Here is a 130,075-nt window from a genome sequence, read left to right as displayed (position 1 = left end):
TAGCTGATGCGAGAGTGGCATTGTAGAAAGCAGTGGCGCTGTCTGTGTCATGGAGTGAGGATATGAATGTAAGTGGTAGAACAGAGTCAGAGAGTGTGTGTGTGTGTCTAGATGTGCAAGGTTTCTGCGGGGGTGTGCTAGCTGCCAGACATGGGTGACAGATGAGGAGGACAGGGATGAGCAGGTGAGTAGATGGTGGTCAGATAGGGGTAGGGGGGAGGTTGTGAGGTTAGATAGGGAGCAGAGTCGGGTGAAGATGAGGTCTAGTGTGTGTCCGTCTGTGTGGGTGGCTGAGGAGGAACACTGAGTAAGTCCAAAGGATGAAGTAAGCGACAGGAGTTTTGATGCTGTGACTGGCGAGTGTCAGTGGGGATGTTGAAATCGCCCATGATGATTGTGGGAATGTCAGCCGAGAGAAAGTAAAGAAGCCAGGTGGAGAATTGGTCGGTATATGACAGCCACTTGGAGGTTGGAGGGAGAGTAAATGCGGACAGAGTGGACTTCAAAAGAAGGGAGAATAAGGGAGGGAAGAGGAGGAGTAGGGCTAAAGGTGCAATTGTTAGAGAGGAGAAGACCCACTCCTCCACCATGTCTGTCTCCAGGGCGAGAAGTGTGGGTGAAGTGGAGGCTGCCGTAACACAGCGCAGCAGGGGAGGCAGTGTCAGAGGGTGTCAGCCATGTCTCTGTGATGCCCAGGAAGGAGAGATGACGAGAGGTAAAGAGGTTGTGGACAAAATGGAGCTTGTTGCAGACAGAGCGTGCATTCCACGGTGCTCCAGAGAGAGGGAGCAGCAGGGTGGGCGTCAGGGGGACAGGTGTTGCGTAAGAGGGGTTTCGGTAGTTTGTAGTAATGTAGTAATTTCCTTCGTCTTGGTTGCTTCCTGTAATAATCTCCCCCATCCTGGCCCCTGCCTGTAACAGCGTCCCCCATCCTGGGCCCCTTTGAATAATAATGTTCTTCATCCTGGGCCCCTTTGAATAATAATGTCCTCCATCCTGGGCAACGTCCAGTAATAATGCCCCTCATCCTGGGTCCCAACCTATAACAATATCTCCAATCCTGGGCCCCTTCCTGGTATAATGTCCCCCATCCTGGGCCCCTTCCTGGTATAATACACCCCCTCCCATCCTGGGCCCCTTCCTGGTATAATACACCCCCCCCCATCCTGGGCCCCTTCCTGGTATAATACACCCCCCCCCATCCTGGGCCCCTTCCTGGTATAATACACCCCCTCCCCATCCTGGGCCCCTTCCTGGTATAATACACCCCCCCCCCATCCTGGGCCCCTTCCTGATATAATACACCCCCCCCATCCTGGGCCCCTTCCTGGTATAATGCCCCTTCCTTGTATAATGCCCCCCATTCTGGGCCTCTTCCTGGTATCCTGGTATAATGCCCCTTCCTTGTATAATGCCCCCCATCCTGGGCCCATAGGCAGCATATTCTCCAGCACATTTTAAAAAGATGTGTGGGGTCATCCTCTATAACTGGCCTGCAGTGTGTATTGCAGTGCAGGGAGCCGGCGGATCTCTGCTCTGCAATACAGTGGGAACAGAAAATATTCAGACCCCTACATTTTTCACTCTTTGTTTTATTGCAGCCATTTGGTAAATTCTAAAAAGTTCATTTTTTTTCTCATTAAAGTACACTCTGCACCCCATCTTGACTGAAAAAAAAACAAATGTAGAAATTTTTGCAAATTTATTAAAAAAGAAAAACTGAAATATCACATGGTCATAAGTATTCAGACTCTTTGCTCAGTATTGAGTAAAAGTCCCCTTTTGAGCTAGTACAGCCATGAGTCTTCTTGGGAATGATGCAACAAGTTTTTCACACCTGGATTTGGGGATCATCTGCCATTCTTCCTTGCAGATCCTCTCCTGTTCAGTCAGGTTGGATGGTGAACGTTGGTGGACAGCCATTTTCAGGTCTCTCCAGAGATGCTCAATTGGGTGTAGGTCAGGGCTCTGGCTGGGCCAGTCAAGAATGGTCCCAGAGGTGTTCTGAAGCCACTCCTTTGTTATTTTAGCTGTGTGCTTAGGGTCATTGTCTTGTTGGAAGGTGAACCTTCGGCCAAGTCTGAGGTCCAGAGTACTCTGGAAGAGGTTTCCATCCAGGATATCTCTGTACTTGGCCGCATTCATGTTTCCTTCAATTGCAACCAGTCATCCTGTCCCTGCAGCTGAAAAACACCCCCATAGCATGATGCTGCCACCGCCATGTTTCACTGTTGGGATTGTATTGGGAAGGTGACGAGCAGTGCCTGGTTTTCTCCACACATATTGCTTAGAATTATCACCAAAATGTTCTATCTTTGTCTCATCAGACCAGAGAATCTTATTTCTCATAGTCTGGGAGTCATTCATGTGTTTTTGAGCAAACTCTTAGCAGGCTTTCATATGTCTTGCACTGAGGGGAGACTTCCGTAGGGCCACTCTGCCATAAAGGCCCGACTGTTGGAGGGCTGCAGTGATAGTTGACTTTGTGGAACTTTCTCCCATCTCCCTACTGCATCTCTGGAGCTCAGCCACAGTCATCTTAGGGTTCATCTTTACCTCTCTCACCAAGGCTCTTCTCCCACGATTGCTCAGTTTGGCTGGACGGCCAGGTCTAGGAAGACTTCTGGTGGTCCCAAACTTCTTTCATGTAAGGATTATGGAGGCCACTGTGCTCTTAGGAACCTTGAGTAATGCAGAAATTCTTTTGTAACCTTGGCCAGATCTGTGCCTTGCCACAATTCTTTCTCTGAGCTCCTTGGGCAGTTCCTTTGAGCTCATGATTCTCATTTGGTCTGACATGCATTGTGAGCTGTGAGGTCTTATATAGACAGGTGTGTGCCTTTCCAAATCAAGTCCTAGCAGTTTAATTAAACACAGCTGGACTCCAATGAAGGAGTAGAACCATCTCAAGGAGGATCACAAGGAAATGGACAGCATGTGACTTAAATATGAGTGTCTGAGCAAAGGGTCTGAATACTTATGACCACGTGATATTTCAGTTTTTCTTTTTTAATAAATTTGCAAAAATTTCTACATTTCTATTTTTTTCAGTCAAGATGGGGTGCAGAGTGTACTTTAATGAGAAAAAAAATAACTTTTTAGAATTTACCACATGGCTACAATGAAACAAAGAGTGAAAAATTTAAAGGGGTATAAATACTTCCCGTACCCACTGTACATTTCATCTGTATCCAGGTGAAATTGGCACTGGTGTTGCAAACCCCCTCACCCGTACAGGCCCTGTGTGACCGCGATCGTTAGATCTCCGTCCCTAACAGATTCTTAGTTAACTCATTCCGCAACCAGCATTGTGCAAGAAATCAAGAGCCTGTAAAAACCAAACGGTGACAATTTTTTAATGAAACCTAATTGCAAAAATTCTTTCTAGCCTAAACTACTTGCATTTAAGTTAAAAGTAAAATCTCCCCGAAGTGGCCATATTCTTTAAGCACTTTTAAGTTCTATTTGCCTGAACTCAACATTCATTTGTAATATGCAGCGGATTTTCCGTCTATGCACCTCCTATATAATCTATATGGTTACCCTGTGGGCACCTTGAACAGCCGCTTCACCGTTCAATGACCCTCCCTATGTAACGTCCAATACATTCCCTATATCGACAGACCTCCGCTCATCGCCTTTCATAGGTCTGTGAAACGCGTTCTCATGGTTTATAATCTCAGTTAATAATTGGGCGTCTTTATGATGAGGCTTGCTTTATTACACTGCGTCCGCAGGACCGGCGAGAAGCCACGGCATAGCCATAATTATTAATGTATTATACCACATGGAATTTGCTGCCATATACCGCCGCTGTATGCCGAGTAGCCGAGATCCCAGATGCACACAGTAATTAAAATGGTAACAGAAATGCACTTCATTAAATGGACGGAAGTACTGTATCCGCTAATTAATTAAAAATGCAGCCATATGACTTGCGCTATATTTGTGACGCCCAGCGCCACCTGCTGTTTCCGCTGAGACGGTGATGAAATTAGGTGGCCGAGCCTTTATCCTACGGCAGTTTCTGTTGGGAAATTATAATTGCATGTCTGCAAGCATCTGTTTTAATTTATTTGACCTTGTAAAATAAAAGAACATGAAATGAAGTCTGAGTTTTGGTTGTTTCTTACTGTTGTCAGCGTCCTTCACCTTCAATTTACTCCAATCTACTAATGGGACTTTGCCCTAAACCAATCACCTACTGGGCTGCAAGAAGCGGAGGTGTCCTCCGGTTGCCATTAACAGCCCCTTGAAGACTGTAGAGAGTTTTATCTCCCCGAACACAAAAGGAGAGGAAAACCGAGAGAATGATCAAATTAGGACCCTTTTAAGTGTTTGTAGACCCTTCCAAAAAAAACACAGGCTAATTTTTGGGGGTCTCCCTGGTCGTCGTGTACATGCTGTAAGTATGAAACCGGTTGCCACATTGGTCACGTGCCATAAGGTTAACATCACCGCTCAGAGTTGTCAGTAGCTGTCCTGGATTTCCAAAGACACCTAGGCCATCAGAAGGGAGGGTATTTGCAATATTGGGCTTTCTAGGATGGACTGGGGGGCAGGTTTGGGTACGGGATTAAAGCGCCTTCAGAAATGTTGGCAACTATGCAGTAGCAAAGCAAATGACCGCTTTTGAATGACCCTTTTAACATTTGTCAACATGGTCACTTTGTACAGTCATAAAGACGCTGATTTGTGGGCTCCATTGGTGACCGAGCTCAATATGGCTGACACAAATGGATAACCCTTTTAATAATTCGCATTTGCCAACATGGTCACTCTGTACAGTCATAAAGACACTGATTTGTGGGCTCCATTGGTGACCGGTTGACCAAACTAATATGGCTGACAAAGTAATTTCCTAAACTGCTTCTTATTAAGAGCAAGGTTGACCTAACTTGCAATTTTTGGTAGAATTGGTTGGCTATGTGTATGAGGGCCTCCCAACTCAACCTCTGGCATCATCTGGATGGAACATGTTGAATTTCTACTTCCAATCCTTTTTTTGTCAGGGAAGATAAGGCACTATTCAGCCTAGACTGGGTGAGGAGTGCAAGGAATCCTCTGTTCTTCACCCTTAACCCCATCGAAGTTCTGAGGGAGGATTCCCAGAACGTGATCCCCAAAACTGTCTCAGATTGTTGAAGAGTGATATTGTCAGAGTCAAGGTTTTAGACAGAAACAAAGTCTAGGGTGTCAGGACCTAGATTATCACAATGCGAACCAGGTGAAGTGTCCAGGGGACAATACAGGAGTGTCCCGAATTTAGGAACAAGGGCAATAAGCAATCCAAATGAATAGGAACCGGAGCCAAAAAGGTTTAATTTACACTAGTTTGTCATGTCACTTGGTCATCTGTGGCAGCCAGCTGTGTTCATTTCTAAGCCGGTAATCCTCTGCCTGGCATTCTGGGTGCTTCTGCCGCTTACTAGGCCACAAACCAAATTATGACATTGTGTAAGGCCAAATAAGCAGCAGGGGAGCCCTGGATGCTGGGCAGAGGATTGCCAATACAAAAGTGAACAGTGCCTTGGAGTAGCTGCCATGGAGGACCGAACAGTCCACCGGACTAGGGTACTTTGAATTTTTTGCTCATCTGTAGCTTAACCTTAAGACAGGGGTCTCAAACTCGGCTGGGTATATGGGCCACAAATGGAAAAAATTAGAATTTGGGGGGCCGCATTTTTTGTTCAATGTGACATTTTTAGTGATACCATTTATTTTTTGTATACACCTTTTGAACATTTTTCCCGTGTTTATTTTTTTATGGCTTGGGTCGTTATGGATGTGGAGATAATAAACGTGCACTTTTTTGTGTTTACTTTAGTTTACATATTAAACAGCATTTTTAGTGCCCAATATTTTTTCATGCTTTATTTTTATTTTTTTGATTTTTACAATTTTCTTTCCTCCAATTGGCCACATACAGTAAAATTGTCATACCATTAGCATCATATAGTAATAATGGCAAACATCTTGTAGTAATGTCCCCATCTTGTACTAATGTGCCCCAACCAGGTCCCCATCCTGTGGCTATGTGCCCCATCCAGGTCCCCATCCTGTGGCTATGTGCCCCATCCAGGTCCCCATCCTGTGGCAATGTTCCCGATCCAGGTCCCCATCCTGTGGCAATGTTCCCGATCCAGGTCCCCATCTTGTGGCTATGTGACCATCCAGGTTTCCATCTTGTGGCAATGTTCCCCATCCTGGCCCCCATCTTGTACTAATGTGCCTCATCCAGGTACCCATCCTGTGGCTATGTGCCCCATCCAGGTCCCCATCCTGTGGCTATGTGCCCCATCCAGGTCTCCATCTTGTGGCTCTGTGCCCCATCCAGGTCCCCATCTTGTGGCTATGTGCCCCATCCAGGTCCCCATCCTGTGGCTATGTGCCCCATCCAGGTCTCCATCTTGTGGCTCTGTGCCCCATCCAGGTCTCCATCTTGTGGCTATGTGCCCCATCCAGGTCCCCTCTTGTGGCTATGTGCCCCATCCAGGTCCCCTCTTGTGGCTATGTGCCCCCTGTGCTGTTCTTCACACACATAAAAAAAAAAAAGAAGATGATTCTCACCTGTCCTCCGTTCCCTCGGCGGCCTTCCTGCAGATGTGGCCCGCAGGCACCACAGAGTCAGACCCCTTGACGATCCCGACCTGGTCCAGGAGGAGCCGCTGACAGCAGCGCTGCATTGCCGCACACAGACTGTCTCCCAGCACAGCATTTCCAATGTCAGCCGCTGACCAATCAGAGGCCAGCAGCTGACATCTGCATATGGCAATGACATCATACTCACTGCGCCGACACGCAGATATCAGCTGCTGGCCTCTGATTGGCCGGCGGCTGTCATTGGAAATGCTGTGCTGGGAGACAGTCTCTGTGTGCGGCAATGCAGCGCTGCTGTCGGCGGCTCCTCCTGGACCAGGTCGGGATCGTCAAGGGGTTTGTGCCTGCGGGCCACATAAAGCAGCCTCAGGGGCCGCATGCGGCCCGCGGGCCGCGTGTTTGAGACCCCTGCCTTAAGAGATGATTTCCTTTTAGCCATACTGGACATAATCTTCATGTGACATTTGCCTGGGCAACTTGACACCACAGTAGGGTAGTAGAAGCAGAACAGTGGGATGGTCCAGTAGAACTTAGGCAAACCTTGGAGACCTAATCGGAAATTTGAATGGGAGTTACCAAAACAGCCGAGCACCATTCCCAATTCCATTAATGGGACCCACATTCTAATCCCCCCTTCTACTTTACAAGAGTGACCATCCCAAATTACCACCAGAGCTCGGACACCAGTTGTGCCACTCATCAGCTGAACCCCCGCCATCACCTACGAATATTAGGGCCACTGCTTGGGATGCCATTAAGAAAAATGAACCAATAATGGATTATTTTAATCGGAAACCTTACTGTTTTTTACTGGATTTCCTTTTTACATTCCCCCCGTTCGCACTCAAACACACACACGGATAAGCCGGGAATTATTTCATTCATTTCTTTTAATTCACTGCTTGGAAAAATCCTCCCATTATGTAATTTAATACCGTTCAGACAAGTGAATCGCTTTCCATCACCATTCAGCATTATTTAAAATGAATCCTATTCCCCTACAATTGCATTCATATTTCCGCGGTGTAAAGCACAATCTAGTGGCGACGTTATCATTCTGAAATACCGGCGTCGGGATCGCTGATGTTTATGAACGATTACGCCGCGCTTGTAGGTTGCGGCACATACATCTCCCGTATCATAGGAATGGCGGTAACCTTTTCGGAAGCAGTCAATAAATAAATATCACATTGTGTTTGCGGGAGAATCTGGCTCGTCTTTGCTTTTATTTAGTTTATTTGCTTTTTTATTTCTTTGTGGATTTGTTCTCGTCTGCCGGCTTATTGTTATTTATTCAGCTTGATCTCCGCAGCGCTCGCCAGCTTTATATCTCGGCAGATTTACTGTAAATGGTTGATTTCAGACTTAGCTGCTTCTTAACGACGCAAAATGTGAAGATCTTAATGTTCTGTCATCTAAGTATGTTAATGGGATTAGACTTTAGCAATGATGCTTAGAGGGATTCAGACCCACCATAAACAGTGGTCATATACTGACTAAATATCTCACCAACGTCCTATGAATGTGTCCCCAAACAATGCCCCTTCTGAGGTCCAGGTCCAAGAGATTGCACACCACCAATCGGTCAATAATGGATTATCTAAAGGCATAAGTACCATAGAGACTGCCTTGGTGCCTTTGGGAAAAAGGGGACTTCTCTTGGTCTTGGTCTTGGTTGGCCACTTTTCCTTCGGCAAGAACCTGTCAGGGACCCCACTCTACATAGGAACTTCGTCTTTAGCAAACAAGGGGTGCAAAATTGGCTGAAGGTTCATGGATAGGGGAAACAAACGCCAGAACCTTCTATACCAAATCTTGTTTGGTCTTTGGTATGGGGACCTCTTTTGAGTAAACCAAACAATCAAAGGCTATTATGTTTATGGTGAGAAACACCTTGAAATGATTTAATCTTTAAGGAGCCAAAATTTCCGTGAGGCTAAAGCCACCAAATATATGAGCGGCCCATGACAAGATGGCTCTTTTCCGCATGCTTCCCCACTACTCACGCTGTCCATGGCACCGATGCCAACAATGCAGTTGGGACTGACGGAATGAAGCCGAGGTGAGACATGTGCACCCATTCTTGCATTCAAATCAGGGCTGCAGACCCCATTCTCGGGATCACTGAGGGTCCCAGTGTTCTGACGCCCAGCAATCGGCATGCTAGCCCCTATCCTTTGGATAGAGGATAACTTACCTTGTTTGGAATAGCCCTTGAAATATTTCCTGCTTCAAATGTGTGCGGTGATACCCTGGAAGCCTCCTGTTTTGAGAGCTAAAAAAACATAAAGGTTTGCTAATAATATATAGTGCCCCATAATTGGGTTATTTAGTGAACAACGCATATGCATCAGATTGCATGTCACTTTTAGAGTACCCTCTAAGAACAAAGTCTATCCTTGTGCAGGGAAAGGAGGAGATGAAGCCTCATAGCAAAATAAACAGGTCAATACCAATGCATCCCTATCTTGGCAGAAAAGGTCCTATAGCTAGTTGGCTCTCCAATAGAATGAAGCAGTATGGTGGTTCAACCCTCCGGCCATTACCTTTTCTCTCTGTGTGGTAACATTGCCATTACTGCAGAGATGAGGAACCCTAAATCTTTACAGGATCCTCAGAGGTGGTCTTCATGGTTTATGTCACTGACTGGTTACAATTACTTCTTTAATGATACCACCTTCTTATCTAGACCAGATTTTCTGTGGCAAATTTTCTGCTCCATCATGTATTATGTATATTGGCTATTGTTTATGAGAAAACAAGCCCCCCAGAAGACCACTCCTGGGTGAAAACTCATTGAGATGACCACCCAAAATTGAATTAAAAATTGCTTGTCTTAACCAGGTTTCACTATAAAGAAATCGGCACTACCACATGCATCACTAGCATCACTAGAAAGACAGCAGGAACTTAGGGAGATAAATAAGTGGCTTACATATTGGTGCAGGAAGGAAGGTTTCAGGTTCATGAAGAACTTGGCCGACTTCTCTGTCAGCTACAGGCTCTATGGTAGGGAGGAGCTGCACCTCAATGGGGAGGGTGCAGCTATGCTGGGGGAAAAAATGGTCAGATGGATGGAGGAGCTTTTAAACTAGGATCTGGGGGGAGGGAGGGTATTCGTGCTAATGAGGGGATAAAGTAGACAGAGAGTGGGACAGCAGGTGTTAATGGAGATCTAGGGGGGACTGGGATACGCAAGGAAAGTAGGAAACTGAGTAGGAGTAACAAACATGCTAATAGTATTAAATGTCTGCTGGCAAATACAAGAAGTCTCACAAACAAAATTAATGAACTAGAGACTCTTAAGTCGGTCACAGAATATGATATGGTGGGTATTACGGAAACCTGGCCGGGTGAAAGCCTTGACTGGGTGACAAACATGGAGGGATATACTACATTTAGAAAGGACAGGAAAGACAAAAAAAGTGGAGGGGTGTGTATTTTGGTAAGATCCAACTTAAAACCTGTGCTCAATGATGACATTGGGGGAAGCTGCGACAATGTAGAGTCAGTCTGGGTAAATGTAGATGGGGATGGCCATGATGGAAAGCCGCTAATTGGAGTTTGTTACAAGCCTCCTAATATAGCTGAACTGGTAGAGGACGAAATGCTGTGACAAATTAAAAATGCAACAAATAATAATAAGGTCATTATTATGGTAGATGAACCAATCGGGGGAGGTAATCTACTAGATCTGGGTCTGACAAATAGACCAGATGCAATTTCAGATCTACAGGTCCGGGAGTATTTGGGAAACAGTGACCATAATATGGTAAGTTTCAATGTAATATTCAATAAAACATTACAAAAAAGAAATGCAAAAACCTGGAACTTTAAAAAAGCTGATTTCAACAAATTAAGGGAAGAGCTTAATTGTGTAGACTGGGACCATGTCATGGTAACTGGGGATACCGAATGTAAATGGGGCATGTTTAAGGAAATACTACTAGAATCCTGTAGAAAATTGATACCCTCTGGTAATAAAATGTCCAGGAATAAAAATAAACCATTATGGATAAATAAGACAGTACAAAGTTTAAGAAGACAAAAACAATGGGCATTCAAAATCTTGAGGCCGAGAATACAGAAATAGCATTTCAGGAGTATAAAGACCTAAATAAGAAATGTAAAAAAGAAATCAAGCTAGCAAAGTTATCTACAGAGCAGCAAATCACCAGCGACATTAAAATAAATCCCCAAATTTTTATAAATACATCAATGCCAAAAAGAAAAAATCAGATGGTATCGGCCCCTTAAAAGACGATAATAACAAGATAATTATAGAGGACAAAGAAAAGGCTGAGATATTAAACATGCACTTTTCATCCATGTTCACCAACTGACTTTCTGTTCCAGGGATCTTTCAACAGGGCAAAAATCAAATTCACCACTTGATATAACAAGTTTAACACAAAAAGAAGTACGCCTGCATCTGAGCAAATTAAACATTGACAAATCCCCCTGCCCAGATGGTATTCATCCACGGATACTGAGGGAATCGAGCTCAGTAATTGACAAACTGCTGAATCTCATTTTCTTAGACTCTCTTGTAACAGGGGTAGTGCCACAGGTTTGGAGGATAGCCGATGTGGTACAGATATTTAAGAAAGGTAAGAAGGTGGATCCAGGAAACTACTGTCCGGTAAGTCTGACATCAGTAGTGTGCAAAGCTTTTGAGGGCATCATAAGAGATGACCGGCAGAGTTATATTGCAGAGAATAATATAATAAATAATAATCAGCACGGATTCATGAAGAATAGGTCGTGTCTAACCAACATGTTGGGGTTCTATGAGGAGGTAAGTGCAAATCTGGATGTTGGTAATGCGGCTGATGTGATTTATCTGGACTTTGCAAAGGCATTTGATACTGTACCACATAGCAACCTTATACTGAAGCTACAGAAGCTAGGCCTTGGGGGAACTATATGTAGATGGGTAAGGAATTGGCTAAATGATAGGAAACAGTCGTCATAAATGGTACATTCTCTAAATGGGATATAGTCAGCAGTGGGGGGCCGCAGGGATCTGTGCTAGGACCGATTCTGGGAGATGGGATTGAGAGTAAAATGTCAGTCTTTGCTGACGACACTAAACTATGTAGTATATTAAAATCTGATCTTGACTTTATGATATTGCAGAATGATCTGGATAAGATGACTGAATGGGCAAACACTAGGCAAATGAGGTTTAATGTAGATAAATGTCGAGTAATGCATCTAGGACAGAGTAATCCTATTGCTGCATACACATTAGATGGGAGTATACTCACGACTACAGAACAGGAGAAGGACTTGGGTATTCTGGTTACAAGTAAGCTGAGCAGCACTACTCAATGTCAAGCAGCAGCCGCAAAAGCTAATAAGATTTTAGGATGTATAAAAAGAGAAATAAAATCCCGCGATCCCAACGTATTGTTACCCCTTTATAAATAACTGGTGAGGCCACATCTAGAATATGGGATCCAGTTTTGGGATCAACATTTTGAAAAGGATATTCAGACGTTAGAGTCAGTTCAAAGGCGGCAACGAGAATATTACAAGGGATGGAGGCCTCTCATATGATGAAAGGTGGAAAAGTTGAGCTTGTTTAGCTTAGAGGGGATCTCATTTACATGTATAAATATATGTGTGGTCAGTACAAAGGACTAGCACATGACTTATACCTTCCAAAGACCATACTAAGGACCAGGGGGGAATCAATAAGGGTGGAAGAAAGGCGATTCTGGCACCTAAACAGGAAAGGGTTCTTTACAGTCAGAGTAGTCGGACTGTGGAATGCCGACCACAAGAGGTAGTAATGGCCAACACTATAACAGCTTTCAAAAAAGAGCTGGATGATTTCCTCAATACACATACAGTTGAAACCAGAAGTTTACATACATATATAAAAAGACACATCTGCATATTTTCCTCAATATCTGACATGAAATCAGAATAAACCTTTCCCGTTTTAGGTCAATTAGGATTACCATAATTAGTAATATTTTCCAAATGCCAGAATAATGAGAGAGAGAATGTTTTAAGGCATTTTTATTACTTACTGCAAAGTCAAAAGTTTCCATACATTTCATTAGTATTTGGTACCATTGCCCTTAAACTGAATGACTTGGGCGAAACGTTTGGGATATCCTTCCACAAGCTTCTCACAATAGTTGGTCGGAATTTGGGCCCATTCCTGACAAAACTGGTGTAACTGATCCAGGTTTGTAGGTCGCCTTGCTCGCAGCCTTTTCAGCTTTGCCCATACATTTTCAATAGGATTCAGATCAGGGCTTTGCGATGGCCACTCCAAAACATTGACTTTGTTATCATTAAGCCACTTTGTTACCATTTTGGCAGTATGCTTCAGGTCATTGTCCATTTGGAAGATCCATTTCCGCCCAAGCTTTAACTTCCTGTCTGATGTCTTGAGATGTTGCTTCAGTATTGCCACATAATCTTCTTTTCTCATGATGCCATCTATTTTGTGAAGTGCACCAGTCCCTTCTGCAGCAAAACAACCCCACAACATGATGCTGCCACCCCCGTGTTTCAGAGTTGGGATGGTGTTCTTAGGCTTCCAAGCTTCTCCCTTTTTCCTCCAAACATAACGATGGTTATTATGCCCAAAAAGTTCAATTTTAGCTTCATCAGACCACAGGACATGTCTCCAAAAATTAAGGTCTTTGTTCCTGTGTGCATTTGCAAACATTAATTTGGCTTTTTTATGTTTCTTTTGGAGTAATGGCTTCTTCCTGGCAGAGTGGCCTTTCAGCCCATGTTGCTACAGTACTCGTTTCACTGTAGATATTGACACAACCTTACCAGCTTCCACCATCATCTTCACAAGGTATTTTGCTTTTGTCCTTAGGTTGATATGCACATGTCAGACCAAAGCACGTTCACCTCTGGGACACAGAACCCGTCTCCTTCCTGAGCGGTATGATGGCTGGACATTCCCATCTTGTTTGTACTTGCGTATAATTGTTTGTACAGATGAACAAAGCACCTTCGGGTATCTTAAAATTGTACCCAAGGATGAGACAGACTTGTGCAACTCCACAATTCTCTTCCTGATATCTTGGCTGATTTCTTTAGACTTTCCCATGATGCTGCACAAAGAAGCAGTGTGTTTCAGGTGTGCATGAAAATATATCCACAGGGGTGTCTCTAATTAACTCAGATGTTGCCAAAAAACCTATCAGAAGCTTCCAAACACATGAAATCATCATATGGCTAGTCCAGAATTGTTTAAAGGCATAGTAATCTTAGTGTACACTCCCTGACAGAAGTTATGTCGCTTATCCATGTTATGTAAATAAAAGCTTATAACCTGACGTTAAATTCATCCATTGGTTTTATAAATTATTCTTTTGAAAGCTGAAACCCTCCAAAATTTGGTTTCGGTTAAGAAAATAAATTGGCATCAATGCTGAAATATTGATCATTTAATGAACACAGAATGGTCAGATTTTGGCAAGACAAAAGTTTTGTTGTCTGGTCATATATTGCACCAAATCTTAGTTTACATCCTCACCAGTGCTCAGTAAATGATCGATTAATTAGTGGGTGTGTATAAAAAGAAACCCAGCACCCCAGACCTTCACTTGAACAGCCAAAAATCCACCCTGCGACCAAAGCCTTGATTATCAAGAGGCTGAAGACTAGATCCACTGCAGAGGTGGCTGGCACCTTTAATGTGATTCAGCGTCAAGTACAAAGAATTAAAAAAAGATTTGAAGAGACTGGAGATGTGTTTGACAAGTCCAGGTCACACAGACCCTGCAAGACAACTGCTCAGGAGGAACGTTTGTTGGTTAGATAATCCAAAGCAAGCCCCTCTTCCACTGCAGCAGAGCTCCAACAGGCCTGGTCACCTCAAGTCCCTGTGTCAACTAGAACAGTTTGTAGGATTCTGTCTCGAAATGGCCTCCATGGTCGAATCAGTGCCCAGAAGCCAGCACTAAACAAAAGGCAAATAAAAAACGTGTGGCATTTGCAAAGTCCCACAGCCTGCTAAACAGATGGACGCTGGAAAAGTGTCAGAAGGTGGATTTCTCTGATGAATCTTCAGTAGAATTACACCACAGTCCTCGCAAATACTGCAGGAGACCTACTGGAGCCCGTATGGATCAAAAATACCAGAAAACAGTTACATTTGGTGGTGGAAAGATCATGGTCTGGAGTTACATTCAGTATGGGGTGTGCGAAACATTTGCAAGGTGGAAAGCAATATCGATAGCCTAAAATATCAAGAAGTATTAGCTACCTCCTACATTCCAAATCATAAAAGGGGTCAAATTCTGCAGCAGGATGGTGCTCCATCTCATACATCCATCTCTACAACAAAGTTCCTCCAGGCAAAAAAGATCAAGGTGCTCAAGGACTGGCCAGCCCAGTCCCCAGACATGAACATCATTCAGCATGTTTGGGGTAGGATGAAAGAGGAAGCTTGGAAGACAAAACCAAAGAATCTAGATGAACTCTGGGAGGCATGTAAGACGGCATTCTCTGCTATTCCTGATGACTTCATTAATAAATTGTATGAATCATTGTTGAACCGCATGGATGCAGTCCTTCTAGCTCATGGAAGTCACACAAAATATTAAATATGACTCTAATAGCACCACAACTTCATTCACCAATGTTATGCAACATATATTTGTATATTAAGATAATTATTTGTTTGAATATCACATTACTTTCTGTGGGCGACAAAACTTTTGTCTTGCCAAAATCTGACCATTCTGTGTTCATTAAATGATCAATATTTCAGCATTGATGCCAATTTATTTTCTTAACCGAAACCAAATTTGGGAGGGTTTCAGCTTTCAACAGAGTAATTTATAAAACCAATGGATGAATTTAACGTCAGGTTATAAGCTTTAATTTACATAACATGGATAAGCGACATAACTTTTGTCAGGGAGTGTATGTAAACTTTTGACATTGCAGTAAGTAATAAAAATGCCTTAAAACATTCTCTCTGTCTCATTATTCTGGCATTTGGCAAATATTAAAAAATATGGTAATCCTAATTGACCTAAAACCGGAAAGGTTTATTCTGATTTCATGTCAGATATTGAGGAAAACATGCATATGTGTCTTTTTATATAGTGTATGGAAACTTCTGGTTTCAGCTGTAAAATTGTAGGTTACAGTTAAATTAGACAAAATGTTACACCTATAGTATTACATTTATTTCATTAATAGTAATTATATAACTAGCATCATAATTAGGTTTGATCCAGGGTTCTTGGACTGATCGCCTTTTCTCGTGGTCAAGAAGGAATTTTTCCCCAGTGACACAAATTGGCTGAATGTGTCCTGGGGTTTTTGCTTTCTTATGGATCAATATATTTAGGCATAGGGATTTTAGTAAGGTCTAGTGCCCACGAAGCAGAAATGCTCCGGATCTTTTCTGCATCTCCCTGGCAGGAAAAACGCATGCGGATTGTACATGCGTTTTTCCTGCCAGGTAGAAGCGTTTGTCAAGCGTTCTTCACATGCATTTCCGCATGTGGGTTGTCAAGTGCTTTCCAAGCGATTTTAGCATCACTTGGAAAAGTGCTTGACAACTTGGTCACACTATATAAATCCATGCAACCGGCATGGATTTTATATAATGTGACCAAGTTAATAGTTAAAAAAAGAATAAAAATGGTAAAAAAAAACAACAAACAAACATTATACTCACCTTCTGATGGCCCCCGATCTTCTCTGTGGTGCGTCCGGTGTCTTGGGCGGCTCGCAGTGGTGTAAAAGGACCTTCCATGACGTCACTTAGGCATGTGACAAGTCACGCGACCACCGACGTCAGCGGTCGCGTGACCTGTCACATGACTAAATGACGTCATGGAAGGTCCTTTTACACCATCGCGAGCCGCCGGGGAGCCAGGATGCACCGCACAGGAGATCGGGGGCCATCAGAAGGTAAGTATAATGTATATTTTTTATTTTAAATTCTTTTTTTTAACAGGTACTATGGCACCCGGGTCTGGATGATAGTCTCCTCTTCTCCAGACCCGAGTACCATCCACATATTGAATCGCTTAATATCCGCATGTGCACATGTACTCATGCGGATATTAAGCGATTCAATGCAAGTCAATGGCGGCAATTACGCCGCGCTTTCGCAAAAATAATTGGACATGCTGTGGATTTTTCCGCAATGATAATCCACAGCGAAAATTTCCACAGCATGTGCACAGCACATGCGGATTATCATTGGTGACCATGGGGCACGTATTACCAAGCGTTTTTTAAGAATTTTTCGCTGCGGAAATTCCGCGGCTAAAACGCTTGAAAAACACATAGTGGGCACGCAGCCTAATACCTTTATTAGAATCATAAAAGTAATACAAAAGATAAAACTAATTAAAAAATTATAAACTGGTTCATTTTTAATTATACTAGTGAAGCAATAATAAAAATGGTAATAAATAATTAGTGTTGAGCAATACCTTCCGATATCGAGAAATATCGGATCGGATTGGATCGGACCGATACCCAAAAAATATCGGATATCGCAGATTCCGATACCGGAAACCAATGCAAGTCAATGGGACACAAATATCGGAATGAAAATAAACCCTTTCTTTCCTTGTAGGTTAATTCTACATGAAGGAAAACAACTAAGAATAATGTAGAATGTATTGTGGGAGGTGGGGGAGACAATAAAAGCATAGAGGTTTAGCCCAATCAAATGGAATAGCAGGAATTAATATATTTTTTAAGACGTTCGGAGTTACAAAGATATTGACTATGTTAAGCTTTTTTAATATTTTGTCAGATATTTATGTTTCACTACTTCCATGCTCTTCACCTTCTTTTTTACTTCTCCCACACTTTCTCCTTCATCATCATCAGCATCTTTTTCATCAACTTCTTCTTCACCTTCTTCATCTTCTTCTTCTTCACCTTCTTCGTATTATTCTTTTTTTTTTACATTCTTCATATTCTTCTTATTCAACTATTATTCTTCTTCATATTCTACTTCTTCATCTTCTTCATATTCTTCGTCTTCATCATATTCTTATTTGTGACAGGCATTCCTGTAGTTGTTATCTATAAAAGTTTGAACATTACACCTTTCATTCTGCCCGTCACAAAAGATTTACAACAGGATTTGTCCGCGTTCAGTTTGGCCTGCAGCAGCAGGTCTTTTCCAGGGGAACCACGAGGAGGAACGGACTCACCCCCATACACTGCTTAGTCTTCTTCTGCTTATAATTTAGATAATATCTTTTGCTCTGACTTTTAGTCTTATGCTTAATGTTCTTCCGCTTTTTGTTCTGCAGCTTCTTGTACTTCTGCTTCTTGGTTTTCTGTCTCTTGTTCTTCTGTATCTTGGTGGTTGTCTTCTTGTTCTTTGTCCTCTTGGTCATCTTCTTCAGGGTCATCTTCTTGGTCTTCTTCGGGGTGGTCTTCAGGGTCGTCGTCTTCAGGGTCGTCATCTTCGGGGTCCTCGTCTTCTTTGGGGTGGTCTTCAGGGTCCTCGTCTTCAGGGTCCTCGTCAGGGAGATCCAGAGTGATTACCAAAAACCATTTCGAAAAGCTTGAACTTGGAAATGTAGCAGAAGGTACAAGAAGGCTGAGGAACTGCCAAGAACCAGCTGACGGTACTGGAACCCGGATGGGTAGCAGGAGGTACAAGAGCCAATGGAACTACTGAGGACCAGCTGACGGTACTGGAACTCGGTTACTAAGCAGGAGGTACCTGTGCCAGAAAGCACTACCAAGGACCAGCAGACGTTGGTGGAACTTGGATACCGAGAAGGAGGCACCTAAGCCAAAGGCACTGCCGAGAACGAGCTGACGGTACTGGAACCCGGATGGGTAGCAGAAGGTACAAGAGCCAATGGAACTACCGAGGACCAGCTGACGGTACTGGAACCCGGTTACTAAGCAGGAGGTACCTGTGCCAGAAAGCACTACCAAGCACCAGCAGACGTTGGTGGAACTTGGATATCGAGAAGGAGGCAGCTAAGCCAAAGGCACTGCCGAGAACCAGCTGACGGTACTGGAACTCGGATGAGTAGCAGAAGGTACCCATGAAAAAAAAAGTTGCAAGGTCGCGAGCCGGCCGCAGTTACAGTCCTACAGGGGGTGCTTGTCCTATTGGCACTATGGAACCAGCCTTCATTGCCAGATCCCGCAGTCCACATAGGAGTCACCTAAACTGCAGGCACCATAGAGTCGGCTAACCCGACCACAACACGACAGGACAACGCATTGGAGGCAAAGTGACGTTGACACTACCCGGAAACAGCTGGCGTGCTGGAACCAGGCTGGGCAGGAGGGAGTACCCGTGCCAAAGACACTGCCGAGAACCAGCTGACGGTACTGGAACTCGGATGGGTAGCAGAAGGTACAAGAGCCAATGGAACTACCGAGGACCAGCTGACGGTACTGGAACTCGGTTACTAAGCAGGAGGTACCTGTGCCAGAAAGCACTACCAAGGACCAGCAGACGTTGGTGGAACTTGGATACCGAGAAGGAGGCACCTAAGCCAAAGGCACTGCCGAGAACCAGCTGACGGTACTGGAACCCGGATGGGTAGCAGAAGGTACAAGAGCCAATGGAACTACCGAGGACCAGCTGACGGTACTGGAACTCGGTTACTAAGCAGGAGGTACCTGTGCCAGAAAGCACTACCTAGGACCTGCAGGCGTTGGTGGAACTTGGATACCGAGAAGGAGGCTCCTAAGCCAAAGGCACTGCCGAGAACCAGCTAACGGTACTGGAACTCGGATGGGTAGCAGAAGGTACCCATGAAAAAAAAAGTTGCAAGGCCGCGAGCCGGCCACAGTTACCAAAACCCACAGTCCTACAGGGGTTGCTTGTCCTATTGGCACTATGGAACCAGCCTTCATTGCCAGATTCCGCAGCCCACATAGGAGTCACCTAAACTGCAGGGACCATAGAGTCGGCTAACCCGACCACAACAGGACAGGACAACGTATTGGAGGCAAAGTGATGTTGACACTACCCGGAAACAGCTGGCGTGCTGGAACCAGGCTGGGCAGGAGGGAGTACCCATGCCAAAGACACTGCCGAGAACCAGCTGACGGTACAGGAACTTGGATGGGTAGCAGAAGGTACAAGAGCCAATGGAACTACCGAGGACCAGCTGACTGTACTGGAATTCGGTTACTAAGCAGGAGGTACCTGTGCCAGAAAGCACTACCAAGGACCAGCAGACGTTGGTGGAACTTGTATACCGAGAAGGAGGCACCTAAGCCAAAGGCACTGCTAAGAACCAGCTGACGGTACTGGAACCCGGATGGGTAGCAGAAAGTACAAGAGCCAATGGAACTACCGAGGACCAGCTGACGGTACTGGAACTCGGTTACTAAGCAGGAGGTACCTGTGCCAGAAAGCACTACCAAGAACCAGCAGACGTTGGTGGAACTTGGATACCGAGAAGGAGGCACCTAAGCCAAAGGCACTGCCGAGAACGAGCTGACGGTACTGGAACCCGGATGGGTAGCAGAAGGTACAAGAGCCAATGGAACTACCGAGGACCAGCTGACGGTACTGGAACCCGATTACTAAGCAGGAGGTACCTGTGCCAGAAAGCACTACCAAGCACCAGCAGACGTTGGTGGAACTTGGATATCGAGAAGGAGGCAGCTAAGCCAAAGGCACTGCCGAGAACCAGCTGACGGTACTGGAACTCGGATGGGTAGCAGAAGGTACCCATGAAAAAAAAAGTTGCAAGGTCGCGAGCCGGCCGCAGTTACCGAAACCCACAGTCCTACAGGGGGTGCTTGTCCTATTGGCACTATGGAACCAGCTTTCATTGCCAGATCCCGCAGCCCACATAGGAGTCACCTAAACTGCAGGCACCATAGAGTCGGCTAACCCGACCACAACACGACAGGACAACGCATTGGAGGCAAAGTGACGTTGACACTACCCGGAAACAGCTGGCGTGCTGGAACCAGGCTGGGCAGGAGGGAGTACCCGTGCCAAAGACACTGCCGAGAACCAGCTGACGGTACTGGAACTCGGATGGGTAGCAGAAGGTACAAGAGCCAATGGAACTACCGAGGACCAGCTGACGGTACTGGAACTCGGTTACTAAGCAGGAGGTACCTGTGCCAGAAAGCACTACCAAGGACCAGCAGACGTTGGTGGAACTTGGATACCGAGAAGGAGGCACCTAAGCCAAAGGCACTGCCGAGAACCAGCTGACGGTACTGGAACCCGGATGGGTAGCAGAAGGTACAAGAGCCAATGGAACTACCAAGGACCAGCTGACGGTACTGGAACTCGGTTACTAAGCAGGAGGTACCTGTGCCAGAAAGCACTACCAAGGACCTGCAGGCGTTGGTGGAACTTGGATACCGAGAAGGAGGCTCCTAAGCCAAAGGCACTGCCGAGAACCAGCTAACGGTACTGGAACTCGGATGGGTAGCAGAAGGTACCCATGAAAAAAAAACTTGCAAGGCCGCGAGCCGGCCACAGTTACCGAAACCCACAGTCCTACAGGGGGTGCTTGTCCTATTGGCACTATGGAACCAGCCTTCATTGCCAGATTCCGCAGCCCACATAGGAGTCACCTAAACTGCAGGGACCATAGAGTCGGCTAACCCGACCACAACAGGACAGGACAACGTATTGGAGGCAAAGTGATGTTGACACTACCCGGAAACAGCTGGCGTGCTGGAACCAGGCTGGGCAGGAGGGAGTACCCATGCCAAAGACACTGCCGAGAACCAGCTGACGGTACTGGAACTTGGATGGGTAGCAGAAGGTACAAGAGCCAATGGAACTACCGAGGACCAGCTGACTGTACTGGAATTCGGTTACTAAGCAGGAGGTACCTGTGCCAGAAAGCACTACCAAGGACCAGCAGACGTTGGTGGAACTTGTATACCGAGAAGGAGGCACCTAAGCCAAAGGCACTGCTAAGAACCAGCTGACGGTACTGGAACCCGGATGGGTAGCAGAAAGTACAAGAGCCAATGGAACTACCGAGGACCAGCTGACGGTACTGGAACTCGGTTACTAAGCAGGAGGTACCTGTGCCAGAAAGCACTACCAAGGACCAGCAGACGTTGGTGGAACTTGGATACTGAGAAGGAGGCACCTAAGCCAAAGGCACTGCCAAGAACCAGCTGACGGTACTGGAACCCGGATGGGTAGCAGAAGGTACAAGAGCCAATGGAACTACCGAGGACCAGCTGACGGTACTGGAACCCGGTTACTAAGCAGGAGGTACCTGTGCCAGAAAGCACTACCAAGGACCAGCAGACGTTGGTGGAACTTGGATACCGAGAAGGAGCCACCTAAGCCAAAGGCACTGCCGAGAACCAGCTGACGGTACTGGAACTCGGATGGGTAGCAGAAGGTACCCATGAAAAAAAAGTTGCAAGGCCGCGAGCCGGTCGCAGTTACCGAAACCCACAGTCCTACAGGGGGTGCTTGTCCTATTGGCACTATGGAACCAGCCTTCATTGCCAGATCCTGCAGCCCACATAGGAGTCACCTAAACTGCAGGCACCATAGAGTCGGCTAACACGACCACAACACGACAGGACAACGTATTGGAGGCAAAGTGACGTTGACACTACCCGGAAACAGCTGGCGTGCTGGAACCAGGCTGGGTAGGAGGGAGTACCCGTGCCAAAGACACTGCTGGGAAACAGCTGGCGGTGCTGGAACCCAGGGTAAATACTAAAAACAGAGTGGAGCCAGAGGCCTAATTGGAGCAACTTTAAAATCAGTAGTAGACTAGTAGTGTGAATGTGGACAGAGCAGGAGAAATTGCCGTACACACAGCAGGGGAACAGCTGATGTTACTGAACCCCAATAACATGGCCGCAAGTGTTGACTGTGCAGACGGCACTTCTGAGCGCCAACTGGCGGTGTTGGAGTTCAGGGATAATACTAAAAACAGAGGAGCAAGAGGTGTCATTGGAGCAAGTTTTAAATTAGTAGTACAGTGGATGTGGACAGAGCAGGAGAATTTGCTGGACACACAGCTGGGGATCAGCTGACGTTACTGAACCCCAATATCACTGGATCAAGCATTGACTGTGCAGACGGGACTTCTGAGCAGCAACTAGCGGTGTTGGAGCCCAGGGTAAATACTAAAAACAGAGGAGCCAGAGGTATAATTGGAGTTAGTTTTAAATTAGTAGTACAGTGGATGTGGACAGAGCAGGAGAATTTGCCAGACACACAGCTGGGGATCCGCTGACGTTACTGAACCCCAATAACACTGGAGCAAGCATTGACTGTGCAGATGCCACTTCTGAGCAGCAACTGGCGGTGTTGGAGCTCAGGGATTACAGTTCAGGTGGTAGAAATATGAACACAACAGGAGACCTGGATACTGTTGCCAACCAATTATTTATTCTGGAAGAGGACTGGCAAATTCATGCGAGATCCAGGCCTTGTTCATTTTCAGAAAAGTAAGCCGGTCAACGTTATCGGAGGATAGGCGCATGCGACTGTCTGTTAGTACACCACCTGCGGCACTAAAGACGCGTTCCGATAATACACTAGCAGCAGGGCAAGCCAGCACCTCCAATGCATACTGGCTAAGCTCTGGCCATGTATCCAGCTTAGAGACCCAAAACTTGAAGGGGGAAGAGCCGTCTGGGAGTACACTGAGAGGGCAAGACATGTAGTCTGTCACCATCTGACGGAAACGTTGCCTCCTGCTGACTGGAGCCGTCTGTGATGGTGTAGACATTTGTGGCGGCGGGGACACAAAACTTTGCCACATTTGGGCCATACTGGTCTTTCCTTGTGCTGAGGCGCTGCTTCTGCTCCCTCTTTGTGCAGAGCTTCCTCCACTGCCTTGACGCACTGAGCTGCTTTGTAAAGCACTAGCAGCACTGCTCTTGGTTGGAATGGAGAACATGATGGAATGCACCAGTGCGTCTTGGTACTCCCGCATTTTACGTTCCCGGTTCAACGGTGTTATGAGGCTTTGTAAGTTGTCCCGGTAGCGAGGATCTAGGAGGGTGGACACCCAATAATCAGCCGTGTTGAGAATGTGGGCGATGCGGCGGTCGTTTCTCAGGCACTGCAGCATGAAATCAACCATGTGCTGCAGACTGCCAACTGGCCAAGAAACGCTGTCCCCTGCTTGAGGCGTGATCTCTGCCTGCTCTGCATCACCCCACCCTCGCTCTAGATACTGACTACTAGAGCATTGTGTACCTCCCTCCTCTGGACAGATGTCTTCCTCCTCCATTGACTCCTCCTCATCCTCCTCACAAAGTGTCCCCTGCCTAGACCTTTGTGAGGAACCACGTTGCGCAGACTGTACAGAAGCAGATGGCATTTGTGACTCCTCATCCTCCACCTCTCCCAAAACCTGCTCCCTTAGTGCTTGCAGTGTTATTTCAAGCAGGCAGATAAGGGGGATAGTCATGCTGACTAGTGCATCATCTGCACTCGCCATCCGCGTGGAATAATCGAAGGCACGCAAACGTGGCAAATGTCCTTCATAGAGGCCCACTCAGTGGTGGTGAAGTGTGAACGGCGCGCACTGCGACTTGTTTGCGCCTGCTGCAGCTGGTACTCCATTACTGCTGCCTGCTGCTCACACAACCTCTCCAACATATGTAACGTTGAATTCCACCTGGTTTGTAGGTCACATATGATGCGATGTTCCGGAAGACGTAATCGGCGCTGCAGAGCTGCAATGCGCGATCTTGCGTTGCTAGAACGCCGCAAGTGAGAGCACTCTATGCGGACCTTGTGCAGCAGTGCCTCAAGATCCGGATAGTCCCTCAAAAAACTCTGCACGACCAAGTTGAGCACATGTGCCAAACATGGAATGTGAGTGAGGTTGCCTAGGCCCAGAGCTGCCACCAGATTTCGGCCATTTTCACACACTGCCATGCCTGGCTGGAGATTCGCTGGCACAAACCACACGTCGGTCTGCTGCTTGATGGCATTCCAGAGCTCCTGCGCTGTGTGGCTTCGATTCCCCAAAGAAATTAATATTAATACGGCCTGTTGACGTTTGGCCACGGCTGTGCTCATATCGGTCATCATAACAGGTAACCGTTCACGGGTCGATGTGGAGGTAGACCGTGACGGCTCCTGCAGCGCTGATTCAGAGGAACTGGAGTATGAGGAGGAGTCAATGTGTACAGACTGGATTCCTGCAATCCTTGGAGTTGGCAGAACACGTACAGCGCCACTCTCAAGATCTGTACCCGGCTCCACAACATTTACCCAATGGGCAGTGAGGGAAAGGTATCGTCCATGTCCATGCTTACTGGTCCACGCATCGGTGGTCAGGTGGACCTTGCTACTGACGGCGTTTTGTAGCGCATGTTTAATTTTTCCCTCCACATGCTGTTGCAGGGCAGGGACGGCTTGCCTTCTGAAATAAAAGCGGCTGGGCACGTTGTATTGTGGGACTGCCAATGCCATAAAGTTACGGAAGGTGTCAGTCTCCACCAGCCTGAATGATAGCATTTCAAGGGCCAGTAGTTTTGCAATGCCAGCATTCAGAGCCTGTACTCGGGGGTGGTTTGCCGAGTATGGGCGCCTCTTCTCCCATGCCTGTGCTAACGATGGCTGTAGACTGGCCTGGGAGTGTGAGGATGACAGGGAAAGTGGTGCTGTGGGTGGAATTACACTGTGTCTCTGTACAACAGTGCCAGAGGTTCTTCCATGGCGATCCTGTGAGGAAGCCGAACCAGCTGTGTGTGAGCTGGAGGAAGAGGCTACAATACGAGCTGAAGAGGTGGTAGGTGGCGCTGTAGGTTGGCCTAGGTCTTCAGTGTGTTTTTGTAACTCCACCACATGCTTGGTCCGCACATGTTTCCACATATTTGTGGTATTGAGGTTGCTGACACTTTTCCCTCTTTTCACCTTCTGATTACACAGCTTGCATTTGACAAAGCAAATGTCATCTGCAACTGTGTCAAAAAAGGACCAGGCACTGCAAATCTTGGGAGCGCCAGCTTTGGATTTTGGAAGAGCCATGCTCCTAATGGGTGCCGAAGTGGAGGCTACAGGCAACCAAGTCTGCCCCCTCCCTCTCACTCCTTTTTGGGCCGTTCGGGGATTCTATTCCTCAGAGCTGCTCCCACCACCTTCCTGTCCCTCACGCCATGATGGGTCAAGGACCTCATCATCTACACCACCCTCTTCAAACAACTGCTTCTCCTGGGTAGTCTCGACAGCACAGTACGCACCAGAAAGTGGCACCTGAGTCTCATCATCAGATGCGTACTGAGGTGTGCTGCTGACCATAGGCACTGGCCCACCCGCCTCTTCAGATTCAGAGAGACAAAACGGTTGCGCATCACTGCATACTACTTCTTCTTCAAATTCACGAATTCTGCTTGGCTGGCCCCCTCTTTCCAAGCCAAGAGATTCAGAGAACAGAAGTAGAGATGGCTCCTGTCCAGGGCTCTCTGACTGCCTGGGCAATCTGGCAGGTGGTGAAGAGACAGATGGGTGCTCTTCATTGCTCAGGACCTGAGAGGATCTGGAACTAATTGAAGTCGATGCATTAGCTGCCATCCATCCGACAACGGCTTCAATTTGATCCTCCCGCAGCAGTGGGGTACGGCTAGCTCCTACAAAGCTGCGCATAAAGGACTGTTCCGTGGTAAAACTGGGGGATGTTGAGTCACGGGTGCCCGCAGCATGCACAGAATCCCCACGTCCTCTCCCTGCAGGCACAGAATCCTCACGTCCTCTCCCTGCAGAAACTCCACGCCCACGCCCACGACCACGACCACATGCCTTACTCCCTGCCTTCTTCATCTTGGTAGACTGATAAAGATAGGCAGAAAAGTACTAAGGGCTTAGTGTGCTTATTCCTGAACAGCTGCTAACAGGTATAAGAAACACTAATTTAATAAAGTGTGGACTAGACTTTAATATGAGCTAATGTGGCCTACACAACTGTAAAGTGGAGTGTTTGGTGAACTTTATTTAGTTTTTTTTTGTCACAAAAAGACACTGGATGTGCCCAAAGATGTAATAAGGATAGTATCACAAACTTTTTGTAGCTATTACAATGCAGGAAGGTAGCCTACAATGCAATAGATGAGGCTACAAAAAATAGGCTAATACTAATCTGGCTGGGGCTGCAGGGCACAATGCTGCAGAAAGGCTCCTCTATCTACTCCTATATAGTGTGTTTGGAATCAATGTAGCTGAATACGGATGGAACCACCACACTAATAGGAGAAATCAGGAAAAATTATCAATTAGCATAAACGGACAATGTATGAGGCAGTGACGCACGCTGAGCGCACTACAACCAGACGTGGCTGAAGCACACACTACAGGGTGAGCTGCACTCACACACCAGACCTTGCAGACAGGCGTGAACAGTGCAGATGCAGAGCACTGTGAACTAGCGCTGCAAGACAAAAAAAATTCTCTATCTACTCCTATATAGTGTGTTTGGAACCAATTTAGCTGAATACGGATGGAACCACCACACTAATAGGAGATATCAGGAAAAATTATGAATTGGCAAAAAAGGACAATGTATGAGGCAGTGACACACACTGAGTGCACTACAACCAGACGTGGCTGAAGCACACACTACAGGGTGAGCTGCACTCACACACCAGACCTTGCAGACAGCGGTGAACAGTACAGATGCAGAGCACTGTGCACTAGCGCTGCAAGACAAAAAAAATTCTCTATCTACTCCTATATAGTGTGTTTGGAACCAATTTAGCTGAATACGGATGGAACCACCACACTAATAGGAGAAATCAGGAAAAATTATCAATTAGCAAAAAAGGACAATGTATGAGGCAGTGACGCACACTGAGTGCACTACAACCAGACGTGGCTGAAGCACACACTACAGGGTGAGCTGCACTCACACACAGAGACCTTGCAGACAGCGGTGAACAGCACAGAGAACTGTGCACTAGCGCTGCAAGGCACAGCGATTTATAAAGTAGCTTGGGTAAAGCAGAATAGAGCAAATAGGTAGCTAAAACGGTCCCTCAGAACAACAGCATCCTATCCCTAACTGAATTCACAGCAGAGTGAGCTCAAAATGGCGGCGGCGGCTTTTATAGTGCATCATGACATCATTTCAGCAGCCAGTCACAGCCATGCCATTAGTTAACATGCCTACATGCCTAACAGGATGTGCCCACACTTCTTAGGATCCTCATTGGCTGAATAAAATGAAACTGGCTCATTGCATTATGGGAACTTCCGATTCCGGTATACGATATTCTAAAAGTATCGGAATTAAGTATCGGAATTCCGATACCGCGAATATCGGCCGATACCCGATATTTCAGTATAGGAATGCTCAACACTAGTAATAATACATTTGTGAGGCCTAGTCCCAGTAAGTTAGTAAGTTAGTGCAGGGAGTACAATTGGGGGAGGAAGGTTGAACTTGATGGACCTAGGTCTTTATTCAACCTACGCTACTATGTGAATGAATCTGTGGGAGGTTATAAAAGTCCATAAACACTAGTAATCATACACAAGTGTCATTAGCGTATGAGGCGTACTCTAACATTGTAAAACCTTACAGAATCCTCAGAGGCGGTCTTTATGGTTTGCTATGTCACTGATTGGTTGCAGTTACTTCTTCAAGGATACCACCTCCTTATCTAGACCAGACTTCTTGTGACAGATTTTCCCCTCCATCATATGTTACAGTGCTGGCCAAAAGTATTGGCACCCCTGCAATTCTGTCAGGTAATACTCAGTTTCTTCCTGAAAATGATTGCAATCACAAATTCTTTGGTATTATTCTCTTCATTTAATTTGTCTTCAATGAAAAAAACACAAAAAGAATTGTCCTAAAGCCAAATTGGATATAATTCCACACCAAACATAAAAAAGGGGGTGGACAAAAGTATTGGCACTGTTTGAAAAATCATGTGACTTACCTGTGGCACCTAACAGGTGTTGGCAATAACTAAATCACACTTGCAGCCACTTAACATGGATTAAAGTTGACTCAACCTCTGTCCTGTGTCCTTGTGTGTACCACATTGAGCATGGAGAAAAGAAAGAAGACCAAAGAACTGTCTGAGGACTTGAGAAACCAAATTGTGAGGAAGCATGAGCAATCTCAAGGCTACAAGTCCATCTCCAAAGACCTGAATGTTCCTGTGTCTTCTGTGCGCAGTGTCATCAAGAAGTGCCCATGGCACTGTGGCTAACCTCCCTAGATGTGGACGGAAAAGAAAAATTGACGAGAGATTTCAACGCAAGATTGTGCAGATGGTGGATAAAGACCCTCTACTAACATCCAAACACGTTCAAGCTGCCCTGCAGTCCGAGGGCACAACAGTGTCAACCCGTACTATCCGTCGGCGTCTGAATGAAAAGGGACTGTATGGTAGGATACCCAGGAAGACCCCACTTCTTATCCCGAGACATAAAAACTTACCTGAGAAAGCCTAAAACGTTTTGGAAGAATGTTCTCTGGTCAGATGAGACAAAAGTAGAGCTTTTTGGGAAAAAGCATCAACATAGAGTGTACAGGAAAAAAAAGAGGCATTCAAATAAAAGAACACGGTCCCTACAGTCAAACATGGCGGAGGTTTCCTGATGTTTTGGGGTTGCTTAGCTGCCTCTGGCACTGGACTGCTTGACCGTGTGCATGGCATTTTGAAGTCTGAAGACTACCAACAAATTTTGCAGCATAATGTAGGGCCCAGTGTGAGAAAGCTGGGTCTCCCTCAGAGGTCATGGATCTTCCAGCAGGACAATGACCCAAAACACACTTCCAAAAGCACTATAAAATGGTTTGAGAGAAAGCACTGGAGACTTCTAAGGTGGCCAGCAATGAGTCCAGACCTGAATCCCATAGAACACACGTGGAGAGATCTCAAAATGGCAGTTTGGAGAAGGCACCCTTCAAATATCAGGGACCTGGAACAGTTTGCCAAAGAAGAATGGTCTACAATTCCAGCAGAGCATTGTAAGAAACTCATTGATGGTTACCGGAAGCGGTTGTTCGCAGTTATTTTGGCTAAAGGTTGTGCAACCAAGTATTAGGCTGAGTGTGCCAATACTTTTGTCCGGCCCTTTTTTGGAGTTTTGTGTGAAATGATCAATGATTTGATTTTTGCTTCATTCTCTTTTGTGTTTTTTCCTTGCAAGCAAATTAAATGAAGATAATAATACCAAAGAATTTGTGATTGCAATCATTTTCAGGAAGAAACTGAGTATTATCTGACAGAATTGCAGGGGTGCCAATACTTTTGGCCAGCACTGTATGTATTCTGGCCATTGTCTTTGAGAAGACCAACCCCCAGAAGATCACCCCTATGTGAAACCTTTTTGAGACGACCACCTAAAATTGAATTTCAATTGCTTGTCTTAACCAGGATTCACTATATATAAATCCAAAGAAAAAATAATCCCTAGAAAGTTATAAGCATAAAAAACACTAGTAATACTAGTACATTTTATATAAAACTTCCTGTAATTATACTGAATTTTCATTTGTAAGAGTTTCGGTTGGAAATTCGGGTCTCCCCTCCGCCCCGATTATTTGTACGTGCCAAGTTCATGTAGGGTGTTGTGTGTTGACTCATGTACAACTTGCCATTGCCCAATCTAAAATTGCATCACAGGTTTACTACAGGTGCACATAAGAGTATACAAATGTTATAGTAGTATGGACATATAAAAAAAAAAAAAATAACCAATGAGTAACATGACCTTTCTGGAGGTTTCCTATGTGGCCACCAACTCCTCCTATTGGCTTCTTAACTTGTTTTCACTAGGCAACCCCTTTATCACCTTATCCACATGGGTGGGGGTCCGATTGCTGGAACCATCACTGATCTTCAAAACAGGACACTTTTATTCCCATTAAAATGGAGCGGCAGTGCGTATGCTCAACTGCCCCAAGAGTCCAGGACTGCCCCAAAACAATTTGTCTTCACCAAAGATGAATTTACAGATTCCATACCTTCAAGATGGTTCATGGCAGCCACAATCCGACTTGTATTTTTTGGGCCTAAGAGAGAAGATGTCTTTGAGAGGGTCCACCCTCCACCTGCACAGGACATATAAAGAGCCATTTTAACCCCTTCTTTCCCACCGTGGCCAAATCTCATTTTTAGGCTTTCGTTTTTTAACTTACCCTTCTGCCAAGAGTCATAATTTTTTTTGTTTCCATCTACATATTGAAGTTTTTTTTTTTTTTTAAGGATGAGTTGTACATTTGAAGGAACTCCTTACCCTGGCATATCTGGCGTGTCACACTCCATAATGTGAAACGTTACCCCTTAGACCCCAGTCAGAGGCCTCTTATACTGCTAAATCAGATCTTATGCTTTGCACTGAGGAGGGACAACATCCCAAAACATGTGTCTGCAAATTGAGATTCTGGTTTGGCTTTTAAGCGAAGTCATGTGGCAATGCTCGTTAAAGAGTCAATATTTTAGGATTGTTACGTCCAATAGTTGGCACTAGAGTTAAATTTTTATATTTTTTAGAAGTTTTTTTTAGCCCCCTTGGGAGGCTTGAATCTTGAGTCGTCCATTCATCACTTGTTCAATATACTGAAACACCATTGTATTGCAGCATATAGCTAAAATGATGGTCTCCTCTGAAGCCCAACCTGTGGCATGAATTTTGAGATGTCAGCCATAGGGGCACTCCAACAGTTTCTGAGCCTGCTCCAGATACTCGATGTATATATATATGTCACATGCCATGATGTGATTAATTTCATCTTAAGATCTAATAGAATATTAGTAATTCATCCCATAAGAAATTATTCATTATGGATGTTTTCAGATTCTTCAATGGCTCCCTGAGAAGTGTTTCTAATGGTGATTGGCCATTTATTTTGATGGGATAGGGATGGGGGGTAAAGCTGGTAGTGAACTGCTTTTGGGGATCCACAATGTAGCAAATGACTGGCTCAAAATAATTTGTAAATGGGGTTGTTTTCTTCTGGACCACTTCGGGTTGTCTTCTTTTGGACCACTAGAGGTTTTCTTCTTCTGGGCCACTTGGGGTAGACTTCTTCTGTCGTCGTCTGGACCACTTGGAGTTGTCTTTTTCTGTCTGCGTCTAGACCACTTGGGGTTGTCTTCTTCTAAACCACTTGTTTGTTTTTTTCAGTCTTCTTCTGGACAACTTGGGTTGTCTTTTTATGTCCTCAGCTGGACCACTTGAGGTTGGCTTCTTCTGGATCACTTGGATTTGTCTTCTTCTATCTTTTGTTAGGACCACTGGAGGTTGTCTTTAGTCTTTTTCTGAACCACTTATGTTTTTTTATCTGTCTTATTCTTGTCCACTTGGGGTTGTCTTTTTCTGTCTACGTCTGGAGCATTTGGGGTTGTCTTCTCCTGGACCACTTGGAGTTGTCTTCTTTCGTTTTCAGGACCACTCGAGGTTGTCTTCTGTCTTTTTCTGGAACACTCAGGGTTGTCTTCTTCTGGACTACGGATAGATCCTTTGATAATCCAGTGGGCCTGTCAAACCCCAGATAAACTCTTTAAAGACTTCACAACATTGATTAATGATATTGGAGTTAGTCACCATTGCTGAACCAGCTGTTTAGTGATCATAAACATTATGTATAGCCATAATGTGGTTAATCCCCTAAAGGGATCATCAGGCCTTGACTTGCAGGTATCACTAGTACAGAACCATCGCCCTGGCTTTCACCCCTCCCTGGTCCTCCCATGTCAAGAGCAGTAGGACCTGTTTATATTCTGCATCATTTCTAGGATCAACTCTGTGGATGTCACATCTTTTCCTAGAACTACAGCAAAAATCTCAAAATGAAGCTGTTTCTCAGGTCTGGCCTCTACAGCGCCCTCCTGTGTCTGGGTAAGTACTCACTGATATCTAGAATGACAGGATGTAATTCCTTAAGTGGTTTAAAAATGACAAAAATGTCAAGACGCTCGATCCTGTAAAATCTCTCTCTGTAATAATGTGTAATTAATGTGATGTAGGTTTCCAGCCTATTCTCAATTTCTCAGATGGATTAAATAGATCAGCGTTTCGTTGTATCACGCTAATTGCCGGCAACCCACAGAGGACAGGGATAACCAGGCAATTTACTGAACGGTGTCTCACCAAGACCATCTAGTACGGGGTCCGATATTACATTGATGGCAGTGACTACCCTAATTTGCCAGTGTAGATATGTCATTTCACCGCCTGCTATTTTTCTGGACTGTCCTAAATTTCCCCTAATTAATTCTGAATTCTTTAATATGGATAGAATCAGGATACCCAAGATTGAGTCATTGAGAAGCCAGATGACCCAAAAAAGAAGACAGTGGGGTCATGAAGAAGCGCAAATGTCCACCAGAAGTCACTAAAGACTTGATGGCACTTGATGTTTGGGATTTAACTAGAGGGGGTACAAGGGTCGTGCTGAATGCCTGGTGGGGCCCAATGACCCTACACCACGAAATGGTTGGGGTGGCCCAGTAATAGATAAAATTTACATTTTCACACACCTTTTTCAATCCTAAATAGGGTTACAGCTAGAGTGCAACAGTATTATGAATATTACCTGATGGGTGGAGAAGGAAAGCTCCATTTCATAGATTTTGCATTGAGGTCGTGGATCATCGAGATAGACCTCTTGGAGATTGGTATATAATTATCTCAAGACACTACACGATTTGTATTTAATGTAGAACACAAGGTGTGAGGTTGACTGTGTATTATAATTATGGTATACGGATGTTTACTGTGCTGTAGGCTTGCTATGCAGGTAGCTCAGGATTTATTTTGCCATTTTAAACCCATGTTGCAGTTTTATGTGATGATGACTGGATCACTTTAAGAGAAACTTATCCTTTAAAATATACAGCGAATCCCTAGAAAAGCTGTGTTTATTACCGCAAGATTTACGGGCTGCAAATATGACTAAAAGCAAAACTTTGCTTTGAAGATAAAATAATATTCAAGATAGGAAAATTATATATTTGTGTTGGACTTGACTCTGCAAGAACAGTTTAGTTAGTTGGGTGGAACTTCTAGCAGAGAAGGAGGTTCATTTAAAAGCCTATAACTGCTTATATAACTAACCACTATAATACTGCCCCCTATGTACAAGAATATAACTACTATAATACTGCCCCTATGTGGAAGAATATAACCACTATAATACTGCCCTCTATGTATAAGAATATATCTACTATAATACTGCTCCTATGTACAAGAATATAACTACTATAATACTGCTCCTATGTACAAGAATATAACTACTATAATACTGCCCCCTATGTACTAGAATATAACTACTATAATACTGCTCCTATGTACAAGACTATAACTACTATAATACTGCCCCCTATGTACAAGAATATAACTACTATAATACTGCCCCTATGTACAAGAATATAACTACTATAATACTGCTCCTATGTACAAGAATATAACCACTGTAATACTGCTCCTATGTACAAGAATATAACTACTATAATACTGCTCCTATGTACAAGAATATAACTACTATAATACTGCTCCTATGTACAAGAATATAACCACTATAATACTGCACCTATGTACAAGAATATAACCACTGTAATACTGCTCCTATATACAAGAATATAACTACTATAATACTGCTCCTATGTGCAAGAATATAACTATTATAATACTGCTCCTATGTACAAGAATATAACCACTATAATACTGCCCCCTATGTACAAGAATATAACTACTATAATACTGCCCTCTATGTATAAGAATATATCTACTATAATACTGCTCCTATGTACAAGAATATAACTACTATAATACTGCTCCTATGTACAAGAATATAACTACTATAATACTGCTCCTATGTACAAGAATATAACTACTATAATACTGCCCCCTATGTACTAGAATATAACTACTATAATACTGCTCCTATGTACAAGACTATAACTACTATAATACTGCCCCCTATGTACAAGAATATAACTACTATAATACTGCCCCTATGTACAAGAATATAACTACTATAATACTGCTCCTATGTACAAGAATATAACCACTGTAATACTGCTCCTATGTACAAGAATATAACTACTATAATACTGCTCCTATGTACAAGAATATAACTACTATAATACTGCTCCTATGTACAAGAATATAACCACTATAATACTGCTCCTATGTACAAGAATATAACCACTGTAATACTGCTCCTATATACAAGAATATAACTACTATAATACTGCTCCTATGTGCAAGAATATAACTATTATAATACTGCTCCTATGTACAAGAATATAACCACTATAATACTGCTCCTATGTACAAGAATATAACCACTGTAATACTGCTCCTATGTACAAGAATATAACTACTATAATACTGCTCCTATGTACAAGAATATAACTACTATAATACTGCTACTATGTACAAGAATATAACTACTATAATACTGCCCCTATATACAAGAATATAACTACTATAATACTGCTCCTATGTGCAAGAATATAACTACTATAATACTGCTCCTATGTACAAGAATATAACTACTCTAATACTGCCACCTATGTACAAGAATATAACTACTATAATACTGCCCCCTATGTATAAGAATATAACTACCATAATACTGCCCCTATGTACAAGAATATAACCACTGTAATACTGCTCCTATGTACAAGAATATAACCACTGTAATACTGCTCCTATGTACAAGAATATAACTACTATAATACTGCTCCTATGTGCAAGAATATAACTACTATAATACTGCTCCTATGTACAAGTATATAACCACTATAATACTGCTCCTATGTACAAGAATATAACTACTATAATACTGCCCCCTATGTACAAGAATACAACTGCTATAATACTGCCCCCTATGTACAAGAATACAACTACTATAATACTGCTCCTATGTACAAGAATATAACTACTATAATACTGCTCCTATGTACAAGAATATAACCACTGTAATACTGCTCCTATGTACAAGAATATAACTATTATAATACTGCTCCTATGTGCAAGAATATAACTACTATAATACTGCTCCTATGTACAAGAATATAACCACTATAATACTGCTCCTATCTACAAGAATATAACCACTGTAATACTGCTCCTATGTACAAGAATATAACTACTATAATACTGCTCCTATGTGCAAGAATATAACTACTATAATACTGCTCCTATGTACAAGAATATAACCACTGTAATACTGCTCCTATGTACAAGAATATAACTACTATAATACTGCCCCTATATACAAGAATATAACTGCTATAATACTGCTCCTATGTGCAAGAATATAACTACTATAATACTGCTCCTATGTACAAGAATATAACTACTCTAATACTGCCACCTATGTACAAGAATATAACTACTATAATACTGCCCCCTATGTATAAGAATATAACTACCATAATACTGCCCCTATGTACAAGAATATAACTACTATAATTCAGATCCTATGTGCAAGAATATAACCACTATAATACTGCTCCTATGTACAAGAATATAACCACTGTAATACTGCTCCTATATACAAGAATATAACTACTATAATACTGCTCCTATGTACAAGAATATAACTACTATAATACTGCTCCTATGTACAAGAATATAACTACTATAATACTGCTCCTATGTACAAGAATATAACTATTATAATACTGCCCCCTATATACAAGAATATAATTACTATAATACTGCTCCTATGTACAAGAATATAACTACTGTAATACTGCTCCTATGTACAAGAATATAACTACTATAATACTGCTCCTATGTACAAGAATATAACCACTATAATACTGCTCCTATGTACAAGAATATAACCACTGTAATACTGCTCCTATGTACAAGAATATAACTACTATAATACTGCTCCTATGTGCAAGAATATAACTACTATAATACTGCTCCTATGTACAAGAATATAACCACTATAATACTGCTCCTAAGTGCAAGAATATAACCACTGTAATACTGCTCCTATGTACAAGAATATAACTACTATAATACTACCCACTATGTACAAGAATATAACTACTATAATACTGCCCATATGTACAAGAATATAACTACTATAATACTGCCCCTATGTACAAGAATATAACCACTATATTACTGTTCCTATGTACAAGAATATAACTACTATAATACTGCCCCCTATGTACAAGAATATAACTACTATAATACTGCCCCTATGTACAAGAATATAACTACTATAATACTGCCCCCTATGTACAAGAATATAACTACTATAATACTGCTCCTATGTACAAGAATATAACTACTATAATACTGCTCCTATGTACAAGAATATAACTACTATAATACTGCTCCTATGTACAAGAATATAACTACTATAATACTGCTCCTATATACAAAAATATAACTACTATAATACTGCTCCTATGTACAAGAATATAACCACTATAATACTGCCCCCTATGTACAAGAATATAACTACTATAATACTGCCCCTATGTACAAGAATATAACTACTATAATACTGCTACTATGTACAAGAATATAACTACTATAATACTGCCCCTATATACAAGAATATAACTACTATAATACTGCTCCTATGTGCAAGAATATAACTACTATAATACTGCTCCTATGTACAAGAATATAACTACTCTAATACTGCCACCTATGTACAAGAATATAACTACTATAATACTGCCCCCTATGTATAAGAATATAACTACCATAATACTGCCCCTATGTACAAGAATATAACCACTGTAATACTGCTCCTATGTACAAGAATATAACCACTGTAATACTGCTCCTATGTACAAGAATATAACTACTATAATACTGCTCCTATGTGCAAGAATATAACTACTATAATACTGCTCCTATGTACAAGTATATAACCACTATAATACTGCTATTATGTACAAGAATATAACTACTATAATACTGCCCCCTATGTACAAGAATACAACTGCTATAATACTGCCCCCTATGTACAAGAATACAACTACTATAATACTGCTCCTATGTACAAGAATATAACTACTATAATACTGCTCCTATGTACAAGAATATAACCACTGTAATACTGCTCCTATGTACAAGAATATAACTATTATAATACTGCTCCTATGTGCAAGAATATAACTACTATAATACTGCTCCTATGTACAAGAATATAACCACTATAATACTGCTCCTATGTACAAGAATATAACCACTGTAATACTGCTCCTATGTACAAGAATATAACTACTATAGTACTGCTCCTATGTGCAAGAATATAACTACTATAATACTGCTCCTATGTACAAGAATATAACCACTGTAATACTGCTCCTATGTACAAGAATATAACTACTATAATACTGCCCCTATATACAAGAATATAACTGCTATAATACTGCTCCTATGTGCAAGAATATAACTACTATAATACTGCTCCTATGTACAAGAATATAACTACTCTAATACTGCCACCTATGTACAAGAATATAACTACTATAATACTGCCCCCTATGTATAAGAATATAACTACCATAATACTGCCCCTATGTACAAGAATATAACTACTATAATTCAGATCCTATGTGCAAGAATATAACCACTATAATACTGCTCCTATGTACAAGAATATAACCACTGTAATACTGCTCCTATATACAAGAATATAACTACTATAATACTGCTCCTATGTACAAGAATATAACTACTATAATACTGCTCCTATGTACAAGAATATAACTACTATAATACTGCTCCTATGTACAAGAATATAACTATTATAATACTGCCCCCTATATACAAGAATATAACTACTATAATACTGCTCCTATGTACAAGAATATAACTACTGTAATACTGCTCCTATGTACAAGAATATAACTACTATAATACTGCTCCTATGTACAAGAATATAACCACTATAATACTGCTCCTATGTACAAGAATATAACCACTGCAATACTGCTCCTATGTATAAGAATATAACTACTATAATACTGCTCCTATGTGCAAGAATATAACTACTATAATACTGCTCCTATGTACAAGAATATAACCACTATAATACTGCTCCTAAGTGCAAGAATATAACCACTGTAATACTGCTCCTATGTACAAGAATATAACTACTATAATACTGCTCCGATGTACAAGAATATAACCAATATAATACTGCTCCTAAGTACAAGAATATAACCACTGTAATACTGCCCCCCATGTGCAAGAATATAACTACTATAATACTGCTCCTATGTACAAGAATATAACTACTATAATACTGCTTCTATGTACAAGAATATAGCTACTATAATACTGCTCCTATGTACAAGAATATAACTACTATAATACTGTTTCTATGTACAAGAATATAACCACTATAATACTGCTCCTATGTACAAGAATATAACCACTATAATACTGCCCCCTATGTACAAGAATATAACTACTATAATGCTGCCCCTATGTACAAGAATATAACCACTATAATACTGCTCCTATGTACAAGAATATAACCACTATAATACTGCTCCTATGTACAAGAATATAACCACTATAATACTGCTCCTATGTACAAGAATCTAACCACTATAATACTGCCCCCTATGTAGAAGAATATAACTACTATAATACTGCCCCTATGTACAAGAATATAACCACTATAATACTGCTCCTATGTACAAGAATATAACTACTATAATACTGCCCCCTATGTACAAGAATATAACCACTATAATACTGCCCCCTATGTACAAGAATATAACTACTATAATACTGCCCCTATGTACAAGAATATAACCACTATATTACTGTTCCTATGTACAAGAATATAACTACTATAATACTGCCCCCTATGTACAAGAATATAACTACTATAATACTGCCCCTATGTACTAGAATATAACTACTATAATACTGCCCCCTATGTACAAGAATATAACTACTATAATACTGCTCCTATGTACAAGAATATAACTACTATAATACTGCTCCTATGTACAAGAATATAACTACTATAATACTGCTCCTATGTACAAGAATATAACTACTATAATACTGCTCCTATATACAAAAATATAACTACTATAATACTGCTCCTATGTACAAGAATATAACCACTATAATACTGCCCCCTATGTACAAGAATATAACTACTATAATACTGCCCCTATGTACAAGAATATAACCACTATATTACTGCTCCTATATACAAGAATATAACTACTATAATACTGCCCCCTATGTACAAGAATATAACTACTATAATACTGCCCCTATGTACAAGAATATAACCACTATAATACTGCTCCTATGTACAAGAATATAACTACTATAATACTGCCCCATGTACAAGAATATAACTACTATAATACTGCCCCCTATGTACAAGAATATAACTACTATAATACTGCTCCTATGTACAAGAATATAACTACTATAATACTGCTCCTATATACAAAAATATAACTACTATAATACTGCTCCTATGTACAAGAATATAACCACTATAATACTGCCCCCTATGTACAAGAATATAACTACTATAATACTGCTCCTATGTACAAGAATATAACTACTATAATACTGCTCCTATGTACAAGAATATAACCACTATAATACTGCTCCTATGTACAAGAATATAAGCACTATAATACTGCTCCTATGTACAAGAATCTAACCACTATAACACTGCCCCCTATGTACAAAAATATAACTACTATAATACTGCCCCTATGTACAAGAATATAACCACTATAATAGTGCTCCTATGTACAAGAATATAACTACTATAATACTGCCCCCTATGTACAAGAATATAACCACTATAATACTGCCCCTATGTACAAGAATATAACCACTATATTACTGCTCCTATGTACAAGAATATAACTACTATAATACTGCCCCCTATGTACAAGAATATAACTACTATAATACTGCCCCTATGTACAAGAATATAACTACTATAATACTGCCCCCTATGTACAAGAATATAACTACTATAATACTGCTCCTATGTACAAGAATATAAGTACTATAATACTGCTCCTATGTACAAGAATATAACTACTATAATACTGCTCCTATGTACAAGAATATAACCACTATAATACTGCCCCCTATGTACAAGAATATAACTACTATAATACTGCCCCTATGTACAAGAATATAACCATATATTACTGCTCCTATATACAAGAATATAACTACTATACTACTGCCCCCTATGTACAAGAATATAACTACTATAATACTGCCCCTATGTACAAGAATATAACTACTATAATACTGCCCCCTACGTACAAGACTATAACTACTATAATATTGCTCCTATGTACAAGAATATAACTACTATAATACTGCTCCTATGTACAAGAATATAACTATTATAATACTGCTCTCTATGTACAAGAATATAACTACTATAATACTGCCCCTATGTACAAGAATATAACTACTATAATACTGCTCCTATGTACAAGAATATAACTACTATAATACTGCTCCTATGTACAAGAATATAACCACTATAATACTGCCCCCTATGTACAAGAATATAACTACTATAATACTGCCCCTATGTACAAGAATATAACTACTATAATACTGTCCCCTATGTACAAGAATATAACTACTATAATACTGCTCCTATGTACAAGAATATAACTACTATAATACTGCCCCCTATGTACTAGAATATAACTACTATAATACTGCTCCTATGTACAAGAATATAACTACTATAATACTGCTCCTATGTACAAGAATATAACTACTATAATACTGCCCCCTATGTACAAGAATATAACTACTATAATACTGCTCCTATGTACAAGAATATAACCACTATAATACTGCCCCCTATGTACAAGAATATAACTACTATAATACTGCCCCTATGTACAAGAATATAACCACTATATTACTGCTCCTATATACAAGAATATAACTACTATACTACTGCCCCCTATGTACAAGAATATAACTACTATAATACTGCCCCTATGTACAAGAATATAACTACTATAATACTGCCCCCTACGTACAAGAATATAACTACTATAATATTGCTCCTATGTACAAGAATATAACTACTATAATACTGCTCCTATGTACAAGAATATAACTATTATAATACTGCTCTCTATGTACAAGAATATAACTACTATAATACTGCCCCTATGTACAAGAATATAACTACTATAATACTGCTCCTATGTACAAGAATATAACTACTATAATACTGCCCCCTATGTACAAGAATATAACTACTATAATACTGCTCCTATGTACAAGAATATAAGTACTATAATACTGCTCCTATGTACAAGAATATAACTACTATAATACTGCTCCTATGTACAAGAATATAACCACTATAATACTGCCCCCTATGTACAAGAATATAACTACTATAATACTGCCCCTATGTACAAGAATTTAACCGTATATTACTGCTCCTATATACAAGAATATAACTACTATACTACTGCCCCCTATGTACAAGAATATAACTACTATAATACTGCCCCTATGTACAAGAATATAACTACTATAATACTGCCCCCTACGTACAAGACTATAACTACTATAATATTGCTCCTATGTACAAGAATATAACTACTATAATACTGCTCCTATGTACAAGAATATAACTATTATAATACTGCTCTCTATGTACAAGAATATAACTACTATAATACTGCCCCTATGTACAAGAATATAACTACTATAATACTGCTCCTATGTACAAGAATATAACTACTATAATACTGCTCCTATGTACAAGAATATAACCACTATAATACTGCCCCCTATGTACAAGAATATAACTACTATAATACTGCCCCTATGTACAAGAATATAACTACTATAATACTGTCCCCTATGTACAAGAATATAACTACTATAATACTGCTCCTATGTACAAGAATATAACTACTATAATACTGCCCCCTATGTACTAGAATATAACTACTATAATACTGCTCCTATGTACAAGAATATAACTACTATAATACTGCTCCGATGTACAAGAATATAACCAATATAATACTGCTCCTAAGTACAAGAATATAACCACTGTAATACTGCCCCCCATGTGCAAGAATATAACTACTATAATACTGCTCCTATGTACAAGAATATAACTACTATAATACTGCTTCTATGTACAAGAATATAGCTACTATAATACTGCTCCTATGTACAAGAATATAACTACTATAATACTGTTCCTATGTACAAGAATATAACCACTATAATACTGCTCCTATGTACAAGAATATAACCACTATAATACTGCCCCCTATGTACAAGAATATAACTACTATAATGCTGCCCCTATGTACAAGAATATAACCACTATAATACTGCTCCTATGTACAAGAATATAACCACTATAATACTGCTCCTATGTACAAGAATATAACCACTATAATACTGCTCCTATGTACAAGAATCTAACCACTATAATACTGCCCCCTATGTACAAGAATATAACTACTATAATACTGCCCCTATGTACAAGAATATAACCACTATAATACTGCTCCTATGTACAAGAATATAACTACTATAATACTGCCCCCTATGTACAAGAATATAACCACTATAATACTGCCCCCTATGTACAAGAATATAACTACTATAATACTGCCCCTATGTACAAGAATATAACCACTATATTACTGTTCCTATGTACAAGAATATAACTACTATAATACTGCCCCCTATGTACAAGAATATAACTACTATAATACTGCCCCTATGTACAAGAATATAACTACTATAATACTGCCCCCTATGTACAAGAATATAACTACTATAATACTGCTCCTATGTACAAGAATATAACTACTATAATACTGCTCCTATGTACAAGAATATAACTACTATAATACTGCTCCTATGTACAAGAATATAACTACTATAATACTGCTCCTATATACAAAAATATAACTACTATAATACTGCTCCTATGTACAAGAATATAACCACTATAATACTGCCCCCTATGTACAAGAATATAACTACTATAATACTGCCCCTATGTACAAGAATATAACTACTATAATACTGCTACTATGTACAAGAATATAACTACTATAATACTGCCCCTATATACAAGAATATAACTACTATAATACTGCTCCTATGTGCAAGAATATAACTACTATAATACTGCTCCTATGTACAAGAATATAACTACTCTAATACTGCCACCTATGTACAAGAATATAACTACTATAATACTGCCCCCTATGTATAAGAATATAACTACCATAATACTGCCCCTATGTACAAGAATATAACCACTGTAATACTGCTCCTATGTACAAGAATATAACCACTGTAATACTGCTCCTATGTACAAGAATATAACTACTATAATACTGCTCCTATGTGCAAGAATATAACTACTATAATACTGCTCCTATGTACAAGTATATAACCACTATAATACTGCTATTATGTACAAGAATATAACTACTATAATACTGCCCCCTATGTACAAGAATACAACTGCTATAATACTGCCCCCTATGTACAAGAATACAACTACTATAATACTGCTCCTATGTACAAGAATATAACTACTATAATACTGCTCCTATGTACAAGAATATAACCACTGTAATACTGCTCCTATGTACAAGAATATAACTATTATAATACTGCTCCTATGTGCAAGAATATAACTACTATAATACTGCTCCTATGTACAAGAATATAACCACTATAATACTGCTCCTATGTACAAGAATATAACCACTGTAATACTGCTCCTATGTACAAGAATATAACTACTATAATACTGCTCCTATGTGCAAGAATATAACTACTATAATACTGCTCCTATGTACAAGAATATAACCACTGTAATACTGCTCCTATGTACAAGAATATAACTACTATAATACTGCCCCTATATACAAGAATATAACTGCTATAATACTGCTCCTATGTGCAAGAATATAACTACTATAATACTGCTCCTATGTACAAGAATATAACTACTCTAATACTGCCACCTATGTACAAGAATATAACTACTATAATACTGCCCCCTATGTATAAGAATATAACTACCATAATACTGCCCCTATGTACAAGAATATAACTACTATAATTCAGATCCTATGTGCAAGAATATAACCACTATAATACTGCTCCTATGTACAAGAATATAACCACTGTAATACTGCTCCTATATACAAGAATATAACTACTATAATACTGCTCCTATGTACAAGAATATAACTACTATAATACTGCTCCTATGTACAAGAATATAACTACTATAATACTGCTCCTATGTACAAGAATATAACTATTATAATACTGCCCCCTATATACAAGAATATAACTACTATAATACTGCTCCTATGTACAAGAATATAACTACTGTAATACTGCTCCTATGTACAAGAATATAACTACTATAATACTGCTCCTATGTACAAGAATATAACCACTATAATACTGCTCCTATGTACAAGAATATAACCACTGTAATACTGCTCCTATGTATAAGAATATAACTACTATAATACTGCTCCTATGTGCAAGAATATAACTACTATAATACTGCTCCTATGTACAAGAATATAACCACTATAATACTGCTCCTAAGTGCAAGAATATAACCACTGTAATACTGCTCCTATGTACAAGAATATAACTACTATAATACTGCTCCGATGTACAAGAATATAACCAATATAATACTGCTCCTAAGTACAAGAATATAACCACTGTAATACTGCCCCCCATGTGCAAGAATATAACTACTATAATACTGCTCCTATGTACAAGAATATAACTACTATAATACTGCTTCTATGTACAAGAATATAGCTACTATAATACTGCTCCTATGTACAAGAATATAACTACTATAATACTGTTTCTATGTACAAGAATATAACCACTATAATACTGCTCCTATGTACAAGAATATAACCACTATAATACTGCCCCCTATGTACAAGAATATAACTACTATAATGCTGCCCCTATGTACAAGAATATAACCACTATAATACTGCTCCTATGTACAAGAATATAACCACTATAATACTGCTCCTATGTACAAGAATATAACCACTATAATACTGCTCCTATGTACAAGAATCTAACCACTATAATACTGCCCCCTATGTACAAGAATATAACTACTATAATACTGCCCCTATGTACAAGAATATAACCACTATAATACTGCTCCTATGTACAAGAATATAACTACTATAATACTGCCCCCTATGTACAAGAATATAACCACTATAATACTGCCCCCTATGTACAAGAATATAACTACTATAATACTGCCCCTATGTACAAGAATATAACCACTATATTACTGTTCCTATGTACAAGAATATAACTACTATAATACTGCCCCCTATGTACAAGAATATAACTACTATAATACTGCCCCTATGTACAAGAATATAACTACTATAATACTGCCCCCTATGTACAAGAATATAACTACTATAATACTGCTCCTATGTACAAGAATATAACTACTATAATACTGCTCCTATGTACAAGAATATAACTACTATAATACTGCTCCTATGTACAAGAATATAACTACTATAATACTGCTCCTATATACAAAAATATAACTACTATAATACTGCTCCTATGTACAAGAATATAACCACTATAATACTGCCCCCTATGTACAAGAATATAACTACTATAATACTGCCCCTATGTACAAGAATATAACCACTATATTACTGCTCCTATATACAAGAATATAACTACTACAATACTGCCCCCTATGTACAAGAATATAACTACTATAATACTGCCCCTATGTACAAGAATATAACCACTATAATACTGCTCCTATGTACAAGAATATAACTACTATAATACTGCCCCATGTACAAGAATATAACTACTATAATACTGCCCCCTATGTACAAGAATATAACTACTATAATACTGCTCCTATGTACAAGAATATAACTACTATAATACTGCTCCTATATACAAAAATATAACTACTATAATACTGCTCCTATGTACAAGAATATAACCACTATAATACTGCCCCCTATGTACAAGAATATAACTACTATAATACTGCTCCTATGTACAAGAATATAACTACTATAATACTGCTCCTATGTACAAGAATATAACCACTATAATACTGCTCCTATGTACAAGAATATAAGCACTATAATACTGCTCCTATGTACAAGAATCTAACCACTATAACACTGCCCCCTATGTACAAGAATATAACTACTATAATACTGCCCCTATGTACAATAATATAACCACTATAATAGTGCTCCTATGTACAAGAATATAACTACTATAATACTGCCCCCTATGTACAAGAATATAACCACTATAATACTGCCCCTATGTACAAGAATATAACCACTATATTACTGCTCCTATGTACAAGAATATAACTACTATAATACTGCCCCCTATGTACAAGAATATAACTACTATAATACTGCCCCTATGTACAAGAATATAACTACTATAATACTGCCCCCTATGTACAAGAATATAACTACTATAATACTGCTCCTATGTACAAGAATATAAGTACTATAATACTGCTCCTATGTACAAGAATATAACTACTATAATACTGCTCCTATGTACAAGAATATAACCACTATAATACTGCCCCTTATGTACAAGAATATAACTACTATAATACTGCCCCTATGTACAAGAATATAACCATATATTACTGCTCCTATATACAAGAATATAACTACTATACTACTGCCCCCTATGTACAAGAATATAACTACTATAATACTGCCCCTATGTACAAGAATATAACTACTATAATACTGCCCCCTACGTACAAGACTATAACTACTATAATATTGCTCCTATGTACAAGAATATAACTACTATAATACTGCTCCTATGTACAAGAATATAACTATTATAATACTGCTCTCTATGTACAAGAATATAACTACTATAATACTGCCCCTATGTACAAGAATATAACTACTATAATACTGCTCCTATGTACAAGAATATAACTACTATAATACTGCTCCTATGTACAAGAATATAACCACTATAATACTGCCCCCTATGTACAAGAATATAACTACTATAATACTGCCCCTATGTACAAGAATATAACTACTATAATACTGTCCCCTATGTACAAGAATATAACTACTATAATACTGCTCCTATGTACAAGAATATAACTACTATAATACTGCCCCCTATGTACTAGAATATAACTACTATAATACTGCTCCTATGTACAAGAATATAACTACTATAATACTGCTCCTATGTACAAGAATATAACTACTATAATACTGCCCCCTATGTACAAGAATATAACTACTATAATACTGCTCCTATGTACAAGAATATAACCACTATAATACTGCCCCCTATGTACAAGAATATAACTACTATAATACTGCCCCTATGTACAAGAATATAACCACTATATTACTGCTCCTATATACAAGAATATAACTACTATACTACTGCCCCCTATGTACAAGAATATAACTACTATAATACTGCCCCTATGTACAAGAATATAACTACTATAATACTGCCCCCTACGTACAAGAATATAACTACTATAATATTGCTCCTATGTACAAGAATATAACTACTATAATACTGCTCCTATGTACAAGAATATAACTATTATAATACTGCTCTCTATGTACAAGAATATAACTACTATAATACTGCCCCTATGTACAAGAATATAACTACTATAATACTGCTCCTATGTACAAGAATATAACTACTATAATACTGCCCCCTATGTACAAGAATATAACTACTATAATACTGCTCCTATGTACAAGAATATAAGTACTATAATACTGCTCCTATGTACAAGAATATAACTACTATAATACTGCTCCTATGTACAAGAATATAACCACTATAATACTGCCCCCTATGTACAAGAATATAACTACTATAATACTGCCCCTATGTACAAGAATATAACCATATATTACTGCTCCTATATACAAGAATATAACTACTATACTACTGCCCCCTATGTACAAGAATATAACTACTATAATACTGCCCCTATGTACAAGAATATAACTACTATAATACTGCCCCCTACGTACAAGACTATAACTACTATAATATTGCTCCTATGTACAAGAATATAACTACTATAATACTGCTCCTATGTATAAGAATATAACTATTATAATACTGCTCTCTATGTACAAGAATATAACTACTATAATACTGCCCCTATGTACAAGAATATAACTACTATAATACTGCTCCTATGTACAAGAATATAACTACTATAATACTGCTCCTATGTACAAGAATATAACCACTATAATACTGCCCCCTATGTACAAGAATATAACTACTATAATACTGCCCCTATGTACAAGAATATAACTACTATAATACTGTCCCCTATGTACAAGAATATAACTACTATAATACTGCTCCTATGTACAAGAATATAACTACTATAATACTGCCCCCTATGTACTAGAATATAACTACTATAATACTGCTCCTATGTACAAGAATATAACTACTATAATACTGCTCCTATGTACAAGAATATAACTACTATAATACTGCCCCCTATGTACAAGAATATAACTACTATAATACTGCTCCTATGTACAAGAATATAACCACTATAATACTGCCCCCTATGTACAAGAATATAACTACTATAATACTGCCCCTATGTACAAGAATATAACCACTATATTACTGCTCCTATATACAAGAATATAACTACTATACTACTGCCCCCTATGTACAAGAATATAACTACTATAATACTGCCCCTATGTACAAGAATATAACTACTATAATACTGCCCCCTACGTACAAGAATATAACTACTATAATATTGCTCCTATGTACAAGAATATAAATACTATAATACTGCTCCTATGTACAAGAATATAACTATTATAATACTGCTCTCTATGTACAAGAATATAACTACTATAATACTGCCCCTATGTACAAGAATATAACTACTATAATACTGCTCCTATGTACAAGAATATAACTACTATAATACTGCTCCTATGTACAAGAATATAACCACTATAATACTGCCCCCTATGTACAAGAATATAACTACTATAATACTGCCCCTATGTACAAGAATATAACTACTATAATACTGTCCCCTATGTACAAGAATATAACTACTATAATACTGCTCCTATGTACAAGAATATAACTACTATAATACTGCCCCCTATGTACTAGAATATAACTACTATAATACTGCTCCTATGTACAAGAATATAACTACTATAATACTGCTCCTATGTACAAGAATATAACTACTATAATACTGCCCCCTATGTACAAGAATATAACTACTATAATACTGCCCCCTATGTACAAGAATATAACTACTATAATACTGCCCCCTATGTACAAGAATATAACTACTATAATACTGCCCCTATGTACAAGAATATAACCACTATATTACTGCTCCTATGTGCAAGAATATAACTACTATAATACTGCCCCCTATGTACAAGAATATAACCACTATAATACTGCCCCCTATGTACAAGAATATAACTACTATAATCCTGCCCCTATGTACAATAATATAACGACTATAATACTGCCCCCTATGTACAAGAATATAACTACTATACTACTGCCCCTATGTACAGGAATATAACCACTATAATACTGCTCCTATGTACAAGAATATAACCACTATAATACTGCTCCTATGTACAAGAATATAACCACAATAATACTGCTCCTATGTACAAGAATCTAACCACTATAATACTGCCCCCTATGTACAAGAATATAACTACTATAATACTGCCCCTATGTACAAGAATATAACCACTATAATACTGCTCCTATGTACAAGAATATAACCACTATAATACTGCCCCCTATGTACAAGAATATAACCACTATAATACTGCCCCCTATGTACAAGAATATAACTACTATAATACTGCCCCTATGTACAAGAATATAACCACTATATTACTGCTCCTATGTACAAGAATAACTACTATAATACTGCCCCCTATGTACAAGAATATAACTACTATAATACTGCCCCTATGTACAAGAATATAACTACTATAATACTGCCCCCTATGTACAAGAATATAACTACTATAATACTGCTCCTATGTACAAGAATATAACTACTATAATACTGCTCCTATATACAAAAATATAACTACTATAATACTGCTCCTATGTACAAGAATATAACCACTATAATACTGCCCCCTATGTACAAGAATATAACTACTATAATACTGCCCCTATGTACAAGAATAAAACCACTATATTACTGCTCCTATATACAAGAATAAAACTACTATAATACTGCCCCTTATGTATAAGAATATAACTACTATAATACTGCCCCTATGTACAAGAATATAACTACTATAATACTGCCCCCTATGTACAAGAATATAACTACTATAATACTGCCCCTATGTACAAGAATATAACCACTATAATACTGCTCCTATGTACAAGAATATAACTACTATAATACTGCTCCTATGTACAAGAATATAACCACTATAATACTGCTCCTATGTACAAGAATATAAGCACTATAATACTGCTCCTAGGTACAAGAATCTAACCACTATAATACTGCCCCCTATGTACAAGAATATAACTACTATAATACTGCCCCTATGTACAAGAATATAACCACTATAATACTGCTCCTATGTACAAGAATATAACTACTATAATACTGCCCCCTATGTACAAGAATATAACCACTATAATACTGCCCCCTATGTACAAGAATATAACTACTATAATACTGCCCCTATGTACAAGAATATAACCACTATATTACTGCTCCTATGTACAAGAATATAACTACTATAATACTGCCCCCTATGTACAAGAATATAACTACTATAATACTGCCCCTATGTACAAGAATATAACTACTATAATACTGCCCCCTATGTACAAGAATATAACTACTATAATACTGCTCCTATGTACAAGAATATAAGTACTATAATACTGCTCCTATGTACAAGAATATAACTACTTTAATACTGCTCCTATGTACAAGAATATAACCACTATAATACTTCCCCCTATGTACAAGAATATAACTACTATAATACTGCCCCTATGTACAAGAATATAACCACTATATTACTGCTCCTATATACAAGAATATAACTACTATACTACTGCCCCCTATGTACAAGAATATAACTACTATAATACTGCCCCTATGTACAAGAATATAACTACTATAATACTGCCCCCTATGTACAAGAATATAACTACTATAATATTGCTCCTATTTACAAGAATATAACTACTATAATACTGCTCCTATGTACAAGAATATAACTATTATAATACTGCCCCCTATGTACAAGAATATAACTACTATAATACTGCCCCTATGTACAAGAATATAACTACTATAATACTGTCCCCTATGTACAAGAATATAACTACTATAATACTGCTCCTATGTACAAGAATATAACTACTATAATACTGCCCCCTATGTACTAGAATATAACTACTATAATACTGCTCCTATGTACAAGAATATAACTACTATAATACTGCTCCTATGTACAAGAATATAACTACTATAATACTGCTCCTATGTACAAGAATATAACTAGTATAATACTGCCCCCTATGTACAAGAATATAACTACTATAATACTGCCCCCTATGTACAAGAATATAACTACTATAATACTGCCCCTATGTACAAGAATATAACTACTATAATACTGCCCCTATGTACAAGAATATAACCACTATATTACTGCTCCTATGTGCAAGAATATAACTACTATAATACTGCCCCCTATGTACAAGAATATAACCACTATAATACTGCCCCCTATGTACAAGAATATAACTACTATAATCCTGCCCCTATGTACAATAATATAACGACTATAATACTGCCCCCTATGTACAAGAATATAACTACTATAATACTGCCCCTATGTACAAGAATATAACCACTATAATACTGCTCCTATGTACAAGAATATAACCACTATAATACTGCTCCTATGTACAAGAATATAACCACTATAATACTGCTCCTATGTACAAGAATCTAACCACTATAATACTGCCCCCTATGTACAAGAATATAACTACTATAATACTGCCCCTATGTACAAGAATATAACCACTATAATACTGCTCCTATGTACAAGAATATAACTACTATAATACTGCCCCCTATGTACAAGAATATAACCACTATAATACTGCCCCCTATGTACAAGAAGATAACTAGTATAATACTGCCCCTATGTACAAGAATATAACCACTATATTACTGCTCCTATGTACAAGAATATAACTACTATAATACTGCCCCCTATGTACAAGAATATAACTACTATAATACTGCCCCTATGTACAAGAATATAACTACTATAATACTGCTCCTATATATAAAAATATAACTACTATAATACTGCTCCTATGTACAAGAATATAACCACTATAATACTGCCCCCTATGTACAAGAATATAACTACTATAATACTGCTCCTATGTACAAGAATATAACTATTATAATACTGCTCTCTATGTACAAGAATATAACTACTATAATACTGCCCCTATGTACAAGAATATAACTACTATAATACTGCTCCTATGTACAAGAATATAACTACTATAATACTGCTCCTATGTACAAGAATATAACCACTATAATACTGCCCCCTATGTACAAGAATATAACTACTATAATACTGCCCCTATGTACAAGAATATAACTAGTATAATACTGTCCCCTATGTACAAGAATATAACTACTATAATACTGCTCCTATGTACAAGAATATAACTACTATAATACTGCCCTCTATGTACTAGAATATAACTACTATAATACTGCTCCTATGTACAAGAATATAACTACTATAATACTGCCCCCTATGTACAAGAATATAACTACTATAATACTGCCCCCTATGTACTAGAATATAACTACTATAATACTGCTCCTATGTACAAGAATATAACTACTATAATACTGCCCCCTATGTACAAGAATATAACTACTATAATACTGCCCCCTATGTACAAGAATATAACTACTATAATACTGCCCCTATGTACAAGAATATAACCACTATATTACTGCTCCTATATACAAGAATATAACTACTATACTACTGCCCCCTATGTACAAGAATATAACTACTATAATACTGCCCCTATGTACAAGAATATAACTACTATAATACTGCCCCCTATGTACAAGAATATAACTACTATAATATTGCTCCTATGTACAAGAATATAACTACTATAATACTGCTCCTATGTACAAGAATATAACTATTATAATACTGCCCCCTATGTACAAGAATATAACTACTATAATACTGCCCCTATGTACAAGAATATAACTACTATAATACTGTCCCCTATGTACAAGAATATAACTACTATAATACTGCTCCTATGTACAAGAATATAACTACTATAATACTGCCCCCTATGTACTAGAATATAACTACTATAATACTGCTCCTATGTACAAGAATATAACTACTATAATACTGCTCCTATGTACAAGAATATAACTACTATAATACTGCTCCTATGTACAAGAATATAACTAGTATAATACTGCCCCCTATGTACAAGAATATAACTACTATAATACTGCCCCCTATGTACAAGAATATAACTACTATAATACTGCCCCCTATGTACAAGAATATAACTACTATAATACTGCCCCTATGTACAAGAATATAACCACTATATTACTGCTCCTATGTGCAAGAATATAACTACTATAATACTGCCCCCTATGTACAAGAATATAACCACTATAATACTGCCCCCTATGTACAAGAATATAACTACTATAATCCTGCCCCTATGTACAATAATATAACGACTATAATACTGCCCCCTATGTACAAGAATATAACTACTATAATACTGCCCCTATGTACAAGAATATAACCACTATAATACTGCTCCTATGTACAAGAATATAACCACTATAATACTGCTCCTATGTACAAGAATCTAACCACTATAATACTGCCCCCTATGTACAAGAATATAACTACTATAATACTGCCCCTATGTACAAGAATATAACCACTATAATACTGCTCCTATGTACAAGAATATAACTACTATAATACTGCCCCCTATGTACAAGAATATAACCACTATAATACTGCCCCCTATGTACAAGAAGATAACTAGTATAATACTGCCCCTATGTACAAGAATATAACCACTATATTACTGCTCCTATGTACAAGAATATAACTACTATAATACTGCCCCCTATGTACAAGAATATAACTACTATAATACTGCCCCTATGTACAAGAATATAATTACTATAATACTGCTCCTATATACAAAAATATAACTACTATAATACTGCTCCTATGTACAAGAATATAACCACTATAATACTGCCCCCTATGTACAAGAATATAACTACTATAATACTGCTCCTATGTACAAGAATATAACTATTATAATACTGCTCTCTATGTACAAGAATATAACTACTATAATACTGCCCCTATGTACAAGAATATAACTACTATAATACTGCTCCTATGCACAAGAATATAACTACTATAATACTGCTCCTATGTACAAGAATATAACCACTATAATACTGCCCCCTATGTACAAGAATATAACTACTATAATACTGCCCCTATGTACAAGAATATAACTACTATAATACTGTCCCCTATGTACAAGAATATAACTACTATAATACTGCTCCTATGTACAAGAATATAACTACTATAATACTGCCCTCTATGTACTAGAATATAACTACTATAATACTGCTCCTATGTACAAGAATATAACTACTATAATACTGCCCCCTATGTACAAGAATATAACTACTATAATACTGCCCCCTATGTACTAGAATATAACTACTATAATACTGCTCCTATGTACAAGAATATAACTACTATAATACTGCCCCCTATGTACAAGAATATAACTACTATAATACTGCCCCCTATGTACAAGAATATAACTACTATAATACTGCCCCCTATGTACAAGAATATAGCTACTATAATACTGCTCCTATGTACAAGAATATAACTACTATAATACTGCCCCCTATGTACAAGAATATAACTACTATAATACTGCCCCCTATGTACAAGAATATAACTACTATAATACTGCCCCCTATGTACAAGAATATAATTACTATAATACTGCCCCCTATGTACAAGAATATAACTACTATAATACTGCCCCCTATGTACAAGAATATAACTACTATAATATTGCTCCTATGTACAAGAATATAACCACTATAATACTGCTCCTATGTACAAGAATCTAACCACTATAATACTGCCCCCTATGTACAAGAATATAACTACTATAATACTGCCCCTATGTACAAGAATATAACCACTATAATACTGCTCCTATGTACAAGAATATAACTACTATAATACTGCCTCCTATGTACAAGAATATAACTACTATAATACTGCCCCCTATGTACAAGAATATAACTACTATAATACTGCTCCTATATATAAAAATATAACTACTATAATACTGCTCCTATGTACAAGAATATAACCACTATAATACTGCCCCCTATGTACAAGAATATAACTACTATAATACTGCTCCTATGTACAAGAATATAACTATTATAATACTGCTCTCTATGTACAAGAATATAACTACTATAATACTGCCCCTATGTACAAGAATATAACTACTATAATACTGCTCCTATGTACAAGAATATAACTACTATAATACTGCTCCTATGTACAAGAATATAACCACTATAATACTGCCCCCTATGTACAAGAATATAACTACTATAATACTGCCCCTATGTACAAGAATATAACTAGTATAATACTGTCCCCTATGTACAAGAATATAACTACTATAATACTGCTCCTATGTACAAGAATATAACTACTATAATACTGCCCTCTATGTACTAGAATATAACTACTATAATACTGCTCCTATGTACAAGAATATAACTACTATAATACTGCCCCCTATGTACAAGAATATAACTACTATAATACTGCCCCCTATGTACTAGAATATAACTACTATAATACTGCTCCTATGTACAAGAATATAACTACTATAATACTGCCCCCTATGTACAAGAATATAACTACTATAATACTGCCCCCTATGTACAAGAATATAACTACTATAATACTGCCCCTATGTACAAGAATATAACCACTATATTACTGCTCCTATATACAAGAATATAACTACTATACTACTGCCCCCTATGTACAAGAATATAACTACTATAATACTGCCCCTATGTACAAGAATATAACTACTATAATACTGCCCCCTATGTACAAGAATATAACTACTATAATATTGCTCCTATGTACAAGAATATAACTACTATAATACTGCTCCTATGTACAAGAATATAACTATTATAATACTGCCCCCTATGTACAAGAATATAACTACTATAATACTGCCCCTATGTACAAGAATATAACTACTATAATACTGTCCCCTATGTACAAGAATATAACTACTATAATACTGCTCCTATGTACAAGAATATAACTACTATAATACTGCCCCCTATGTACTAGAATATAACTACTATAATACTGCTCCTATGTACAAGAATATAACTACTATAATACTGCTCCTATGTACAAGAATATAACTACTATAATACTGCTCCTATGTACAAGAATATAACTAGTATAATACTGCCCCCTATGTACAAGAATATAACTACTATAATACTGCCCCCTATGTACAAGAATATAACTACTATAATACTGCCCCCTATGTACAAGAATATAACTACTATAATACTGCCCCTATGTACAAGAATATAACCACTATATTACTGCTCCTATGTGCAAGAATATAACTACTATAATACTGCCCCCTATGTACAAGAATATAACCACTATAATACTGCCCCCTATGTACAAGAATATAACTACTATAATCCTGCCCCTATGTACAATAATATAACGACTATAATACTGCCCCCTATGTACAAGAATATAACTACTATAATACTGCCCCTATGTACAAGAATATAACCACTATAATACTGCTCCTATGTACAAGAATATAACCACTATAATACTGCTCCTATGTACAAGAATCTAACCACTATAATACTGCCCCCTATGTACAAGAATATAACTACTATAATACTGCCCCTATGTACAAGAATATAACCACTATAATACTGCTCCTATGTACAAGAATATAACTACTATAATACTGCCCCCTATGTACAAGAATATAACCACTATAATACTGCCCCCTATGTACAAGAAGATAACTAGTATAATACTGCCCCTATGTACAAGAATATAACCACTATATTACTGCTCCTATGTACAAGAATATAACTACTATAATACTGCCCCCTATGTACAAGAATATAACTACTATAATACTGCCCCTATGTACAAGAATATAATTACTATAATACTGCTCCTATATACAAAAATATAACTACTATAATACTGCTCCTATGTACAAGAATATAACCACTATAATACTGCCCCCTATGTACAAGAATATAACTACTATAATACTGCTCCTATGTACAAGAATATAACTATTATAATACTGCTCTCTATGTACAAGAATATAACTACTATAATACTGCCCCTATGTACAAGAATATAACTACTATAATACTGCTCCTATGTACAAGAATATAACTACTATAATACTGCTCCTATGTACAAGAATATAACCACTATAATACTGCCCCCTATGTACAAGAATATAACTACTATAATACTGCCCCTATGTACAAGAATATAACTACTATAATACTGTCCCCTATGTACAAGAATATAACTACTATAATACTGCTCCTATGTACAAGAATATAACTACTATAATACTGCCCTCTATGTACTAGAATATAACTACTATAATACTGCTCCTATGTACAAGAATATAACTACTATAATACTGCCCCCTATGTACAAGAATATAACTACTATAATACTGCCCCCTATGTACTAGAATATAACTACTATAATACTGCTCCTATGTACAAGAATATAACTACTATAATACTGCCCCCTATGTACAAGAATATAACTACTATAATACTGCCCCCTATGTACAAGAATATAACTACTATAATACTGCCCCCTATGTACAAGAATATAGCTACTATAATACTGCTCCTATGTACAAGAATATAACTACTATAATACTGCCCCCTATGTACAAGAATATAACTACTATAATACTGCCCCCTATGTACAAGAATATAACTACTATAATACTGCCCCCTATGTACAAGAATATAATTACTATAATACTGCCCCCTATGTACAAGAATATAACTACTATAATACTGCCCCCTATGTACAAGAATATAACTACTATAATATTGCTCCTATGTACAAGAATATAACCACTATAATACTGCTCCTATGTACAAGAATCTAACCACTATAATACTGCCCCCTATGTACAAGAATATAACTACTATAATACTGCCCCTATGTACAAGAATATAACCACTATAATACTGCTCCTATGTACAAGAATATAACTACTATAATACTGCCTCCTAGCTGTGAGGACGTGTCTGAGTAGCTCTCCTGATGTCTGGAGCAAGCCCGGGGAGGGGCCACCCTGGGCGGGGAAGCTCCCCAAGCAAGGCCCAGGCTTCCCGGCCTACACTGGGAGACAACTTCCAGGCTTCTTCTAATGGGAATACAAATCCCAGAGTCATCGTTAAGCAATGCAAAGCAACAAGCCAAAGCTCCACTGTTTCCAAGAAGGAAGAAAGCAGAGTGAATGTGAGTAAAGTTATGGAAGGAACAGCAGCTCCAGTTACAGCAAAGAAACCTGAAGTGAAACTGTTAGTAAGTAAAGAAATGCAGCAAAGTCCAAAACCAAGTAATTCCCCAAAGGAATCTTCTGTCAGCAAACAGAGGCAGCCTGGTGCAGAGAAGGTGAGGCCGCTCTCATCACCGGCCTCAGGTGTGCAGCTCACTCCTCCACACAGGCAGAGACGGACATCTCTGGAGAGGCAGACATTGCAAGAAAACCTGCAGCAGCAAGACACGGTGACCGGCATGGCGCGCTCAGGACGCACAAGGGCACAGGCGAGTGGCAGCACTAAGAGTGCTGTGGAGCCCGGAGCCAGCAGTGGTACCATAAAGTCATCTGTGGTAAAACCAAGGAGACCTCTGTGTTCAAAAACCCAGAGCCATTGTCCAAGCCTCAGAAGGAGACGGCGCGTGCACCCGAGCTGCAGCTGGCAGAGGAGATACCTGGCCTGGTAAAGAAGATGGGTGAGTTACAGCAGCAAAGACAAATGCTGCAAATGGAGATTGATGTGATCTATAAACTGAAGGCTGCTAATCCTGACAGTAATGCTATGTGTGACCAGAGACTTTACTCACTGGGAGTGGAGCTGGCGAATGTGGTCAGGGACATAGACTGTATCCTGGAGAGGATGGGGCCCCTGGCAGAGACCTACAGAAACCGGGAGCGGTTCACCTCTCACAAGCAGGACTTTGTTGTGGAGTCCAGGACCTCTGATGCTGGATTAGGGTCAGAGACTGTACAGGATGAACCCCTGAAGCAGCAGACACGACCTGTGTTACAAGCTGCACGTTTCTGTTTCCAGGAGGGACAAATACTGCAGCAGCAGCAGACTGTAGCTGAGCCTGAGCAGCAACATGTACCTCAGAATCCAGTAGAGGCACCACAAGTCCCAGAATGCTCAACACAAGAGCAGGACATTGCATGTATGATTGTGTGTATTGATGGTGCACAGCACAGCCCTAATGCTGATGCACAGGCTGGGGATGACCCCACTTTACCCAGGGGCTCTGAGGCTGGAGGGGGCTCGCAGTCTGTGGTGGATGTCACATTGCCTCATAAAGATATTGTGGTTGATAATGATGTGTGTGATTTTCCCCCTTTGATACCTAATGCACAAGAGGTGACAGGTCCCCCTGCAGCGGACCCTCCCCCTGTTAGTCAGCCCAGTGTGACCCCACAGGTTCCCCACAGTAATGCCTGGAGCCGTGGTGCTCCGTCCTTCACCTCTGGCACCAACTATACCGACCAGGCCTTCAAAAGAAGGAACGTGGTGCGATTTAAGCATAGAGGTCTCAAGGAGGATCTGCCGGACAGGAGGTTTGTGGTCAGGGAGCTACTGTGTCGTCAGATGGGGTTTGCGCCATTAAATATCTTGGCAGTGATTAATCTTCCAGACAGACAGGGATATGATGTCAGTTTTAAAATCATGCCTGATCTGGACAGATTCTGGGCTAATTTCCCTAAGTTCAGGGACACGGATGGATGGAACAAATTTATCTTTGTTCCCATTTCCAGGCCAGATACAGTCACTGTAAATATCATCTTCTGGAATGAGGCTGTTCCCCCGCAGGACATTGTGGTGTGGCTCCGGAGGCATTGTGACCTCGTCTCTGACCTCACCAAGAATCGTGACGTTGATGGTATCTGGACGGGAGGGTGGAAGGTCCTGGTGAAGCTGCGCCAGTGTAACAATGTCACTGCCCACTTACCCAACTCCTTCTTCATTGGGCGGGAGAAAGGTGTTTGCTTCTATCCTGGGCAGCCTCGTAAGTGTTTTAAATGTGGCAAAGCGGGTCACCTGGCAAATTCCTGTACTGTGGTCAAGTGCAGTCTGTGCGGGGAAGTCGGCCATGTAGCTGCAGACTGCCAGAATATAAGGTGTAACCTGTGTGGGAAGATCGGCCACCCTCACAAGGACTGTCCCGATGCTTGGCATAACATCTGCAGGGACTTTCCTGATGAGGATTTGGTGGTAGGAGCAGAGGCTCAGGAGGAGGAGGCCTTAATGTCAGGGGAGATACTCACTAGATCAGAGGTCCACCAAGGGTCAGACCATGTAACACCAGAGCAGCAGTGTGAAGAGGGTGCACAGGGGAGCATGGAGGTTGTCCTTCAAGGCCAGCCGCCCCAAGAGGCCTGCACATCTGTATCACCATCTCTACCTGATAATAGTAACAGCAAGCAGACCAAAAGGAGGAAAAAAGACACGTCCTCCCGTAAACCCGAGGAACAATATGATGCTGACCATAAAGCTAAGAAAAAAGTCAGCAGTGGTGTTGGTGTGATGGTCGTATCTAACAGATATGAAGTTCTATCTGAGTCAGATGGAGATTTTGATCAGGAATTGAAAAGAATAGAGGCCGAGTGTGAGAGGGAAACAGAGGACCCTCCGCCTACAAAGCGGAAACCCTTACCTATAGACTCTAATGTAGCGTCAGACATGGAGACCAGTAGTGGACAGAACACCTCTGAGTTATGATGACGGGTTCTACTTCTCTGCTCCTCTTATACTGTGTTCTTATGGCTGGATTTTCCCTAAAATTTACATCAAGTAATGTGAACAGCATTAAGGTGAGGAGGACGAGACATGCGGTGTATGACCATCTGAGATACCTTGATGCAGATGTCTTTTTCCTACAGGAAACAAGATTGACATCTCTGGGGCTTATGAGAGAGGCTGAGAGGGAATGGAGATCTGGTCCGTCATTCTGGTCACTGGCTGTGGAGCCTTATGCCGGGGTCGCTATCCTGTTTAACACCAATAATGTGACTTTACATAGAATGACGGAGGTGGTTATGGGAAGGTGTCTGGTCCTGGAAGCCACTGTTCAGGGTAGACGGCTCCGGCTTATTAACATCTATGGGCCTCAGACAGTGACTGACAGGATCCAGCTGTTCAATAATGTGAAGCCATATCTCTTCACCTCTCTCCCGGTGGTGATGGCGGGTGACTTTAATGCCATAATGACATCTGGTGACAGTATCTCAGACAGGACAGTGACCAGGGATGGCAAAGTCTTAAAAAACATAATTTTGCAGACCGGACTAACTGACGCTTTTACGCAAAGAGGTCGGACGCCAAAATTTACTTACTCATGTTCCAACAGAAGTAGTAGGATAGATTTGGCTTTTGTGAGTCCTACTGAAGTTGTCAGTGCCATCAGTGAGAAAACCGTTCCTTTCTCTGATCACCTTGCCTTGTGTTTCTGCCTGGGGGCCACTAACCGTCCTGACATCGGTAGAGGGTTGTGGAAGCTAAACTCCAGCCTCCTGGATGACATGCATGTTCGGAGTTGTGTCCACTTCCTTTTTCAGGGTCATTTACAGAGGGTAGATTTCTATGACAACATGGCCGACTGGTGGGAGGACATCAAGGATGATATCAGATCCCTCTTGAAGAGACTGTCAGTTAATAAAGGGAGGAACAAGTACAGCCAGTACCTAAGACTTCGTAAGGAATTGGAGTCACTCTATTCGGCGGACGGGGATGACAAAGAGAGGATTGACCGGCTGAAATCTGAGATAAGGCAGTATCAGTACAGCAGGTATACCTCCCTGGTTCTTGAGCGGGATTATGGGACCTTGGGGGCACCTGATCCCTTTGAGAATTGCCAGGAGCGGGTGGCTAATAAATTGGTCACAGGTCTCACCAACTCCCAGGGTGTATTGCAGGAATCTCGGGAGGGTATCCTGGGAGTCGTGAGATCTTATTATACTGACTTGTTTCAGAGGAAAGTTTTGGATAAAGACAAGATGGCTCAATTCTTGGAGGCAACTCCAATGCCTGACACTAACGATCTGGACTTTTCTCCTTTGACAGCAGAATTAACGGTGCAGGAAGTTAAGGAGGCCATTAATAAGTTACATCTGAAGAAGGCACCAGGTCCAGATGGTTTAACAGCAGAATTCTATAAGAAATTCAGAGACCTCCTGGCTCCAATTCTTGTGGATGTTTACAAAAATTGTCTAGAAAATCACCTGATGCCTTCATCCATGAGAGTGTCTTCGTTAATTCTCCTGTCTAAAGGTAAAGAGCCAAGCGACATCAAGAACTAGAGGCCGATTGCCCTCTTGAATGTAGACAGGAAGATTCTGGCAAAGATCCTGTTTTCTAGGTTAGTTTGTTTGTCCCCGGCACTGTTGGCAGGCTCTCAGTTTGGCACAGTAAAAGGGCGGAATATCTCTGGAGCAGTCATCTCGATACGGGAGATGTTTGAGAGATGTAAAGTTCTGCGGTGTGGGAGATATGTTGTCAGTCTGGACCAGGCTAAAGCCTTTGACAGGGTTGATCACGATTATCTGTGGGCCACTTTGTCAAAGTACGGTGTTCCGGGACAATTCATGGATTGGCTGAAGACTTTGTATAGAGAGGCGGTGAGCTTTCCTCTGATTAATGGTTGGCAGGGTGATACTTTTGGAGTTGAGGCAGCCTCCACCCATATTAAGATCCTAGGGGTTAAATTTGGGAGGGATGATAATGGCAAGCTAAATTGGGAAGAGAAATTGGAAACCGGAAATGCAAAGGTTCAGCGATGGAAGAACTGGAGGCTGACCTACAGAGAAAGGGTCGCTATGTTGAAGACTTACTTGGTTCCCGTCTTCTTGTACGTCTTTGTCATTTTTCCTTTGCCAGAATCTTTCTCGGCGAGGCTCCTCAGCCTGTTCTTCCAACTCTTGTGGGGGAATAGGTTGAACCCAGTAAAAAGAGGGATTACTTACCTGCAGCGGAGAGAGGGTGGGCTGGATATGCTAAATCCGAGGGTCTTCTTTGACTCCATGTTTCTGAAAGTTAATTTTGGTAACCTGGATTCAAGTGCCCTGTGGGTAAATAGTATCAGGGATTGGATATTGCCTTTTGCAGAGTCTTGGGTGCGAGGCGGCAGTCTCAAGAGGAGGAGATGGACAGGTGACCACCTCCCCCAGTATCTGGAATATGGTCTCAGGTGTCTGAAGAAGTGGGGAGCAGAGAAGTATGAAATTGAGAATAAGACCAGGAAGGACCTGTATGTCAGGATATGCCGGACTTTCTTTTGTGTGCAGCCTGCACTGAGAGACTGCACAACTACCACCTTGCTGGAAAGTCTGAGGTTTCTCAATGCAGCGAGACTCCCAGCTAAGTTTTTTGACATCGCCTGGCTGTCGCTACATGGAAGACTATATGTTCGGGGTAACCTTAAGTACCTTAGTGTGTCAGATCGAATGTGTCCCCTGGGCTGTCAGCAAGAAGAGACAATGGCACATTTTATAACGGAGTGCTGGGGCGGGAGGAAAATATGGGAGGAAATATCTTGTAAGTTAAAAGTCCCAAGATTGCTGACCCTAAAATACCCAGATATCATCTATGGTGTCCCATCTACTGTAAGTAACATTGACCGGGGGACCATGTATCTGATAATAACAGTCATAAAATACTATCACTGGCATACGAGAACCCGCGTCTCCATCAGCAGTGAACCCTTCCATCATACCGCAGCCGTGAGCCTGATCCTGTCTGAATTGAGGTGTATAAAATGTCTAGAGATCAGGAAAAATGGTAAAAACAAAACATTATGGAGGAATGTACACATGGATTAATGTTGATATACAGTACAGACCAAAAGTTTGGACACACCTTCTCATTTAAAGATTTTTCCGTATTTTCATGACTTTGAAAATTGTACATTCATACTGAAGACATCAAAACTATGAATTAACACATGTGGAATTATATACTTAACAAAAAAGTGTGAAACAACTGAAAATATACCTTATATTCTAAGTTCTTCAAAGAAGCCACCTTTTGCTTTGATGACTGCTTTGCACACTCTTGGCATTCTCTTGATGATCTTCAAGAGGTAGTCATCGGAAATGGTCTTCCAACAATCTTGAAGGAGTTCCCAGAGATGCTTACCACTTGTTGGCCCTTTTGCCTTCACTCTGCGGTCCAGCTCATCCCAAACCATCTCGATTGGGTTCAGGTCTGGTGATTGTGGAGGCCAGGTCATCGGGCGTAGCACCCCATCACTCTCCTTCTTGGTCAAAAAGCCCTTACACAGCCTGGAGGTGTGTTTGGGGTCATTATCCTGTTGAAAAATAAATAATGGTCCAACTAAACACAAACCGGATGGAATAGCATGCCACTGCAAGATGCTGTGGTAGCCATGCTGGTTCAGTATGCCTTCAATTTTGAATAAATCCCCAACAGTGTCACCAGCAAAGCACCCCCACAGCATCACACCTCCTCCTCCATGCTTCACGGTGGGAACCAGGCATGTAGAGTCCATCCGTTCACCTTTTCTGCGTCGCACAAAGACACGGTGGTTGGAACCAAAGATCTCAAATTTGGACTCATCAGACCAAAGCACAGATTTCCACTGGTCTAATGTCCATTCCTTGTGTTCTTTAGCCCAAACAAGTCTCTTCCGCTTGTTGTCTGTCCTTAGCAGTGGTTTCCTAGCAGCTATTTTACCATGAAGGCCTGCTGCACAAAGTCTCCTCTTAACAGTTGTTGTAGAGATGTGTCTGCTGTTAGAACTCTGTGTGGCATTGACCAGGTCTCTAATCTGAGCTGCTGCTAACCTGCGATTTCTGAGGCTGGTGACTCAGATAAACTTATCCTCAGAAGCAGAGGTGACGCTTGGTCTTCCTTTCCTGGGGCGGTCCTCATGTGAGCCAGTTTCTTTGTAGCGCTTGATGGTTTTGCAACTGTACTTGGAGACACATTCAAAGTTTGCCCAATTTTTCGGACTGACTGACCTTAATTTCTTAAAGTAATGATGGCCACTCGTTTTTCTTTACTTAGCTCCTTTTTTCTTGCCATAATACAAATTCTAAGAGTCTATTCAGTAGGACTATCAGCTGTGTGTCCGCCAGACTTCTGCACAACACAACTGATGGTCTCAACCCCATTTATAAGGCAAGAAATCCCACTTATTAAACCTGACAGGGCACACCTGTGAAGTGAAACCATTTCCGGTGACTACCTCTTGAAGTTCATTAAGAGAATGCCAAGAGTGTGCAAAGCAGTCATCAAAGCAAAAGGTGGCTACTTTGAAGAACCTAGAATATAAGACATATTTTCAGTTGTTTCACACTTTTTTGTTAAGTATATAATTCCACATGTGTTAATTCATAGTTTTGATGCCTTCAGTGTGAATGTACAATTTTCAAAGTCATGAAAATACAGAAAAATCTTTAAATGAAAAGGTGTGTCCAAACTTTTGGTCTGTACTGTACAATAACAAATCAATTTTTGTTGGTTAATCGTTTCATTTTTTTTTTTTTTTCCTCTCGCCCTATTTCGAGAGCAATGGACTTGAGCTAATTCTACTGTAATATTTTTATGTTATTAGATTTTTATTGTTTTTGTTTCTGTTGAATTATTATGGTTTTGCTTTTGTTTTTTGATCGGATTGTATTGTAATATGTACTGTTTGTTTTTTACTAATAAAAATTGCCCCTATGTACAAGAATATAACCACTATAATACTGCCCCCTATGTACAAGAATATAACTACTATAATACTGCCCCTATGTACAAGAATATAACTACTATAATACTGCCCCTATGTACAAGAATATAACCACTATATTACTGCTCCTATGTACAAGAGTATAACTACTATAATACTGCCCCCTATGTACAAGAATATAACTACTATAATACTGCTCCTATGTACAAGAATATAACTACTATAATACTGCTCCTATGTACAAGAATATAACTACTATAATACTGCTCCTATGTACAAGAATATAACTACTATAATACTGCCCCCTATGTAGAAGAATATAACTACTATAATACTGCCCCCTATGTACAAGAATATAACTACTATAATACTGCCCCTATGTACAAGAATATAACCACTATATTACTGCTCCTATGTACAAGAATATAACTACTATAATACTGCCCCCTATGTACAAGAATATAACTACTATAATACTGCCCCTATGTACAAGAATATAACCACTATAATACTGCTCCTATGTACAAGAATATAACTACTATAATACTGCTCCTATGTACAAGAATATAACCACTATAATACTGCTCCTATGTACAAGAATATAACCACTATATTACTGCTCCTATGTACAAGAATCTAACCACTATAATACTGCCCCCTATGTACAAGAATATAACTACTATAATACTGCCCCTATGTACAAGAATATAACCACTATAATACTGCTCCTATGTACAAGAATATAACTACTATAATACTGCCCCCTATGTACAAGAATATAACCACTATAATATTGCCCCCTATTTACAAGAATATAACTACTATAATACTGCCCCTATGTACAAGAATATAACCACTATATTACTGCTCCTATGTACAAGAATATAACTACTATAATACTGCCCCCTATGTACAAGAATATAACTACTATAATACTGCCCCTATGTACAAGAATATAACTACTATAATACTGCTCCTATGTACAAGAATATAACTACTATAATACTGCTCCTATGTACAAGAATATAACTACTATAATACTGCTCCTATATACAAAAATATAACTACTATAATACTGCTCCTATGTACAAGAATATAACTACTATAATACTGCTCCTATATACAAAAATATAACTACTATAATACTGCCTCCTATGTACTAGAATATATCTACTATAATACTGCTCCTATGTAGAAGAATATAACTACTATAATACTGCTCCTATGTAGAAGAATATAACTACTATAATACTGCTCCTATGTACAAGAATATAACTACTATAATACTGCTCCTATGTACAAGAATATAACTACTATAATACTGCTCCTATATACAAAAATATAACTACTATAATACTGCTCCTATGTACAAGAATATAACCACTATAATACTGCCCCTATGTACAAGAATATAACTACTATAATACTGCCCCTATGTACAAGAATATAACCACTATATTACTGCTCCTATGTACAAGAATATAACTACTATAATACTGCCCCCTATGTACAAGAATATAACTACTATAATACTGCCCCCTATGTACTAGAATATATCTACTATAATACTGCTCCTATGTAGAAGAATATAACTACTATAATACTGCTCCTATGTACAAGAATATAACTACTATAATACTGCTCCTATGTACAAGAATATAACTACTATAATACTGCCCCTACGTACAAGAATATAACTACTATAATACTGCTCCTATATACAAAAATATAACTACTATAATACTGCTCCTATGTACAAGAATATAACCACTATAATACTGCCCCCTATGTACAAGAATATAACTACTATAATACTGCCCCTATGTACAAGAATATAACCACTATAATACTGCCCCCTATGTACAAGAATATAACTACTATAATACTGCCCCTATGTACAAGAATATAACCACTATATTACTGCCCCTATGTACAAGAATATAACCACTATATTACTGCTCCTATATACAAGAATATAACTACTATAATACTGCCCCCTATGTATAAGAATATAACTACTATAATACTGCCCCTATGTACAAGAATATAACTACTATAATACTGCCCCCTATGTACAAGAATATAACTACTATAATACTGCCCCTATGTACAAGAATATAACCACTATAATACTGCTCCTATGTACAAGAATATAACTACTATAATACTGCTCCTATGTACAAGAATATAACCACTATAATACTGCTCCTATGTACAAGAATATAACCACTATAATACTGCTCCTATGTACAAGAATCTAACCAATATAATACTGCCCCCTATGTACAAGAATATAACTACTATAATACTGCCCCTATGTACAAGAATATAACTACTATAATACTGCCCCTATGTACAAGAATATAACCACTATAATACTGCTCCTATGTACAAGAATATAACTACTATAATACTGCCCCTATGTACAAGAATATAACCATTATAATACTGCCCCCTATGTACAAGAATATAACTACTATAATACTGCCCCTATGTACAAGAATATAACCACTATATTACTGCTCCTATGTACAAGAATATAACTACTATAATACTGCCCCCTATGTACAAGAATATAACTACTATAATACTGCCCCTATGTACAAGAATATAACTACTATAATACTGCCCCCTATGTACAAGAATATAACTACTATAATACTGCTCTTATGTACAAGAATATAACTACTATAATACTGCTCCTATGTACAAGAATATAACTACTATAATACTGCTCCTATGTACAAGAATATAACCACTATAATACTGCCCCCTATGTACAAGAATATAACTACTATAATACTGCCCCTATGTACAAGAATATAACCACTATATTACTGCTCCTATATACAAGAATATAACTAGTATAATACTGCCCCCTATGTACAAGAATATAACTACTATAATACTGCCCCTATGTACAAGAATATAACTACTATAATACTGCCCCCTATGTACAAGAATATAACTACTATAATATTGCTCCTATGTACAAGAATATAACCACTATAATACTGCTCCTATGTACAAGAATATAACCACTATATTACTGCTCCTATGTACAAGAATCTAACCACTATAATACTGCCCCCTATGTACAAGAATATAACTACTATAATACTGCCCCTATGTACAAGTATATAACCACTATAATACTGCTCCTATGTACAAGAATATAACTACTATAATACTGCCCCCTATGTACAAGAATATAACCACTATAATATTGCCCCCTATTTACAAGAATATAACTACTATAATACTGCCCCTATGTACAAGAATATAACCACTATATTACTGCTCCTATGTACAAGAATATAACTACTATAATACTGCCCCCTATGTACAAGAATATAACTACTATAATACTGCCCCTATGTACAAGAATATAACTACTATAATACTGCTCCTATGTACAAGAATATAACTACTATAATACTGCTCCTATGTACAAGAATATAACTACTATAATACTGCTCCTATATACAAAAATATAACTACTATAATACTGCTCCTATGTACAAGAATATAACTACTATAATACTGCTCCTATATACAAAAATATAACTACTATAATACTGCCCCCTATGTACTAGAATATATCTACTATAATACTGCTCCTATGTAGAAGAATATAACTACTATAATACTGCTCCTATGTAGAAGAATATAACTACTATAATACTGCTCCTATGTACAAGAATATAACTACTATAATACTGCTCCTATGTACAAGAATATAACTACTATAATACTGCTCCTATATACAAAAATATAACTACTATAATACTGCTCCTATGTACAAGAATATAACCACTATAATACTGCCCCTATGTACAAGAATATAACTACTATAATACTGCCCCCATGTACAAGAATATAACCACTATATTACTGCTCCTATGTACAAGAATATAACTACTATAATACTGCCCCCTATGTACAAGAATATAACTACTATAATACTGCCCCCTATGTACTAGAATATATCTACTATAATACTGCTCCTATGTAGAAGAATATAACTACTATAATACTGCTCCTATGTACAAGAATATAACTACTATAATACTGCTCCTATGTACAAGAATATAACTACTATAATACTGCTCCTACGTACAAGAATATAACTACTATAATACTGCTCCTATATACAAAAATATAACTACTATAATACTGCTCCTATGTACAAGAATATAACCACTATAATACTGCCCCCTATGTACAAGAATATAACTACTATAATACTGCCCCTATGTACAAGAATATAACCACTATATTACTGCCCCTATGTACAAGAATATAACCACTATATTACTGCTCCTATATACAAGAATATAACTACTATAATACTGCCCCCTATGTATAAGAATATAACTACTATAATACTGCCCCTATGTACAAGAATATAACTACTATAATACTGCCCCCTATGTACAAGAATATAACTACTATAATACTGCCCCTATGTACAAGAATATAACCACTATAATACTGCTCCTATGTACAAGAATATAACTACTATAATACTGCTCCTATGTACAAGAATATAACCACTATAATACTGCTCCTATGTACAAGAATATAACCACTATAATACTGCTCCTATGTACAAGAATCTAACCAATATAATACTGCCCCCTATGTACAAGAATATAACTACTATAATACTGCCCCTATGTACAAGAATATAACTACTATAATACTGCCCCTATGTACAAGAATATAACCACTATAATACTGCTCCTATGTACAAGAATATAACTACTATAATACTGCCCCTATGTACAAGAATATAACCATTATAATACTGCCCCCTATGTACAAGAATATAACTACTATAATACTGCCCCTATGTACAAGAATATAACCACTATATTACTGCTCCTATGTACAAGAATATAACTACTATAATACTGCCCCCTATGTACAAGAATATAACTACTATAATACTGCCCCTATGTACAAGAATATAACTACTATAATACTGCCCCCTATGTACAAGAATATAACTACTATAATACTGCTCTTATGTACAAGAATATAACTACTATAATACTGCTCCTATGTACAAGAATATAACTACTATAATACTGCTCCTATGTACAAGAATATAACCACTATAATACTGCCCCCTATGTACAAGAATATAACTACTATAATACTGCCCCTATGTACAAGAATATAACCACTATATTACTGCTCCTATATACAAGAATATAACTAGTATAATACTGCTCCTATGTACAAGAATATAACTACTATAATACTGCTCCTATGTACAAGAATATAACTACTATAATACTGCCCCTATGTACAAGAATATAACTACTATAATACTGCTCCTATGTACAAGAATATAACTACTATAATACTGCTCCTATGTACAAGAACATAACCACTATAATACTGCCCCCTATGTACAAGAATATAACTACTATAATACTGCCCCTATGTACAAGAATATAACTACTATAATACTGTCCCCTATGTACAAGAATATAACTACTATAATACTGCTCCTATGTACAAGAATATAACTACTATAATACTGACCCCTATGTACTAGAATATAACTACTATAATACTGCCCCCTATGTATAAGAATATAACTACTATAATACTACCCCTATGTACAAGAATATAACCACTATATTACTGCTCCTATGTACAAGAATATAACTACTATAATACTGCCCCCTATGTACAAGAATATAACCACTATAATACTGCCCCCTATGTACAAGAATATAACTACTATAATACTGCCCCTATGTACAAGAATATAACCACTATAATACTGCCCCCTATGTACAAGAATATAACTACTATAATACTGCCCCTATGTATAAAAATATAACTACTATAATACTGTCCCCTATGTGCAAGAATATAACTACTATAATACTGCTCCTATGTACAAGAATATAACTACTATAATACTGTCCCCTATGTACTAGAATATAACTACTATAATACTGCTCCTATGTACAAGAATATAACTACTATAATATTGCCCCCTATTTACAAGAATATAACTACTATAATACTGCCCTATGTACAAGAATATAACCACTATATTACTGCTCCTATGTACAAGAATATAACTACTATAATACTGCCCCCTATGTACAAGAATATAACTACTATAATACTGCCCCCTATGTACTAGAATATATCTACTATAATACTGCTCCTATGTAGAAGAATATAACTACTATAATACTGCTCCTATGTAGAAGAATATAACTACTATAATACTGCTCCTATGTACAAGAATATAACTACTATAATACTGCTCCTATGTACAAGAATATAACTACTATAATACTGCTCCTATATACAAAAATATAACTACTATAATACTGCTCCTATGTACAAGAATATAACCACTATAATACTGCCCCTATGTACAAGAATATAACTACTATAATACTGCCCCTATGTACAAGAATATAACCACTATATTACTGCTCCTATGTACAAGAATATAACTACTATAATACTGCTCTCTATGTACAAGAATAGAACTACTATAATACTGCTCTCTATGTACAAGAATAGAACTACTATAATACTGCTCCTATGTACAAGAATATAACTACTATAATACTGCTCCTATGTACAAGAATATAACTACTATAATACTGCTCCTATGTACAAGAATATAACTACTATAATACTGACCCTATGTACAAGAATATAACTACTATAATACTGCTCCTATGTACAAGAATATAACTACTATAATACTGCTCCTATGTACAAGAATATAACCACTATAATACTGCCCCCTATGTACAAGAATATAACTACTATAATACTGCCCCTATGTACAAGAATATAACTACTATAATACTGTCCCCTATGTACAAGAATATAACTACTATAATACTGCTCCTATGTACAAGAATATAACTACTATAATACTGCCCCCTATGTACTAGAATATAACTACTATAATACTGCTCCTATGTACAAGAATATAACTACTGTAATACTGCTCCTATGTACAAGAATATAACTACTATAATACTGCTCCTATGTACAAGAATATAACTACTATAATACTGCCCCCTATATACAAGAATATAACTACTATAATACTGCCCCCTATGTACAAGAATATAACTACTATAATACTGCCCCCTATGTATAAGAATATAACTACTATAATACTGCCCCTATGTACAAAAATATAACCACTATATTACTGCTCCTATGTACAAGAATATAACTACTATAATACTGCCCCCTATGTACAAGAATATAACCACTATAATACTGCCCCCTATGTACAAGAATATAACTACTATAATACTGCCCCTATGTACAAGAATATAACCACTATAATACTGCCCCCTATGTACAAGAATATAACTACTATAATACTGCCCCTATGTATAAAAATATAACTACTATAATACTGTCCCCTATGTGCAAGAATATAACTACTATAATACTGCTCCTATGTACAAGAATATAACTACTATAATACTGTCCCCTATGTACTAGAATATAACTACTATAATACTGCTCCTATGTACAAGAATATAACTACTATAATACTGCTCCTATGTACAAGAATATAACTACTATAATACTGCTCCTATGTACAAGAATATAACTACTATAATACTGCTCCTATGTACAAGAATATAACTACTATAATACTGCCCCCTATGTACAAGAATATAACTACTATAATACTGCCCCCTATGTACAAGAATATAACTACTATAATACTGCTCCTATGTACAAGAATATAACTACAATAATACTGCCCCCTATGTACAAGAATATAACTACTATAATACTGCCCCCTATGTACAAGAATATAACTACTATAATACTGCCCCCTTGGTACAAGAATATAACTACTATAATACTGCCCCCTATGTACAAGAATATAACTACTGTAATACTGCTCCAATGTACAAGAATATAACTGCTATAATACTGCCCCCTATATACAAGAATATAACTACTATAATACTGCCCCCTATATACAAGAATATAACTACTATAATACTGCCCCCTATGTATAAGAATATAACTACTATAATACTGCTCCTATGTACAAGAATATAACTACTATAATACTGTAGGATCACAGATATTGGTATAAGAGATTAAGTTCTGACAGATTATTTTATCTTTGGTTCCTCTATGTTTAGCCGTCAGCCTCCAGTGTTACCACTTCAAGGGTCATCCTCATCATGCTACCACAGAACAGACAGTTATGACATGTGACAGTACACAGCCTTACTGCAGCTCTACAATTATGACATATAAGGGTGAGTAGATCTTTTGGTCATCTTTACAGTGTTCTTCCACTCCTGACACTTCATTGGTATAATACAGAACATAGCATTGGTGGGGTGCATGAGGTCCTCCTTCATCAACTATATTTGAAGGCCCCCATATCCCAGTGGAGATTGATACCATGCCTTCTGATATTCCATTACTTGTTTGTATAAGGTCACAGTCATAACACCCAACTGGCTCCCTACTCTAAGAGATTTTTAAGACCATTTTTACTTGTTAATGATCTTCTTATTCAGTTTTGCCCTTCAAGAAAAATGTCTCCCCTACATCTAGAACAGGAGTCCTCAGTAAATAGCCAGATATATGTATGTACTAGGTAAATAATTATGATGAAATATTACCATTCTTAGGTTTGCTGCATGTTGGTGTCCTAACAAAGGGATGTTCTTCTGGAGAAACCTGCAACCAAACCGTGACAGGCTCCCTCAAACACATTGACACCAGTCAGACAAGTCATTGCTGTGATAAAGAACTCTGTAACCAAGACTTAGTGCCAGGTTAGTAGATCTTTTATATCCTTGTATCCATACCAGGACATTCTAGAGAAGGTGTTCAAGTTGGGTGAACCACCATTTCAACCATTTGATTTCTGTTAAGTGCCTTTCTGAAAATCCTTCTGAACCACGTTCTTTATGGCCAGACTATGGCCAGACTCAGTATACCATCTCAATTTCAGATCTCGGAGAGGATTCCTGGACCGAGTGTTTGGCGTGTCAAGGACAACCTTTAGCTTGTGGTGGCAGTGACCTTCCGAGTCTGCGATGTGGACCTTCTCAAAAATCTTGTATTGAGTTGTCCATCACCACCACATTGAGTCAAGGTAGGTTTTACCAGCGCTGAAAGGGGCTTTGGAGAGTACAAAAACATAAAGTGGGTGTGTGGATGGTTACATACTCTCATTTCTGGTAGCCTATTAGGGTTTTCTAATTCTATAGGGACTTCCAATTTAACATGATTGGAGTAGTGGTTGTGGGGTCACCTGGGAACCCATATTAAGACTTGGTAGCACTCACCCCATGCAATTCTGTGCCACATGGATGTAAGATTGCTGGGCAGACCTTTTGAGATTGTGTCTAGCCCCTATTGTTGGTTGGTGGGGATCCTGATTTTGAGACCAAGGGCAGGAAGTAATGAGTGGAAGGGGTGAGGGCGCACCTGGGTCCTGGAGTCCAGAGTGGCCCGAAAGGTCAGTTTAGTCCATGTGAAAGAAAAAAACAATACTATTGAAGACCAGTGTTAGTTGGGGACCTTTTAGGAGATTTTGCAGGGCTTGAACTTAGACTCCAGTGGTAAGGCTGGCAACTCACTCAGATTTCCTAGAAGTTACCCGTTTTAGGGCCACTCGCCTGATTTGAGCAGGGCAGGGATCAAGTAGTTCTACCTCCCCAATGTTGGTTACCAACACTCTTGTAATATTTGTAGTGGTGGAGGGACCCATCAACTTTCTATCTGGTTGATCTCAACCATAACTTGAGCTCTTCTGACCCATGGTTTGAGTGATCGCTTGGGGTCCCAAGATCCGGAACCCCAATGATCAACAGTTGGGGGCCGAAACATTTCAAACATTATTTCAAAGTTACCCTATAAATGAAGAGAAGACAAACAACGGCAATCACACTGAATACCGAATAGACCGTAGTAGAATTTTATTCCGCTGCCAAAATTAGAAAACATAAAGGAAAAATCGAGATATCGTTACAATCCCGTTAAAATTGATAGAATTGTGCGTATTTGTTCCTAATTTTTTGTGACGTGAGCAGAGACGTATAATAGCATAATAAAATGGTTAATGTGTATTTTCCTTGTGCTTTGTGGTGGGGATATTATTGCAATGTCCTGCCTTATATTTTATGCGCCCGGATCCGCCCTCCGCTTGTTTTTTACTCGCCACGATAAAATGTTTTTGCCTATTGTCATATAACTTGTATATTTCAATGTGTTTTCTTTACAAAGATTTAGGCGCGGCTTCGCAAATATCAGTAGAAGGATGAGACAGGATCAGGAATATTTCACTCTTTTCTCCAAAATTTTCATTATTTCATTGTTTATCCTAATTTACTTAAAAGAGGGTTTCTCTTGTTGGTCAATGGATAAAATTGCAAAGTGCTTGTAATTTCGAGCAACTTTGCAATTTGGCTCTTGTTAAAAATCCTCTCCATTCTCATGAACTGAACGATTTTTAATTCTATAGTTTTCCTAGATTACCGGCCACCGCTGCGAAGTATAAGAGGTGGTCGGTTTCCTAGACAAGGAGCGCACACTTGCAAGCATTCCAGCCAGCTTTAGTGCCCCTGCACTCAACCGATACTGCAGCCACAGTGCCCCATATCAGAATCCAACCACGACACAGCGGCCTCATGTCATAGCCACATTATCCATCAACAGTGTTGGCCACGTTGACCCCACTACTAGGTCTCGAACAATGGCAACCATCCTGATATCAAAAGAGTGCCATCCACATTGCCTCTATAACAGTTTCAGTCATAATGTATCATTTCAGAGCCACCCACAGTGCCTCCATAATAGTGCAAATCACAGTGTCTCTATGACTGTCATCTACACTACCTCTATAACAATGCCAACCACAAAACCTCCATAACAGTGCCAATCACAGTGTCTCTATAACTGTGTAATCTACACTACCTCTATAACTGAGCCAACCACAGTGCCCCCATAACAGTGCCAATCACAGCGTCTCTATAACTATGTCATCTACTATACCTCTATAACAGAGCCAACCACAATGCCTCCATAACAGTCTCAATCACAGCGTCTCTATAACTGTGTAATCTACACTACCTCTATAACTGAGCCAACCACAATGTCTCCATAACAGTGCCAATCACAGCGTCTCTATAACTATGTCATCTACTATACCTCTATAACAGAGCCAACCACAATGCCTCCATAACATTGCCAATCACAGCGTCTCTATAACTATGTCATCTACTATACCCCTATAACAGAGCCAACCACAATGCCTCCATAACATTGCCAATCACAGCGTCTCTATAACTGTGCCACAGTGCCCTTTATATCCCAGTTTCCTGGAACGCTATGAATGTGACAGAAGGGAAATCTGAATATTGCAGTTAACAGCAGCCACCCCTGAATTTACAGGTTGTGAATGGCGTTAATTAGAGCCGTCTGATCAGTGATCGCACCCATCATCCAGTCTTGTTGCCATAAAGTACAATTGAATACAACAGTATCCTGCAATAACCACATAAAACCCTTCTCCAGAGAGGTCAGCGGGACGCTGCAGAGACTGCCATAGCCGCACTTAGGCCTCTGTGTTACGTCCTGCTCCCTGGAAATCTAAATTATTCATAATGACACACTCCGTCTTGTCCTGAGTACCAGTGCATTAGTCCTGACAGATTAAGATGGGCTCAAGAGTTGGATAATCCCCTTAATAACCCTATTGCCATTTAGGCAAAAAGGAAAATAAAATGGGAAGGCGATGAACAGAGAGCGGGAAACGGCCGCCCGTGCCCTGATGTGACAGGTAAATCTTCATGTACAGGAATAGAGTGGTATTAATTCCTACTTCACGTACACACCTCTCCCGACATCGACATCCCTCTGTAATTATATGGACTGTGTTATGGACGCGAGGCCCCTGATGTAGAGATGTAACGCCTGCATGGCTACAGTCACCGTCACATAGAAAGGTTTTATTTACAGTATATACATTTATAGGATATATTAATGTGGCGCCCCTGAGGGTTCGACCGCCACAGGAATGCTGCACTTCTTTAATGGAGTGTGGTGTTCCTCCTCTGAGGTAAGCCTGGTGTGATGGTAGTGTTCCAGCCTTTTGCATCCAACACCACATTTCCACCAGAGGGAGCTAGTATGCACTAGGTGCTGCTCCCCTGGTTACAGGGAGACTGGGGAACACAAAGTGGTAGGAACAAGTTAGTGGGTGAGGGTGGAGGAACAGTTAGTTTGTGACACTTCTAATTTCATATTTAATAGAATGCCATCTTTTATCTTGGTCCTTCTGTCCCGGTCTGCCTTGTGCAGAGTCCAGTCCGTCAGACCTGTGTGGTCTCTGGCGGTCTTTCTGTCAAGTGGTCGTACTGTGCTGTCAAAATACTGTGTGTATGTGACTTCCCTCCGGGAGCGCAGATCCTGTGTGGGCCCGCACTGGCATGGGACACAGCCCTCGTACCCTGATCTTGGGATGAGTGGTAGGTTGCAGACAAGGAATGTCTCAACCCGGCTGAGGACCAGGATCAAGAAGGCCCGGGAGCTTTAGAGTGTGGCTCCCTAGCAAATGGGTCCCAGGGAGGATGCAGACGGAGCGGAGCACGCCACCTGTCCTCGCCTACCTGATCTATTCAGAGGGATTCCGGCTGCAAGAGGGGTATAGGCCCCCGACACCCGACCTCGTACTCTATGTCCAGGACGGGAAAGCCCGGTTAGGCCCTGAGGATCCCGCCGGCCTTGGGATGGAGAGGAATTGCCACCCGAGCCATACACCTGAGAGGAGCTCAGAGGGAGACCCGGCCTATCTACACACGCACAGACGGGAGAGGGGAAAGTCTGTAGTGCAGGAACACTCTGGTGTAGGGATGCTACCGAACACTGGACTTCCTCGGAGGTAGTCGGACCCCCGTCCCTGGTGGCCGCAGGACTCCGCGAGGAGCAGGGAGAAGCCGTGCGCTGCTTGAGAGAACTGTGAGTAAAGCCTCGGAAATTCATCCCTATGGCCTCCGGACTGTTCATTACGTGCCATACCACGCGACACGGTGCCCGTACTCCCACACTACTACCCCCCCTTTATCCCGTCCTGTCTGCCCTGAGGCCACGCTCCGCCTGTGGGGAGCAGCGAGAACTTTGGCCGCCATGACACCGGGCCTCAGCGGACTGTGTCGGCGCTGGCGGCGCATCACCAGACACCGCAGGTGGCGTAGTCGACAATTACCACTCAACCCGGAAAGCCCTAACATAATTTTTAATGTGACGGCCCTGGGCACGGAACGGGTCCAGGCCACGAATGCTTCCCCCAACATCTGACCCGGCTCCGAGTACCCCCATCTTCCCAGGGCAGGGCTGAGAGCGTCACATTAATATATATGTATATTAGATATTTCATATTTAGAGACACATTTTCTGTTTCTCGTCATGATAGAGACCCGGCACACCATGATAAAAAGCTGCAGTAATACATCCACCTGTCCCGGGCTCTCGGCATTCAGCAACGGGCAAAATCCGCTATCATATGCCTCCAGCCATCACTGCTGTAAAGGAAGTCAGTGCAACCGAGGGCACTTCAAGGGTAAGAAGTGGAAAAAATGTCATCCTGGTCCAATGGCCCTTGGCAGCGGTGGGATATTATGGGCAACAGGTGAACCGTCAGTTCTTGAAGCTGATGTCTTCGAAGATGGAAAAATGAGGAAGCGGAAAGGTCAGAGTGACTGTGACGAGGGCCAGAGTGACTGTGATGTCTAGACAAATGGGTCATATCATTTGCATAATAGCAGGTCTTGTGGGGTATTCCCAGTATACAGCGAGTCTTGTGGGGTGTTCCCAGTATTTGGCAGGTCTTGTGGTATGTTTCCAGAGTATGGCAGGTCTTGTAGGGTGTTCCCGGTATACGGCAGGTCTTGTAGGGTGTTCCGGTATACGGTAGGTCTTGTAGGGTGTTCCTGGTATACAGCAGGTCTTGAGGGGTGCTGCCGGTTTATTGTAGGTCTTGTGGGGCTTTTCCTGTATGTGGCAGATCTTCATTGGTGATCCCAGTATACTAAAGGCCTTGTGTGGTGTTCCTGGTATACAGCAGGTCTTGAGGGGTGCTGCCGGTTTATTGTAGGTCTTGTGGGGCTTTTCCTGTATGTGGCAGATCTTCATTGGTGATCCCAGTATACTAAAGGCCTTGTGTGGTGTTCCCATTATACGTCAGGTCTTGTGGGGTGTTCCTGATATAGTGTAGGACTTGTGGGGTGTTTCCAGTATGTTGAAGATCTTGTGGGTGGCACCAGTATGCAGCAGGTCATGTAAGATGTTTATGGTATATGGCAGGTCTTGTGGGGTGTTCCCGGTATATGTCTGGTCTTGTGGGGTGTTCCTAGTATATTGCAGGTCTTGTGGGGTGTTCCCTGTATATTGCAGGTCTTGTGGGGTGTTCCCAGTAGACAGCAGCTCTTGTGGGGTCTTCCTGCTATGCGACAGGTCTTGTGGGGTGTTACCAATATACAGCAGGGCTTGTGGGGTATTCCTGGTATATGGCAGGTCTTGTGGGGTGTTCCTAGTATATTGCAGGTCTTCTGGGGTGTTCCCTGTATATTGCAGGTCTTGTGGGATGCTCCCAGTAGACAGCAGCTCTTGTGAGGTCTTCCTGCTATGCGACAGGTCTTGTGGGGTGTTACCAATATACAGCAGGGCTTGTGGGGTATTCCTGGTATATGGCAGGTCTTGTGGGGTGTTCCTAGTATATTGCAGGTCTTGTGGGGTGTTCCCAGTAGGCAGCAGCTCTTGTGGGGTCTTCCTGCTATGCGACAGGTCTTGTGGGGTGTTACCAATATACAGCAGGGCTTGTGGGGTATTCCTGGTATATGACAGGTCTTGTGGGGTGTTCCTGGTATATGGCAGGTCTTGTGGGGTGTTCCCGGTATATGGTGGGTCTCGTGGGGTGTTCTCGGTATATGGCAGATCTGGTATATAGCAGGTCTGGTGAGGTTGTCTCGGTATACAGACAGCAGTTCTTGTGGGGTGTTCTCAGTATACTGCAGTTCTTCTTGGGTATTATTGGTATATGGCAGGTCTTCTGGGGTGTTCTCGGTATACAACAGGTCTTGTGAGGTATTTCCATTATACAGCAGGTCTTGTGGGATGTTTCTGGTATATGGCAGGTCTTGTGGGGTGTTCTCAGTATATGGCAGGTCTTGTGGGGTGTTTTCGGTATATGGCAGGTCTTGTGGGGTGTTCTGTGTATATGGCAGGTCTTATGGGGTGTTCTCGGTATGGCATATTTTATTGACTATTGAGTGCCACCATATTTCTACCTTTGAAGAGTGTCTAAACATATCTTGTTATCAACATCTCTCAGATGCAGATCCGGGGTCGGAGAACGGACTAGAGTGTTACAGTCACTCATCTCCTGGAGTGTCTGGCACAATGCAGTGCCGCGGGCCGATGACCCAGTGTATGGACCTGATAGGTGAGAGTTCATGATCTTGTCCCACAGTACGGTCTCTGCCATACACGACATCTCCTGTCACCATAAATCTTATGCTTGCCTTCACATTTTCTCCACAGGGTCCTCTCCGGATGATGTGGTGATGAGCGGGTGTGCTACTGAAGCTTTCTGTCAAGGCCTGTACCCCCAATTCAACATCCCAGGATGGGAGAGCACCCTGTGCTGCGGCGATTCACGCTGTAACCACAACCACAAAAAGGGAACTAAAGGCGGCTCTGACAAATAAGAAGCTGAAATCCTAAATGATACCAAGCCCCATTCAATTCTACATTGTCCTATAGCTGACAAATCCCAACTGTCCCAAATTTGCCGGGACGGTCCTGACTTTTTAGAAACATTGACGTTAAAATTGTTTCATCCTGGGTAAAAAAGTGTGAGATTACATAAGCTCCACCCACATATGGGTGGGTCTTGTGGGATTGGCTAGATACAAAGTCTGCCTGTGTTTTCTTTTTGATCTTCTAGGATTCTATCACCATGACAACACCTTTTTCAAATTCAGGTGATTCCGTGATCAGCAGCTACTGGCTACACATTTCCACTGCGGTGGCTACTACAGGGGAAAAGTGGTATTACACCCTACAATCTGGCTACACAGAGAGGGTTGTGAATGTGGGGACATCCATATGCCTTAAAGGGGTATTCCAATAGTAAAAAAATATCACTTAATCACTAGATATGGTAATAAATGTTTGATCTATGGGGGTCAGATAATAAGATCTGCCACCCAGAAAAAAGCAAAAATCCATGGCATTGACAAAGATAGCCAAGTGCTGTTCTCCATTATCTCTATTATTCAGACACAGATTGGATGGACCAGCAGTGCGCAGACCTTCCATCCAAACAGGGGACACTGGATCCCTGTTCTGACAATCTGTGGGGTTTGGACCCCCGAGGATCGAGCAGTTATCACCTATGTAATATATCGGTGATATTTTTGTTATATCTGGAATACCCCTTTAATTAGGGCTGACTGTGCATTTCCTCTGTAGCGGCCACTAGAGGTGACAAATAGTAGTACATTCTTAATCAGCAGCTTTCTACTTTGGTTATTATAGGAGGTTGTTAGCCAAGTTCATGGTGATTATACCGTACTATGGTGCAGAATACACCACAGCGATACTCCCCATTTTACTATGATGTAGCATTGGAATATCAATAGGATCCCTATATAAGTCAGCCTAGAACCTGTTCAGAACTTGGTTTGATCCATGATTTAAAAATTGTAAAAAAAAAATTAAGGAGACGTTACAGCCTTAACCGCAGTCTGTAACATTTTGTGTTTTAATAAAAAAATAATAATAAAAGTGAGTGTAAGATTTTTTATATTTTGCATATATCAGCTCTTAACCTACAAATGTAGGAACCTCACAGCGCTTTGGGAAGCTGAGATCTGGGGCGTTATTTGATGGTGTAATACTTTGTCCCACCACTAGATAAAGCTCTGCTATATGTATTAATTTAGTATGTGATCTATTTCCTGTCCCACCACCAGGTGGAGCTGTTAATCAGCACTAGTCTGAGACATTCTTCTTCCCCCTTTTGCAATACATTGGCCTTGATTCAGAACTTATGATTATACCTTTGAGAAGTCACTCCCTTCATTTCTGGGACATTTCAGCCCATAAAATTCTAAGCGTCACAAAAATGACAAATCTCAAAGTCATCCATGATCTCCTCCTTCTACATCAGATTACTGCCAACATCAAGAGCGATTCTCAGTGTCAATGCGATTTCGGTGATACCAAACCTGCATAGTTTTTTTTTTTATATATATATATTTTAGTAGCTAAAAAAAATTCCAAATTTAAAAATTAAAAATTTGATTTATGTCACCATTTTTCCTAGACCGGTAACTTGTTTTTAATGTTCCGAGCTGTATTTTGTATTGGCACATATGTTTATTTAATTTTGAAGGAAGATCTTGACTAAAAACAGCAATTCTGGCGTTTTTTTTTTCTTTACAGCAAGGGTTAATTAATTTTAGAATTACAGACGTGGTGATATAAAAAACATTTTTCATTATTTTTTAATTTATTATTACTTATTATTATATATTATATTTATATTATATTATTTATTGTGTTGTATTTTTATTTATTTATGTTTATTTTTAATACTATATTTATTATCTTTATATTAGATTATTTATTCTATTTTATTAATTATTTAGGATTTTTTAATTTATTGACCTGCACCATACATTTTTAAAAAAATTTTTTTTTTTTCTCTAGTCCTATTTAGTGGCTGTCCTCTTTCAAAGATCATTACTACAAAGCCTCAGTGATGCAAAAAACAAGCAAACTGGGCATTTATCCACTCACCCGCAGGCCAGCGTATTCGCCTTTGATTATTCATTTTTGTTGATCAGCTGCAGCGGTGTTGTCATCACTGCAGCCAATCATGAGCTCAGCGACTTGTACCTTCCACATCAGCAGGGCTGATGAGCTCAGTGATTGCCTGCAGCACTTTCAAGGTGACGTCTCAACTGCAGCCTGTGCGCAACAACCGCAGAAGTGGCGGAAAGCGGCACTGGACCTGGGGAGGGTGAATAAAAGACCCCCGAGTCTGTGGATCAGTAATCTTTGAAAGAAGATAACTCCCTTAAACCTGCGATCTACTTTAAGATATTCTAAATACTGCAATGCTTCAATACTCCTGGGCTTCACAGGAGTACAAAGATGGCAGCAATGGGGCAAAACATAGGCCCACCTTGATCAGGGTGCTGGAGGGCCAATAGGAACACATATTATACTAGTATTTGAGTGGGACTTCCCTTTTACCATCAACAGTCGTGACACGAATTTTGGTTTCCACGTTTGCCGCTGACCTGCTTACATCATTTCACTGATCTTCTCGCTAGCTCGAGAGAAAGTGTTAACGAGGACAAGACAGCTGATATTACTCTGTCATACTGATTGAATTATAATACTAGTTGCTTAAAAAAGGGTCTGGTGATGGAAATCATTGTCTTCTTCTGTGAACCATGGTTACCTCCAAGGAAACACGTGTAATCATCATTAGCTTTGCATCAAAAGGGCATTACAGGCAAGGACATTGCCACTGAGTCAACCACTGATCAGATAATCAAGAACTTCAAAGATATGGGTTCAATTGTTGTGAAGAAAGTACAGCAAGTGCCAGGACAGTCTCCTAAAGAGGATTCAACTGTGGGATCAGTTCACCACCAGTGCAGAACTTGCTCAGAGATGGCAGCAGGCAGGGATCAGTGCATCTGCATGTACAGAAAGGAAGCAAAGAAGCCACTTCTCTTAAAAAAAAGGACTGAAATTCTGCAGGAAGTACAGGAATTTTACTGCAGAGGTCTGGGGTAAAGATATTTTCTCCGATGAAGCCCCCTTTACACTGTTTGGGAGAATGATTGTCCGAGAAGAAATGGTGAGCGCTACCATGAGTCCTGTGTCCTATCAGCTATAAAGCCTCCTAAGATCATTCATGCGTGGGGGCTTTTCATCCATAGGGTCTCACTCACTGTTTTGCATGAATAAGGAATGTGATCTAAACATCCTTCGGGAGCAACGTCTCCTAATGATCAGGACAATGTGGTGATGATGCTTTTTCCAACATTATGGAGACCATGTTGCCAACTGAGTGGCTCGGTGAACAAAACATTGAAATTTTGGGTCCGCTGCCAGGAGTCCCATTGAGAACCTGTGGTCAATCCTCAAAAAGTGGGTGGACAAACAAAGACTCAGAAATTGTGATAAACTCCGAGCACTGATGAGACAAAGGGTGGTCATCAGTCAGGATATTGCCCAGGAACCGACATCCAACTACCGATGCGAAGAGCAGAAGTCTGCAGAAATAAGGGTCAACATTTGAAATATTGAGTCTTTTAATAAACTTCATGAATTTTGTCAATAAAAGTTTTAAAACTTCTGAAATGTTAATTGTTCTTCAATAACCATACAAACATCCAAGAGTGAAAAACTCTGAATCGGCAAAACGTGAAAACCAAAATTTGTGTCAGTCTCAAAACTTTTGGCAACAACTGGAATCTTGCTCCCTTCCACTTTGGATGATCTCTTTTTGGTAAAACGTTCTTACTGCTACTCTACAGATTACCCCGGCAATCATGTGTAATCGGTAGAGGAATATGATAGTGTTCAATTTCCCCACAGCTCCCCCACAGGAGAAATGAAGTATTATACAGTTTTCATTAAAAGCAATGAGTTGTCCATGTGAGGTATGGACATGTCGGGTCCTCCAGAGCGAGAAACGCTCTTTGTAGTCACTCTTCACTCTGGCTGAATGGGAAATCCTATTTGTAATGGGTTGTCAAAACTAGACAGTGTTACTAAACCCTACTAAATCCCTACGTCATTTCGGAGCAATAATGAGAATGACACTGGTCACGTGGTGCAGGTAGCGTAACGGACGCAGTCTTGTTGATATTGCCGTTTCTCCTTTTTTCCTGTTGTCTCGCCCGTAACACACCCAAACAGTCTCTGCATTCCAGTGAAGACATTTCCTGGCCGTGTGTATATATATATATATATATATATATATATATCTACAATGTATGACCCTTACAACCAGTTTTTTGGTATGAAAAAATATATATTTTAAGATGTATCAAAATGACCTCCGGAGTTCTTAAGTAACGCTGCAAAACTTCCCTCAGATACTTTTATTTTTATTTCCTCCTTGAAATTTCCGGATAGAAGAATACCTAGAAGTCTTTTCTCCGTGACCTTGAAGAGAAGAACATTTTTTTTTGCCGCTGATGAGATAACGCAAATCTGTGTTTCTCAAAACTATGGTCAGATAAAGAATCCAATTAAGACTGTATCACTTCCACTAAATCGCTGGATGAAAGTCCGTGTACGCTGGCGTATTAGCTGTAACGTCCATTATTATTAAAGATACGGAACATTCTACCGCAATCTGACTGCAAACAGGTGGACGTTGCTTCATGCATGGACCTGAAACACTAAGCTGCTAGTAATTAGGGACTTTGGAGGATAAGGGAACTATACCACTGGACACCAGAGATTAGGCTCCTAAACCACCATCCCTGGTCCTTAGAGACTGCTATTGTTTTTCCTTTGTTCTGTTCTTGAGATACAGTGGGGAAAATAAGTATTTGATACGCTGCCGATTTTGCACGTTTTCCCACCTACAAAGAATGGAGAGATCTGTAATTGTTATCGTAGGTACACTTCACCTGTGAGAGACAGAATCTAAAAATTAAAACCAGAACATCACATTGTATGATTTTTACATAATTATAATTGCATTTTATTGCATGAAATAAGTATTTGATCACCTACTAACCAGCAAAAATTCTGGCTCTTACAGACCTGTTAGTTGTCTTTAAGAAGTCCTCATCAGGATTAAAATCCTGTAGGGCACGCAAGGTCCCCCTGCTCACACCAGCACATGTCCAGGCCCAATGACCATCTGGACGATCCAGAAGAGGCATGGGAGAAAGTCATGTGGTCAGATGAGACCAAAATAGAACTTTTTGGTATCAATTCCACTCGCCGTGTTTGGAGGAAGAAGGATGAGCACAACCTCAAGAACACCGTCCCAACCGTGACGCATGGTGGCAGAAACATAATACTTTGGGGGTCCTTTCTGCAAAGGGGACAGGATAACTGCACCGTATTGAAGGGAGGATAGATGGGGTCATATATCGCAAGATTTTGTACAACAACCTCCTTCCCTCAGTAAGAGCATTGAAGATGGGCCGTGGCTGTGCCTTCCAGCATGACAGTGACCCAAAACACACAACCAGGGCAACTAAGGAGTGGATCCGTAAGAAGCATTTCAAGGTCCTGGAATGGCCAAGCCAGTCTCCAGACCTGAACCCAATAGAAAATCTTTAATTATACTTATTTTCCCCACTTTATGGTCCCTTCTTCCCTGTATATAAGTCTAGAGTTTATAACCAAGTGGGTGTGATCCTCTGCTCTTCTCTTGAGGACCACGCCTCAAGCCTACATACGGCCATACTGATGGAAAAATAAAAAAGTTATGGCTCTTGAAATAAGGGGAGGAAAAAAAATGAAACCTCACAAATGAAAAATCGCCTCGTCCCTAAGGGGTTAATGGCTCAGTCTGCAACATAGTGACTTAAACCAATCGGCTGGATGGTGGCTCATTTTTGTAAGGTACCAGTGTCTAACGTTCACTTTTCTGGTAGTCCTTGAAGATTCCGAAAAAAGGGAGTAAATATGGGTATCACCAAACTTTATATTTCCCAAGAAGACAGATCCAAAAATTGTCTTACCCCCATTCCATGAGCTAAGTGAACCTGATCTACAATCTACTCCTCTCTGTCCTCTTTTAAGGAGTCCAGTTGCTAAACCTGTAGGGGGTCAACTTTAAAATTTGCGATTGCGCTCCCACAAATCCCAAAAAAAAGTAATTTCTGCTTTCGACAGGCAGCGTCGTGTGACAATATTGCAGATCACCAGAGGAGACCGATGAAATTTGGATAGTTGTGGGACATCAGACAAAGTGTTGGAGAAACACTGAACCCCCCGGGAAGTAATCTTTAGGGGGCTACGCTTTGTCTTGGAGGAAACTGAATTTATAATTTGCTTTTCAATTATCTCTCAGTCTACCTGCTTCCTACCGGAGGAGCACGTGCAGGAAGCAACCTGAAATCTGCTGTAGTAATTATCTTGTTTTGATAAGATTGGTGCCGTGTCGCCCGGGTGGAGAGCCGGGGTTCCTAAAACAATAATGCAGATTTAATGAAAATCCGCACAGTGAGCGCAGGGTCTTCGCTACCTGAGAGCGGCACCGAGCACTCCAAAATAAATTGTTCCATGGTAATGAATCTGATATAGATAAAAGAGAAGATCCAGATCTATCGGGGGATGTGAGGAGACTTCTCTGCGGCACACATCAGCCAGGTGTCCTCCAAAGGTCTTCTTTATTAAGAAGAAACTTCTTAAATCCGGCATACTCTTAGACCTAAATGTTTATGCCAAGGAGCGTACAATTGTTAACTCCTTGTGGACACAGCAAATACGGGACTGACGGAGAAAGCCATGGACTGGTGGTGAAGAAGGGACACCACTGCTCCATCCACACGGGGGACTAAAGGGACTTTTGGATCAGTGAAGGTCAGAACCTGACAACAGACCCCCAGAGATCTCATCTATTTCTATGTATCCATATCTATCCATCTGTCTATCTAAAAAAAAACTCCAAAAGATGTCTATCTATAGTGAGAAACCTGACCAGCACCTCCTAAGTGTGAACAGGTGCCAGCTGCAGTAACTGCATAATATACAACGAGAAAGCCCAGCAGCGCTCTGTGAGGGCCAAGATACATGAAAACAATGACAACATTGGATCTGAACTGTAGCGTTACTCAGTAAGCTGTACTTACAAAAAAACAAAGGTTCTCAGCTCATAAATTGGCCAATTCATGTGTGCCCATCAACCTCGGCAAGGTGACCTCCCCTGATGGGTCCTGCTCTACCCTACGTGCCGCTTTTGGGCTACAAGCCTACAACTAAACGGACAAACATGTCTTCTCCTGGGCGAAAACATCTACAATTTAAATGGGCCAAGAAGAACTGGTTGCACATCACCTAAAAGATGAGGCAGAAACATTTTATATATATATCTATTATCTATCTATTTATCATATCTATCTATTATCCATTATCTGTCTATTATCTATCATCTACCTATTATCTATTATCTATCTATTATCTATCTCTCATCTATCTATCATCTATCTATCATCTATCTATTATCTATCTATTTATCATATCTATCTATTATCTATCTATTATCTGTCTATTATCTATCTATCTATTATCTAACTATCTATTATCTATCAGCTATCTATTATCTATCTATTATCTATATATCATCGATCTATTATCTATCTATCTATTGTCTATCTATCTATCTATCTATTATCTATCTATCTATCTATTATCTATCTATCATCTATCTATTATCTATCTATTATCTATCTATTATCTATGATCTATCTATTATCTATGATCTATCACCTATCTATTATCTATCTATTATCTATCTATTATCTATTATCTATCAACTATCTATTATCTATCTATCTATTATCTAACTATCTATTATCTATCAACTATCTATTATCTATCTATTATCTATATATCTATCTATTATCTATCTATCTATCTATCTATCTATTATCTAACTATCTATTATCTATCAGCTATCTATTATCTATGATCTATCTATTATCTATCTATCTACAGTATCTATTATCTATCTATTATCTATGATCTATCTATTATCTATTATCTATCATCTATCTATTATCTATCTATCTATCTATTATCTATCTATCTATTATCTAACTATCTATTATCTATCAGCTATCTATTATCTATCTATTATCTATATATCATCGATCTATTATCTATCTATCTATTATCTATCTATTATCTATCTATTGTCTATGATCTATCTATTATCTATCATCTATCTATTATCTATCTATTATCTATCAACTATCTATTATCTATCTATCTATCTATTATCTAACTATCTATTATCTATCAACTATCTATTATCTATCTATTATCTATCTATTATCTATATATCATCGATCTATTATCTATCTATCTATTGTCTATCTATTATCTATGATCTATCTATCTATTATCTATCTGTTATCTATTATCTATCAATCTATCTATTATCTGTCATCTAACTATTATCTATTATCTATCTGTTATCTATTTTCTATTATCTATCAACTATCTATTAATTATCTATCATCTATCTATTATCTATTATCTATCTATTATCTATCATCTATCTATTATCTATCTACTATCTATTATCTATCTATTATCTATCTATCTATATATATATCTATCTATTATCTATCTATTATCTATCTATCTATTATCTATCTATTATCTATCTATCTATCTATCTATTATCTATCTATTATCTATTATCTATCTATTATCTATCTATTATCTATCTATCATCTATCTATCTATCTATCTATTATCTATCTATTATCTATTATCTATCTATTATCTATCTATTATCTATCTATTATCTATCTATCATCTATCTATTATCGATCTATTATCTATCATCTATCTATCTATCTATTATCTATCTATTATCTATTATCTATCTATTATCTATCTATTATCTATCTACCTCCTTTACATATAATGTCGTCTTTTCTTCTTTTGTTGCCCCCGTCCTTTCATTGCTGCGGGGGTTTTTCGTTCTCATATACTACAGAGAACACTGAAATATGTAGACGGGGCAGAAAGACAGAAAATGTCAGGGCGGGGAGGGGACGACTGACGGCGGCGGTGGGTGGATCAGTCACGCAGAATGAGCCCAGGAGAGAGAAACAGGTGCAAGAATGAAAAAAAGGGCCAAATAATGAAAATGACCGTGTGGCTGAGCGTCCTGCTCCTCTGGGTGTCCCTATCACCAGGTCAGTACGTTACATGTCTCCAGGGGGCTGCGAAACTGCATTGGTGTAGTTATGGATGTAGCAGAGCTGAACATGTTGGGCAATTGAGTATTTTGTATACAGTAACAGCTCACTTACTAGCTGCTTAGTTGTAAAATGCCGTATTAGAGCCCTAGTCTTGTATTAACCTGGCGAAAGTCAGAGAGGCTTGTTTGTGCCCCCCCGGCACTCAGCACCTGGGCATATGCCCATATTGCCCATCCTTAGTTGCATCTGTAATCTAGGCCACCACTAAGTGCAGCTTACTGAACACGGATTTAGTTCTGAGTTTAACTCCTTAAAGACACAGCCAAATTGTGCTACATGTAACCATATAATGTACTGAAAAACAGAAAAAAATGTTGAAAAAATTAAATTCTGCCATTTTGGGAGTGGTTTCACTTTATGGCTTTCGTTGCGCAGCGATTTAATTCTCCAGGTCGGTACGATTATGGAGACACCAAACTTATATAGCTTTCTTTTGTGATTTACATAAATTGTGAAGTTTTCAAAAAGAAAAATTGGTTTGTGTGGCCCTTTTCTCAGACCCAAAACTTTTTTATTTTTCCATCTATGGAGCTGTGCGAGGGCTTGTTTTTCATTTGTCTTTTTTGGGGGGAGGGGCATGTTGAACGGATGTTTTTTGGGGGGTTACTTAGAATGTTTGATTTACTTTTTAATTGTATTTTTTTGTAGGAAACAAAACAAAAAGAATCAGCAATTTTTGGTGTTTAAATTTTATGTCCCTTTTTAATTTTTTTTTGTAAGGAAAATAAGTTCTCACCAATGGATAGTAATGTTATTACAGATATAAAGGGTTAAATGAAAATTGGGTTAATCAGCAAATTAGGAGGATGCTGATCTAGAAAACATCTGCAGCTGCAGGAGAGGATGCAATGTGCGGTGCCATCTTCAATAAAGCAAGCGGCGCAGTGGCATTTAGCTCATGACTACAGAGGCTCCGGGCAGAATAAGAGTTTTCTTCCCTCTCTTCCCATCTCCGGTTCCACGACTCCCTCAGTCAACAGAACTGTGTAATTACCATTGTAAGGGGCACAAGATTCTGCTTTAATGGCTAACCAAGTTTTTACAGCCTCATTAGATTGGACTCTTGAGAGCCAAGTTCCTCCAAATGCAAAATCTCTTAGTTGGGGACTCTCGTAGTTGGTGATTCTCCCAGTTGGTCACTCTCCCAGGTGGTGACTATTTCAGTTAATGACTCTCCCAGTTGGTGATTCTGGTAATTGGTGAGTCTCCTAGTTGGTGACACTCCTAGTTGGTGAGTCTCCTAGTTGATGATTCTCCTAGTTGTACACTCTCCCAATAGGTGACCATTCCAGTTGGTGACTCTCCTAGGTGATGATTCTCCTAGTTGGTCACTCCCCCAGTTGGTGACTCTCCCAGTTGGTGAGTCTCCTAGTTGGTGACTCTCCTAACTGGTGAGTCTCGTAATTGGTGACTCTCCCAGTCGGTGATTCTCCAAGTTGGCGAGTCTCCTAATTGGTGACTCTCTTAGTTGGTGACTCTCCCAGTTGGTGACTCTCCTAATTGGTGACTCTCCTAATTGGTGACTCTCCTAATTGGTGACTCTCCTAGTTGGTGAGTCTCCTAGTTGGTGAGTCTCCTAATGGGTGACTCTCCCAGTTGGTGAGTCTCCTAATTGGCGACTCTCCTGGTTGGTGACTCTCCTGGTTGGTGACTCTCCTAATTGGTGACTCTCCTAATTGGTGACTCTCCCAGTTGGTGACTATCCCAGTTAGTGACTTTCCCAGTTGATGACTCTTCCAGTTGGTGAGTCTCCTAATTGGTGCTCTCCTAATTGGTGAGTCTCCCAGTTGGTGACTCTTCCATTTGGTGACTCTCCCAGTTGGTAACTCTCCCAGTTGGTGACTCTCCTAGTTGGTGACTCTCCTAGTTTGTGACTCTCCCAGTTGGTGACTCTCCTAGTTGGTGACTCTCTTAGTTGATGACTCTCCTAGATGGTGATTCTCCTAGATGGTGACTCTCACAGTTGGTGGCCATCCAGATGGAGTGCGATGGTACCATTTGTTCAATGGGGTCTAATCAAGGTCTCGCACTTAGAAGGTCACTCTATATTTAATGGGCATTTGTGGATTTCTTTTTATTGAAAATGTAACTCTATTTTTTTTAACTCTTTTTGCCTTAGTGCTAACCCTGAAATGTATCACTTGCTCAGGATATCCGTACGACTGCCAGGAATCTACCCAACTCTGCACCCTAAACCAGACCAGCTGTATGTCACAGTCGTTCACAGTTGTAAGTGGTAAGGTGCCCATATCTCTGCTTTACCCACACATTACTCCATCCTACATAAGCAATGAAGACCAAACATTGGGATTTTGGGGGCCATAAGATGCCGCTGTGGCTATACGCATGCAACTTTTTTTTCACCAAACTGCGTTGTAACTAGGATATGGGATGCTCATTGTGGATTTCTTAAAAAAATATCTACAGGTGCAGCAATAGGATGCAATGCTACTCTATAAAACCTTGTTTCATTTTTTTTTTTATAAAAATCTGATTATTTAGGCAATAGGAGGTACACAATAGTCTGGTTTTAGCAGTGCCAAATCCTCACTTGATGGACAATTTTGTCTTGAACTCTAGAAATGAATTATCTATAATAATCCAATAGATGGGGTACGTCCATACTGACAAACTCCAATTGTTGGACAGAGGACCCTTAACATCCAGTCTTTAGCGTTTCCCAATCTCAGCATATCATCCTGCACAATTAATCAGATTTTTCCATAATTTAGAGAGTTTTCCATAGCAGAACAAGTCACACAGCACAAAGCCATGAAAACCCCTATTGCAGGTAGTACCTCTGGACCCTTACCCATATAGTATGCTGAGGATAAAAAGGTGCATAAATGGGAAATTATTTTTAAAGTGCAGCCCTGCTTATATTTATAGAAGTAAGTAAAATCGAATGTTTTATTTTTGTGTCACAAAAAATAAAAGGGTAAATCAGGTGTTACATGTATTTAAAAAATGTTGGAAAAATGTTATTCTCATATCACAGCTCACCTCCTCCTCCTCCTGTACAATGATTGATAACACCTCTATATACAGTAAATAACACAGGATCCACCATTCATAATAGGTGATGTCACAGCTCACCTCCTCCTCCCGTACAATGACTGATAACACCTCTATATACAGTACATAACACAGGATCCACCATTCACAATATGTGATATCACAGCTCACCTCCTCCTCCTGTGCAATGACTGATAACACCTCTATATACAGTAGATAACACAGGACCCACCATTCACAATAGGTGATGTCACAGCTCACCTCCCCCTCCTGTACAATGACTAATAACACCTCCATATACAGTACATAACATAGGATCCACCATTCACTATAGGTGATGTCACAGCTCACCTCCTCCTCCTGTGCAATGACTGATAACACCTCTATATACAGTAGATAACATAGGATCCACCATTCACTATAGGTGATGTCACAGCTCACCTCCTCCTCCTGTACAATGACTGATAACACCTCTATATACAGTAGATAACACAGGATCCACCAGTCACAATAGGTGATGTCACAGCACACCTCCTCCTCTTCCTGTACAATGACTGATAACACCTCTATATACAGTAGATAACACAGGATCCACCATTCACAACAGGCTATGTCACAGCTCACCTCCTCCTCCTGTACAATGACTGATAACACCTCTATATACAGTAGATAACACAGGATCCACCATTCTCAATAGGCGATATCACAGCTCACCTCCTCCTCCTCCTGTACAATGACTGATAACACCTCTATATACAGTAGATAACACAGGATCAACCATTCACAATAGGTGATGTCACAGCTCACCTCCTCCTCCTGTACAATGACTGATAACACCTCTATATACAGTAGATAACACAGGATCCACCATTCACAATAGGTGATGTCACAGCTCACCTCCTCCTCCTGTACAATGACTGATAACACCTCTATATACAATAGATAACACAGGATCCACCAGTCACAGCTGACTCTGCTCCATCACAATGACCTTTTGACACGCTCATTAGATGCTTCAATACAAAAGATAAGGTCTGAGTCAATCTATTGCTGCTAATGTACATGTGATATGGAAAAAAAACCTTTGCCAAAAATAAAATAAAAAAACATATAATACAAAAAACCTGATTTAAATAGTAGGTTATTTTCTGAGGACATATTCCTTTTAACCGCTTCCCAACATGCGCCGTATATATACTGCTCTGCTGGAGTTGTGTTCCCGCAGAGAGCAGTATATATACGGCGCAGTGATCGCACGGGCTCACGCTGAGCGCTGCCTCAATCACATGCAGGTGTCAGCTCTATGTGAGCGCCGATCACGGGCGTTTAACCACTGTGATGCCGCTGTCAATAGTGACAGTGACATCGCGGGGCATCGCAGAGGGAGAGCTGAGCTGAGACACTGATCTGATGCTCTGCAATGCAGAAGCATTGCAGGGTATCAGATCAGCGATCTGTCACTTTGAAGGTGATGTCCCATCCTGGACAATGTAAAAAAGTCAAAAAAAATAAAAAATAAAAAAAAAAAAGACAAAATAAAGAACAAAAAAAATATTCATCCAATAAATACATTTATTATTATAAAATAAACAAAAAAAGTACACATATTTGGTATTGCCGCGTCCGGAACGACCCAACCTATAAAACTGTCCCACTAGTTAACCCCTTCAGTGAACACCGTAAAAAAAATAAATAAAATAAAATGAAGCAAAAAACTATACTTTATCATCATACCGCCAAACAAAAAGTGCAATAAAATGCGATAAAAAAGATGAATGTAATTAGAAAATGGTATAGCTGAAAACGTCATTTTGTCCCGCAAAAAAACAAGCTGCCATACAGCTCCGTCAGTGGAAAAATAAAAAAGTTACACCTCCCAGAATAAAGCGATGCAAAAATAATTAATTTTTCTATAAAATAGTTTTATTGTGTAAAAGTTACAAAACATAAAAAAACAATATAAATGTGGTATTGCTGTAAACGTACTGACCAGAAGAATAACACTGCCTTATCAATTTTACCACACGCGGAACAGTATAAAAATCAAATAAAACACAATTTCTTAATTGCTGTTTTTTTTTCATTCTGCCTCCCAAAAATCGAAATAGGAAGTGATCAAAAAATGTCATGTGCCCTAAAATGGTACCAATAAAAACGTCGTCGTCCCACAAAAAACAAGCCCTCCCATGACTATGCCAAAATATGGAAAAATTATAGCTCTCAAAATATGGGGATGAGAAAACTAGTTTTTACAAAAAAAGGATCTTTTAGTGTGTGACAGCTGCCAAACATAAAAACCTGAAATAAATCTGGTATCTCTGTAATCGCACCGATACGAAGAATAAAGTTGCATAATCACTTATACCGCACGTTGAACGGCGTAAAAAATAAATAAAACCAATTCTTCACCTGCTACTGATTTGTTCATTCTGCCTCCCAAAGATTGCAGTAAGGCTCTGCCCACATTTATCCTGCACTCTGCGCTGAACGCTTACACCTGGGTTTCCGTGTAAGTCTCTGAAATATGTGATTCAGACAAAACCCCCGGCAGAAGATTTCCTATAGTGAGGCAGATGAAGTCACTGTGGACTCCGTCTGGCCTGTGATCCGGCGGTGTCTGTCTTTTTAGGCGTGCTTAAAAGGGCCATCGGCCACAGTTTTGTGCACTTCTGAAAAGAAGGACACCACTGAACAGAGGCCAGACGGAGTCCAGAGTAACTCTACTGCCTCATTATAGTGAATGGATTCCTTGGGGGTTTCAACTGAATCACGTCACTCGGAGATTTAGATGCAAACCCCAAAGTAAATGCTCAGCATAGAGCGCAGGATAAATGTGATCCCAAATGTTATGTAAAATGTTCCCAATAAAATCTTCAACTCAATCCACAGAAAAAGCAAGTACCCATTCAGGTCTGTCATCTGTTATAGGGGGCTTCCACATTACTGGTACTACAAAGGCTCTGGAAAATCGCTATTGCTCCTTGCCCCCAAAATAAATCCAGCGAATTCTGCGCTACCAAATCCAAATGCCACCCCTCCCGTCTAAGCCCCAGTGTGTCTAAACCACATTTAGTGTCCACATGTTTGGCATTCTTGTAGCGATACTGGTCACTACAACATACTGGTCACTACAACGTACTGGTCACTACAACGACAGTTTGCAATTTTCACTCAGCAACATCCACTGCTGCTTGTTTCTGGAAAACACCCATGGAGTCAAAATCATCATTAAACCTGTAGATAAATTCCCAAAGGCATATAATTTCTAAAATGGGGTAATTTGAGGGGAATTCTGCTCTTCTAGCACATAGGGGCTCTGTTCTCCAAACGCGACATGTAGTCTGCTAATTATTCCAGCAAATTTTACATTGAAAAAGTCAGATGGCGCTCCTTCCCTTCCAAGGCCTTCCGTGCGCCCAAACAGTAGTTTTCCTCCACATATTGGGCATCGGCGTACTCAGGAGAAATTGCACAACAAATTGTATGGTGCAATTTCTCCGGTTACCCTTATGAAGATGCAAAATTTGGGGCTAAAAAAATTTTTTGTGGGAAAAATGTGATTTTTTTATTTTAAAGGCTCAATGTTCTAAACTTCTGTGAAGCACCTGGGGGTTAAACATGCTCACCACACATCTAGATAAGTTCCCTGAGGGGTCTAGTTTCCAAAATGGTGTCACTTGTGGGGGGTTTCCACTGTTTAGGCACATCAGGGGCTCCTCAAATGCAACATGACGTCCACTAATTATTCTAGCAAATCTTACATTGAAAAAGTCAAATGGCGCTCCTTCCCTTCAGAGCCCTGCCATGCCCCAAAACAGTGGTTTTCCCCCACACAGTATAGTGTGCTGAGGAGAAATGGCACAACAAATTTTGGGGTCCATTTTCTTCTGTTACTGTTGTGAAAGTAAAAAAAATTGGGTCTAAAGGAAAATTTGTGTGAAAAAAAGTTAAATGTTTATTTTTTCCTTCTACATTCCTTTAATTCCCATGAAGTACCTGGAGGGCTAATATACTTCTTGAATGTGGTTTTGAGCACGTTGAAGGGTGCAGTTTTTAGTATGGTGTCACTTTTGGGTATTTTCTGTCTTATAGACCCCTCAAAGTCACTTCAAATGTGATGTGAATGGTTTTGTAAATTTTGTGGTAAAAATGAGAAATTGTTGGTCAACTTTTATCCCTTCTAATTTCCTAACAAAAGATATTATGTTTCAAAAATTGTGCTGATGTGATGTAGACATGTGGGAAATGTTATTTATTAACTATTCTGTGTGACATATCGCTCTGATTTAAGGGCATAAGAATTAAAAGTTTGAAAATTGCAAAATTTTCAAAATTTTTGCCAAATTTACGATTTTTTTTTTACAAATAAACTCAAGACATATCAAATTTTTTCCACTATCATGAAGTACAATATGTCACAAAAAAACAATCTCAGAATCAGGGGGATCCGTTGAAGCGTTCCAGAGTTATTACTGTAGCTTATAAAGTGACAGTGGTCAGAATTCAAAAAGTTGGCTTGGTCAGCAAGGTGAAAGCAGGCTTCGGGGTGAAGGGGTTAATAGTATACACATCTGATGAGTAGAGATAAGAAAACATGTTTGCAAATCGATTTTGAAGAAATTGGGTAAAATGATACATTTTGGGATCGCTAATGGCCTTGGAAGAGGTAATGGTTAAATTAAGGTGTGCACTTCATTTAACGAGACGGTCAGTCCTTCGGGTCTGTAAAAGTAGATTTTAAGATTACACCATGTACAGGTTGGTTTGGTCTTTTTAAAACGCAGTTATTTGAGTAAATCTGTCAGACTGCCGCAGTTCGGTTCTGAGAATCTGTGTTCCTCAGCAGGAGCCAGCAGCCTCCTCAGCACAGCCACTTACTGTGGAAACCCAGGGATTTCTTTTATGCACCAAATAACCCGTCAAACTGCCTATTCTTCCCAACAAAGATCTTTTTGCATTCAACATTTAACTATAGAAACATCGGGAACAGTTTTGTAGCACAAAGCACTTATCTCTTTTATACCTTTTTTTTTTGCAATAAAACTTAAAGGGCCATTATCTCCAAAAATAGATTGTTTACTGTCACAAAAACAACTGAATGTTCACTGGATTGCAAGAGTCGCATGGTGCACGGTGAATACATGTGCATATGAATACTCTAATACTGACCTATATGCAAGGGAATATAACTACTATAATACTGCCTCTATGTACAAGACTATAACTGCTATAATACTGCCCCTATGTACAAGAATATAACTGCTATAATACTGCCCCCTATGTACTAGAATATAACTACTATAATACTGCCTTTATGTACAAGACTATAACTACTATAATACTGCCCCTATGTACAAGAATAAAACTACTATAATACTGCTCCTATGTACAAGAATATAACTACTATAATACTGCCCCCTATGTACTAGAATATAACTACTATAATACTGCCCCTATGTACAAGAATGTAACTGCTATAATACTGCCCCCTATGTACTAGAATATAAGTACTATAATACTGCCCCTATTTACAAGAATATAACCACTATAATACTGCTCCTATGTACAAGAATATAACTACTATAATACTGCTATTATGTACAAGAATACACCTACTATAATACTGCTCCTATGTACAGGAATATAACTACTATAATACTGCTCCTATGTACAAGAATATAACTACTATAATACTGCTATGTACAAGAATACACCTACTATAATACTGCCTCTATGTACAAGAATATAACTACTATAATACTGCCCCCTATGTACAAGAATATAAATACTATAATACTGCTCTTATGTACAAGAATATAACTACTATAATACTGCTCCTGTGTACAAGAATATAACTACCATAATACTGCTCCTATGTACAAGAATATAACTACTATAATACTGCTCCTATGTACAAGAATATAACTACTATAATACTGCTCCTATGTACAAGAATATAACTACTATAATACTGCTCCTATATACAAGAATATAACTACCATAATACTGCTCCTATGTACAAGAATATAACTACTATAATACTGCTCCTATGTACAAGAATATAACTACTATAATACTGCTCCTATGTACAAGAATATAACTACTATAATACTGCCCCTATTTACAAGAATATAACCACTATAATACTGCCCCTATGTACAAGAATATAACTACTATAATACTGCCCCCTATGTACAAGAATATAACTACTATAATACTGCCCCCTATGTACAAGAATATAACCACTATAATACTGCCCCTTTGTACAAGAATACAACTACTATAATACTGCCCCCTATGTACAAGAATATAACCACTATAATACTGCCCCTATGTACAAGAATATAACTACTATAATACTGCCCCCTATGTGCAAGAATATAACTACTATAATACTGCCCCCTATGCACAAGAATATAACCACTATAATACTGCCCCTTTGTACAAGAATACAACTACTATAATACTGCCCCCTATGTACAAGAATATAACTACTATAATACTGCTCCCTATGTGCAAGAATATAACTACTATAATACTGCTCCTATGTACAAGAATATAACTACTATAATACTGCCCCCTATGTACAAGAATATAACTACTATAATACTGCTCCCTATGTGCAAGAATATAACTACTATAATACTGCTCCTATGTACAAGAATATAACTACTATAATACTGCCCCCTATGTACTAGAATATAACTGCTATAATACTGCCCCTATTTACAAGAATATAACCACTATAATACTGCCTCTATGTCCAAGAATATAACTACTACAATACTGCCCCCTATGTCCAAGAATGTAACTACTATAATACTGCCCCTATTTACAAGAATATAACCACTATAATACTGCCCCTATGTACAAGAATATAACTACTATAATACTGCCCCTATGTACAAGAATATAACCAATATAATACTGCCCTCTATGTACAAGAATATAACCACTATAATACTGCCCCTTTGTACAAGAATACAACTACTATAATACTGCCCCCTATGTACAAGAATATAACCACTATAATACTGCCCCTATGTACAAGAATATAACTACTATAATACTGCCCCCTATGTACAAGTATATAACTACTATAATACTGCTCCTATGTACAAGAATATAACTACTATAATACTGCCCCCTACGTACTAGAATATAACTGCTATAATACTGCCCCTATGTACAAGAATATAACCACTATAATACTGCCTCTATGTACAAGAATATAACTACTATAATACTGCCCCCTATGTACAAGAATATAACTACTATAATACTGCCCCTATTTACAAGAATATAACCACTATAATACTGCCCCTATGTACAAGAATATAACTACTATAATACTGCCCCCTATGTACAAGAATATAACTACTATAATACTGCCCCCTATGTACAAGAATATAACCACTATAATACTGCCCCTATGTACAAGAATATAACTACTATAATACTGCCCCTATGTGCAAGAATATAACTACTATAATACTGCTCCTATGTACAAGAATATAACTACGATAATACTACCCCCTATGTACAAGAATATAACTACTATAATACTGCCCCTATGTACAAGAATATAACTACTATAATACTGTCCCCTATGTACAAGAATATAACTACTATAATACTGCTCCTATGTGCAAGAATATAACTACTATAATACTGCCCCTAGGTACAAGAATATAACTACTATAATACTGCCCCCTATGTACAAGAATATAACTACTATAATACTGCCCCCTATGTACAAGAATATAACCACTATAATACTGCCCCTATGTACAAGAATATAACTACTATAATACTGCCCCTATGTGCAAGAATATAACTACTATAATACTGCTCCTATGTACAAGAATATAACTACTATAATACTACCCCCTATGTACAAGAATATAACTACTATAATACTGCTCCTATGTGCAAGAATATAACTACTATAATACTGCCCCCCATGTACAAGAATATAACGACTATAATACTGCCCCCTATATACAAGAATATAACTACTATAATACTGCCCCCTTTGTACAAGAATATAACTACTATAATACTGCTCCTATGTGCAAGAATATAACTACTATAATACTGCCCCCTATGTACTAGAATATAACTACTATAATACTGCCCGATGTACAAGAATATAACTACTATAATACTGCTCCTATGTGCAAGAATATAACTACTATAATACTGCCCCTATTTACAAGAATATAACCACTATAATACTGCCCCCTATGTACTAGAATATAACTACTATAATACTGCCCCCTATGTACTAGAATATAACTACTATAATACTGCCACTATGTACAAGAATATAACTACTATAATACTGCCCCCTATGTACAAGAATATAACTACTATAATACTGCCCCTATTTACAAGACTATAACCACTATAATACTGCCCCTATGTACAAGAATATAACTACTATAATACTGCCCTCTATGTACAAGAATATAACTACTATAATACTGCCCCTATGTACAAGAATATAACCACTATAATACTGCCCCTAAGTACAAGAATATAACTACTATAATACTGCCCCCTATGTACAAGAATATAACTACTGTAATACTGCCCCCTATGTACAAGAATATAACTACTATAATACTGCCCCTATGTACAAGAATATAACTACTATAACACTGCTCCTATGTACAAGAATATAACTACTATAATACTGCTCCTATCTACAAGAATATAACTACTATAATACTGCCCCTATGTACAAGAATATAACTACTATAATACTGCTGCTAAATACAAGAATATAACTACTATAATACTGCTCCCTATGTACAAGAATATAACTAGTATAGTACTGCCCTAACTACAAGAATATAACTACTATAATACTGCCCCTATGTACAAGAATATAACTGCTATAACAGTGCTCCTATGTACAAGAATATTACTACTATAATAGTGCCCCTATGTACAAGAATATAACTACTATAATACTGCTCCTATGTACAAGAATATAACTACTATAATACTGCTGCTATATACAAGAATATAACTAGTATAATACTGCTCCCTATGTGCAAGAATATAACTAGTATAATACTGCTCCTATGTACAAGAATATAACTACTATAATACTGCCCCCTATGTACAAGAATATAACTAGTATAATACTGCTCCTATGTACAAGAATATAACTATTATAATACTGCCCCTATGTACAAGAATATAACTACTATAATACTGCCCCCTATGTACAAGAATATAACTACTATAATACTACACCCTATGTACAAGAATATAACTACTATAATACTGCCCCCTATGTACAAGAATATAACTACTATAATACTGCCCCCTATGTATAAGAATATAACTACTATAATCCTACCCCCTATGTACAAGAATATAACTACTATAATACTGCCCCTATGTATAAGAATATAACTACTATAATACTGCCCCCTATGTACAAGAATATAACTACTATAATACTACCCCTATGTACAAGTATATAACTACTATAATATTGCTCCTATGTACAAGAATATAACTACTATAATACTGCCCCTATGTACAAGAATATAGCCACTATAATACTGCCCCCTATGTATAAGAATATAACTACTATAATACTGCTCCTATGTACAAGAATATAACTACTGTAATACTGCTTCTATGTGCAAGAATATAACTACTATAATACTGCTCCTATGTACAAGAATATAACTACTATAATACTGCCCCCTATGTATAAGAATATAACTACTATAATACTGCTCCTATGTACAAGAATATAACTACTGTAATACTGCCCCTATGTACATGAATATAACAACTATAATACTGCTCCTATGTACAAGAATATAACTACTATAATACTGCTCCCTATGTACAAGAATATAACTACTATAATACTGCCCCTATGTACAAGTATATAACTACTATAATATTGCTCCTATGTACAAGAATATAACTACTATAATACTGCCCCATGTACAAGAATATAGCCACTATAATACTGCCCCCTATGTACAAGAATATAACTACTATAATACTGCCCCCTATGTATAAGAATATAACTACTATAATACTGCTCCTATGTACAAGAATATAACTACTATAATACTGCCCCCTATGTATAAGAATATAACTACTATAATACTGCTCCTATGTACAAGAATATAACTACTATAATACTGCCCCCTATGTATAAGAATATAACTACTATAATACTGCCCCCTATGTACAAGAATATAACTATTATAATACTGCCCCTATGTACAAGTATATAACTACTATAATATTGCTCCTATGTACAAGAATATAACTACTATAATACTGCCCCTATGTACAAGAATATAGCCACTATAATACTGCCCCCTATGTATAAGAATATAACTACTATAATACTGCTCCTATGTACAAGAATATAACTACTGTAATACTGCCCCTATGTACATCAATATAACAACTATAATACTGCTCCTATGTACAAGAATATATCTACTGTAATACTGCTTCTATGTGCAAGAATATAGCTACTATAATACTGCTCCTATGTACAAGAATAAAACTACTATAATACTGCCCCCTATATACAAGAATATAACTACTATAATAATGCTCCTATGTACAAGAATATAACTACTATAATACTGCCCCCTATGTACAAGAATATAACTACTATAATACTGCTCCTATATACAAGAATATAACTACCATAATACTGCTCCTATGTACAAGAATATAACTACTATAATACTGCTCCTATGTACAAGAATATAACTACTATAATACTGCTCCTATGTACAAGAATATAACTACTATAATACTGCCCCTATTTACAAGAATATAACCACTATAATACTGCCCCTATGTACAAGAATATAACTACTATAATACTGCCCCCTATGTACAAGAATATAACTACTATAATACTGCCCCCTATGTACAAGAATATAACCACTATAATACTGCCCCTTTGTACAAGAATACAACTACTATAATACTGCCCCCTATGTACAAGAATATAACCACTATAATACTGCCCCTATGTACAAGAATATAACTACTATAATACTGCCCCCTATGTGCAAGAATATAACTACTATAATACTGCCCCCTATGTACAAGAATATAACCACTATAATACTGCCCCTTTGTACAAGAATACAACTACTATAATACTGCCCCCTATGTACAAGAATATAACTACTATAATACTGCTCCCTATGTGCAAGAATATAACTACTATAATACTGCTCCTATGTACAAGAATATAACTACTATAATACTGCCCCCTATGTACAAGAATATAACTACTATAATACTGCTCCCTATGTGCAAGAATATAACTACTATAATACTGCTCCTATGTACAAGAATATAACTACTATAATACTGCCCCCTATGTACTAGAATATAACTGCTATAATACTGCCCCTATTTACAAGAATATAACCACTATAATACTGCCTCTATGTCCAAGAATATAACTACTACAATACTGCCCCCTATGTCCAAGAATGTAACTACTATAATACTGCCCCTATTTACAAGAATATAACCACTATAATACTGCCCCTATGTACAAGAATATAACTACTATAATACTGCCCCTATGTACAAGAATATAACCAATATAATACTGCCCTCTATGTACAAGAATATAACCACTATAATACTGCCCCTTTGTACAAGAATACAACTACTATAATACTGCCCCCTATGTACAAGAATATAACCACTATAATACTGCCCCTATGTACAAGAATATAACTACTATAATACTGCCCCCTATGTACAAGTATATAACTACTATAATACTGCTCCTATGTACAAGAATATAACTACTATAATACTGCCCCCTACGTACTAGAATATAACTGCTATAATACTGCCCCTATGTACAAGAATATAACCACTATAATACTGCCTCTATGTACAAGAATATAACTACTATAATACTGCCCCCTATGTACAAGAATATAACTACTATAATACTGCCCCTATTTACAAGAATATAACCACTATAATACTGCCCCTATGTACAAGAATATAACTACTATAATACTGCCCCCTATGTACAAGAATATAACTACTATAATACTGCCCCCTATGTACAAGAATATAACCACTATAATACTGCCCCTATGTACAAGAATATAACTACTATAATACTGCCCCTATGTGCAAGAATATAACTACTATAATACTGCTCCTATGTACAAGAATATAACTACGATAATACTACCCCCTATGTACAAGAATATAACTACTATAATACTGCCCCTATGTACAAGAATATAACTACTATAATACTGTCCCCTATGTACAAGAATATAACTACTATAATACTGCTCCTATGTGCAAGAATATAACTACTATAATACTGCCCCTAGGTACAAGAATATAACTACAATAATACACCCCCTTTTTACAAGAATATAACTACTATAATACTGCCCCCTATGTACAAGAATATAACCACTATAATACTGCCCCTATGTACAAGAATATAACTACTATAATACTGCCCCTATGTGCAAGAATATAACTACTATAATACTGCTCCTATGTACAAGAATATAACTACTATAATACTACCCCCTATGTACAAGAATATAACTACTATAATACTGCTCCTATGTGCAAGAATATAACTACTATAATACTGCCCCCCATGTACAAGAATATAACGACTATAATACTGCCCCCTATATACAAGAATATAACTACTATAATACTGCCCCCTTTGTACAAGAATATAACTACTATAATACTGCTCCTATGTGCAAGAATATAACTACTATAATACTGCCCCCTATGTACTAGAATATAACTACTATAATACTGCCCGATGTACAAGAATATAACTACTATAATACTGCTCCTATGTGCAAGAATATAACTACTATAATACTGCCCCTATTTACAAGAATATAACCACTATAATACTGCCCCCTATGTACTAGAATATAACTACTATAATACTGCCCCCTATGTACTAGAATATAACTACTATAATACTGCCACTATGTACAAGAATATAACTACTATAATACTGCCCCCTATGTACAAGAATATAACTACTATAATACTGCCCCTATTTACAAGACTATAACCACTATAATACTGCCCCTATGTACAAGAATATAACTACTATAATACTGCCCTCTATGTACAAGAATATAACTACTATAATACTGCCCCTATGTACAAGAATATAACCACTATAATACTGCCCCTAAGTACAAGAATATAACTACTATAATACTGCCCCCTATGTACAAGAATATAACTACTGTAATACTGCCCCCTATGTACAAGAATATAACTACTATAATACTGCCCCTATGTACAAGAATATAACTACTATAACACTGCTCCTATGTACAAGAATATAACTACTATAATACTGCTCCTATCTACAAGAATATAACTACTATAATACTGCCCCTATGTACAAGAATATAACTACTATAATACTGCTGCTAAATACAAGAATATAACTACTATAATACTGCTCCCTATGTACAAGCATATAACTAGTATAGTACTGCCCTAACTACAAGAATATAACTACTATAATACTGCCCCTATGTACAAGAATATAACTGCTATAACAGTGCTCCTATGTACAAGAATATTACTACTATAATAGTGCCCCTATGTACAAGAATATAACTACTATAATACTGCTCCTATGTACAAGAATATAACTACTATAATACTGCTGCTATATACAAGAATATAACTAGTATAATACTGCTCCCTATGTGCAAGAATATAACTAGTATAATACTGCTCCTATGTACAAGAATATAACTACTATAATACTGCCCCCTATGTACAAGAATATAACTAGTATAATACTGCTCCTATGTACAAGAATATAACTATTATAATACTGCCCCTATGTACAAGAATATAACTACTATAATACTGCCCCCTATGTACAAGAATATAACTACTATAATACTACACCCTATGTACAAGAATATAACTACTATAATACTGCCCCCTATGTACAAGAATATAACTACTATAATAGTGCCCCCTATGTATAAGAATATAACTACTATAATCCTACCCCCTATGTACAAGAATATAACTACTATAATACTGCCCCTATGTATAAGAATATAACTACTATAATACTGCCCCCTATGTACAAGAATATAACTACTATAATACTACCCCTATGTACAAGTATATAACTACTATAATATTGCTCCTATGTACAAGAATATAACTACTATAATACTGCCCCTATGTACAAGAATATAGCCACTATAATACTGCCCCCTATGTATAAGAATATAACTACTATAATACTGCTCCTATGTACAAGAATATAACTACTGTAATACTGCTTCTATGTGCAAGAATATAACTACTATAATACTGCTCCTATGTACAAGAATATAACTACTATAATACTGCCCCCTATGTATAAGAATATAACTACTATAATACTGCTCCTATGTACAAGAATATAACTACTGTAATACTGCCCCTATGTACATGAATATAACAACTATAATACTGCTCCTATGTACAAGAATATAACTACTATAATACTGCTCCCTATGTACAAGAATATAACTACTATAATACTGCCCCTATGTACAAGTATATAACTACTATAATATTGCTCCTATGTACAAGAATATAACTACTATAATACTGCCCCATGTACAAGAATATAGCCACTATAATACTGCCCCCTATGTACAAGAATATAACTACTATAATACTGCCCCCTATGTATAAGAATATAACTACTATAATACTGCTCCTATGTACAAGAATATAACTACTATAATACTGCCCCCTATGTATAAGAATATAACTACTATAATACTGCTCCTATGTACAAGAATATAACTACTATAATACTGCCCCCTATGTATAAGAATATAACTACTATAATACTGCCCCCTATGTACAAGAATATAACTATTATAATACTGCCCCTATGTACAAGTATATAACTACTATAATATTGCTCCTATGTACAAGAATATAACTACTATAATACTGCCCCTATGTACAAGAATATAGCCACTATAATACTGCCCCCTATGTATAAGAATATAACTACTATAATACTGCTCCTATGTACAAGAATATAACTACTGTAATACTGCCCCTATGTACATCAATATAACAACTATAATACTGCTCCTATGTACAAGAATATATCTACTGTAATACTGCTTCTATGTGCAAGAATATAGCTACTATAATACTGCTCCTATGTACAAGAATAAAACTACTATAATACTGCCCCCTATATACAAGAATATAACTACTATAATAATGCTCCTATGTACAAGAATATAACTACTATAATACTGTCCCCTATGTACAAGAATATAACTACTATAATACTGCTCCTATGTGCAAGAATATAACTACTATAATACTGCCCCCCATGTACAAGAATATAACGACTATAATACTGCCCCCTATATACAAGAATATAACTACTATAATACTGCCCCCTTTGTACAAGAATATAACTACTATAATACTGCTCCTATGTGCAAGAATATAACTACTATAATACTGCCCCCTATGTACTAGAATATAACTACTATAATACTGCCCGATGTACAAGAATATAACTACTATAATACTGCTCCTATGTGCAAGAATATAACTACTATAATACTGCCCCCTATGTACTAGAATATAACTACTATAATACTGCTCCTACTCACAAGAATATAACCACTTTAATACTGCCTCTATGTACAAGAATATAACTACTATAATACTGCCCCCTATGTACAAGAATATAACTACTATAATACTGCCCCTATTTACAAGAATATAACCACTATAATACTGCCCCTATGTACAAGAATATAACTACTATAATACTGCCCCCTATGTTCAAGAATATAACTACTATAATACTGCCCCCTAAGTACAAGAATATAACTACTATAATACTGCCCCCTATGTACAAGAATATAACTACTGTAATACTGCCCCCTGTGTACAAGAATATAACTACTGTAATACTGACCCCTATGTACAAGAATATAACTACTATAATACTGCCCCCTATGTACAAGAATATAACTATTATAATACTGCTCCTATGTACAAGAATATAACTACTATAATACTGCTCCCTATGTACAAGAATATAACTACTATAATACTGCTCCTATGTGCAAGAATATAACTACTATAATACTGCCCCCATGTACAAGAATATAACGACTATAATACTGCCCCTATATACAAGAATATAACTACTATAATACTGCCCCCTTTGTACAAGAATATAACTACTATAATACTGCTCCTATGTGCAAGAATATAACTACTATAATACTGCCCCCTATGTACTAGAATATAACTACTATAATACTGCCCGATGTACAAGAATATAACTACTATAATACTGCTCCTATGTGCAAGAATATAACTACTATAATACTGCCCCCTATGTACTAGAATATAACTACTATAATACTGCTCCTACTCACAAGAATATAACCACTTTAATACTGCCTCTATGTACAAGAATATAACTACTATAATACTGCCCCCTATGTACAAGAATATAACTACTATAATACTGCCCCTATTTACAAGAATATAACCACTATAATACTGCCCCTATGTACAAGAATATAACTACTATAATACTGCCCCCTATGTTCAAGAATATAACTACTATAATACTGCCCCCTAAGTACAAGAATATAACTACTATAATACTGCCCCCTATGTACAAGAATATAACTACTGTAATACTGCCCCCTGTGTACAAGAATATAACTACTGTAATACTGACCCCTATGTACAAGAATATAACTACTATAATACTGCCCCCTATGTACAAGAATATAACTATTATAATACTGCTCCTATGTACAAGAATATAATTACTATAATACTGCTCCCTATGTACAAGAATATAACTACTATAATACTGCCCCCTATTTACAAGAATATAACTACTATAATACTGCTCCTATGTACAAGAATATAACTACTATAATACTGCTCCTATGTACAAGAATATAACTACTATAATACTGCCCCCTATGTATAAGAATATAACTACTATAATACTGCCCCCTATGTACAAGAATGTAACTACTATAATAGTGCTCCTATGTACAAGAATATAACTACTATAATACTGCCCCTATGTACAAGAATATAACTACTATAATACTGCTCCTATGTACAAGAATATAACTACTTTAATGCATTTTTTACAGTGAATGGGAGCGTTACAGAATGGACAAACAAGGGCTGTTCACAAGGACTTGTCTGTAATGAGACAATTTACACAGATTTGGGCTTCAATAAAACCTATATCAGTTCCAAGTGCTGCAACACAGACTTATGCAACACTGACACCTACTATGGTACGTTTCAAGAAAGTTGGTCAGACTATTCATCCTATGTTGTCAATAGTTTATATTTTCTATTTATCCACAGTTTGTAAAAGGTTCTAGCTCAACCGATGCAGTTGATGGTGCAAATTTTTTAAAAGCCGACTGTCCAAATTTTAAGTATATGTGGGGTCCTAAGTGCCCCATTAATTCACAAATGGCACCAATGGTGCCCACTGCCCAATTCTAGAAGTCTATTTGTATGGGACCTTTGGTAGCCTTCCCTCCGAGAAGCAGAAGGGTATAGCCTTGCTTCTTCTTATGATCACCAATATGGTGTTTTTGGGTTTCCTGGTAACTTTTAAGGAAAGGACATGTTGCAAAAGAGAAGGTCATGGTGCAGAGCACTTTAGATTGAAAGCAATTTCTTGTCTATGTGGGAATAGAAAATGTCGTTTTAGGAAAGATCATCCGATTGTGGCCGTTTTCTTCCTAATTATTCAGGAATTTCGTTTTTTCTTTTCCAGCACGGGTCCCCGTTGCCGCTCTATTTTGTGAGTCCTGTGAGGGTAACACTGTGACCTGTGCAGCGTCCAACCTGACGTCTCTCCAATGTGCCGGAGTACAAGATCGCTGCATGACGGTCCAAACTGTGTATGTCAATGGTGAGACTAGACCGTGAAGCATGTATGGACACCTCACCACAGATCCCATCCTAATAATTCTCCTATTTATGCAGGTTCCAGCTCGAATGTTGTGTATAAAGGTTGTGCAACGGGTAACCTTTGCGGGCGGCGGTTGTATTATAACACCGGAGGTCCCAGGGTTTACACGGAGGTGTCATGCTGTGGGAACAAGTACTGCAACCATGGCGTCCAACAAGGTAGTGTGCACTCAAAAGCAAAGGAGACATTTTTCTTACATTTTTAGACAGTGCCTTGTGTATTTTACCTAGATACAGAATTGGGCTGTTGGGTTTCCATATGTCCCATCATTTCATTTTCAGTTGTTACTAAGAGGTAGAGGTTTACAAACTGGTTACTTTAGCATAAACCGGCTCCCATAAAATATTACCCATGCAGGGGTGGACATATCAACATATCATTGGTGCAGCCTGGGACCCAAGAGGTAAGAGGGCCACTACCACCTCCAAAGCATCAAATAGCTTCTGTTATAGCAGAATTATTGAACAGCAAAGTGCCCATATACTGTTCTTGCACAGGGGGCCCTTTTCTGTCTGTGTCCACCACTGGACCCATGGATCTCTTTTTGGAGTTGGTTGGTGAAATGGAGGGTGGTGACATGAGCTTGAAGTGACCCTTTCCATTCCCAATAATGAACTTTGGGGCAATTCCCTTCCCATTATTTGTTAAGACCGTGGTCTTCTTGGCAGCGTTCTCCACCAGGAGCAAGGTACACTCTTTTTTACGCCCCGTAGTGTAGCCCCTAGGTAGCTGTCAGCTCAAAGATCATTAAGCCGACATTTATTCTGACTCCTCCCTACACAGGGTCTCTCGGCTCGGTTCCTCTGGCGTTGGCAAAAGATCACTTATCTGAAATCTATTCTGACTCCTCCATACACAGGGTCTCTCGGCTCGGCTCCTCTGGCGTTGGCAAAAGATCACTTATCTGACATCTATTCTGACTCCTCCATACACAGGGTCTCTCGGCTCGGCTCCTCTGGCGTTGGGAAAAGATCACTTATCTGACATCTATTCTGACTCCTCCATACACAGGGTCTCTCAGCTCGGCTCCTCTGGCGTTGGCAAAAGATCACTTAGCCGACATCTATTCTGACTCCTCCATACACAGGGTCTCTTGGCTCGGCTCCTCTGGCATTGGCAAAAGATCACTTAGCTGACATCTATTCTGACTCCTCCATACACAGGGTCTCTTGGCTCGGCTCCTCTGGCATTGGCTTATCTAAAAGAGAACCAAAATGTTATGCTAGAGTAGCAACTCACTCGGGATAATAGGCAAAGCTAAAAACTGCAACTGACCCTTCTGGTTCCTGTATAGACTAGAGATCCTGACCCCACAGCCCCCAGTGGTTCCTACGTAAGCAAAGATAGTCCTAACCACAGAGTAGAAGGCAACTCGAATATATACTGCCTGAAAGGTCGTGGAGTGCTTCACGTTCCTCCTAGAGAACCAAAGGACAGAGTAGAGTGTAAATTACCTACAAAAAGTAAAGCATGCTGAAAAAAGGAAGGATCCCAAAGTGAGTAAAATAAGCCGCGAAGTACAAAATAAAGTATGTACTGTTAGATTACATGCCGCCTATTTCCTAAAACGGAACAGAAGATAGGTGCAAGGTAAAGTACAGAAACAGCAAAGAGAAAAATCTTATCTGGAATTTCATTGACTGGCTTTAAACAAGAACAGAATGTCTGAACATCCAAATGAAACTATCACCAGCAGGAAATGCTAGAAGGGGAAAAGATTATAAAGCCGCACCCAAAAGGTGATAGGACAAACAAATGACAACACCTGTGTTATGATAAACAGACTGCAGCCAGAATAGTAAAACCTAAACACCCGGAGAAAAGGTGTGTTGGCAGAAAGAAAAACTGACCACAAAACACAAGCTCAAGGGTTCTAACCCAGGAGCATGATATAAAGGATCCCTTATATGACAGAAGGACAACATGGTCCTTGCAACTTTACTATATTTGCTAAGATTACAGGGTTTGTTGCGTCCCCTTGGAAAAGTTGATCCAAATCCATTCCATGTCCACACGCACCCTTCCTCAATAGGGAGCATCAGATGAACACGATACGTCACGTTTATACAAACCAGATGTTACTGGGATCAAAAGAAGTGCAAACTATTTCCATTAATTCTTTTTTTTCTCCAACAGTGACAGTGAATGAGACCCTAAATGGCATTCAGTGCTATGCATGCAACGAAACTGGCAAAGGAGAGTGCACAGCACCCATCACCAACAAAGTCTCGTGTATGGGAAACATGACCTCATGCCTGGATATAGTAGGTAATACCACAGTGAAAAGTTACTTTCTGTGTCCAAAAAGTTGTCTGGTTTCTTGCAAAAATTGAACCATAAGTGTACGAAGGTTGTGTTGAAGCTCAGTTCCATTCACTTCAGTGGAGCTGAGCGGATTTTATATGTTGGCTTGGTTAATATAATGAATATGTACAGACCACCGCTGGACTCACTCTGTTCTCTGGATCTTTGTACAGGATTTCCTCGGGGAAACACTTTGATGCGAGGTTGCTGCTCCAATGACGTATGCTACGGTCTAGCCGCTTCGCCATTTCTACAGCCCAGCCAAAAAGTGCACTGCTGCCAGGGCAATCTGTGCAACAGTGGAAATATTGCATCATATTACAAATCGGGCTCCACCTTGGCGGCACACGGGAGTGTGTTCCTGATAGGGAGTGCCCTTCTGCTGCTTATGAAGGGGTTATGGACATTGCTGTGATTGGTACCACTTGGTGGCATGACGAAGAAGAAGACTACTTACTCCTACATCGTGAAACTCTGGAGTCTACCATATTCCTACCAGTCTAGATATCCCCTTCAGCCCGAGCTCCAGCAGCTTCTAGCGTCATACAGAAGTGTTCAACTCTGGGCACAGCTCACTGAAAAGGCTGCAGCTTCCACACATTTCTCTGCAGCACTAACACACAGACTTCTCAACTTTCCTAGCTGATCCCTGCAGTCTCCATTCAGAGAGAGACCCTAGCTTGTCTCTCTCTCAGCTATAACTCACATTTTGGCTGGTCACACACCAGCAGGACACTTGACTTTGCTCAACATCCAGCAGACTGACACACCGGTTCTTAGCTAAAGCTAGCTAAGTGCATCTAATTAGGACCTGCAGTGCTATGTTTTAATGTTTTAACCTAGTCCTACCTGACTTTGCTACAGCCCCCATAATAGTTCTGGACACATTTTTACATACTTGCTCTTTTCCTCATCACACTGGAAGAAACAAGCGCCAATCAGCTGTTCCAAAAATGTAAGATTCTATGTTACCAACATTAGATGAAGGACCCATGTTCAAAAAATATATATTCTTTAATAAACAATAATAAAAAAGACAAAAAAAAGATGTAAGAGCATGTATAATGATAAGTAGACCTACACAGACAACGAGAAGTAGAGACCATCTTCAAAGGAGAGAAAACATGCCCCATGTAGACAAAAGTAACTTGCAAAAATACATATACGTATTGACTGGATGCAAACATATAAATGCCAAAAACAAACTGCAATATAATCCTGGTAGGAGTCGTATTAATTTTTGTCAAGAAATAACTGTAAAAGTGACATACAGGACTGCATATAAAACTAATTGAAACCAAGTGCATAAATGCAATAAATAAACTGCAGCACAGTTTGACTAAAGTGCTGTATGCAAAATGCACAAGGCAAAGGCCAAAAAAGCGTTATAGGTATGTGTCTTTTGTGGTTATATGAATGTAAATTACAAGAAAGGTAAGTGGATGTGAATACCTAGCAAAGAGAATGACAAATAGCTCCCGAGACGATGCGCGTTTCGCAGGATTGCTTCATCAGGGGAACCAGAGATTGCCCATAGAGACTTTTCCATTAAGGGGGTTACTGGTGAGAGAGAAAATTTTTGCCCTGTAACAGCCGGATAGTCCTGTAGATCTGTAAATGTACTGCTATATTACAGATGTTTGGGAGATGTGAGGATCTACAGAGTTGAATCAGTCGCTGAGATTTGAGCTCTGTAAACGCTTAAAATAGGAAGGCAACTAGCAACAGGATACCTAAAGATGCCTAACAGACATATATAGTAACATAGAAAAAGTTGTTTCCATTCACCAGGGAGATATCTCCACTACCGCATGTATGTTATTGCCGAAGTCCAGTAAACCCGTCGGTCAAGGCAGGTAAATAAGCCCATAGAGTTACAAACAAAACTGGTAACTTCGTAAAATATGTGACTTTATTGAAAAAATCATCATTACAGAGGAAAAATAGATGTTAACGCGCTTCGAATCAATTTAACATTACGATTAAGACTGTTGAGTCGAAACGCGTCAACATCTATTTTTCTATGTAATGATTTTTTTTTATGGATTTTCAATTAATACATAGAAAAATAGACGTTGATGCATTTCAACTCAACAATCTTAGTCGTAATGTTACGTTGAGTCGAAACTCGTCAATATCTATTTTCCTGATTTTTTAATGGCTTTTCAATAAATTCACATATGTTATGAAGTTACCAGTTTTTTTGCAACTCTATGGATGTATAATAACATAGTCTGCATAAGTTGCAATGCCAATTGGGCATATAAAAGTACCCATACACCTTCAATAATTGCTGTTATTATTTCCAAGCTACCTTTCCATGCTGCTGCCAAACACGTCAGGTGACCTCTTATATCACCTGAGACCAAAAGGATCAGGGTTTGGGATTTAACATGCTTGAGGTTTAATTTACCTGGCAGAGAGGATGAGGAGGTCGCTCAGAAGTCCATTGGGGGCTTCTGTCTGAACATTCGAAAAATGGTATTCACCTGCTCCTCTAATGTAGCCACTGACTTCATTTAGTCAAATGGAGTCCAAAATATGAATGAGTCCATTTTACCTTTTTTACACCAGTGATCATTCCCCAAGCTACAATGTTACAAGTCTGAGTACTGTTTTTTTCGGTATTTAGATGGAAACCCCTGAGTGAGCGGGCAGCGAAACATGATGTGAACACAGCTTTAAATATAAAAACTACACCTATGCTACATCTGGACACAAGAGATTATAAAAGAGACCCATATCTTGTCGTTGGAAAGAGTCTTAAGAGCTTTCAGGTTGACTGCCCATCAACAATTGTATAGGTCAAAGATGACAAAGAGGGTGGGGTCCTGGTATAAGTGCCTATTTGTATATATACCTTATGAACATAAGAATTAAGGTGTTTCTTCAAATTGTTATTCTTAATTTATTTCATAGTAAAGTCAACTTTCTGGATTTATCAGCGGTGGTTCATTATCTGAGTTTTTTGGGTGAACAGTGTCATATACTGTACATGTACAAGATGTGCTTGTTAAAGTTAAAAAAAAAATCCTGCGTGAGTCACCATAGTCTTCATAGACTTGTCACATCTATAAATAATCAGAAGATTCTGGCAGAAGCTGACTTATAAGATGGTGCCTCAAGGGTTCGGTTACATGTGAAGAACGTTCTTACTTTTCTTAACTCGATTCTGCGTCATGAGACCTGTAAATTCATCTTAAAACTGCGGAGAAAAGACGTTGTCATCATTTTTTCTTTTTTTACAACTGTAAGTAAAAAAAATATTAAAAAGAAAATGAGGAGAAAGTTGTCATGTTTGACCTCCAGGACCTTACATGGACCAGTGGTAATCGACCATTAATCTTGAACATGATCTTCCAATTTCTTGGTTTCAAAGGTTGAAAATCACTAATCATCTTCATTTTCTTAATTATAAGAATATTTATGGTTTATGGTAACCAAATGGTTACTAGGGTGTTGAAGCTCCTTTGAGTAATCGTCAGTGGCCCGTGCTCATGACATCCCTTTGGCGTATGTCAAAAGGGGAATCTACTTTATAAAATGATCATAATTCCTAGATGACAGATAGGAGACTTATATCATCTTGGGGAACGGAGACATACAATGGGACCATTAAGGAGTTCCTCTAACTCCAGACCTTCGTGACTATGACTTTCAGTGTCCAATTGGTGGGGTTCAACTGCTGTAGCTTCAGAATGTAGTGATTGAATTATCAGGAAACCACTTCAGTTCCTGGCAGCTCTGCTCTTATGGATGGCCTGATAACAGAAAGGTCAACCATGTGGTTTTCCCAAAAAGTTGACACCCACCAACAGGATCTGAAATGGCAGGAAGTGCAGGTTCTTTCTTCTTTCAATTGTACATCCTTCACAACCTTTAGTACATGACATAGTAGACATCCTTAGTATTAAACATGATGTTACGCTCTACACAGACCATTGGAGAAGTTGTGAAGCCCTTAGCTCCTTCAAAATTGGCAAACTTTAAAGACACTTCCACTAACCAGGTATACAAAAAATGTGCACAAATATGTGCAACTTTTTGATAGTGAGAGTGATCAATTAGTGGAACAGGCGGCCACGAGAGGTGGTGAGTTCTCCTTCAATGGACGTCTTCAAACAGAGGCTGGATAGACATCTGTCTGAGATGGTTTAGTGAATCCTGAATTGAACAGGGGGTTGGACATGATGACTCTGGAGGTCCCTTCCAACTCTAACATTTTATAATTCTATGTGATGAACAAAGATCAGAAAAGTAAAAAAGAAGAGGAAACTCGAAAACACAAAATCTAAAAAGTACGAGGCACAAAATCACAAAATGGGACCTTTAAGGGTTTCTCTTGCTCCAGACATTCATGGCAATGGCTTTCAATGTCCGACTGGTGTGACTTCCATAGAATGAAGGGGTTGAATAATCAGGAAACAACTTCAGTTCCTGGCAGCTCTGCTTGTTAAGGAAGCTGCATGGTTGGACCAATACATCAGAGGTCAACCATATGGTCTTCACAAAAAGTTGACATCAACAGGAACTGAAGTGGAAGCCAGAGTAGCAACCAGACTCCTAGCATTTGGATTTTGGAAACGTAGTCTTCTCAGGCTTTCTGGCCTTTTGTCTTTTGCAGGGGTACATCAGTAGTAATTAAAGCAATCACATACTTTTACATAGTCTGTTCGAAAAGACTACGAGGTTGACCAACTTTAAAAATGACTTCCACCAATCATGCATGCAGAAAATGGTTCTAATGTTGAGCACAAATACATGATGTACAAAGGTCGTAAAAGTTACAAAAGAGGAAATTAAAAAATGCAAAATTTAAAAAGTACGAAAGAGGCGTATCGGGTGTGTTCGGGCACACCCAGACAACACAAACATACCGCACAAAGTTCTACTGTGAAAAACATCCGGAAAAGTAGGGCAACAATATGAGAATTAAGAGACATAAATCATCTATGCGATTGTCCTATAGTCATATACTGAGAAAAAAAGAGGGAAAAGTAACTGCCAAAAATGATCTCCTTGAGTATAAATAGCAACCAATATATAGTACATCCGACAAGGGGTCAATGTGTTAAAAAAAACCTTTATTATAACAATTTGGGTTCATGGCGGCAAAGAAAAGAGCGCACACACATATATATAGTGATACCATATAATAGTGAGGAGGTATAATGTAAATATTTGAATTGCAGAGACACCAGGGCTGGATAGTAGTAGCTCCAATTGTGCTAATGCATACTGATAGTATATCCTAGGTCACATAGTAAAAGGATATAATCCTAAGTAATAAAAGCCAATATAGGCATTCCCAAGATAATGACCTTTTGGTATATACAGTACAGACCAAAAGTTTGGACACACCTTCTCATTTAAAGATTTTTCTGTATTTTCATGACTATGAAAATTGTACTTTCACACTGAAGGCATCAAAACTATGAATTAACACATGTGGAATTATATACTTAACAAAAAAGTGTGAAACAACTGAAAAGATGTCTTATATTCTAGGTTCTTCAAAGTAGCCACCTTTTGCTTTGATGACTGCTTTACACACTCTTGGCATTCTCTTGCGCCAAATTTAAATATCGTCCGCGACCAATCACCGATCTTGGCTCCACATTTAAACACCGCTGTGCTGATTGGTCGCGGCCGATATTTGAATTTGGCGCCCAAATCGGTGCCAGCGCCAGCGACCAATCAGCGATTTTTAACACAAATGTCCGGACCTTTGTAACACCATGCAGATACTGTGGGGACATCAGCGGCTAGGGTGTGAAGGGAGGACCGGGGAGCGGCGCTGCGAGTCCGGATACTTCTGCTGCGAGCAGTCGCTCATCTCCCAGCTTCTCGGAGTGGAAGTAGCCGCACAGGCAGCGGCGCTCCCCGGTCCTCACTAATACGATTCCGCTCCCCGCTCACCAATACGATTCGCTGATTGGTCGCGCTCTCCGCACGCGACCAATCAGTGATCTTGGCGCTAAAGTTAAACACCGCTGTGCTGATCGGTCGCCGACGCTGTGCGCGACCAATCACCAATTTGGGCGGCACATTTAAATAGCGTCCGCGACCAATCAGTACAGCGGTGTTTAAATGTGGAGCCAAGATCGGCGATTGGTCGCAGCCGATATTTAAATTTGGCGCCGAAATCGGTGATTGGTCGCGGGCAGCGCCAGCGACCAATCAGCGTTTTTTAACACAAATGTCCGGACCTTTGTAACACCATGCAGATACTGTGGGGACATCAGCGGCTAGGGTGTGAAGGGAGGACCGGGGAGCGGCGCTGCGGGTCCGGTTACTTCTGCTCCGAGCGCCCGCTCATGTCCCGGGCTCTCGGAGCGGAAGTATCCGCACAGGCAGCGCCGCTGACATCCATGCGGCTAGGGCGTGAAGGGAGAACCGGGGAGCGGCGCTGCGGGTCCAATTGGTCGCGGCCGCTATTTAAATGTGCCGCACAAATCGTTGATTGGTCGCGGACTTGGCCCGCGACCAATCACTGATCTTGCGGCCAAATTTAAACACTACTGTGCTGATTGGTCGTGGACGCTGCCCGCGACCAATCACCGATTTGGGCGCCAAATTTAAATACACTTTAGTAATATGGAATATACCCATACATATATTGATAGGGTTTCATTTTGGCATAATGCACCTTAATATACATAAAGTACCTTATTATATTATGAAGAATAATGGGTAGAGAGCTTCTCTTTTTGCACATTCATTAAGCACCATGCACTTTTTTATGACAGTACATGCGTCATTCATTTGTACATTAACATGCACAGTGCACTTTCTTGCATTATATATAGATATGTATGTGCATTATATGCATTTGTATTTTTATGAATGCATATGTGTAGCGGTGAATTCACATATATATACTCATTAATATTAACTTTATTTATGCACATCACATACACTTTCTTTATTCATTTCACATTTTTTTAAATCACTATGTATTTATGTAATAGTTAATAATGTTAATAATGTTCTGCATACTGTATTTTGGATATTGTTTTATTAAAAATCACCCCATTTTTATAAGTAAGGGGCTAGCTCCTCCATATACCACTGAGTTCACTTGGTAGATTACTTTTTACCGCATTGTGCGCATGCGCATCTTTCTCTATCCTCGTTGGTTTCCGTGAGCGCTCTGTTATAACAGCATGCGTTCCAGCATGCGGGTCAGTGGGCATATCCGGCGGAAGCCTCTAGTTATATTGGAGGAGGAGCAGATGCGTCATGCGCCGACAAAGTCCGGCGAGTTTTCCTCCCCTATTCTCCTTGAACATTCTGATAGGTCAACATGATATTTAAAAACACATCCTCCTCTCATCCCGACACACGCCCCCGGAAGAAGCTAGCGGGCGAAACGCGCGTCGGGTGAAGGGGGACGGCGTCCTGCCAGGACTTTAACTACTTTTCTGTACGGCTCATCTGCTGGCATAACCGTGTTCAGGTACATGGCTTCTTTCATATTGTAACATACCTGGCGGCGTCCTTGCATAGTGGTCCATCTCCCACTGTGCAAGAGCGCGCACTTGATCTCCAATCCAGAATGTCTCTCTGGCTTCCCTCCATGCTGTCTGTTTGCCTCTGTTTCTGCTGCTTAAGGGCAGCGCCCGATCACTTCCTGCTTTTTGTACCTGCTGCAGGCACACCCCTTGTGCGTCCTCAGCCTATTGCTGTCTGTCACCTGCTATTTAAACCAGCTGCTCCAATTAACCCATGCCTGAGCACCTTGCCCTGTCAGTTGGCTTCTTGTCTCTGACATGCCAGGTCCTGTGTATGTTACCTGTCTTGCAGTATCTGTTCCCGTGTCTGTACTGAGTCCTACCTGTGTACTCTAACCTGCAGTCTGTACATGCTCTCTAGCCTGTTGTCTTCTGCCTATCCTGGAGGCTGTATTTCCAGGCCAGTGTGAACACGCTCCTAGCCTGTTCTTTCCGCCTTCTAGGGGCTGCATACCTAGACCTGTTCCTGTATCTTGCCTGTTCTTGTCTGTATACTCTCCTAGCCTGTTACCTGTTTTTTCCATGTCCGTACCTTCCCTTTTCTTGCAGAATCTGATCCCGTACCTATCTCCTACTCGTTGTCTCTGTACTCCCGTTTGTGAGTTTAGAGTCCACTCGCTACTTCATTGCAAGTATCCTGTGTGTACCTGGTTCTGCCTTTCCCTTCCCGTCTGTTCCGTGTGAACAGAGCCCTGTCCCCTCCGCTCTGCCTTGCTTGCCACTTCGGCGGTTCTTGCCTGCTCAGCCCTGTCCACCGCGTCTGCGGTTTCGCTTTGCTCAGCCCTGTCCACCACGTCTGAGGTTTCGCTTTGCTCAGCCCTGTCCACCGCATCTGCGGTTTCGCTTTGCTCAGCCCTATCCACCGCATCTGCGGTTTCGCTTTGCTCAGCCCTGTCCACCGTGTCTGCGGTTTCGCTTTGCTCAGCCCTGTCCACCGTGTCTGCGGTTTCGCTTTGCTCAGCCCTGTCCACCGCGTCTGCGGTTTCGCTTTGCTCAGCCCTGTCCACCGTGTCTGCGGTTTCGCTTTGCTCAGCCCTGTCCACCGTGTCTGCGGTTTCGCTTTGCTCAGCCCTGTCCACCGCGTCTGCGGTTTCGCTTTGCTCAGCCCTGTCCACCGCGTCTGCGGTTTCGCTTTGCTCATGTTAGAACCTTGCTCTTAGGTTTTTTTTCCTTTGCTGATCACATGACCTTGTTGGCCTATTTAATCCTGCTCCGCCCTTCTGGCTTTGCTGGACTTCATTGTATATCTACTTTCTAGCTAGCCTGTGCTCTGTGTCTTGCTCTGTTAGTTTGCTTGGTCTACTGACCTCTCCCGTTTGTGAGTTTAGAGTCCACTCGCTACTTCATTGCAAGTATCCTGTGTGTACCTGGTTCTGCCTTTCCCTTCCCGTCTGTTCCGTGTGAACAGAGCCCTGTCCCCTCTGCTCTGCCTTGCTTGCCACTTCGGCGGTTCTTGCCTGCTCAGCCCTGTCCACCGCGTCTGCGGTTTCGCTTTGCTCAGCCCTGTCCACCACGTCTGAGGTTTCGCTTTGCTCAGCCCTGTCCACCGCATCTGCGGTTTCGCTTTGCTCAGCCCTATCCACCGCATCTGCGGTTTCGCTTTGCTCAGCCCTGTCCACCGTGTCTGCGGTTTCGCTTTGCTCAGCCCTGTCCACCGTGTCTGCGGTTTCGCTTTGCTCAGCCCTGTCCACCGCGTCTGCGGTTTCGCTTTGCTCAGCCCTGTCCACCGTGTCTGCGGTTTCGCTTTGCTCAGCCCTGTCCACCGTGTCTGCGGTTTCGCTTTGCTCAGCCCTGTCCACCGCGTCTGCGGTTTCGCTTTGCTCAGCCCTGTCCACCGCGTCTGCGGTTTCGCTTTGCTCATGTTAGAACCTTGCTCTTAGGTTTTTTTTCCTTTGCTGATCACATGACCTTGTTGGCCTATTTAATCCTGCTCCGCCCTTCTGGCTTTGCTGGACTTCATTGTATATCTACTTTCTAGCTAGCCTGTGCTCTGTGTCTTGCTCTGTTAGTTTGCTTGGTCTACTGACCTCTATGTTCTATATATTTTGTTTGTTCGTCTGTCTGCTACTATTTCTGTTAGGAGGTGTCCCATATTCCTCCCAGTCCTTAGTACTTGTAGGGATTCCTTCCCCACATCTATAGGTCTCCGTACAGACTAGCTTAGGACTTTAGCAGGTCTGATCGCAGGATCAGGTCCCCTGTTACATCGTAGGGATTAAGCTGAGTTCTATCGTAGGGACAGATCTCCTCTCTTTCCTTAGCTCTGGTAGCAGAACTTAACAGTAAGTCCAGCCAGCAAATTCTCTAAGGAAAGATTTTTCTGTTCCATCATGGTGTCGGTTCAGGATTTGGTTCATCGCCTGCAGGGACTCTCTCTGGAGGTGGCCGAGCTCCGTCAGCACGTGAGTAACTGTCCTGGAGCACATTTCTTGGAGCCTAAGGTATGTTTGCCGGATTTATTTTTTGGTGAACACCGAGAATTTTTTTCATTTAAAAATGCTTGCTTATTGTATTTTCGTTTGAGACCTAAGTCCTCTGGGGATGAATCCCAGCGCGTAGGGTTCATAATGTCACTTTTGCGCAAAGAGCCTCAGGAGTGGGCCTTTTCTTTGCAACCTAGTGATACATGCTTCAGATCAGTGGATAGTTTTTTTTCTGCTTTGGGACTATTATATGATGATCCTGACCGTGTCGCATCAGCTGAGACTGAGTTGAGACGTTTAAAACAGGGATCAGGTAATGTGGAAAAATATTGTACTCATTTCCGTCGTTGGTCTACTCAAACAGGGTGGAACGATTCTGCTCTGAAAAGTCTATTTCTTGCTGGGCTCAGTGAAAGGGTTAAAGACCTGCTAATTGCTTATCCTACACCTGAAGATTTGCAACAGGCTATGCAATTAGCTATACGGGTGGATAGAAGACTGCGTGCAAGGGTTAATGAGAGCAAATCCTCTGCTATGTCAGTTTCTGGTTATGAGAATGTGTGTACTAACAGTGGTGAACCGATGGAGATTGGATCGGTGGCACCTCGCTCTCAAGAAAAAGACCGTCGATTTTCTGAAGGCTTGTGTTTCTATTGCGGAAAATCTGGTCATTTGATTAAAGGCTGTGAGCTTCGTATGAAGAAAGAAAAAAAAATGGTCAGTCACGCCCGTATTGCCTGTTTAAATTCCAAGGGTGTATTTTTAGCTGCTTCCACGATTGCTCAGAAAAAATTAATGGAATTTCGGGTGTTTGTTGAGTGCGGGTCTACTTTGAATGTAATTGATGGGGGATTCGTGGAAAGACTCAATTTAAAACCTGAACCTTTATCATCCCCCATTGCTGTGGTTTCTGTGGATGGTTCCCCTTTGAAGAATATTACTCTCAAGGTCTGTGAATTTCCTCTCACTATTAATGGTGTTCACCATGAGAAATTGGATTTGGTAGTGTTGAATAACTTGCCTTCTCCAGTAATATTGGGATTGCCCTGGTTAAAATTTCACAATCCTGTACTGGATTGGTCTACCAGTGAAATTAAATCCTGGAGCCATAAATGTTATGACAAGTGTTGTAACGGGCGTATTGCAGCTTTGGATAGGGGAGAATTGCCTGTTCCTATTCAGGATTTTTGGAGAGTTTTTTCTGAGAAGGATTCGCAGGTTTTGCCTCCCCATAGAGACTATGATTGTTCTATTGAATTTGTCCCTGGAGCGACTCTTCCTAAAAGTCGTTTATTTAACCTTACTATTCCTGAGAGGAAGGCTTTGGAGGAATACATACAGACAAGTTTGGCCGCCGGTCACATTAGGCCCTCTAAGTCTCCTGTGGCGGTTGGATTTTTTTTTGTAAAAAAAAAGGACGGCGGTTTACGTCCTTGTCTGGATTTTCGTGAGATTAACAAAATTACTGTACGCAATCCTTACCCACTGCCATTGATTCCTGATCTGTTTAACCAGTTAATGGGGGCCAAGTGGTTCTCTAAAATTGACCTTAAGGGGGCATACAATCTGTTGCGCATGAAGGAGGGTGACGAATGGAAGACTGCTTTTAACACTCCTGTGGGTCATTTTGAGAATCTGGTTATGCCTTTTGGTCTTACTAATGCTCCTGCATTTTTTCAGAATCTGATTAATGACATCCTTAGACCTTTGATCGGCAAAAATGTGGTTGTGTATTTGGATGACATTTTGATTTATTCGCCGGATCTGGAGTCTCATTGGCGGAGCGTGCGTGAGGTATTACAGTTATTAATGGACAATTCGCTTTTTGCTAAGCTGGAGAAATGTGAGTTCGCTGTACAGAGAATTAGTTTTTTGGGCTACATTATCTCCAGCAAAGGTTTTGAGATGGATCCGGTTAAGGTTCAGGCTGTGCAGGAATGGCCTAGGCCTATTGGTTTGAAATCGATACAGAGGTTTTTGGGTTTCGCCAATTACTACAGAAAATTCATAAAAAATTTTTCTAGTATTGTCAAACCTCTGACTGATCTCACCAGGAAAGGTGCTGATGCGGTTCAGTGGTCTTCTGAGGCCATTGAAGCTTTTGTGTATCTCAAGGAGAGGATCACCTCTGCTCCCATCCTTATGCAGCCTGATGTTACTAGGCCGTTTTTGGTTGAGGTTGATGCTTCCTCTGTGGGGGTTGGCGCAGTATTGTCTCAGGATAACGGGGATGGATTACATCCCTGTGCCTTTTTTTCAAAAAAATTTTCGGAGACTGAACTGAATTACGATATTGGTAATCGGGAATTATTGGCTATTAAACTCGCATTTGAACACTGGCGCCACTTCTTGGAAGGTGCGGAATTTCCCGTTCAGGTTCTTACGGATCATAAAAATCTGATATATCTTGATGCTGCCAAGCGCCTGAATGCCCGTCAGGCTAGGTGGGCACTGTTTTTCTCGCGGTTTAATTTCTCCGTTACTTACATCCCTGGTACTAAGAATGTTAAGGCGGATGCCTTGTCTCGCAGTTTTTCTCCCATAGTCGGTGCTGAGAAAGAGGAGAACATTTTACAAGAAGGTGTTGTGATAGCTGCTTTGGACTCCGTTTTGGAAAATGAGATTCTTAAAGCACAGGAGAATGCCCCTTCTAACACTCCTCATGGGAGGTTATTTGTGCCTGGGACCTTTAGGAGAGATTTGTTTGTTGAGTGTCACGAATCTCGGTTGGCAGGTCATCCCGGAATCTCTGAGACCAAGAGACTGGTGGGTCGCAGTTTTTGGTGGCCTGGATGGCAGAAGGAAGTCATTAAGTGGGTGCGTCAATGTACTATATGTGCTAGATCTAAGTCCTCACATACTCCTGCTGCGGGGTTGCTTTGTCCTTTGGAGGTTCCCAGTGCTCCTTGGACACATTTGGCTATGGACTTTATAACTGACCTTCCCCCCTCTGAGGGTTTTACTGTCATCTGGGTGGTCGTGGACCGTTTTAGCAAGATGTGTCACTTGGTTCCTTTCGTCAAACTGCCCTGCGCTAAAACTCTCGCTAAGGCCTTTGTCAAGGAAATTGTCAGACTTCATGGCGTTCCTACTGACATTGTTTCTGATAGGGGTCCTCAGTTCGTGGCTCGTTTTTGGCGTGCCTTTTGTGATAGGTTGGGAGTTCATTTGTCGTTCTCGTCCGGATATCATCCTGAATCTAATGGCCAGACAGAAAGGAAAAACCAGGATGTTGAGCAGTTCTTGCGTTGTTTTGTGGCAGACAATCAAGAGGGGTGGTCTGAGTTTCTGCCACTTGCTGAATTTGCTCTGAACAATCATACATCTTCTTCTGCTGGTTGTTCGCCTTTTTTTTGTTGTTCTGGGAGACATCCGTCGTTTGGGTCGTTCTCCAAGTTGGGATCTGCCGTGCCTGAGGAGGAGAATTTTTCCGGTGATTTGGAGAGAGTTTGGACGGATGTGCGTGGTAATCTTCAGGAGGCCAACAGAAAATCTAAAGACTACTTTGATAGGAAACGACAGGAGGTTTTGTTCGCTGTTGGTGACATGGTTTGGTTGTCCTCTAGGAATCTGCGGTTGAGGATTCCTTCAAAGAAATTGGGTCCCAAGTTTGTAGGGCCCTTTAAGGTGCTTCAGGTTGTCAACCAATCTGCTGTTAGGTTGGAGGTTCCTACCTCCTGGAGAATTAATCCGGTATTTCATGTCTCTCTGTTGAAAAAAGCTGTTGTATCGGATTGTGACGCCTCTGCCTCTGTTCCTCCGGTGGTGGAGGACGGGGAATATGAAATTTCTCGCATCCTTAACTCTAGACGGTATAGAGGTAGTTTGCAGTATCTTGTGGCCTGGAAAGGTTTCGGTCCCGAGGATAACTCTTGGGTGAGGTCGGATGATGTTTCCGCGTCCAGACTTATCAGAGCGTTTCACAGGAGATTTCCTGATAAGCCTGGTCCTAGGGGATCCGGAGGATCCTCTTAGAAGGGGGGGTACTGTTAGAACCTTGCTCTTAGGTTTTTTTTCCTTTGCTGGTCACATGACCTTGTTGGCCTATTTAATCCTGCTCCGCCCTTCTGGCTTTGCTGGACTTCATTGTATATCTACTTTCTAGCTAGCCTGTGCTCTGTGTCTTGCTCTGTTAGTTTGCTTGGTCTACTGACCTCTATGTTCTATATATTTTGTTTGTTCGTCTGTCTGCTACTATTTCTGTTAGGAGGTGTCCCATATTCCTCCCAGTCCTTAGTACTTGTAGGGATTCCTTCCCCACATCTATAGGTCTCCGTACAGACTAGCTTAGGACTTTAGCAGGTCTGATCGCAGGATCAGGTCCCCTGTTACATCGTAGGGATTAAGCTGAGTTCTATCGTAGGGACAGATCTCCTCTCTTTCCTTAGCTCTGGTAGCAGAACATAACAGCTCAGCCCTGTCCACCACGTCTGCGGTTTCGCTTTGCTCAGCCCTGTCCACCGCATCTGCGGCTCCGAATTTGTCTCCCAGTCTGTACTGGACCCTACCCAGCCTGCGCTCTAGTCTGCCTGTTCCTGTATTTCCCGGTGTGGGTCAACAGCCGTGTCCGGAGTCTGACCTGGAGCAGACCCTGGTCCCTCTGCTCGCTTCCTCCCTGGTGCACTGGCGTCGTATGCCGTCGTGCGACCTTGGTCGGATCGGGCAGATACTTAGTTACGCCCCTCCAGGCACTCTCCGGTTCATGGCACAGTGGAACTACTAAACACGCACACGCCAGTCAGTCCGGGCGTGTGCATTACACATATGAAATGATTGCTACACACGGTGCTAACATTTTGGAAAAGATTAAGCAGTCTTCTTACATTTATATATTGTAAT

The 130,075-nt window shown here is 39.6% G+C and overlaps 3 protein-coding genes across 3 annotated transcripts; all 3 read left to right on the top strand.

Moving 5' to 3' along the window:
• Positions 1–32,210: 32,210 nt before the first annotated feature.
• Positions 32,211–83,694, top strand: PLAUR (plasminogen activator, urokinase receptor). The gene is made up of 7 exons (XM_073655820.1): positions 32,211–32,368; positions 75,030–75,149; positions 75,531–75,677; positions 75,857–76,000; positions 80,321–80,467; positions 82,238–82,348; positions 82,447–83,694. Exons 1-7 carry the CDS (start codon positions 32,320–32,322, stop codon positions 82,611–82,613), a joined length of 885 nt encoding a protein of 294 aa, XP_073511921.1. The 5' UTR covers positions 32,211–32,319; the 3' UTR covers positions 82,614–83,694.
• On the top strand, positions 60,654–62,360 carry LOC141173060 (uncharacterized). Its single transcript, XM_073657695.1, has one exon. It carries the CDS (start codon positions 60,750–60,752, stop codon positions 61,878–61,880), a length of 1,131 nt encoding a protein of 376 aa, XP_073513796.1. The 5' UTR covers positions 60,654–60,749; the 3' UTR covers positions 61,881–62,360.
• A 7,996-nt stretch (positions 83,695–91,690) lies between the features above and the next one.
• LOC141173059 (urokinase plasminogen activator surface receptor-like) lies at positions 91,691–117,215 on the top strand. Its single transcript, XM_073657694.1, has 7 exons — positions 91,691–91,835; positions 94,021–94,137; positions 112,154–112,303; positions 112,798–112,935; positions 113,010–113,153; positions 115,132–115,263; positions 115,473–117,215. The coding sequence occupies exons 1-7, from the start codon at positions 91,730–91,732 to the stop codon at positions 115,712–115,714; spliced, it is 1,029 nt and encodes a 342-aa protein (XP_073513795.1). The 5' UTR covers positions 91,691–91,729; the 3' UTR covers positions 115,715–117,215.
• Positions 117,216–130,075: the final 12,860 nt, after the last annotated feature.

The sequence above is a fragment of the Phyllobates terribilis genome, unplaced genomic scaffold, assembly GCF_046119375.1.
Source record: "Phyllobates terribilis strain yellow unplaced genomic scaffold, ASM4611937v1 Scaffold_12__6_contigs__length_324123572, whole genome shotgun sequence".
In the NCBI taxonomy this organism is placed as follows: domain Eukaryota; kingdom Metazoa; phylum Chordata; class Amphibia; order Anura; family Dendrobatidae; genus Phyllobates; species Phyllobates terribilis.
This window is presented reverse-complemented; position numbering and strand designations above follow the sequence as displayed.

What these genes read in the sequence shown, in the direction of transcription:
- LOC141173060 (XM_073657695.1), top strand. Translation starts at nt 60,750, where the DNA reads ATGGGGTTTGCGCCATTAAATATCTTGGCAGTGATTAATCTTCCAGAC.
- LOC141173059 (XM_073657694.1), top strand. Translation starts at nt 91,730, where the DNA reads ATGAGCCCAGGAGAGAGAAACAGGTGCAAGAATGAAAAAAAGGGCCAA. An exon ending in CTGGGTGTCCCTATCACCAG is followed by an intron (nt 91,836 to 94,020) that starts GTCAGTACGTTA and finishes TTTTTGCCTTAG; the next exon opens with TGCTAACCCTGAAATGTATC. An exon ending in CCAAACTGTGTATGTCAATG is followed by an intron (nt 112,936 to 113,009) that starts GTGAGACTAGAC and finishes CTATTTATGCAG; the next exon opens with GTTCCAGCTCGAATGTTGTG.
- PLAUR (XM_073655820.1), top strand. Translation starts at nt 32,320, where the DNA reads ATGAAGCTGTTTCTCAGGTCTGGCCTCTACAGCGCCCTCCTGTGTCTG. An exon ending in TAACCAAGACTTAGTGCCAG is followed by an intron (nt 75,678 to 75,856) that starts GTTAGTAGATCT and finishes TCTCAATTTCAG; the next exon opens with ATCTCGGAGAGGATTCCTGG. An exon ending in CAACCGAGGGCACTTCAAGG is followed by an intron (nt 80,468 to 82,237) that starts GTAAGAAGTGGA and finishes AACATCTCTCAG; the next exon opens with ATGCAGATCCGGGGTCGGAG.